At 35.3% G+C, this 144,179-nt stretch overlaps 2 protein-coding genes across 2 annotated transcripts; one reads left to right on the plus strand and one right to left on the minus strand.

The window, feature by feature from the left end:
- The first annotated feature begins 39,226 nt into the window (after nt 1–39,226).
- LOC105483567 (ubiquitin-ribosomal protein eS31 fusion protein-like) lies at nt 39,227–39,763 on the plus strand. The gene has a single exon (XM_071067509.1). It carries the CDS (start codon nt 39,260–39,262, stop codon nt 39,728–39,730), a length of 471 nt encoding a protein of 156 aa, XP_070923610.1. The 5' UTR covers nt 39,227–39,259; the 3' UTR covers nt 39,731–39,763.
- Nucleotides 39,764–41,224: 1,461 nt separating this feature from the next.
- Nucleotides 41,225–87,643, minus strand: LOC105483568 (cysteine rich secretory protein LCCL domain containing 1). Its single transcript, XM_011744452.2, has 15 exons — nt 87,229–87,643; nt 85,912–86,231; nt 63,336–63,454; nt 62,877–63,009; nt 61,786–61,901; nt 60,961–61,061; nt 59,130–59,270; nt 58,895–58,955; nt 58,719–58,785; nt 58,393–58,523; nt 55,932–55,975; nt 55,766–55,838; nt 50,287–50,362; nt 46,351–46,481; nt 41,225–43,553 (listed from the first exon to the last, which is right to left on the minus strand). The coding sequence occupies exons 2-15, from the start codon at nt 86,167–86,169 to the stop codon at nt 43,502–43,504; spliced, it is 1,503 nt and encodes a 500-aa protein (XP_011742754.1). The 5' UTR covers nt 86,170–86,231; nt 87,229–87,643; the 3' UTR covers nt 41,225–43,501.
- Between the last annotated feature and the right edge of the window lie 56,536 nt (nt 87,644–144,179).

Genomic DNA, 144,179 nt, shown 5'->3' on the forward strand with positions numbered 1-144,179 from the left:
TATGCAAACTGGAGTGCTTGACGTCAGAATAATAATTTTTTTTTTTTTTTTTTTTTTTGAGACGGAGTCTCGCTCTGTCGCCCAGGCTGGAGTGCAGTGGCGTGATCTCCGCCCACTGCAAGCTCCGCCGCCTCCTGGGTTGAGGCCATTCTCCTGCCTCAGCCTCCCGAGAAGCTGGGACTACAGGCACCCGTCACCATGCCTGGCTTTCTTTTTTTTTTTTTTTTTTTTTTTTTTTTTTTTTTGATTTTTAGTAGAGAGAGGGTTTCACCGTGTTTTCCCGGATGGTCTGGATCTCCCGACCTCGTGATCCGCCCGCCTCGGCCTCCCAAAGTGCAGAATAATAATTTTTTTTTTTTTTTTTTTTTTTTTTTTTGGCGGAGTCTCGCTCTGTCGCCCAGGCTGGAGTGCAGTGGCGCGATCTCGGCTCACTGCAAGCTCCGCCTCCCGGGTTCACGCCATTCTCCTGCCTCAGCCTCCCGAGTAGCTGGGACTACAGGCGCCCGCCACCTCGCCCGGCTAGTTTTTTGTATTTTTTAGTAGAGACGGGGTTTCACCGTGTTAGCCAGGATGGTCTCGATCTCTTGACCTCGTGATCCGCCCGTCTCGGCCTCCCAAAGTGCTGGGATTACAGGCTTGAGCCACCGCGCCCGGCCAGAATAATAAATTTTTAACGATAGTTTTGCTCTGAATTGACTTATGCATTCCATGAAATTAATGAATTATCAATACAAAGACATAACCTGGTATCTGTGAAGCAGCAAGAGGCAATCAACTGTGAATTTGTTTCTTCTTTTCAAAGAAGAAAATAAGGCTAAATTGTACAATATTTAATATAGTTTTATATACTTAACAGCTTCCAGTTTATTTGAATACAGGCTTAAATATATGGCTTACACTAACCAAAAACAAATCTCAATCAGAAGACAGACAATAATTCTTAGAATTTTTTGTTGTTGTTGCTTGTTTGTTTTTTGAGAGAGGGTTTCATTCTGCTGTCTAGACTGGAGTAGAGCGTCACTATCTTGGCTCATTGCAGCCTCCCACCTCAGCCTCCAGAGTAGCTGGAACTATAGGCACGCACCACCATGCCTGGCTAATTTTTGTTTTTTGTTTTTGTTTTTGTTTTGGAGGAGATGGGGTTTCACCATGTTACCTAAACTTATCTCGAACTCCTGGGCTCAAATGGCCCACCAGCCTCAGCCTCCAAAGTGCTGGGATTACAAGCCTTGGATTTTTTTTAAGCTAAATGTTTCTACTAATGTAATGTGGAAACAGAATAATGTTGATATTTCAAAATAATTTTCTTTTCTTTAGCAGTAACTAAAAGTGAAAAATTAATAAGAAAGTTTAAAGAGACTTTTATTGCCATCTCAGAAAGGTTCTGTATAATTCAACGAAGTAAGCTAATTGTTCTTCCAAACTATAATTCATAAATCTTTCTCCTTCCCACAATTGAAGCTTGCAACAAACTAGACTTAATTGAAACAAAAAAACTCTGTGCATCAAGAATGTTGTCAAGACAATGAAAAAAAAAAAAAAAGAACAGAATGGGATGAAGTATTGGCAAATCATATATCTGATAAGAGTCCAGCACCCAGAATACATAAAGAACTACTACAATTCAACAACCTAAAGACAAATAATCCAATTAAAATATGAGCAAAATACTTGAATAGACATTTTCCCAAAGAATGTATATGAATGGCCAATGAGCACAGGAAAAATTACTTAGCACTATTGATCATTAGGGAAAAGTAAATCAAAACCCCTTCACACTTAATAAGATGGCTACATTCAGAAAAACAAAAACATTGCATGATTGGCAAAAATGTGATAAATTGGAACCCTTGGGCATTGCAGAAAGAAATATAAAATGGCACAGCTGCTGTGGAAAATATTTTGTCAGCTCCTCAGAAAATTAGACACAGAATTGCCATATAATCCATAAATTTCACTGTTAGGCATACGCCTTAACAAATTGAAAACAGGTACTCAAACAAATACTTGAACACACGTATTCATAGCAGGACTATTAAAATAGCAAAAAGACGGAAATAGCCTAAGTGTTCATCTCTGTGTCTATGTGTGTGTGTGTGTATATACATATATAATGTGTGTATATATAAAACAATTATATATAAATGTATACACACACACACACAGTAGAATATTATTTAGCCACAAAAAGGAATGAAATGCTGATACACGCTACAGTGCAGATGAACCTTGAAAAGCCTGTACTAAGTGAAAGAAACAGACATAAAAGGTTGTATGTTGTACGATTCAATTTACATAAACTATCTAGAATAAGTGAATTCCTAGAGACAAAAGAGGATTGGTGTTTGCCTGAGGGGAGAACTGAGGGTAAACACTAATATGGAGAAATGGTTTAACAATTTCAGGATTTTATTTTGGAGTAATGAAAATGTTTTGGAACTGGATAGAGGTGGTGATTTCACAACATTGTGAATGTACTAAGTGTCAATAAATTGTTCACTTTAAAATGGTTAATTTTATGTTACATGTCTTGGAACACAAATTTTAAAACTTACTTTAGAAAATTCAGTTTTAAATATTAACTGAAAAGAGTATTTATGCTTTGATGTGCGCTTTTATAAAACAGCTCTATTGATACTTTCCTCATCTATCAGATCAATTTAGAAACAGATATCTGACGTTTCTATTTAACAAAAATTGTGTTTGTTTATATGCTTTATTATTAGAAAAAATATAGGACAAAGATCTGGATTTAAGTTTTGTGTCCAAACTTACTAATCTTAGAAAAGTAATAGTATCTTTGCAGCTCAGTGTCCTTACTTGCAAAACCAGAATAATACTACCTGTTCTATCTACCCCAAAGTGTACATATGATGATTTTATTAAAACTAATTTACATCAGAATTCTTTTAGAACTCTAAAGTATCATGTGAATAAAAGATGTTCTTGTAATCAGTCATACAATTAAACGGACATTATACGCCAGTTTTTGGATAGCCTTAAGAAGCAACACTTTTAGGAAGAGGCAACAACTAGTTTAAATTAAATTTAACTTAAAAAATGTATTGAGTGCCACTACATATCAGACAATATTCAAACAGTTGAAATATAGTGAACAAAACAGACAGAATGCCCTGCCTTCAAGAAGTTTATCATCTTGCTCAGAGATATTTCAAAAGGTGTGTATTTAGAGAGTGAAGGTATGTTTAAGGCTGTAGAGAGAGGAGATTCTTCTGAATCCTGTATCAACTGTTTCCCCTCCACAATTCTATGAGGGCTGGCTAATTCAGAGTAAATGGAAGGCATACCTCTGGACTTTCATATGCAGATATTTTTCAGAGAAAGAATAAAAATTGGTCTAAACTTTAAAACCTCCAAGTTCATTTCGTTTAACTAAGTTGACTCATGAAAAGTCATTTTTTGATCAAGAATTATGTGGCAAGAGTGTAAAGCAAAATGGCTAGTATTGAAGTCCATGGAGAAAAAGATACATATTGAGGAGTTCAAGTGATGGGGTTCCTAAAAGACAATTAAATAACAGGAACTTAAGATCACTTTTTAATGATTTCTGTTGTTTCATGTTAAATGCACTTTTCAAAAAATAACCTAGACTAAGATAAGGGCTGCTACACAAATGGTTGGGTTTTGGAAAACTCAAGTAAAGTGGTTTTATTCTATGTCTGTATTGGTATGGCACAAAGATACGAGAAAAGTCTTGGGAAGAAACATTTATTATTCACTAGAACCAGGTACTGGGATCAAGTGTCACCATAAAAAAAAATAAGACCCAAGGAATGCACAGTAATCTAAGTGGAAACACTAAAACGCTGCTTCCTCCCCTCCACATTACACATGCCAAAACAGAATATAGGTCTGTGAGCTTGAGCCAAGTTTATTCAAATCTCATGTACTTTTACGTGGGTTACTTTGATTAGTAGAGTTTGAGGTTTGTTTGTTGTTTATTCCAGTGGAAGAAAATTTTTAAAGCAACAAGCAGAGATACAGAGATAAAAACCATCATGCAAACTGTAGAGATCTGCAGGTCCTTCAGTATTGTTGGACTGTAAATTCCAAGAACAGAGTAGCAAGTGATGAGGCTGATTGGGGAGGAGAATCAATTTCATAGAAATAAAAAGCTTTCTGTGGGTTGAGAGGGAGCTTGATCCATCCCATAGGCAATAGAGAGACATAGACTTAAGCAAGAAAGTGACAGATCAGCTTTATGACTCAGTAAGACCATTTGGCATTGTGGATAACATAGTTATGAAGGGATCAGGTACATAGTTAAGAAGGTGACTCATGAGTCAGTTTAGTAACAGGATCAGTTATCTAATACCTGACCAATTTCATTCAAGATTTTCTTCAGAGGCCTAGCATTCCTGCCAGTGTAAAGTACTGAGGAGCAAGAAACTGTTGCCTAGAAAAATGGAAATTCGGATTCAAGTTAAAAAGACAAAACCACAGAAGGATGACTTTGGTATTTTCTTTCAACTAGTGAAAACATCAGAAATTGCTAATACCCACAGTTTTCCAGGAAGAAAGAATTGCTTTGCATGGAGCTTTTTTGCCAAAGTTCTCCCCACAACCCTCACTTTTTAAAAGAGAGCCTTTAGGGAAGCCCACAATCTAGAAATTCATGTTTGAATAATTACTTGGTGTTTCTTTTGGAATTTTGTTATAGAAATTAAATTTTCTTATAAAAATGTTTTTGGAGGTTGATAATTGAGAAAGGCAGAGAATAAGAATGAAAAAATAATGTGGTTACATGTATTCAAAAGATAGAAAGAAGAATCTTTAAACAATGATAACCTGAAAAAGAAATCACAAATAAATAAGAATATTGTGGACAAAATTGAGCACAGAAACAGAATAAGATTAATTCTTAAAATTGCCTGTGCAAAAGAGAGCTTTTAAATCACATTTAAAGACATAAGAGAAACAAGAAGAGGAAATGCAGAAATGCCTACTAGTTCAAGAAGTTTAAACACTATATTCTTTCAACTTATCTGTCTAAGTAGATAGAAAAAGTGGTTAAGAGGAAATTGGAAGCCAAGATCAGGCAAAAGGTGCTAAGAGGACTTAGCCATTTCAAATCATTTCAAGTGTGTGGGCCCAGAAACATTAGATTTTACAGAACTGAAAGAAAATTCAGAAGTGATCATGAAACCATCATCAGTAATGTTTGTGTAATTGTACAGTTGTAAATGGTTTTGATTGCAGGAAATATTATAGAAGACTTGAATAATGTTGGCATATGAAATAAAGACTTTTAAAACTTTGGAGATAGGAAGTTGAGTTATGATTCTATAACTCGTCAAAATTATTGAACTCCTGCATTCCTACATTTTTTTCCATTTTGCCATCCTCAGCATATTAGCTTCAATCAAATAAATGCCTGCCACTTGTTGGTCACATAATGAATACCACAGCTCCAAACCATTGTATCCTCACACAACTTTGTTTAAGGTAAAGGAGTATCTATTATTCTGTCCTTTTTTTTCTCATTTATGGAGCAAAATTCTTGCCAGAACCAGCCAGTCTCCCAGCAGATGCCTTCTTAAATATCTTTGTTCATAACTGAATTACCTTCCTAACTCTATAAAATCTGTGGTGGAATGAATATGGTGGCCATGATTAGGTCAGCTATCTATGCTTTATCCCGTAGGGAGCAGGAGTAGTCCTGTTTTTCTTGAGCATTCCAGCTCCTAAAAATTGAGGTTCTGTAAGATAATAAGGACTACTGGATAGGTTTAATGGGATCATTTGGCAGAGTATTCATGAAACATAGACTATCAGAAGACAAAGATAAACAATATATATTTTAAAATTACTTTTTAAAGTTTTATTATGAAAAGCTCATATTAAAAGTAAAGTGAATAAATCAATGACTCCCCCTGCCCAGTATCAACCCACCAACTTTGACAGTTTTCAATATTTTGCCAGTCTTTTTTCACCTATACACTCACACTTTTTGTGGGATTATTTAAAGGAAATTTAAAAATCATAATATTTCATCCTACAATATTTTGGTTTTTTTTAAGTGAAGATATTCAAAAGCCTAACAATACTCTTATGACATTGCAAATTATATATTAAAAACATAAATATAACCAACTTGTGCCAAAATTTTTAAAGGTCATGAAATGTCTTTAAATTTTTATTTTAAAATAATCTTTAGATTTACAACACAGTTGCAAAAATAAGACAGAGAAGTTCCTGCGTACTCTGTATCTAGCTTCCTCTAATGCTAACGTCTAACATAACTGCAGTGTAATAATAAAAACTAAGAAATTAACATTGACAAAGTACTATTAGCTGAACTCTAGACTTCATTTGCATTTCCCTAGATTCTAATCCAGGATATGATGTTCTGTTATCATGTCTCATTAGTCTCCTTCGACCTGTGACAGTTGTGTAGAATTTCTTAGTACCTTCTTATAAAAAAAAAAAGAGAGATTTTTCTGAAAAAAAATAATAAAATATGGTAAAATCTCAACAGCCGTACATTAAGATTAGCATTTAAACACATTGCCATTATTCACTCAGACCTTTTTATTCATTCAACAAATATTATTGAACACATATTACCTTCTATGTATTGGGGATACAGTAGCAAACAAATGACAAAGTTCTCTGCCCTTGTGAAACTAACATTCTACAATAAATAGGAATAAAACTCTAAAGTAAAAATAAATATGTGCATATTTAGAGACAGGAAGTAGTCAAACAACCATGAGAAATTATTCAATAGCATAGGGATTTTTAGAGAACTCCTATGTAACTGGAAAGTTAGAAATAAGTAAGCAGTGAAAAGTTGACTGAATGTCTTCTGATCTATGAGAAAGAAATAAGGAAACTCCTTGGGAATTTGTCCTCATTCGTGAAATGACCTCTGCACTTTAATTAGGAAAAGAACCTTGTTTGGCCATACTGCATTGAAAGTCAACCTAAAGGATTATTTCCTCCAAAATAAAAACATAGTTTACAGTTTACAATGCCAAAAGTCCAATGCTTAAATCCCAGAGCAATTTCCTCTTTTTATTTTAATCAATAACTTGAATAATGAAGAAGACCATTACTGTTCAACAATACCTGGTACTCTTCCTGGGGAAAGATTATATTTCCCTGCCTCCTCGAAAATAAACCTGGCCAATCACCTTGGCTAGTGAAATGTGAGTAGAAGAAACATGAGTCACTTGTAGCTGGAAGTACGAAAAGTCAGTTATGTCCCTACATTTCCTTTTCCCTCAAGCAAAATCAGCAGTTATGTTCCACATACTACCCTGTCAGCCTGGGGCCCAGAATGAATACCACGATGATGTATTTAACATCTTTATAGAAAAATCTGGGTGAAAGGTTATCAGTGAGTTTTTTATTTGTTCTCCATTCATAAATGTCTAGTCATCTGTAAATACTGCAAGACCATGGCTCATTGTTCTATCCTCACACAAATTCAGTTACCTACATACATTCTATCTATAGAAGGGGCTTGCTTAAAAATGACTGTGGGATAGTAAGTATGATGACATTATCTTAAATATTTTACTTGTAGTTATTTTCAATGGTGCTCCTGAAAATACATTTTTCTTGAAAGGAATTAATTATTTGCTCTTGATCATCAATGCTTTCTTTCAAAAGATAAAATTATTTGGCTTTCATCTATCTTATGTAAAGAATAGAATAATTTATATCCATGTAGAACATAATACTCAATAAATTTTATTATTAGAACATTCATGCTATGGTCATATTGTTTTTTAGAATTCAGTTGTGCTTTATTTAGGTTATTATCCTACCATTAAATATTCTCAATGCAAGCTAATTTAAATCCTTGTTTTTTAAAATTAATACATAGGTTTTCTTCCATTTCTTCTATGCCTATCAGGGTTTCAAAGACAGAAAAAAAAATATTATTCAACATTTCTTGACCTATCATGTCTCAGTGTGACACTTTTTAACAAGGTTAAATAAGAAATTTAATTCTCGTATAGGTATAAAAGGAAATGATGGCCAGTATAGATTTATCTCTGTTCATCTGAGGAAGACTCAGAAGAACTTAAACATATCTGCTAAGATATAGCGCCAAACTAATGAGAACAAAAACAGCACTTCTTTGTCTTTCATGGCAACATTTTTTTCCTGGAAATAAATGTTTATCTTGCTTTACATTAAGAATTGTGTTTCTTTTAATTGTAGAGAAATTGTAAGTCAATATTGTGGATGCTTTTATTTAAACACTCTTTTTATTATAATTGCATTGTTTTCAAAACCCATAGAGGCAACAGACGAGTAGCTGTGAAATACATATGAACATTTCTCACCTCCATTCATCATTCTAAAAGTTCTTATTTTTTATTTTTAAGGAAAAAAAATCTCAAATCCTTTGCCCGTGGTTTTTTTTTATTTTTATTTTTCTGAACTTTTCCATTTCTCTGCTTTTACCCTAGCCCAGGTTTTCACATCTATATCTGTTTCTCCTTTCCAGTTGAGTGCTCCAACCAGTGAGCAAGGCTGCCAGTAAGTAAAGATTTACTCAGCGTGTGAGGACGTGGAGGAGTATTTGGCTGGTGCATGCCCAGCCTAGCTTTCTCTGGCAGGGCTACACTGAAGACTACTGTCAAACAGAACTTCATATTGACCAAAAGACCTGGGGAAGAGCCATTAGAACTGGCGGAAATTATCTGTGGGTTGGTCTCCTTTTTTTTTTTTTTTTCACTGTGAAGGAATATTCCTTCTTTCCTTTCAGGATTGCTATATTTCTTCAATTGACTTAAGAAAAATGTTTAAATGTTTAAACAAGATGGCATGTATAAAGAAGGAAAAACAATGCAACATATCCAATAAAGTTTATTATTTAGTTATACCTGTTAGTAAAAAATCACATAAAGAATTTCAAATTTATATTCAAGTATTTAAGTGTTTGCAAAGGCCTCACATTTATTGTATGACAGGCCAAATGCTGTAATTTTAACACTTTATCATTGGTGGTATTGCAAGGGAATAGAGTGGGTGAATATAAAAGTAAATACTGCATATATAAGAAATTATTTGCCTAGCGATCCTATGTAAATGGTTCTTAATATGTTCAAATTATATGTGTATGTATTCTTGGACATAAATTACAAAATGCACAAGTATTTGTGGATAATGTTTTCTTTTAAAAATTATTTTAGAGGCTGGGTCTCACTTCATTGCCTATACTGGAGCATAGTGGTTCAATCATAACCTCAAGCTCCTGGGCTCAAGCAATCCTCCTGCCTCAGCCTCCCAAGTAGTTAGGACTATTGGAGTGCACTGAATGCCTGGTTAATTTTTCTTTTCCTTTCTTTTTTTTTTTTTTTAATCTTTTGTAGAGATGAGGTCTCTCTCTGTTGGCCAGGCTGATCTTCATCTCCTTACCTCAAGTGATCCTCCTGCCTTGGCCTCTCAAAACACTGGATTACAGGTGTGAACCACTACACCCAGTCAATAAGCTGGATTACAGGCATAAGTCACCATAGCCAGCCAGACAATATCTTGTAAATAAATAAAAATTAAATGATTAAAATATATCATTATTCAAAGACATGATGTATAATGCAACAAGTCTCTTAAAAACTGTAACAGGCCGGGCGAGGTGGCTCACGCCTGTAATCCCAACACTTTGGGAGGCCGAGGCGGGCGGATCAGGAGATCAGGAGATGGAGACCATCCTGGCTAACACGATGAAACCCCGTCTCTACTAAAATTACAAAAAAATAGTCCGGCGTGGCGGCGGGCGCCTGTAGTCCCAGGTGCTGTGGGAGGCTGAGCCAGGAGAATGGCGTGAACACGGGAGGCGGAGTTTACAGTGAGCCGAGATCGCGCCACGGCACTCCAGCCTGGGCGACAGAGTCAGACTCTGTCTCAAAAAAAAAAAAAAAAAAAAAGGTAACAAATTCAAACTAGATATTGCATTGCAATGAACCAATATTCCTTTGAGATGACCTTAGGTGGATTCCACACCAGAACACAGAATTACTCCTTTTTAATTAAACAATTAAAAGGTCAGGCATTTGAGTTGATCATATTATTTCAACAAAAGAAAGGTATAGAAATAAACTCTCATAATGTACCCAATAAGCACATTAACACCATTATCTTTGTTGTATCTATCCTACACAAGCCTCCAGGGCCACTATACCTCTTAGATTTATTTGACATTACAAATACCTCTGTCTAGGCTTAATTCCTTCTGCATTTTCATTGTTTTTTATTTGTTCTATTGACTTTAGATATTCTAGATTCCAGTCTAATTAGTCAACCAAGAACTGATTCTCACGATTTTTTTTTTTTTTTTGGTCTTCCAAAATTTGGTTTTGCCCAATGCCCTGACAACATGGAAGTGCTCAACTCTTAATTTGTTGCCAGAAAAACTTCATGGCTGACTCACTGATTTTATCCTAAGGGTCTAGGTGTGTAGCTAGGTAACCACAATAGCCCAGTGTTTCAGTTTGGCATGGGCCAAATGAATAAAGGATTACCCTCCAGGCCTAGATGGTGTTTAACATAGTATCCTGTTATAAATTGGAAAAGCCAGATATGCTAAGAGTCCTTTGTCTTTCAGTTATTTATAAAAGTATTCTTTTCTAATTATTTTCCCCTCTCTTTTCTCCAAAGTTGTCTTCTGCTAATTTTTTATTCACAATTTTCATTTAACCATTTGTGGTTAAAACACTTCTAATAACTCTATATAATAGGCATAAAATAAAATTTAAACTAGGATCTCATATAAACTTTTTGCCTACATAATAATGTTTTAGAACATGAGTCAAGACCAGAAATTTTATCCAAAGTTGAACATCAATTTTTAAAATTATACGTTAGAAATTTCTCCTTAATAAATTGTTTGATATTTCAAATAAAATATTAAATGATAGAAAGATTTAGTTTTCCCTCTTGGAATATATGATCATAACACCTTTTCATGTCCTTGCGATGATTGGCAATTTATTCTATGGATGTGAAAAATTTTATAGGCTTTAGATTGGAAAATTAAGTGATAATTTTGAACCTCCTGTCATAAAAAAATAGTCTGATACTAGCAATAGATAAAAGAATTGGTATGTCATTTTACTATTTCAATTATGCTGGAAAAATCATTTACATTTCAGAATCACTTCAATAGCATCACTATAAGTTTTTAATAAAATATTTTTATTTAATAAATGTTTTTCATAAAATACTTTATTAACAGTTATTAACAATCATATTTAAAGCAAGTGTCTATTTTCAAATTATTTTAGAGTATAGTTAATAGAGTATGAGTCTAAAACAAATCATTTAACACCTTTTCCTTTTGTTTTTCCCAATTGTAAAATGGGAATATAAACACCTACTTCATGAAGTTTTTGTCAAACTTGAATTAAATACTATATGTAAAATAAGTTTGTAAATTATAAGACATTTATTAGCACTTCAGGAATTATATGAAATTTTTATCAGTATAACAAAATTAGAATAATTTTGTATATTAAAACTTAAAAGAAACTTGTGTTAATATCAAGTGAGTGTTACAATATTCATTGTTTTCAGAGAATAAAGGTTGAGATTATAATTTAAAAGATATGTAAGTCACAAAGCTCTTAAGGTTGAGGACGTACATAATTGTGTAAAGAATTACTAGTTACAATAATTTTTACACATTGAAAATTTGACTGTAGTTAACATAAATGACCAATTCTATTTGAACTGTAAACAATATATTAGAGCTTCATTTAAAATATTATGCAAAAAGCAGCATTTTAACCTATTTCTCTTATTTCAATTTATCACTGGAGTAATATGTCTTATGCTATATTTGTTATTAAATTAAAATCTTAAAGCTTTTCTTCTAAAATTTTGGGAAAATTTCATGCAACTATGTGACAGAAAAATATAATTTTATGTTAACATAATACTTACCATATTGGTTTATTTAGATTTTCCACTTCCTAGAAGTGCATGGTTTAACTTATTTGTACAGCACAGTTAACAAAATCAACAAGTCAGTGTGTGATTTGATGTATTTGCTTTGAAGCCACTTATCTTAGAAGTTTCAAATAGGCTATGGATAAGTGATAGTCTTAACAAGTTATGTCAGTTCTTGTCAACTTACAAAGTGCCATATATCTCTGTGTGTCTCTTGTTTACAACACATATAAAAGAATGTGAAAATATTTTTTATTTCTTTTCTTTTTTTAATTTAATTTTATTTTATTTTAAGTTCCAGAATACATGTGCAGAATGTACAGGTTTGTTACATAGGTAAATGTGTGCTATGGCGGTTTGCTGTGTCTATCAACCCATCACCTAGGTATTAAGCCCCATGTGCATTAGCTTTTTATTCTAATGCTCTAACTAACCCCTCTCCCCCAACAGACTCCAGTTTGTGTTGTTACCTTTCGCATGTCCATGTGTTTTTACTGTTTAGCTCCCATTTGTAGGTGAGAACATGCAGTGTTTGGTTTTCTGTTCTTGTATTAGTTTGCTGAGGATAATCGCTTTCAGCTCCATCCATCTTCTTGCAAAGGACATGATCTCTTTCCTTTTTATAGCTTCATAGTGTTCCATAGTGTATATATACCATATTTTCTTTATCCTGTCTATCACTGATGGGCATTTGGGTTGATTCTGTGTCTTTGCTATTGTGAATAGTGCTGTAATGAACATACATGTCCTTGTATCTTTATAATATAATGATTATATTCCTTTGGGTACATACCCAATAATGAGATTGCTGGGTTAAAAGGTATTTCTGGCCCTAGGTCTTTGAGGAATCACCACACTGTCTTCCACAATGGTTGAATTTTCATTACCATCAACAGTGTAAAACCATTACTATTGCTCCACAGTCTCGCCATCATCTGTTGTTTCTTGGCTTTTTAATAATTGCCATTCTGACTGGCATAAGATTACAAGTATCTTATTGTGGTTTTGATTTGCATTTCTCTAATGATAAATGATACTGAGCATTTTTTTTATATGTTTGTTGGTTGCATAAATGTCTTTTTTTGCAAAGTGTCTGTTCATGTCCTTTGCCCACTTTTAATGCAGTTGTTTGTTTTTTTTTTCTTGTAAATTCATTTAAGATCCTTGCAATCTCTGGATATTAGGCCTTTGTCAGATGGATAGGTTGCAAAAATTGTCTCCCATTCTGTAGGTTGTCTGTTCACTCTGATGATAGTTTCTTGTGCTGTGTAGAAGCTCTTTAGTTTAATTAGATTCCATTTGTCAATTTTTGCTTTTGTTCTAATTGTTTTTGATGTTTTTGTCATGAAATCTTTGCCCATGCCTTGTCCTGAATGGTACTGCCTAGATTTTCTTCTAGGGTTGTTATACTTGGGTTTTACATTTAAGTGTTTAATCCATTATGAGTTAATTTTTGTGTAACATTTAAGAAAGGGGTCCGGTTTCAATTTCTTGTGTATGCTTGTCAGTTCTCCCAGCCCCATTTATTACATAGGGAATCCTTTCTCCATTGTTTGCTTTTGTCAGGCTTGTGGAAGATCGGATGGTTGTAGATGTGCAGTCTTATTTCTGAGATCTCTGTTTAGTTCCATTGGTTTATGCATCTGTTTTTTTATCAGTACCATGCTGTTTTGGTTACCGTAGCTTTGTAGCGTAGTTTGAAGTAAGATAGCGTGATGCCTCTAGCTTTGTTCTTTTTGCTTAGAATTGTCTTGGCTATACAGGCTCTTTTTTAGTTGCATAGAATTTTAAAGTAGGTTCTTTTCTTTTTTTCTCATGTGAAGAATCTCAATGCTAGTTTAATGGGAATAGCACTGGATCCATACATTACTTTGGGCAGTATGGCCATTTCATTCACAGCATTGATTCTTCCTATCCATGAGCATGGAATGTTTTTCCATTTGTTTGCATCCTCTCTTATTTCCTTGAGCAGTGACTTGTGGTTCTCCTTGAAGAGATCCTTCACATCCCTTGTTAACTGTATTCCTAGGCATTTTATTCTCCTTGTAGCAATTGTGAATGAGAGTTCATTAATGATTTGGCTCTCTGCTTGTCTTTTTTTTGGTGTATAGAAATGCTTGTGATTTCTGCACACCAATTTTGAATGCTGAGACTTTGCTGAAGCCACTTATCCATTTAAGGAGCTTTTGGGCTGAGACAATGGTGTTTTCTAGATATAGGATTATGTCGTCTGGAAACACAGACAGTTTGATTTCATCTACTCCTATTTGAATAGACTTTATTTCTTATTCTTGCCTGATTGCCTGGCCAGAACTCCCAATACTGTGCTAAATAGGAGTGGTGTGAGAGGGCATCCTTGCCTTGTGCCATTTTTCAAAGGGGAATGCTTCCAGCTGTCGGCCATTCGGTATGATATTGGCTATGGGTTTGTCATAAATGGTTCTTATTATTTTGAGACATGTTCCATCAATACCTAGTTTATTAAGAGTTTGTAAAATGAAGGGATGTTGAATTTTATTGAAGGCCTTTTCTATGTCAATTGAGATAATCATGTGATTTTGTTTTTAGTTCTGTTTATGTGATGAATTACACTTACTGATTTGCATATGTTAAACCAGCCTTCATCCTGGGGATGAAGCTGACTTGATCGTGGTGGATAAGCTTTTTGATGTGCTGCTTGATTCGATTTGCCAGTGTTTTATTGAGCATTTTGCACCAATGTGCATCAGGAATATTGGCCTGAAGTTTTTGTTGTTGTATCACTGCCAGGTTTTGGTATCAGGACGATGCTGGCTTCATAAAATGAGTTAGGGAGAAGTCTCTCCTTTCAATTGTTTTGGAATAGTTTCAGAAGAAATGGTACCAGCTCTTCCTTGTACTGTTAGTAGAATATAGCTGTAAATCCATCTTGTTGGTGGGCTATTTATTATTGCCTCAATTTTAGTACTTGTTATCAGCCTATTCAGGGATTCAACTTCTCCCTGGTTTATTCTTGCATGGAAGTGTTTATAGTATAGTATTCTCTGATGGTTGTTTGTATTTCTGTCAGGTTAGTGGTGATAACCCCTTTCTTATTTTTTGTTGTGTCTATTTGATTATTTTCTCTTTTCCTCTTTATTAGTCTAGCTAGCAATCTATTTTTTTTTTTAAACCAGCTCCTGGATTCATTGATTTTTTTGAGGGCTTTTTTCACCGTTGCTGTTTCCTTCCACTCCTCTCTGATCTTGGTTATTTCTTGTCTTCTGCTAGCTTTTGGGTTTGTTTGCTCTTGGTTCTCTAGTTCTTTTAGTTGTGGTGTTAGGATGTTGATTTGAGATCTTTCTACCTTTTTGATGTGGGCATTTGGTGCTATCAATTTTTCTCTTAACACTGCTTTAGCTGCATCCCAGTGATTGTGGTGTGTTGCCCTGTTCTCATTGGTTTCAAAGAACTTCTTGATTTCTGCCTTAATTTCATTATTTACCCAGGGGTCATTCAGGAGCAGGATGTTCCATTTCTATGTAGTTGTGTGGTTTTGAGCTAGTTCCTTAATTTTGAGTTCTAATTTGATTGCACTGTGGTCTGAGAGACTGTTATTATCTTGGTTCTTTTGCATTTGCTGAGGAGTATTTTATTTCCAATTATGTGATTGATTTTATAGTAAGTGCCATGTGGCACCGAGAAGAATGTATATTCTGTTGCTTCTAGGTGACGATTTCTGTAGATGTCTATTATGTCCACTTGATCCAGAGCTGAATTCAAGTCCTGAATATCCTTATTAATTTTCTGTGGGATTATCTGTCTACTATTAAAGTTTCCCACTATTATTGTGTGGGAGTCTAAGTCTCTTTGTAGGTATCTAAGAATTTATTATATGAATTTGGGTGCTCCTGTATTAAGTGCATATGTATTTAGGATACTTAGTTCTTCCTGTTGAATTGATCCTTATACCATTATATAATGCCTTTCTTTATCTTTTTTTATCTTTGCTGGTTTAAAGTTTGTTTTATCAGAAACTGTGATTGCAACCCCTGTTTTTTTCCTGCTTTCAATTTGCTTGGTATATTTTCCTGCTTCCCTTTATTCTGAGCCTGTGTGTGTCTTTGTGTGTGAGATGAGTCTCTTTAATACAGCACACCAATGAGTCTTGACTCTATCCAGCTTGACAGTCTATGACTTTTAACTGGGGCATTTAGCCAATTTACATTGAAGGTTAATATTTTTATGTGTGAATTTGATCCTGCCATCATGATGCTAGCTGGTTATTTTTGCAGATTTGTTGATGTAGTTGCTTCATAATGTCATTGGTATTTGTACTTCAGTGTGCTTTTGCAGTGACTCTTAGTGGTTTTTCCTTTCCATATTTTTTCATATTTATTATTTTCCTTCCATATTTCTTTCAGAAGTTCCTGCAAGGCAGGTCTGGTGGTGATGAATTCCCTCAGTGCTTGCTTGTCTGAAAAGGATTTTACTTCTCCTTCACTTATGAAACTTAGTTTGGCTGGATATAAAATTCTGGGTTGGAAATTCTTTTCTTTAAGAATGTTGAATATTGGCCTCCACTCTCTTCCGGCTTGGAAGGTTTCTGCTGAGAGGTCCACTGTTAGTCTGATGGGGTTCCCTTTGTAGGTGACCTGGCCTTTCTGGCTGCCCTTAACTTAATTTTCTTCATTTTGACCATGGATAATCTGATGATTATGTGTCTTGGGGTTTATCTTTTTATGGAGTATCTTACCAGGGTTCTCTGGGTTTTCTGTGTTTGAATGTTAGCCTGTCTTGTTAGGTTGAGGAAGTTCTCCTGGATGATATATTAAAGTATGTTTTCCAGCTTGGTTTTGTTCACCTGTTTCAGGTACCCCAATCAGTCATAGGTTCAGTCTTTTTACTTAATCCCATAGTTCTCAGAGGTTTTGTTCATTCATTTTCATTCTGTTTTCTTTAATCTTGTCTACCTGTCAGACAAAATTTCAGCAAGATAGTCTTCAAGCTCTGAAATTATTTCCTCTGCTTGGTCTATTCAGTTATTGATACTTGTGGTTGCATTGTGAAGTTCTCGTGTTGTGATTTTTAGCTCCATCAGGTCACTTATGTTCGTCTCTATACTGGTTATTCAGGTTAACAGCTCCTGTAATGTTTCATCATGGTTCTTAGCTTCTTTGCATTGTGTTAGAACATACCTCTTTAGCTCAGCAAAGCTTCTTATTATCCACCTTGTGAAGCCTACTTCTGTCAATTCATGCATCTCAGCCTTGGCCCAGTTTTGTGCCCTTGCTGGAGAGGTTTTGTGATCATTTGGAGGAGAAGACACACTCTGGATTTTTGAGTTTTCAGTGTTTTTTTTCATTGATTCTTTCTCATATTCATGAGTGTGTCTAAATTCTATCTTTGAGGCTGCTGAACTTTGCATGGGCTTTTGTAATTGTAATAGGTCCTGAAGATACCATTGATCTGATTTAATAAAAAATATAAAAATTATGGAGGTAGAGTATAGGCAAAAGTATAGGACACCTAATATCACACCTGCTTCTCAAACTGGACTATTTAACTAACAAAATTAACTTTATACTTTATATTGAAATATAAACATGTGTGACTAGCTAGAAAATTTATTAGAAACATAAGTAATAAGCCACACCAGGCATTAAAGTATATCATAAAGCAAATCAATAAAAAATATTAGTATTGGATGATCAACAAATCAGTGAATCAGAAAACAGGTTCAATAATTATATCAAATATTTCTGAAAATTTAGCTCAAATATGGCAACATTTTCAAATTTATATGGAAAAGATAGATTATTCAAAAAACACTATTAGGAAAAATGGACAGTCACTTGGAAAAATATAGTTGAATTTCTCCTTCCCTCAGTCCTTCTACCAAAATAAGTTTTAGATTGATTTAACATTTTATCATAATCAATACCAACTTTAAAGTACTTTTTAAAAATTGAAGATTTTTTTAAAGCATGCCTGGAGTAAGAACGGTCATAAATAAGACAAAATTCAGAAATTATCTTTTAAAGGATTTGATTGTTAACAACATACAGATACAAAATTAAAAGTGAGAAGAAAAATGACTTGGGAAAGTGTTTGAAATTAATATGCAAGTATTTATTTTTTAATTAGATAGTGTAGCATAATAGTTAAGAGTTCAATACCCATGTTTGTACACCTTCACAAACACACACAAAGATATGCGTATGTGTGACTGTAAATGCATACCAAGTTTAGCTGACATTATAAAGGGAAACTGGGATTCAGAGTAATAATAAAACTTGCTTTCCATCCCATATCCTTCAATCTTCTTGATTTTTTAAATTATTGTCATGGGTTACATCACCTTTTCTTTATAAAATACAGTTTATAAAAATAAATATTTCTGACCTTCTGGTTCCAGTCATAGTAAAATACTTTGATTTGAACTAATTTCCAGCACATAACAACTACAAAATCTGGAAAAAATTTATAAAACACATATTTGAAGGTTTTGAAAAATCAAACCACGTCAGCAGGTCTTGAAGAACTATAATCCCTGAGAGAAGGGAGCAGTACATTGACCTCTCATTCTTTCTGGCCTTTTCAGTGAAGTTTTTTCCCACATCCCAGAGAAGGGAAATAGAGCCCAAACACAAATGCAAATGTTATTGTGATGAGAAGACTGAGATTTGCTTAAAGGACTGCCAAACTGACTGGGATTTCAAGGGCAATTACCAGGTAGGAGAAAACCTCAAAGACAGAGTCCAACATTGGTCTACAAATCTCTTCTAATCTATTGGCAGACTCCTAAACTGTACATTCACAAGGTAAAATTAACAATGAAAACAGGAGAAAACAAAAAAACTCGAAGCAAACAAAAAGCAGAAAGAAAGAAAGAGAAAGATGAAAGAAAGAAAGAAAGAAAGAAAGAAAGAAAGAAAGAAAGAAAGAAAGAAAGAGAAAAAGAGAAAACAAAACAACCAAATACAAACTACTTAGTCAGAAATAGCATCTGAAAAAATTAAAATGACAAAGCAGAGATGGCAGTAGCCACATGGTTGTTGGAAGAGAAGCTGGAGTTCAGCCCCAGCCACATGGGTGGCTTTGCTAAGTACCTAAGACTTTCAGGACCACAAAGTCTATGCTCTAATAATAAGGCTAAACCCTGGGAATAAGAACAAAAGTAAAATATCTAGCCCAAACAAAGCCTGAAAGCCTTAATAGCACCAAAGTCATACACTGGTTTGACTTTGAAAAGTCAATCTGTTTTCCACAAGAAAATTTAGCCCACCCAGAGGAAGATGACATCATTTAGAATTTCTGTGATTTTTCATCCAATCCAAACATATGAAGCATACAAAAAGAAAGGAAAAAAATGTGACCAAAACTCAAGAGATAAAATAAACAATATAGAGAAATCTACGAGTTAATTTAATATTTTAAGTACCAGTTAGTTATCAGTCAGGTTGGCAAAAACTAAAGATAAAGAGAAAATTGTAAGAACAGCCAAAGAAAACGATAGTTTGTGTCCAAATAGACAATGTTTCCATAGACAGGGGACTGTTGGGGGGAAGATGGTTTTGGGATGAAATTTCCACCTCAGATCATCAGGCATTAGATTCTCACAAGGAGCCACGTGAGCAGTTGGGTGTCTCGCATGAGTAGTTCACAACAGGGTTCATGCTCCCATGAGAACTAATGCCACTGCTTATCTCATAAAAAGCAGAGCTCAGGAGGTAATGCTCGCTGGCCCACTGCTCACCTCCTGCTGTGCAGCCCTTTTTCTAACACGCCACAGACGAGTACTGGTCTCATACTTTATACTTATTCTAAAAAACTTACTGTCATAGAGAGTCGATGCACCTTAGATTACGTTGTCTATATATCTAATGAAAAAGATGCTGTCTGTGGGATAGGAAATAATTAAATAAGAAAACGGAGTCTAAAGTGATATTTCAAGATTTCAAACCCTGACTCCAATATTTATTTTCTGGGTGGATTTGAGGAAGTTACTTAACTCCTCTTACCATCTATAAAATGAACATGATAGTAACAATACTCTTTGCATTGAGTTGTAGTGTGGGTTGTGTGAATTTGTGTACGAACTGCCTAGGACAGTGTCTGGCACACATTAAGAACAATATCAAAACAGCTATAATTAGTATTACTTATAATCACATTTGATACACTTCAGAGTATTTCACACAGACAAAGTTGTCTGTCAGCCTTTTAGTATCTTAGTGACAATGTATATGTTAGTTAAGATGATTTTTACTTTTTAGAAAATAATTTCTGATGAAACAAGCAAATGTTTCTAAATTGATACATTAAGCTATCTGATTAAGTATTTCTTATCAATGAGGTGCACACTATTATATTTAGACTGCTTATACTCTAATCACTGATTTTTGATACTTTTTGAAGTTTGTGAAGATGTATTAAAATCATTGAGGTATCAGGACTCTAACATTTGGTTTTAGGTCTTATTCTTGGCTTTCTCTCAAGAACATATAAAAATATGATTGGAAGTCTAAATACATTACTTTTATTAGTCACAGCTCCATGTAATTTTGGCAAAAACAGGGCATCTTCAACTTTTTTGATTCTGCAAACCAAGGGAATGAAAGGTAGATTAGATGAACACTAAAAGATTTTTTCACACACTTTCAATCTGTGAAAAATGTAAATTTATACACTTATTGAAACTCACACACAACATATACAGAGATTGTCCAGCTATAGTTCTCAAAATATCTGAAGATTTTAGTTTTGTATTGCCAATTAAAACCATATCAAAGTTATGAGATGATTTCTAGCACATCTGTTCTGGATAATACTATCATAATTTTTCCTTCTATTAAACATTATTTCCACAGTGCCAGAGCAATAAGCCAACTAGGAGCAAAAATCCTATTATTAAGCAGCTGTAACAGCCTTTAATTCTCTTCTTCCTCTGATATATGATAATTGAAGTCAGTTATTTTAAGACTTCTGGTAGGTGTCTTTAAGTTCAAAACAAAGCTTGTTTGTATTTAACAGCTATAAATAAACACCTCTTAGTTAAGTGCAAATTCATAATTTTGCTTACTTTGATTATTGCATGTACACTTGCAATAGTTTCCATATCCATTAACTAGTGAAAAACTACCTTTACACCAGTACAGTCCATTCAATTCTACATAATAACTTTTCAGGCAATTCTTCAATTTCCAAAACTGTTAAATGTGTATGTATATATATTTTATATGCTGTTAAAATGGGGATGTTATGAGAGCTTCCAAATTGGGTGTTTATCAGATGCTTCATACGCAGAATTTACAAAACATGTATCTGTGAACAATTTCCATGACACTTACGATGTAGATACAGATATAAGATCAAGTCAGAGTAAGAAAGTGTCAGAAGATTTAGTGAAGGGATGCCATTAGAGAGAGTGTGGTCATACTGTGAGTTCCCGCCACTTTGCGGCAGTAAGTGAAGAGGTAAAGCCCCAAATTCCCAGAATGTGTCAGTGTAAGGGATGTGTGGCCTTGCAGGAAATATCTAAATTCTTTCCCCCTTAGATATAAAATTATCTCAAGGGCTGGGAGAGTACTTGTAGAAAGATTCCTGATTCTGAGATGAAAAACGGGTCCTCATCTTATTCTATTTACTAGAATAAATATGTACATATTTATACACATTTATAAAAGAGACCCCAAGGAATGAAAAACTATAGAATACACAAAAAAGAATGACCCCAATGGAGTTGGAAACAACTGCTCAAAAGTAGGATAAGAAGTAAGTTGAAAGACCAGAAGATGACCACAGTTGTAAAGTTGGGTAGCCACCAACTATTGGTGTTTGCACATGAGAGAGAAAGGAAAAGTCTTACCTTTGGATGAACATTGACTGACATTTAGGTAATTTCTAAATACCTTCTATTGTTTTAAAATTAAGTCCTTACTTACAACATAAAATAAGCATTGACTATTTATTTCTGAAGACTGAGCAGAAAAATCATGAACTCTTCCCAAGTGTCTATCCACAGGCCGGGGAAATTACCCCACTGAACTCATTTTAAAGAAATGGTCATAGAACAAAAGTTAAGTTTCAATTATATAGCATCTTGTTCTGGTTTAACATGGTTAGGAATTTTCTTGCATCAATATATCATATGCAATTTTAATTACTGATAACAGCCTGAATCAATATCTCCATCTCAAACCTTCCTATAGCTTCTTACATAAGTAGATGTACTGCACATGGAGTAAGTCAGTTTTACATGGAAAAGGGAAATGCCATGGATGGCCCAGCTACTTCTGTGCTGACTACTGCTACTAAAATACTTAGCCATTCTGATATCTACAACTGGAGGCAGACACCAGTAGCATCATGTGTTCAAACTGCTTATAAACCTTTTTACTAAATCTTAACTTCAATTATTACATTGTTGCAGAGAATAGCCACCTGATTACCTTTTATCGATTCTAGTTCTCTGGTGAGATTGTCCATCTTGTCATCTATTTTTTTTTAGCTTGTTAATCACAGTTCATCTAAGTCTATGGCTAATTATTCTATTAACTGAGTCATCTATGTATCTGGTTGTGTGTCTGTCTATTTTTATTCTATTTCTTTTCTTTTTTAAAACAAATTTATTTATTTTTGAGATGGAGTCTCACTCTGTCACCCAGGCTGGAGTGCAGTGGCGCCATCTCAGCTCACTGCAAGCTCCGCCTCCCGGGTTCATGCCATTCTCCTGCCTCAGCCCTCTGAGCAGCTGGAACTACAGGTGCCCGCCACCACACCCAGCTAATTTTTTTTTTTTGGTTTCACTGTGTTAGCCAGGATGGTCTCGATCTCCTGACCATGTGATCTGCCTACCTCAGCCTCCCAAAGTGCTGGGATTACAGGTGTGAGTCACTGCGCCTGGCCCTATTTCTTTTCGTGGCTTGGCATTTATTTTTTTGTTAAGTGCTGGGTATTTTGCATTAAAATGATAAAAGTTGTTGATGTTGTTACTTCCTTTCAGAAATGATTCACCATATCCTCTGGCAATGAGCAGAAAGGCAGATCGTTTCAAACCAGTCAGGGACTGTCTCCATCAGCCTCACACCACCTCTGGTTTTATCTCCACTCCTAAGATGGAGCATTTTTGGCATCTCAAATTTTCCTAGGGCCCTCATTACTGGCAAGTCTTGACTCCCATTGTCTACCACTGTGATATTGCCAAAAGTTTTTTTTTTTTTTTTTTTTTTCTAGTTATTCCATGTTTGGTTTTTTAGCATCTTGTCTTTCAGAGTATAATCAGCAAATTCTCTGACCTCAAGGGGAACATTATTCAGGGCTTACTACTACTTTGTGCCTTTCTTCTTTGCCAGACATGACCCCTTAGATTTTGGCTGCTTTTGCATCCGTAAATCTGAAATTTTCTCTTCAATGAGTAAAAAAACGCATTGTTAGTTTATGTCTCTCAACAATCACTCTCTGCCTAGCTGTCCAGCTTTGTATTCAACAGGAAAGTTGGGACTTGTCCTGTGGGAAAGAGGAATATGTGTAAAGATGGTCTTACTTCAGTAATCTTTCTTTTCCCATTAAGTCTGGTCTTTTGTATCTTAGCTGCCTTAGCAATTCTAATCTGTCTTCAAACAGATTGGTTGTGAAAAATGTAATCTGACTATTCTAATTCTTGGTAAGCATTGTTTCACTATTATAGTCAGAAGTGGAAGTTCTACACTGAGTCTTGAAGGACAAATTGGGGTTGGCAAGTTGTAAAATCATGTAGTATTACAGGCAAGAAACTACTATTATAAAAGTATGAAGTGAATAGCAACTATACTGTGTCTTCTGGACATAGAATTCTAAGAACAGATGTAGCACAAGATTGAAGAGGGATGAATTTAGAGAGATATTCTGGGTCCAGCTAAGCAAATACTTTATCTTTCCAAGTAACTTAGATTTTTATCCTACAGATATTGGGGTACCATTAATGAATTTTGGCATATAAATTATTTAAGATATATATTGTAAAAAATAACTCCTATGATATTGTAAAGAATGAATTTGAAAGTGGCAAGACTAGCAAGAAGATGATTTAGGTTGGTGTTGCTATAATTCAAGCAAGAAAGCCTGAGGATTTAAAGTAAGATAAAAGCAGTGATAACAGAGAGGAGCATAACGTAGAGTCAATGTAATTTTCTGGTGGATGAAACATAATAAAGGAAAAGACTGATTCAGAAGTAGCTCAAGTTTTTGGCTGAAGGAAAGTGTTACCATTCAGCTCTATATGGAATACAAACAACACAGATTTGTTAGGGAAGAGAAGAATATATTTGATTTGTTGACTTTAAGATGGCTTAACTATGTGAAGATATACAGTAGTTGGTTATACTTATATGCCTGGATATTATTGCAGAGATCTTGGCCAGAAACAGATTAGGATATCATTGTGGGTTAGGTAATAGTCATGAGAGCAGATAAGATCTCCTAGGAAAAACTTGGTCCTTGTTTTCCACTAGCAATCTTGCTTAGTTACAGCTTATCAGTCCTTCCCAATGAAATCAAGATAAAACCCAGGAAGAGTGCTTCTAGAAGTCTTCTAGAAGTTGTTATAAATTTGTTTGGACTGCAACACATTTTAAGGTTTGCCAAAGTTATTTGCTGAGACCAGCTTGGTCGGGGAGACCCTAACCCAGCAGTGCTAGAGGAAATAAAGACACACACATGGAAATATAGTGTGTGGAGTGTGAAATCAGGGGACTCACAGCCTTCAGAGCTGAGAGCCCTGAACAGAGATTAACCCACATATTTATTGACAGCAAGCCAGTGATAAACATTGTTTCTATAGATTATAGATTAACTAAAAGTATTCCTTACAGGAAACAAAGGGATGGGCCAAAGCAAAGGGATGGGCTCTGGCTAGTTATCTGCAGCAGGAACATGTCCTTAAGGTTCAGATTGCTCATGCTATTGTTTGTGGTTTAGGAACACCTTCATTCCAGTAAACCCATAACCTTCAGCGTGGGCATCATGGCCATCATGAACATGTCACAGTGCTGCAGAGATTTTGTTTATGACCAGTCTTGGGGCCAGTTTATGGCCAGATTTGGGGGCCTATCTCCAGCATGTCCCCCTTCTTGTTTTTGCAGGGCAATAAAAGCAAAGGCAGCTTTATCACAGAGAGCTACTTCTCACAGGAGTCGGGATCTGCATCTGCAGACTCTACAGACACAAACAACATGGATTAATAACACAATCATCATTGAAATCACAGAGCCTCCAAGTGTTTTTATCTATTTTAATGGGTTACTAGCTGCTAATCCATCTGAAGCTCCTTCAAGCACTCCAGTTCCTGCCATTAAGGTCAGGTGTGCCTGGGATGCTTTAAATATTTGTTCTTTTAATTTTTCAACATCCAAAGACAAGTTTGTAGAGTGTCCTTCTAGATGCTTATGTATTCTTTCCCAAATTTTGATCTTATTAAGAGCCATTAATAGTTTCCACAAATTCTTATGTTTAGCTCCTAGAGCAGGCCATATAATTTGAGGTCGAGGTGCCACTATATGCCATGTTTCCAAATAATAGGAACTCTTGACATATTTCTTACTATTTCTACCATCTGACCATTTTGTTTAGACCAGCTGAACATAGTGTGGCCATGGCATGCCGATTGAGAGTTGCGATTCAAGCTAAACATCCCCTTACGGGACCAATCAATAACGATTCCATAGGAATTGTTGCATAGCACCTCTGCCTGTTCTGCAGTGTAATCTTCCCAAATCAGTACGTTCATTATTTCTGGCCAGGTCCAATTCTATTTACAAATAGATTTTTCAGGGTAGTATGTCTCAATTAAAGAAGCAGATTTATTATGGTAAATACTGAGATCAGAAAGCTTGTGTAACTGTGTCATAGAGTGATTACAACCAGGCATTATTGCCAGCCAAGATTGATAAATATGCCCAAATGAGTATAATTGTTCTCTGTGTCAACCCTTGTTGAAAGAATACTCATGACAATGGTGATCACTGCTATCATAGGTATCACTAAATTACTCATTGTGACTCATTGTCCTGTTTTCCTCAGGTTTTCTTCTTCCATCTGTGACAGCTTCTTAATCTGTCCCCAGGTAGGTGGCTATGTTCGATGGGTGTTGCTCATGACAGTTGGGGTCCTCCTCAGCATCAGTCTCAACATGGCTGCAGCCGGGGGTCCTTGGGATCCTCCTGGAATCTCTTCCTTGGCATCGGGCTCATGACAAGGTTCCAGGTGTCTTGATAGTATCCAAATCGGCTGATGACTCTGGCCTGGAGAAACACAAGCATAACCTCACCCCAAGTTATTATTTTAACTATTTCCCAACTATTTGTTGTCAGATCTCTCCAGCAAACCAGTTGTTCCGCTTCTGTCTTTGCAGCTGGTTTCTGTAGATGCTGTTCAGCTGCTGATAGCATCTGACCTTTAGGCAGGCTCAAAAAATTTAAAGTGGATAATGCTAGATTCAATTGCATATGGGGTGTTCTGTAGTCCCTGTTTCCCCCTTTCTGCTTTTGCAATTGTCATTTTAGAGAGAGATTCATTCATTCTACAATGGCTTGTCCTTGAGAATTATATGGGATGTCAGCAATGTGTTTAATATTCCATACAGAGAAAAATGTAGCTAGATCTTGGCTACTATAGCCTGGGGCATTGTCCGTTTTAATAGAAGCTGGAATGCCCATCACCACAAAACACTGCAAAAGATGATGTTTAACACAGGCAGAAGACTCTCTTGATTGGCATGTAGCCCAGAAAAAGTGAGAAAAGGTGTCCACACATACATGTATATAAGTTGGTCTCCCAAATGAGAAAACATACGTGGCATCTATTTGCCAAAGAGAATTAGGTTCTAATCCTCGAGGATTAACTCCTCTTGTAAAAGATGAGGAATGTACCATTTGGCAAGTTGGTCATCACTGGATAACAGCTTTAGCTTCTTTCCAGGTAATGCTGTATCTGCATTTGAGACCAGAGGCATTAACATGGGTTAAATTGTGAAAGTGTGTAGCATTAGATATTGCAGTAGCAACTAGGCTATCAGCCATTTGATTCCCTTCAGTTAAAGGTTCTGAAGAGGTATATGAGTCCTAATATGAGTGATGTAAAAAGGGTACATTCTACTCCTTACTGCTCTTTGCAATTGTGTAAATAAAGTCATCAGTTGTTCATCTGTGTGAAATCATAACTGAGCAGTTTTAACTAACTGTGTGGAAGGAACCACATACGAAGAATCAGAAATCACATTAATAGGCATATTAAAAGCAGTCAATACCTCAACTACAGCTACAAGCTCCACTTTCTGAGCTGAAATATAGGGCGTCTGAAAAACTTTATTTTGAAGCCAGAATAAGAAGCTTTACCATTACTAGACTCATTTGTAAAAACATTCTCAGCATCTTCAACTGGTTTAAATTTAGAGATTTTAGGGAGAATTCAATTAGTTAATTTCAAAAATTGAAACAGTTCCATTTTAGGAAAATGATTATTGAGAATACCCACAAAGTCAGCTAAATGGGTCTGCCAAGTAAGACTATTTATAAAAGCTTGCTGTATTCATGCCTTCATGATAGGGTCAATACTTTTTCCAGGATCATATCCATGTAATTTAACAATCTGAGTTCTCCCATTACTTATCATAGTAGAGATTGGATCCAAATAAGGAGTCAAAGTCTGTGAATTAGTATGCGGAAGAAAAAGCCGCTCTACAAGATCTTGCTCTTGAACAATAACACCAGTAGGTGAATGCTGAGTTGGAAAAATTAGAAAATGCAAAGCTTTTTTTGGATTTATTCTACTTATTTGAGCTTTATGGACTTGCTTCTCAATTAGCTGTAGCTCTACCTTAGCCTCCTTTGTTAATTGAAGAGGGCTAGTGACACTAGGATTTCCTCTAAGGATAGAAAATAGATTACTCATGGCATAGGTAGGAATGCCTAGAGCAGGACATGTCCAATTAATGTCCTCTAGTAATTTTTGAAAGTCATTTAATGTTTTCAATTGATCCCTACATATGGCTACTTTCTGTGGCACAATGGTAGTGTCATTTACTAAGGTTCCCAAGTAGCAGTAAGGAGTAGTAGTCTGAATTTTGTCAGGAGCTATAATTAAACCAGTGCAAGAAATCAAATTTTGCAAGTGATCATAACATTGGAGTAATATTTCTCGAGTGGGAGCAGCACAAACTATATAATCCATATAATGAATGATATAACACTGAAAATTTTTTACGAGTAGGTTCAATTGCTTGCCCTACATAAGTCTGGCAAATTGTTGGACTGTTTAACATGCCTTGTGGCAACACTTTCCAGTGAAAATGCTTAGCACATTGTACATTGTTTACTGCAGGAATTGTAAATGCAAACCATTCAGTCTTGCTCAGCTAAGGGGATAGTAAAAAAACAGTCTTTTAAATCTATGACTATTAAAGGCCAGTTTTTTGGAATAATAGCAGGAGAAGGCAGTCCTGGCTGCAATGTCCCCATAAGTTGTATAACTGAATTAATGGCTCTTGAGTCAGTTAACATTCTCCATTTACTTGATTTTTTTCTTATTTATGAAAACTAGAGAATTCCAATGGAAAAATGTTGGAACTATGTGTCCTTTTTCTAATTGTTCAGTAAGGAAGTCCTCAGAGCCTCTAGTTTCTCTTTACTCAGTGGCCATTGTTCTATCCAAATTGTCTTATCTGTTAACCATTTTAAAGATATAGGTTCTGGAGGCTTAACAATGGTCGCCATCAAAAATGATATCCTAAACCTTGGTGGGAACTTTGTCTTTCCACTTGAAGTGGTTCCTTCTAACCTTGAAATTTTTTTCTAGTCCCATACCAGGACATACCCCATTTCATGTATCCTATGTTGACTTTGAGGGTTATATAATTGCTCTGGAACTAGAACTTGTGCTCCCCATTATTGTAATAAATCTCTCCCCCATAAATTTATAATACAGAAGTTACAATTGGTTGAATAGTCCAAGGTTGTCCATTGGGCCCTTCACAATTGAAAACATAACTCTTTGACATACTTCAGGGGCTTTACCAACTCCAACTATGTTAAATTGAGCAGGTTGAATTGGCCACGTGTTTGGCCAGTGCTGTAGAGAAATGATTGAAATGTTTGCTCCTGTATCTCGCAAATCTTTAAATTTATTTCCCTGAATAGTTATTCCACAGATAAGATGTTTATCAGTAATTTGATTCACCCAATAAGCTGCTTTGCCTTGTTTATTTGTGCTTCCAAATCCTCCTGTTGGTTTAATTTCACTTTTCTCCATTTCCACATATGGCACAATCAGGAGCTGTGCTATTCACTCTCCTGGCTCTGCTTTCCAGGGAACAGAAGTAGACATAACAATTTGAATTTCCCCATTGTAATCTAAATCAGTGACTCCTATTTGTACTTGCACTCCTTTTAAATTTAAACTAGATCTACCTAGAAGTAATCCCATCATCCCTGCTGGCAACATCTGACTGGAGATAGCAACATTCTTTAACAGTTCCATTACAAAAGGAGAACCTGGTCCATATTGATTAATAGCTTGTTTCAAATCTTTGAGTAATTTAAAAGGAAAAGGCTCAAATATAGCTATAATATTTCCCTGTTGATCTGGGAGTTGTATTCTAACAGGGACCTGCCAAGCCTCTATATCACCCTCATGTCTAGCTTGCTGGATTCCTGCCTGAATAGAACTGAGAGCTGTCACTCGAGGTGCTGCTTGAACAGTCACTGGGGCCACTACTTTTCACCCAGTGTCCTCCAGAAAAGAAAGATCTGGAGGGTCAGGCCACTCTTTTTCTTCAAAATAAGGAGGGGGTGCAGAAGGGTAGGGATGAACCTCTTCCTCCTTTGCCGCTTTAGCTTTAGCTGGCAAACAAACTGGCCCTGTTACCTCTTCTGTTACTTCATTATGTTTTCCTTTTTCCTTATAATCTGTGTGAAAAGGTTCCAAGGTGGAATGAACCAGAGCCCACACTCGTCACATTGTTACCCTGATGCTTCTGAGCTCCCCTTCTTACTCACCATGGGGATTGCTTAAGAGTACTCAGGTGTCCTCTAGCTTAGTTCCACATCCTCCAACTGTCGCTCCGGCAACCTTTCAACCTGGGTTCGATCCCCACGTATGGGCACCACTTGCTGAGACCTGTTCAGTCCGGGAGACCCTAACCCAGCTGCACTATAGGAATTGAACACACACACAGAGAAATATAGCATATGAAGTTGGAAATCAGGGGACTCACAGCCTTCAGAGCTGAGAGCCCCAAACACAGATTTACCCACATATTTATTGAGAGCAAGCCAATGATAAACATTGTTTCTACAGATTATAGATTAGCTAAAAGTATTCCTTATGGGAAACAAAGGGATGGGCTGAAACAAAGGGTTGGGCTCTGGCTAGTTATCTGCAGCAGGAACATGTCCTCAGGGTACAGATCTCTCGTGCTATTGCTTGTGGTTCAGGAATGCCTTTAGTGGTTTTCTGCCCTGGGTGGGCCAGGCGTTCCTTGACCTCATTCTGGTAAACCCACAACCTTCGGCATGGGCATCATGGCCATCACAAACATGTCACAATGCTGTGGAGATTTTGTTTACAGCCAGTTTTGGGGCCAGTTTATGGCCAGATTTGGGGGCCTCTCCCCTGCAGTTCTTCATAGTCTTGATTGTATAGTTGTTTTATGAGGTCTTTGGGCTATGTATTTAAGTGTTTTTTTTCATGTGTTATCAGGTTTTATTCTTTCATTTCCATGTTTAGAACTCCCTTAAGGATCCATTGTAAGGCTGGTCTAGTGGTAACAAATTCCCTTAGCAGTTGCTTCTCTGGAAAAGATTTTATTTCTCCTTTCTTTATGAAACTTAGTTTGGCTGCATCCGAAATTCTTGGTTGCCATTTTTTTTTTCTTTAAACAAACAAAATAGGTCCCCAGTTTCTTCTGACTTGAGAAGTTCACCGTTGGGGTTTCTTTCATGAGTGATCTGACCTTTTTCCCTAGCTACCTTTCAGATTTTTTTCTTAGTGTTGACCTTGGATAGTCTGGTGACTATATGCCTTGGTAATAATGTTCTTCATATGAACTATCCAATTTGGTCTATGCTTCCAGTGTAGAGATAATTGTGAAATTTTGCAGAAGTGTTATTATTTTGTAGATATAATATTATTACTAGAGGCTTATAGAAAATAATTAGGCAGGATTCTAGATAATGTTTGCTGTGGATTCTTTTTCCTATTCATTTGGGAAGTCATTCTTGCAAAATAAAGCTTTTCATTAACAGTAGAGAACTCTATTATTTGAAGATATTTTCCAGATTATAAGAAAAAAAATCCTCCTGGCAAAAATAACTCATCTGGGACATATTAAACTGTCCTATTATTATCTTAGGTATTAGATCATATGTTTACTCATTCTGATACCATTTGCATGGAAAAAAATAAAAAATCTAAAACTGGGTAAATTTATACAAGATTAAAAAGGTACATTATCAACATTACTTGGAGAATACATTAATATATCTATAGTATCAAATATTCAAGATGGTGTTATAAGGAAATAATACTGTAAATGTCAAAAACATATTAAAGAAATCAGCTCAACTTCTAAGCTCTTAAAATAACCCTATCTAATATATTTTAGCTTTTTTTAGTTTTGCCCTTTTCATTTTTTCCATTTCAGGATTATAATATTTCAAAGCATTTGTGGTTCACAGCTTATGCCTTTAGCTTATTTTTAAGGCAACATTTTTTATTGTTTAGAGATCAAATTATCTTGTTGAGCATATGTTTTCTGTTCTTCCAAGCTCCATTAGGCCTTCAGCATGCATTCCTGCTTTTCTTATCAAAATATTGGATCTAATAAGCTTGTGCTTTCTGTGAGAATCCACTAACATTTGATCAGAATTAATAATCCACATATTTGAAATCATACCCAAACTCCCAAACTTCTTGCAAATCATACTATTTTTCAAAGAAAATCTGTATACTATTATTTAATTTTTTAAGCTAATCAAATTAAAAAATGAGAGTTTCTCTTAGATTATCCTTCTTTTTATTAAAAAAATTGAAGATTTCTCTTTCTTACTATAGTGAAATAACAAGGATCAAACTTCTCTTCCCAACATACATATATATGAAGGAGGAAAAAATATATGATACAACTGTTTTCAGATATTGGTCACTAGGCAACACTTGTAGTGCCTAAGAGAAAGGAGACAAGCAAAGTGATCCCCATGATCACCTATCTGTGGGTCTTGAGAATCATTCCACCTGTAGTCCAGAGAGGAAGTTCCCAAGCAGAGCATCATTGTGTGAGTTGAGCAGAAAAAGAATTAAGTTCAAGAAAGCTGAGACAATCAGAAATTGCAATGCAGAGTTTTGGAAAAGAGGAAACTATTCAGAGAAAGAAGTCCAAACATTTGCATGAGGTCACCTTAAGTTTTTGCTGAATACTAGGCCACTCAAGTATAATGTAATACTCCAAATGACTGACAAACAGCAATCAGAGAAGAATAAACAGAACCGTTTTTAGAGCTCACCCCAGACTAGGAGACAACTTAGCTCTGATCAAAAAGAGTGGAGATTCCTGGCTCATCACCTGGAACAGTTAATAGAGATCTTAATATGAGAGTAAACTATCTCTAGATTGTGACAAAGTGACAGTCCTAAAAGCTGCCAAAGTAAAAAGAACCATTTCTAGAGACAAATACATACAAGAATGACTATAGATATCTCTTCAGAAATTACATAAGCCAGAAGACAATGAAATAACATCTTTAAAGTGCTAAAAGTATACAACTATCAACCTAGAACCCTAAATCCAGTGAAAATATTTCCCAAAAGTGAAAGCAAAATAAAAACCTTTGAAGAATACCTGTAATAATAAGTTTGTGTGTAAATATATTTTATCATTTAAAATTTCACATACACTTGACTGTTTCAAGAAACATAATAATAAATTATGATATTTATAATAATGCAAAAGCAAAATTATGACACAAGTAGCCCAAAGAATGAAAAGGGGTAAATGGAAGCATTTTGTTGTAAGGCTTTTATGTTATATGCAAATAGAACAATATGTTTTGCAGAATAACTGCGATTATTTAAACATGCATAGGATAAGCCTTAGAGAAACTATCAGAAGCATTTGAATCAGAGAGACTCCATCTTGTATGCGAGCTAGGTAAAATAATGCTGAGACCTACTGAGCTCCATTCCCAGGAGGTTAGGCTTTCTTAGTCACAGGCTGAGGTAGGAGGTCAGCACAATATACAGGTCACAAAGACCCTGCTGATAAAGCAGGATGCAGTAAAGAAGACCACCAAAACTCACCAAAACCAAGATGGCAATGAAATGACCTCTGATTGTCTTCACTGCTCATTATACATTAATTATAATGCATTAGCCTCCTAGAAGACACTCCCACCAGCACCATGACAGTTTACAAATGTAATGGCAATGTCCAGAAGTTACCGTATATGGTCTTAAATGGGGAGAAACCCTCAGTTTCAGAAAATTGCTGCCCCTTTCACAGAAAACTCATTAATAATACATGTCTTGTTTAGCATTTAATCAAGGAATAACTCTAAGTATACTAAATTGAGTAGCCTATGCCACTGCTCTGCCTATAGAGTAGCCATTCTTTTATTCCTTTACTTTTTTAATAACCTTGCTTTCACTTAACTCTATGGACTTCCCCTGAATTCTTTCTTGCATGAGGTCCAAGAACCCTCTCATGGTGTCTGGATCCGGGCCCCTTTCAAGTAAGAAAATCACTAAAAAATTAAAACAAATAGACTTGCCAGTAAGCAAAAAGCAGAGATAAAATGGAATATTTAAAAAATTTCAATTAATCCAAAAAAATACAGGAAAGAGTTAAAGCAGGTAAAAAGCAAATACTAAGCTGAGAGATTTAAGCCTTATCATTTCAATATTATATTTAATGTAAATGACATAAATATTTAATTTAATAGGATAAATTATCAGACGGGAAAAAAAAAAGGCCCAACTCTGCTACCTACAAGAAGACTATGTTAAATATAAAGCAATGATAAGATTAAAAGTAAGTCTTTAGCAACGAGATCCCACTGCACACCTGTTAGAATGGCTAATAGTACATTCTAGCAAGGATGCGGAAGAACCTTCAGACATTGCTGGGAGGAATGCAAAATATGGTACAACCACATTTTTTTGGAATATTGGTGATTTTTAAAGTTAGCCATACAATGTCCCTTATAAGGGAATCCTTACAAAGCTTTATTTGTGATCACCAAAATCTAAAATTAATCGAAATGCTTTTCAACTGGTAAATGAATGATGTATTATGGTACATCCACATTATGGAATACCACTCAGAAGAAGAATGCAATGTACTACTGACACACAACAGCATGGATGAATCTCTAATCGTTTGTGCTGAGTGAAAGAAGCCAGACTCAAAATATTACACTGATGTTATTTTTTATGAAATTCTGAAAGAGGTAAAACTATCTGACCAAATAGAACGTGGATTACAGGGACTGAGAATAGGGGATGACATTGAAGACAAAGGGGCACCAAAGAATTTGTGGATTGATTGTGTTGCTTGCTAGATGACTGTATGCATGTGCCAGTAATCTGAGAATAAAACTACAAATTATGTAATGTATACTCTAAAATGCATAAAAACTGGGTCTCAAAAAAAAGTAAGTGAATGGATGGAAATTATTCAGTCACTACATGTGAATCCTGGAGTGGCAATATTAATATCAAATAGTCTTCACAACAAAATTATCACCAAATATTTTTATACAAATTACATGTTAATAATATTTTGGATATGTTAGATCAAATAAAATGTATTATTCACAAGAATTTTTTTTCCTTTTACTAATGTAGATATTAGACAATTTAAGATCACATGTGTGGCTCATATTAAATTTCTATTAGATGGTGCTGGAATAGTGTGTCTGAAGATAGATCCATATACTAGTGATCAATTGATTTATTTAACAGACAGTGATAGTAATTCAATAGGATAGCATCATCTTTTCAACAAATGGTACTTGAAAAATTGAATATCCATATGGAAAAAAATAAACCTCCACCTTTACTTCACACTATGCACAAAAGTTAGCACAAATGGATCATAGACTTAATAAAACTCTTAGAGAAAACCATATTTAAAAATTCTTGCAACTTGGTGATAGCAAAGACTTCTTAGATATGACACAAAAAGCGTAAATCCCAAAACAAAACAAAACAAAACAAAAGATAAACTGGACTTCGTCAAAATTTAAACATTTTGCTCTTTAAAAAAACATAATTTAAAAAAAGGTTAAGCCACTAACTGGAAGAAAATATTCAAACTTTCTATATATAGTTTAAATATATATTATTTATATATATACTTAAAAAGATATACATATATATTTATATATTTATATCTAAATATAAAAACATAACCAAACAATTTTTTAATGGGAAAAATATTTGAACAGGTATTTTACAAAGTAGATATACAAATGACACATGAAAAGATGCTCAATGGTATTATTCATCAGGTAAATGCCAAATAAAACCCCAATAAGATAGCATTACACACCCGTTGAGTCACTAAAATCAAAAAGATCAATTAAAATTAATTTATTTAAATTAATTTAATAGATTTAAAAGACTAATTAAAATTGAAAAACAAGTTCGCCAACATGTGGAGCAAATGAAAGCTCTGTTACATTTACTGTGAGAATACAAGATGACACAACCACTTTGAAAAATAGCTCAGCAAAATCTTTTAAGGTTAATTATATATTAACCATATGACCCAGAAATTCTACTTATTTACTCTAAAAATGAAAATATTTGTATACCTAAAGACTTGTACATGAACGTTTATAACAGCTCCACTTGTGTTACTGAAAGGATGGAGCAATTTTAGTGTCTGTTAATAGGTGAAAGATAAGACAATTGATGGATATTCATATAATAAAATACCACTCAATCATAAAAAGAAGAAAATTCCTACTAAATGTAACAGTATGAACAAATCTCAAAAACATTATGCTGAGCAAGAAAGGCAAGACAGAAGACAGTAATACTATATATTAATATAAAACTCTAGAAAAGAGAAATCTAATAGATTTCTAGAAAAGAGAAATCTAAATGTGCAACAGTTGTTGCCTGAATCTGAGGGCATTTGGGGAATTGACCAGGAAGAAGAAACAGATAATTTGGGGGGGGGGGGCTATGAACATGTTTTATATCTTAATTATAGTGGTGGTATATACAAATGTGTACATTTGCCAATACTCTTGTTATGGTTTGAATTGTGTCCCCACTAAATTCATATGTTTAAGTGTCCCAGTACTTCAGAAGGTGACCTCATAGGGAAATAGGGTCATTGCTGATGTAATTAGCTAATATGAGGTCCTGCTGGAGTCGGATGGGTCCCTAATCCTACATGACCAGTATCCTTATAAAAAAAGAGACATTTGGACACAGACCCACACACATGGAGAGTGCTGGGTGAAAATTACATTAATGCCACAAGCCAAGGAATGCATAAAATTGTCAGCAAATCAACTGACGGTAGGAGGAAGGCATGGAACAGAACCTTCCCTAGTACCTTCAGAGAGAGCGTGGCCCAGCCAACACGTTCATCTTGAATTTCTAGCCTCCAGAACTGTGAAACAATACATTTCTATTGTTTAAGCCACTTAGTCTGTGGAACTTCATTGCAGCAGCCCCAGGAAACTAATACAAGTCATCAGAATGAATAATTAAAAGCATACATCTTTTGTATTTAAATTATTCCTCAATACATTTGATTTAAAATGATTGAACATGGTTCATGAAAATCTGAAATAAAATCCACACAACCTCTAAGAAAATGCAATATACATATGGAATTATCATTTAGTTAGTGTTCAGCAAGTACTAGCTAATTTCAGCCATGTTCTATCATTTAATTTAATTCTGTTATCAACCCTATGAGGAAGTCATTATAATTCCCATATTACATATGAGCAAAATATGCTTAAGCAAAGTTTAATGAAACTTGAATGGCATTAGCCAACTAGAAAGAAGCAAAGCTGACTTGGAAACACAACATTTTTCACTAGAAATGCATTGTTATATCACAGTTTATGCCGAATTTTACATGATTATTAACAATATCTAATGTTATATATGTGGATATCTATATGCATTTTACATTTTTATCTTTAACAAGAAATTTTCTGTTATGTTTTTCACTTCAATACTTCTCCCAAAATTCCTACATTCTAAATACAACCACAAAGCATGTCATCATTCTTGCTTCCTGAAGTCCAATGGCTAAGTTTTAACTACTTTAATGTCTTCCAAAATATGGTTTTCTTATTCTTTGATGGTTTCTTTTTTACACTAGTCTGTTCTTGTTTTTTGGGTGTACTGTATTCCCTGAGGATATTGATGGCAAGATTTTAAGAGGTACTTTTCTCTAAAACATCTGCTTCTGGTGTCAGTTGATGTGATGCTTGCTTTTCTGTGCTTTTGTCTGACAGTTCATTTTGTCTGTTTTTGTATCTGTTTGAAGAACTGGATTGACTAAAGTGGTATCTCTTGTTGTCAACCTGTCACCTGGATAAGAGAGGTCTGACTTAAAGTTGTTTATGTGTATCATGGCATGTTAATTAGTTGGACTCATTTGAGGGTATGTGGGCAGGGTGAGGTTGAAGGGTAGAGTGAAATCCAGGAGTCCACCTGAATGAAAATCAGAAGGCAGATTCTTCAAGCACTTTGCTTTATGGTTGTGCCTAAAGAGAAGCCTTCTCCTCAACTGCACCCTTCTCTTGGGTGGGCTCTGAGCTGAGGCTCCATGTGTTCTGAATTGTCAATATGATTTCAACTGCCATCCACTTTCAGGATATCCATGCTTTTATGAGCACAATATTTTTATTTGTCTTTATCTCCCTTTTTATGAATTGGTGAAAGGGAAGTAATTCAGTGTATTTTCTTGAAAAAGTAGTTTATTAATTCCAAATCTACAGAACACAAACCCCATCCTTTCCTGGTGTTCCCTGAATCAATGTTCTTTTTAAAATTGTTTGTAGTCTACCTTTAAAGAAAGCTAAATTTCTACTCCTCTTCTACAGATCTTTCTACATCTAACAAATGTATGGCATATTCAAAGATTACAGAATTCTGTATAAGAGTATTTCTAAAGCTGATGTAAGGAGAGCTAATGAAATTATTCCCTGTCCCCATGGAAATGTCCAGCAGGAGTGATCCAATAGCAAGAGATGGGCTTTGGATTTAGAGAGACGGAAACATGAATCACGTTTCCCAAACTCAAGGCCTTAGACAGTGTAGATTAACCTTTTAGAATCTACATTCTAAGACATAAGAATGGGAAAATAATATTGTCTCACAAGTTTGTTGTGAGAAGCAAATGCATTAAACGTATAGCAGTGTTTCTAAAATATTGTTGGTTCTCAATACATGTCATCCTCTCCTCCTGCTCTCAATCAATTTCAATTCATTGCTTATAGACATATTAATCATGTAAGAATCAAACTCCAGATCCCAGGAGTATTAAAGAACTTTATTATAAAGGGCTATAAAACTCAGTTTGTTATTAATACAGAATGTATCTCATACTTTGCTCCTGTGCTCAAAATCTGAATTCCTGAGTGCCTTTTGAGTATACTGGTATGTGTCACATCATAGTGTTATTCATGTTGGGCATCTGTTAGAGCACCAACAGTGCCTTTTAACCCTAAAGAAATTCTTTCAACCTTTGTCTGCTTCCCCGTTTACATGTCCAGACTCAATACAGCATGCCTTTGGCTTTTTGTTGCTGTTGTTTCTAGAGTATTCCTGTCATAAGGTATTTTGCACAGTGTTTATTTATGTAAGAAATTATTCCCCTTCCAAGTTACTTCTGCTCATCCTTAAGTTCTTCTGAACTTTGTCAGTTCCTCAGGAAAGTCATCTTTACTCTTCCCCCAAGGTCAAGTCCCACTTTTCAATACTGCCATGGTACTATATAGACTTTCTTTGTAGTAACAAAGCTCTATAATCTCCATTGTTTCCTGTATTTACTTATGTGATTATCTAATTAATAATGTTTACCTCACTAGAATCTAATTTCCTGAGGACATTTTTGTTTATAAACATATCTACAGTGATCAGCACAAACCTATAGCAGATTGTAGGAACTCAGTTTTTGGATGAATGAAAGCAGAAAGCTTCAGAAGGGGTTATTTGTTTTTCGTTATATTGTCCCTGACCATGCTGATCTCATATCATTTTGTAAAAAATTCTTATCTGTCTTAGCATAAGGACTCAATCAGGTTAGGCTTTTTAAAAGCATTTCCCTTTTCGATCCGCCATCTGTGGTGGAGTCGCCACCAAAATGCAGATTTTCGTGAAAACCCTTACGGGGAAGACCATCACCCTCGAGGTTGAACCCTCGAATACGATAGAAAATGTAAAGGCCAAGATCCAGGAGAAGGAAGGAATTCCTCCTGCTCTGCAAAGACTGATCTTTGCTGGCAAGCAACTGGAAGATGGACGTACTTTGTCTGACTACAATATTCAAAAGGAGTCTACTCTTCATCTTGTGTTGAGACTTCGTGGTGGTGCTAAGAAAAGGAAGAAGAAGTCTTACACCACTCCCAAGAAGAATAAGCACAAGAGAAAGAAGGTTATGCTGGCTGTCCTGAAATATTATAAGGTGGATGAGAAGGGCAAAATTAGTCGCCTTCGTCGAGAGTGCCCGTCTGATGAATGTGGTGCTGGGGTGTTTATGGCAAGCCACTTTGACAGACATTATTGTGACAAATGTTGTCTGACTTATTGCTTCAACAAGCCAGAAGACAAGTAACTGTATGAGTTAATAAAAGACACGAACTAAAAAAAAAAAAAAAAAAAAAAAAAAAAAAAAAGCATTTCTATTTTTTTTTTTTTTTTTTTTGAGACTAGGTCTTGCTCTGTTGCCCAGACTGGAGTGCAGTGGTGCAATCACAGCTCACTGTAGCCTCAACTTCCTGGGCTCAGGTGGTCCTCCAACCTCAGCCACCCAAGTAGCTGGGACTAGAAGTAGGCAACACCATGCCTGGCTGATTTTTGTAGAGACGGGGTTTCATCATGCACAGACTGGTCTCAAACTCCTGAGCTTAAGTGATCTACTCACCTCAGCCCCACAAAGTGCTGGACCACAAGCCTGAGCCACCACACCCAGCCTCTAATGATATTTGTAATCTGTTTGTGCCTTTTAATTATGTATCTCTAATTTCTACTTCATCTTCTGTACATGTTTCTTTTTAAAACTGAGCTTATCAGATACAGTCATGTGTAGGCCCCTTTGCTTTTCATCTTCATCAGTATAGTGGTAAACACAATTGCCAATTCACTATTACTAGTAATCATTGGAAAATTAGTTTTCATAACTTAATGGTCCAGTGCAAGGATGTTTGCTTACTAGCATTGTTTCACACTCTGGTAATTCTGTGCAAAGTGACATAAGGATTAGGGGATAAGAGGAAGTAGAGAATATCTAATTGTTAAGAGCAGTGTTCTAACGAGTTTGCCTGCCTTTTTAAAATCTCAAACTGATATAATTTCGACTTAATTACAACAAATTAATAAAAGAGGATAAGATTATTTCACTAAACTATTTCTTCAGCTCCTGAATATTGTGGTGCCAGGGTAGAAGTATCACCTCAGATAAGTTTTTTAAATCAACTCTAACAATGTAATTCTTTGTGCAATGAATTAGCTTAAAGTTCAAATCTGAAATTTGGTATGTCTGCAAAAACGATAGCTCTGTTTCTTTGCTTGGCTCACTATGCTCTTTAGAAGAGTTTACATTTCTTTAAAAACATTTTAGAATGGCTAGAGAACAGTCAAGATTTTAGAGTACAGTATTGAAAAGTGGACCCTGCAATATGCAAATTATCTAATATTAGTAATTTATTTTCAAAATACTATGCTTGAAATACATAATAATTTTTAATACGTGAAGAGCATTAAAGTAACACATGGTCTGGTAAACTTTAAATGCTAAAGTAATATTAATACTATTCTATAAGCATTGATCTGTTTTAAATCCACGTCTATCAATAAATTATTTTCACTAGCTATAGTACTTTATGTTTGTGTTGACATCACATTATAATGTGGAAAAAAATCATTTTCATAAAAAATTATGAATTGTTGGAATGTTCACTCAACAATACTGATATACCATTTGTAGAGTCCACGGACGTAAAAATCATTGAGATAATTGTGCTCTTGGGTAGAGAGATGAGTATTACCATTCACAAAGAGCTTATCTTTTAAAGAATATAATCAAACACAAATAATTAAAATGGCCAAATTAAAAGGATATCATATTAGCATTTAATTCTTACAAGGAGAATCACAGGAAAATTCATGGAGGATTTCACATTTACTTAAGTGCCAAAGGATCAATAGCATATGACAGATGAATAGTTTCCCCAAACTAAATAACAAAAATTATGATAATAATAGAAAATGGCATCCACTGACCACATGTGTTTATTATTCCTTTAAGTACATTACACATAATGTGTCAATTAATTCGTAGAGCAATCTCAAGGAGATATTATTTGTTCCATAAATAACTTACCCGAGGCCACGCCTTGTGTCGAAGATAGGTAAACAATATGAACAAGACTATGGAAGTTCTCAAATGTTTTTACAAGGGTGTTTGGTTTTTCTTAAGCAATGGAAACTCACGGAAGAGTTAATTTCCAGGGTTCTGGTGCTGGGAAATACGAATGCATTAAAAAGGAATGGAGAAAGACACAAAGAAGAGGCTCCAGCTGAAGACATTACAATAGTAAGGGGAATTGATGATGGAGATCTAAACTAAGAGCAAATAGAAGAAAATCTTACACTGACAGAACTGATGGGGCGTCCCTGTTGTGCGAGGGGCAGTAAGGACCAGAAAAAGAGTCTATGTAAAGTCACGCTATTTAAGAAGGTGGTAATGTATCCTTTCAAAAAAATGTTCCCATAAAAATCTGCTTTTAAGTTTTGCAATCTTTAATGTATACATCATTGTTTTAATTACCAGTATTTTGAACCACTTAGCTATAAGCCAATACTTATGAAATGATCAAAAATGTTGATGTCTTTATAATTTGCACTCCAGAAGCTATTTATGTGAGCCCTTCTTCTTTTACTTTTGTATTATCCTCTCTCTTGCTTTCCTTGATCACTGCATGGTATTTATCTCTTTTATTCCTCCTAAGCTCCTAATCATTTACCTTCTAAAAGTATTTGAAGTATTTATTGTTCTGTCAATTCTTTTATAATCACTTTGTATCTTTCAGATTTTTTCCTACTTTATAAATTCATCTCTTTTTATTCAAAATCTCCCTTGCTATGTCTCTAAATATGTGTTTCTCTTTCACATGCAAATACTGAAATAATTAGGTCGATTTTGTAGACATCTGGTATTAAGTATGTTATCATACTAACGTCAATAAACCAAATTTAGAAGACTTACAATAATTTTGTTCATTTATCTTAAAGTGATTTCTAAATCAAAATAAGCATGGAAAAGGAACTGAAAATAAAACTTTGAAACATGATTAATTTTAATATGTTTATGGGAAATAATAAATCCACCAGCAGAAAAAAAAATTACCAAAACTAACATTTTACAGATTTTAGTATCAAAGCATAATACATTTTTCATAGAAACAAATATATCACCATTATAGGCACCATGATACGGCAATATTTATACACAAGGTCATTTACCATTTAAAAAAAAAATCAGTGGCAATGGTGATTTAATACATTAGTTCATCTTTGTTCAACTTTTTGCTATTATACTTCCTGCCCTGCAGGAGTATTTGCCAGGATACAAAAGAAAATATGTGACCTTAATTTTAACAGTACATAGAAAGCTCTGGCTGCCCATGCTTAACCCTACGTTTACTACATGATCACTAGGAACGTTTTCATACCACTACTCTGACTTTATTACATTTATTTTTAAGGCCACTCCCAAGGAATCAAACATTTTAACAGATTCATTTGGATATTAAAGGATTATTTTATATAAAATAAGAAGTGCAATATCAGAACTTAATATTCTATATGCCTAAATTAACAGAAGAAAAAAAAACCTTAGTTATTAAGTGGAAAATTATTTGAGATTATTTGGAGTTGATAATGGCATAGCATTGAACTGAGGAAAATGTGATAGTTTCTTTCAGTTTTATAGTCGATTATTTTTAAATGTACTAGGTGATTTTCTGAGGGCCATTCACATTCAATGTTTAGATTCATTTTATTAGTGGCATATACAAAGCACCATATAATATATGAAATGTAGAACAATCATGACTATGTAATTAACTGTAGAAATAACTGCTAAGAAAATATAGCAATATTTAACACAGGATTTCTAAAACCATTATATTTTCATTACTTTTCCCAAAGCTAATGTCCCATGTTTTATTTTATAGACTTTGTTTATCAAGATTTATATGTATTTGGCACTTTTGGGGGCTGAAAATAGTTGATGTACTCTGTACAGTAATGTTACAGTTTTATACAAAATTCAGAAATACTGCATTTGGAATAGTCTTTACAATCCTCTTCCAAGTATTCCATTTCACACAACAGCAAATACTCTGAATGCCTTTCCTCCTGGAGGATTCTGTAAACTGCAAAAAAAAAAAAAAAAAAAAAAAAAAAAAAAATACACAAGGTATATTGTTATCTCTATACATAATCCTTCTTATAAATCATGCTTTCTTATGACAGTCAAGAAAGCAGCTCTACGAATCCAGATGGTCAACTTTCTTAGGCTACTATAATTTATAGTTATTGGAAAGCTTGAACGAAAGAGCTTAACTCTTGGTTCCATGCTGGGCTGCAAGTACTAACAACATTTAAGATGTGTAATGGTAATAATAGTAGTCTCTACAGAACTTCATAGATTCTACATCATGTTTTCCTATATTATCTCCTTTCATTCTCATAAAGTAGAGTTTGGCAGCTGTTATTCAGTTTTAATGGGGAATACTGAGACTCAGATTTACAACTGATATGCATGGTTACAAGCTTAAAATACAGCTGATACTTAGGCAATACTCTAGAGCACTAGCTTATTATCATTGCCCACTAGCTTATCATCATTGCCCAAGTCTGACAAAATTTAAATTACATTGCTATCATACCGATTAATACTCTTAACATCTATAATTACAAGAAAAATATTAGTAAGGATATTTAATGGTCAAATCTGAAAGGACCTAAGAATATCTTCACTGAAATGAAAAAATACACACACACACACACACACACACACACACAGACACACACACACACACAGACACACACACATACACACACACACAGACACACACAGACACACACACATACACACACACACACAGAGCATTCAATCTCATTTTGAAAGTACTTTTAAATAGAAGTTAAAAGTAATGCAGACTCATAAATTTTACTCTTTACTAAATTGTTTATATTTATTTAGCAACATAAATCAAGGTATGTTTTGTTTAAAAGTCTAAAAGTTAAAACAGATTGGTAGTACCATTAATCATTATTTATTCAAATCAACTGTAAGCTTTTGAAGCTTTTACATAAAGTTTTATTTCCTTAATAATTACAAAAGACTTTTGGAGATCAATAAAATAACTGCTAAGAAAGAGAAAGTGAAATATATTTTATATATTTACTAGTACAAGAAAAAAGGGAGAGAATTTTTGAGTGAGCAAAAATAAGGGTATCACAAGGGTGCACACACAACATATACACACATGTGCATGCATGCATGCCAGGTTTTTCACGCAAGTAGATGGCCAATCCAAATATTTTATTTATGAGAAACAGACTGACTGAGTGCCTCAGGAAGTGAATGTGTTTGCTGTGTTTCCTTTTTGTACACAGTTAAATACTGGAATAACACATATCTCTGAGCCTACGGACTGAATCTAAGCTTTGAGATTTACAAGTTATATGAACTTGGGCACATCATTTAACCCCTCGGAGTCTCAGTTAACATATATATACATATGTATATGTGTATATGTATGTATATGTGTATATATGTATATATAAAATATATGTGTATATGTATACATTCACACATACACAGAAACACACATATATACATAAATATACATATGCACCCTCACACATATATACAGTCACACACATACACATATACACACGTATATACACACACTCATACATATATACAGACACACACACATACATATACATACACACACACGCACACACACATACGTGCATACATATATATATATCTCTCTCTCTCTTAGGGGTATAGGCCTGACATTTCAAGGATGTTGAAGCTGAGCTAACATACTTAGAGTGCTCAGGAGCATCTAACATCTGGAATATTCATAGTAGGTATTCAAAAATAATTATTATACCGTTTTATTAGGATATCACCTATCATTTTATGGTTTTAAAATAAATCTAAGAATTACAAGGCATGAATAAAACCATATCACTCAGTTTAGCTTATAAAGTTGCATATCCAATTTTATAACTCAAAGATCCATTTTATATATTATTCTGCTTAAAGAGGACATGAGCAGGTTGTAGAGATGTCACTTTCTCAACACTCACCTCTTGATATAGTCTAATATGAAAACAGATAATGCAGATTTGTATTTTTGAGAGGATGACACCCAGATGGTTACGTGGAAGGTAATCTAGATACCCTGCATGACACATCCTTTGGTGTACATATGTGTGCTCTCCACTGGCAATTTTGAAGAACCCAGGAAATACCTAAAAGTTAGGGATTTTTCTATATACAAATAAATAGGACTTTTAATATTACTTTTATAAGTAACAATGATTTAAAAAATCACCATTGCTTCATTTATTTTAATATTTAGTGATACCTGATAAAGTGAGTTACAAGAATTTTCTCACATCACCAAAATATATGACACTAGTGGGTGGGTTAAATAATATGAAAAATGACCTGAAAGAGTTCATTTATATCACACTAGGCATCCAACTTCAAATCAATTAGAGTTTGGTTCTAGGGAAAATCAGACATTGTTTTTGTCAAATACTTTGTCAGATAACTGGATTAGAGAAATATTCTGTGCCTTGCTCACCTAGAAAGAATTAAATATAAAAACTAATCTAGAAAATCCAAAAGAGGATGAAAGAAAGTTCCTAATTATAAGATCAATTAACAAAAGAGTAGTTCTGACTTGTAATCCGATTTTCATGTTGATTTTTATAAGCCTGCAGGAGACAGGCACCTCTGGTACTACAGCTTCTCCCATCCCTGGAAGGCTGACTGGTACACAAGTGTGCAAAGGAACATACTGACTCTGCCACTTAACTTTGAAAAAAATTAAAAATGTTAAAGTGGGTCAACTGTGCAGCAATCATGAATACAGTGATAGATGGCACATAAAATTATACATACATATGTTTTGTTTTTACCTTTCTGAGAAGATTCCATTCTGAAAAGAAGCAATGTAGGTCTTTCTTTTGTCCACAGGCATTACATCAACATAACCACCATGATTTCGAACCACTCCAGCATGTACTGCTGCCCTGCAGATACTGGACAGCTGAGAAGGCAAGGAAACAAACAAACTGCCATTATTGGAAATTCCTGTTGGACTTGTCCAGCCTATTCTTCCGTTATTAATAGACTAAAGTCGCTGACATCCTGATGTCATGGATAGCCAGTGAGCAGCTACAGGATGAGGTTTTGTGCAGAAAGGAGTGTTTGAAATGTCACAAAGTCAAAGCCAATTCGGAGCAAGCCTGAAGGCCAACCTTAAGGGTGATGCAATGGTAAGACCCCTCCCCAGTCTAATCTAGCAAACACCTGTTCTGTCCAAACAGTAGGCTTTAGAGTATCAAAGCAATAGAAAGCAAATTAGCTTCTTTTATCTCTTCTAGCGCCTGTTTGTCATTCTTCAGTTTTAGCCTTTGTTCTATACTGGGCTCACTCTGACTAAATGCTCACAGGTTAGATTATTCATCCCTCAGGTATGTTCACTTTTGCCTAATACAAACTCCACCATAGTTCTGCATATGACTATGGCCCCCTGTTCCAAAATACAAGAAATGGGGTAGTTTTTTTCTTAGTAAATAATGTAATCTACACAGATAAACTTTGCCTAATAACCCTAAAAAGAAAAAAATGAAGAATCATCATAGCTTCTACCTAGATTTGTAATGCCTGTCAATTTAGTTTGAATGGTCTGACATGAAATACTAGGAAAGTCCTCTGATTACATTGTACTAGTCATATAATCTGAACTGAATGGGATTTCTATGGAGAAGAAAATTATTGTTTCAGTTCCAATACTTTCAAATTTTTAAAACTACTGAATTCTAAAAGTCAGATCATTTCTTTTGGCCCATTAAAATCTTCAATTTTAACATTTGCTTTAGTCCAAATGTTTTACCAAACTTTGTCAACAACTAAGTACAATCCAAGGAAATCCGACCAAAGAAAATATTTTAACTGTTTCAGTATAAAGCAATCCATGTCAAATGCCCATGAGTCTTTTCTGATTCCATTGGTGTGTTCTTTTATCTCTATGCACATGTGAGTGATTTAATATGCTTTTTTAAGTTCGCATAAGCATGTATATCTTACATGACCTTGCTTTATTACTGTGCTGTGAACTCTAGAGCATCAGTCAGTATTTATTAGATCAGAGTCTGAATGCCAAGCTGTTTAATCCTTTCCATGTTTTTGCTGTATCACAAAATACCATGTATCTAAAACCTCCATCCTTACTCAAACGCATTTTCTTCAACATTTAAAGTCCCACTGAATTACATTTGCATCCAATATGGTTCCTAACAGATGGAATTAAAAATAATTCTGTGCACATTTCAGTATTTGTTCTGTTAAAAGAGTATTAATCAGCATTTTTCCCAAGGTAACAAAAGTGCTTAGATACAACGTTTACTTAAAGTCCAAGTACTTAATATGTTTTGAGGCTATTGTATTGCCTGCAGTTGTGCATTCAGCAGGCATCCCTATTTGAGTTCAAAGGTCAGAAGACATTTTCTTTTCATACTCAGACTTCATAAACTCTAATATGTGATGAAAAGAATTATTTATCTGTAAAAATAGAATTTTTAATGAATGCAGAAATATATAATAAACTATAAATAAAAGTTCAAATAAACAGAATGTACAAGGTCTAACTATAAATGGAAGGAAAGAAAGAGAAGGGAAGGAGGGAGGGAAGGAGGGAAGGAGGGATGGAGTCTGGCTGATTGGTTCTCACATTTTCATATTTTATTTGGAGAGATAATGTATTTTGTCGGGCCAGGGAAGACTGGCAATTAATGATTGGATCTCTGATTTCCTACTTGCCATTTGACAGTAATCTTTGTATTTCCAACTTACTCTTCAAACGACCTATATGATACACACATTACACACCCATTTCACTGAGGGTAGAAAGATAAAATGATCTCAAGATATGAGTTCTAACAAAACCTGAACTCTAACAAATAGATGGCTTTAAAGGTATAGAAGTATACAGGGTATAGAAGTATACAGGATATTTTGAAAGATTTTCACTAGACATGACTAAAATTAAAAGTTCTCCTGCTTAAAGGGAAAATCTGAAAAGTATAATTTCTTTGGAAATCTCTGTTGAGTTCAGATATGCACATTCCTATATATTTGTTAATCTACTTGTTTCAACAAATATTTATGTGCAAGGTACTTGGTTAATATCTGACGTAACTATGTGCTCTAAGCTCTGTTCAGGCAGGACGTGCCTGTCTTGTTCACGGCTTGGCAGACATCAAATTCGTGATCAAAAAACGATGAATGAATAACCCAGCTGCTGCCCTTGAGAAACTTACTAACTAATAAAAGAGATAGGGTAATAATAATATCAAATTCAACAGGCTAAGTGCCAAAAGGAGAAAATGAAGTGATAGGGGTTGAAATAGGGGCAACTTCATACTTGAGTTGGAAGGTCCAGCAACACACCCTCAGAGAAAGTGGCAATAATTTAGGTTTTGAAGAATGACCACAATTTTGACATAAAATTTTCAAAAATATTGCATTTCAACAGAGGCAAGAATATAAGCACAAATGTGAAGACTAGCACGTTCAAGATACCAGCAGGGTGTTTCAGTGGCACATAAGACTAGTTCAAATCTGGAGCTTGAGAGAGACTCAGAATTGGAGAATAACTGCAAAGGTAAAGCTGAACTGAAAAAAATCTGGACCTAAGAAAGCTCACCAAGAGAAATAGGTGGTAATATACATATTCAGTCCTCTTTATATGATCAAATTCCCTTAATATTCTACTGAGTATGTGCATAAGACATTTCCTAAATTTGCATTTGTAACTCTCTGGCTTAGAAATCTGTAATGGTTTCTAAGTGTTTGCCTCATAAAACATAAACTCATCAGCGTGCGCTTTCAGACTTTGTCCACACACTGATGTGAGCTGGGTTCCTCTCTCTCTGACTAACTTGGTGGAAGCCCCTTTTCGTTCCAATTTTCAGCAGATCAGAAACAAAGCTATCTGCTAGACTGATGTACAGCTCATTTACTCTTAACTCCATTACTTTGTAAATGTCACTTATCCCACTAGAACATGTTCCCTGATCCTCTTTACCAATGGACACTAAAAACCTAGCTCAACAAGCACTTAACAGGCCTGGCACCTTGGAAGGCCAAGGCAGGAGGACTGCTTGAGGCCACACCAGCCTGGGCAACACAGTGAGACCTCATCTCTACAACAACAGAAAAAGAGCCAGGCATGGTGTCATGTGTTTGTTCTTCCAGCTACTTGGGAGGCTGAGGCAGGAGGATCACTTGAGCCCAAGTTTGAGGTTAAACTGAGATATGACCATGCCACTGCACTCCAGCCTGGGCCATCACAGCTCACATTCCTTGTCCAACCCCACTAAAGTCATCTCTTAAAACATCCTCTCAATTAGTTCTCTTTTGCATATATTTTAATGTAGCATCTCTATGACTCTATGCTACATTTTAAATGGCCGTTTGGCACTGAAGATATTGTTTAGACTTTTGACAAAATCTTAATTATCCAGTTTAGACTTCAAATACGAAAGAATCAAAAGAAAAACGAAACACATTTTCCTTCCCAACAATGACTATAGACTATTTCATTATGTGTCTTATATAAAACATATGGGGAGAATGTGAAGAAAAATTTTGTCAAATAATTATACACTCATATCTTACATATGGATATTAATTTTTCGGTGATATGGATGTTTAACTCTTCTGAGAATGCCTATTAACAAAGTCTGTTTCTTTGCTCTGTATATAAATGTACATATATTCATTTAAATGTGGCTATACATTTATATATATACATGAATGTTGAAAGCGGTATAAATTAGGATACTTACATCAGAATAAACTCGAGTTCCAATTACACGAGCATAATGTGGATTTGCTTGCATACAGTTACGAGGACAGTATATTCTGAAAAAAATAATATATATATTAAGCTGGTTACTTAAGTCTTGTTAGTAAAACCACAGATATGTATACACAAAGTAAGCTCAACATTCTAAACCTTACTCATTTTTTTCTCCTGAAATAGGTCAATTGTACAAGCCCAGGCAGTAGACACAATTGCTTCTGTTTATCTATTTCTATCTTTTGGCACAAATGTGATTTAAAAAAAATTAGGAAGCTGTCTAATGTGGGGATTTCGAGCCAAAAGAAACATCAGAAAGCATCTCTATGTATCTGAGAGGTTGGTACTCAATATATCTGTAGAATTTACTAAACCAATAACTTGGAAAATCTGAATCATTGTCTGCCTCATATATCTCATAGTTTCTCTTCTCTATATTCACATCTTTGGAATCTCATTCAGTTTCATGGTTTTAATTATCATCTTTAAATGGCTGATTTCCAAATTTACATTTCCAGTTGGGACCTCTCTTAATTCCAAACGTGAATATCCTACTGCTTGTTCAACATCTCCACTTAGTTATAATAAACATCTCAAGCTTACCATGTATAAAACCAAATTCCTAATCTCCTTCTCTAGTTCCCAAATCTGTTCTTTCTGTAGGCTTCCCATTGCAATAAATGGCACCTCCATGATTCCAAGTGCTCAGGCCAGAAACCTTTCTATCTTCAATCCCTCTCTTAATCTCACACCTTACGTTCAACCCATCTGCAATTTCTATTGGCTGTACATGAAAACATATCCAAGATCAGAGCATCCCCAAGCACCTCAATCATGGTAACTCTGGGCTCTATCATCTACTCTCTAACTTACTGCAATAGGCTCTTCTAGGCTTCTATGGTCTCCCTGCTTCCAATTTGTCCCTCTTCAATCTGTTTTCCATACTTATATTAAAACATACAAGTCCAGCCAGGCGCGGTAGCTCATGCCTGTAATCCCAGCACTCTGGGAGGCCGAGGTGGGTGGATTGCCTGAGGTCAGGAGTTCGTGACCAGTCTGGCCAACATGGTGAAACCCCGTCTCTACTAAAAATACAAAAATCAGCCGGGCATGGTGCTGGATGCCTGTAATCCCACTACTCGGGAGGCTGAGGCAGGAGAATTGCTGGAACCTGGGAGGCAGAGGTTGCAGTGAGCTGAGATCGTGCCACTGCACTTCAGCCTGGGCAACACAGCAAGACTCCATCTCAAAACGAAACAACAACAAAAAATGTACAATTTCAAACACATCATTCCTCTACTCTAAATATTCCAGTGGCTTCCATCACATTCAGAGTAAATGACAAGAGCCTCAGGAAGGTCAATAAGCCCTGTATCTTCTATCCTCACTGCCTTTCCAATTTTATATCTTACTCCTTTCCCACTTTCTCACCCTGCTCCAGTCACACTGGCCTAATGGTTATTCCTCAAATGCACACAATAGCCTTCTGCCTTAGAGCCTTTGCATTTATCTTCCTCTCTGCATGGAATGCTCTTCCTCTAGAAATCCTACTGCCTTACTGACATCTGGTTGGCTTAGCTCACTTAAAAGACATTTCCCAACACTTTTTTTTGTTGTTAGGCTCTAATACAATATGACCAAAAGCTTTTCATTTAAACAAAGGATCCAATTATCAATATTTAATCAATCACATGATATTTTAAAAAATCTACTCCCAAAGTTGAAGAAACTGTCAAATGGCACTTCACTTTTAATCAAGTGGCTCGTCTGCATTCACACACACACACACACACACACACCCATCACTAAAAGGAAATACAAACTAAAACTGGAAAAAACACAATTTTAAGTAGTAAATGAGACTCTCAACATAATTATGTTACAATCATTGGTGGATGATAGCATCAACAATTTTCCTGAAAGTATAAAAAATATACTTCAGTTGAAACTACCCTTGCCAATTGAAGCAGATCTTCCTTAAGATAGCTTTTAAGAAATAGTTATAGTTCTTTTTCTAAAATTTGTATAACGCTGTATACTCTAGAGTGTATATACTTCACATAACATGGAAACCAGAACCATTTAAATATAAGTAATAAATGCACCTGAGTTTCTATAACTTTGAATTAAAGGATTCATTGTTATAAAAGATGCTGTCTGGGGTTTCTGCAGGAGGAAGGGTGTCCCCTTTGACTGGAAACTGATCTTACTGTATTTGAGAACTGCTAGGCATTCACTGCAATCCTTATGGTTGTAAAATCACTTGCTCTGCATGCTCTGCAAACTCTATCTTGCCCATATTCAGCTGTTGGTTTCCGGAATGCCAAAGTCAATAATCCAAGTTGAGTTAGTTTCTACTCAGATGAGTTCAGGTAAAACAAAGATTGGGGGAAGTTTTTGCTTGTTTGTATTCCAATCTGTTTTTAACAGCTTGTTATGTACTACTGAGAAGGTAGGTACTGGTCCAGTAAATGTTTTTTTTTTTTTTTTTTCCACCCACAATTTGCTGGTAAACTTTGAATGAAAATACTGACATACTTTAATATCTACTTTTACATCTTGAGCATTCAATAAATTTTAAAGATCTAATTGTTTATAGATATATATAAAACTGGATGCTTCTTATATAAGATATTAAGTAATAATTACTACAGAGTAACCAAATGGTTACTAAATAATAGTTTAAGATAGAGTTTATTTTGAATTGTTCTACCAGACATGGAAACTTTCAAGGACATGACTTGCAGGTAAATCTTGTTTCTTCAAGGTCTTCTTGAGCTAATTTAATTTAATTTATTTATTGGCATTTTTTCTCCATAATAGACTATGGCTCAGCCTACTTAAGTGATATGAAATTCTAAAAGAAATGTACCAACTACATGGTTCCCTAAAAGTTATAACCTGTCATATACATAATATCATAACCTAGTTTATGAAACGATTACAAATTTCATACGGGAAAAACAAAAGACAATTTTGTTTCACTGAAATAAAAAAAAAGGGAGAAGCTTTTCAGACTACTTAACATCAATATTATGTAAAAATTGTCATTTCTATGGATTTATTATATTGGTAACAGTAAAGGCTAAAATTAAATTTTAAAAATTTATATCATTTTCCCTATTTTGATGTTTTGCTTTCTGAAACAAGCCAAGAAATAGGGAGGTTGTTTATTAATGCTTTACTTGATTTATCCCTTTTGCAACAATATTGATATAGTTTGTTTTGTAGTTATAAAATTACCATTTATTGAGCATCTGCTATTGAGAGCCTTATGTTAGAATGATGGACAGAGACTATCCTTATTATTTGGTCCTCATAAACCTAGTCACATGGCTGACATAAGGCTAGGCATACTATTGGTACTTAGTAGGTATTTAATAAATATTTATACATTTAAATTCTAAAGTTCCTGGTTTTTTTCCACATATTATGATGCTAAAATTTACCATCTTCACCTAGCAATACATCTTTACTTTTTTCTTTAAAACTGCAATTTGTGCCGGGCGCGGTGGCTCAAGCCTGTAATCCCAGCACTTTGGGAGGCCGAGGCGGGTAGATCACGAGGTCAGGAGATCGAGACCATCCTGGCTAACATGGTGAAACCCCGTCTTTACTAAAAATGCAAAAAACTAGCCGGGCGTGGTGGCGGGCGCCTGTAGTCCCAGCTACTCAGGAGACTGAGGCAGGAGAATGGCGTAAACCCGGGAGGCGGAGCTTGCAGTGAGCCGAGATCGCACCACTGCACTCCAGCCTGGGTGACACAGCGAGACTCCATCTCAAAAAAAAAAAAAAAAAAACAAAACTGCAATTTGTAAATGTAGGGGTCTTGAGAAATCTGAAAAAAAATATTTCTACAAAATTGTCTAAGACTATGCAGCAAATAATGATTTAATCAAATATGTGGGCCTTATAAGAGCATAATTGGTCAAGCTCTAGTAACAGCAGATTGTATTTTTATCATAAAAATATTCAGCATATAATTCATTGGTGAACAAATGGCAAAAAGTATATGATGCACTTCACCCAGTAAGAGGTCCTCAAATTATCCTGCATACTTGGTAATCTGCGGATTTCAGCAAATACAAGCTGAGGACTTCTAAAATTCTCAATTAAAATGCACCAAGTTAGCTGACCAAAAACATTATAACAGCAGTCCTGCATTAGTAGAGACAAATGATTTGAAAAGAAACAGACTATGTGTATGTGAGGAAGTCTATTGTTTATATCACATCTGTAACTTGGAAACTGATAGAAAATGAAGTACTCTGTTATATGAAGATCACAGTCTTCTGTTATAAAGATTCCGTTATGTACCTTGTGAACAGCCAGTCCCATTCTTTAAGTGAAATGTTGCTTTCATTTTAAAAGGGCAAGTAATTACGTTTTTCCAAAGTAGATAAACTTTTCCATAAAAATTAAGCTCCTTAAATTTTTAGGTATGTTGTCAAATTACAATTATATCTTGAAATCTCATTACTAGTTTTTAGAAGTAGTGTGGATATTTGCATTAATGGAAATAGTGCAGATAGAACTAAGACTGGATATATGGAGACACAATTTATTTTTCCTATCTACTGATTATGGATTAAACCATAATACTTCTAACAGTTTTCATCTTAGCTTGGCCAAGATAAATAAAGCTTTTTTCATGATTTTATAGTACATAAATTCCATTATAATTCTGTAAAAGAGAATATACAAAAAAATAAAAGAAAGGCAAAGATGGGCTTTTTAACTTACCAAATGCAATCAGATTGATCTAATTTAAAAAACTGGATAATAATGTTAAAAATATGAGTTATGCCACTTTAGTTTCTGTTGTAAGAAACTTACGAACTGAATGATTTTGTCCCTTCAAAGTTCCTATGTTGAAGTCTCAATCCCCAATTTGACTGAACTTGGAGACACAGGGCCTTTATGAAGGTAATTAATGTTAAACGAAGTCATAAGGGTGGGGTCCTCATCCAATAGGATTAGTGTCCTTATAAGAAGAGATGTAAGAGAGAGAGCTCTCTTTCTCCCTCCACCATGTGAGGACACAGAGAAGGTGGCCATCTGTAGACCAGGAAGAGAGCCCTCATCAGGACCCGAATCAGCCAGCACCTTGATCTTGAACTTCTCAACCTCCAGAACTGTGAGAAACAAATTTCTATTGATTATACCACCCAGTCAGTGCTATTTCGTTACAGCAGCCAGAGCAGACTAATAAAGGACTCTTTGTAGCACAGATGAATATACAGATTACATGCATAAACCCTGATATTATGAAATAGCAGAGAATACTTTTGCATTGGGAGAAAGTACACTCGGCCTGCCTGGAGTGCATGTAGTTTATGATGTTCCATTGCTCCCTCCAGTTTAGCAGTTCAAGATTATACATCTTTTGAATCCCAGAGACACCAGAATTTCAGGCAAAAACAGTTATCGCAGGGCCAAAGTTCCCTATGTGTACACTGGTTTACCTTGGGCAATGTGAAGCAGGCTTATGAAATGGACAGAGCTGTTCCACAGTTGTTTCACAAGTCACAGCCTGAACTGAAGAATTAAAACACAAAACAATGAGTGAATCCTTTGAAAGCAATAACATATTACATAGTACTAAGAAAATAAGATGAAGAATGTGCTAACCTGTTACTTTAGAGACTGTGAAGGAATTAGCAGACTGATATTTGCTGAAGGTAAAAATACAGAAATGTTCATTATTTTCACATAGTCATCATAAGCAGCAGCATCATTTCTGGAATCTTTCAAGTCTATGAACACTTAATTTTCTTTTTAAACACTTATTACACTAGACAAGTAGCAATATAAGAATATATCATCAGTTTTATGCTAAATCCATATTACCATCAGTTATTAACCAAATCAATACCATTCTTAAGGTGATCTCTTTTCATTATTAATCTCAAAAACTTATAGATAATAGCATAAAGCTATATCTATTTTGATTCCTATAAAAATTAAAACCCTCAAATACTAATTTCCTGCCTCCACAAGACCAAACTATTTATTCTTTCACAACAGGAAATACAAAACAATGCTGTTAAAAGACTACAAAAAATAAGTACCGAAGGGAGTGTACATTATTCCTTTTTGGTTCCTCCTAGTATCTAGCAAAATGTCTACAGTAAAATGAATTAACTTCTCCTCTTTACATGCATTATTAAAATGCTGAAATATAAGATCAGGCACACAATTACACATCAAAATTTTAATTGGTTTATATATATCCAAATTTTTAGAAAAACATCTATTGCAAAAGGTAAGGCTACTTTAACGTGGTTCACTCTCTGAATATATTAGCTCAGAACTGAAGGTGTAAAATTTCAACAACTCTTTATTTCTGTCAGCTTCAAATTCAGTATTTAATATTCCTCATCTACAATGTGTCCAAAAGAAATAACATTCTCTGAGGCATAAAATATACAACCTAATAAATATAGCCTTCAAGTTTCAAGAGAATTTCTATAATTGAGAGATAATTAAAAATTAAGAGGAAAGAAAGTAAATAACAGGACAAATGTCCTTTAATGGAACACCCACTGCTTGGCTTACTAAAGCTAATAACTACTATTTATTACTTATTGAAAGTAATTAATAAATGTTTGCCAAGTAAATAGATTAATGAATATTTCTATAGAACTTTCAGCCAAGTGTGGTGGCTCACGCCTGTAATCCCGGCACTACGGGAGGCTGAGGCTGACGGATCACTTGAAGTCAGGAGTTTGAGACCAGCCTGGCCAACCTGATGAAACCCCATCTCTACTAAAAATAACAATTAGTTGGACATGGTGGCGAGTGCCTGTAGTCCCAGCTACTTGGGAGGCTGAGGCAGGAAAAGTTGAACTTGTGAGACTCTGTCTTAACAACAACAACAACAAAAATTGCTAAAAAGAGTTATCACTAACAGCTAAAAACCACCCATCAGGCCTTTGAATAAGACTGTATAAGCTGGGTGCGTGGGCTCATGCCTGTAATCCCAGCACTTTGGGAGGCCGAGGCGGGTGGATCAACTGCAGTCAGGAGTTCAAGACCAGCCTGGCCAACATGGTGAAACCCTGTCTCTACTAAAAATACAAAAATTAGCTGCGTGTGGTGGTGCATGCCTGTAATCCCAGCTACTTGGGAGGCTGAGGCAGGAGAATCACTTGAGCCCGGGAGGTGGAGGTTGCAGTGACCTGAGATCACGCCGCTGCACTCCAGTCTGGGTGACAGAGTGAGACCCTGTCTCAAAAAGCAAAAAAACAAAACAAACAAATGAAAAACAACAATAAAAAAAAAGACTACATAGGAGATCATTCCACAAATTTTTAAGAGTTCCTAATAGTTTTTTATAGTTATTAATTCTAACTTAACCCCACTGTGAAGATATCATGCAACTGTATTGTAACAAAAGAGACAATGTCAAATTTCCTAAGAAAAGGCATTCTGTATGAAGTTCAGTAATGTTTACTGTTTTACTTAGAGGAAAAAGACACTAAAAAGGTATTTCAAAAGCCCCCATTTTTCTACTTTCTATACAGTACATATAAAAATGCACAGTGTTTTGGAAAAAGGTATTTGGTACACCTCATAGGAGAAACATTAATAAAATTAAATGCTTTTATATTGAGATACTTTTAAACGGACAAAAGAAAGATGACATAGCATAACACATATTTAGAGAACTTTTCAAAATGCTCTTTTCTGTAAAGTAATTTATCTTATCAACGAAGTTAATGTTACATGAAATAAGCCATTTTCCCTAAATAGGACAAGAAGAACATGCAAATTAATTACCCTTCTCAGGGTATTTTCTGTCAAGCTAAAAAATATATTGCTTTACATTAAGAATTAACTATAAATTTACACATTTTTAATGCAACTCAAAAATTTGGAGTTTTAGCATGCCCATTACAAGCAAAAGGGTTCAACTTTGTCCTTAGATGCTTTATCTTCTTTTTGTCTAATAAAACTACAAGCTAAATGAGCCTTGAAAATTACCAAATTATTTCTTCTTAAATTATTCTATGCTTTGCTCTTTAAAAATGTGTTAGTTCATTGTTACAATTTAAAATTATCTGGTCCAAAAGATTATTTGTGTACTTACCCAATTGTCTGAATACCATTTCTATTAGACTTGATGAAATAATGTTTTCTTCCTTGTCTAGTGATATCTACCCAACCACCATCATTGTCTATTATACCATAATGAATTGCAGCTCTACAGATGCTGGATTGCTTGGAAAAAAGTAGGAGATAAAAGGATGTTAAAAATATAAGAGTTCTGCATAAGTTCAAACTATTTACCATTTATATGATTTTAAATTAAACATTTCTGAGCAAAATATACTTATGTAAGTTATTTTGCACAATAAAAATCAAATATTATATGGAAGGACCCTATCCTCAAATAATTACATTTATAATACTTACCATTTCATAATGTACACTGCCAATAACTTTAGCTTTACTATCCACACAGCCAGCAGGACATTCGTACCTAAATAAAAGTAATTGGGCACAAAATTTAGTTTCTCTGAATGTCAGTACAAAATACAAATAGTTATTATATTCAGTCAATTAGTTTTCAAAATAATAACAAATATTACCTATTGCAGGTTGTTCCTTTGCACTGATCTCTTAATCTTACTTCACATGAAACAATTTGGGCTATAAAGAAAAAAATACCAAAATAACTCATATAATATAAAAGCAGTTGTAATTCATTATATATAGCCTAATGACAAAATTTTTGCCATTCTATAAATGTTCAAATTAATAAAATCTTGATGGACATACCATTTAGGTACCTAAGAAATTTTATAAGTAATATAGAGGTCTTACACATTTGCTGTGTGCTTATGACTTCATTTCTGCTACTATCATCTGATCTTGTCCGGACATGGGTGTCATGGACTTGTGACTGCTGGCGTTCTATTTCATTTGTTTCCTCTTCTCGAGGGGTATAATACCCATCTGACCCTTCTGTTAGAGAAAGCAGATTTAGGAAATATTAACCCTATTTTACATGTGCACAAATTACAAATAATAATATACTTTGTTACTACTGTTAACATTGAGAACTAGAAAAATCAGTACTGTTTTTTTGCACAGGATTTGGCTTCAGGTGGTGATCTTAGGTACTGCATTGGAGTAAATGAAATACACACATAAGCCTTTTAAGTCCTTGATTCATTTATGTTAATGTTTGACTAATATTCAATGAAGCTGCTTCTAAACTTTGCTTATATTTCAACATATCATTGTTTGACTTTCATAATGACATCATGAAATCTACAAAGTGATCTAATAAGTTCATGGCTTAGCAAAATCAAATGTGATTTCAATTAAAATCATATTCTTAATATTTTCAGGAGGATCACATTTAGACTTCTCCCAAAAGGAAATGTGGCCTAAAGAAGGACTGATACGCCCTTATTATTTATGACAATATCCATCTCCACAGCAAGTTTTTTCCCTTTAGAAGAAAAGTCAATGTGCAGAAATTTAAACTTGACCATGGAGAATAATTTCAAACTTTTAATTTAATGTTTTTTTTTTTTTTTCCAGATTGGCCTTTATTAAAGGCTTGACAATGGCACATTTTGGAGAGGCGTATTATTTTGATGCATGCCCAAGAACTCAGAACCTAAAAAAAAAGTATGAAGTCACAGGAAAGTCAGCTTTAAGTAAAAGATAATGGTCACTGGGGAAGAGGCAGGCAGGTTGGAGGTTTGGACATAGAGAATATGAAAAACACCCACACAAGGAAAAAATGCTGCAAATACTTCCAGGAATGTTTAAATGGCTTATACAACACAGGGATATATATGGGCACTTCTCTACACATTTTAGTTAATGCATCATTAAGGGAAAAAAAAGAGACATGTGTCATTATGAGCACTGAAAAGGGGCTGTAATTGTTCAAATATTTCATATTATACTCAGTCTACATCATTCCTCCTTCAGTCACCATTAAGAAAAAAAGTACAAGGCAGTAAAAAATGTTCACTTGAATGCACAAGTGCATGACTTTTCACAAAGCTTTGTCATAACAGTTTATCTTTATGTGCTATAAACAGGACACCATATTTACTATTTAAGACATCAAATGCATTTCAGAGTACTACTCAATGTACTACTCAAGTAATATAAAACTAGTTTTACAGTTTTATGTAACTATTATACTTTTCTTATTTTAGCATGACAAATTGAATAGTGTGCAGTGAGAAGTGAAAAATCAATATAATTCATTGAGCATGGTTCAATAAGATACACAAAGGGGTATTTTGTTAAAAATGTTTAAAGTGCTAAAAATAAATTGTGTTAAATTGCTAAATCCTTTAAAAAAAGATGACAGTTATGGAAATAACTCTAGTCAACCATACATGAAGATGACTTTTAAGAATATAAATATACTTGTCATTCTGGGGTTATTTCAAAGTAGAATCAGAAAGTTACCTGAAATAATCATGGAACTTTAAAAATTTCATGTTAGTATAACAAAATTCTTATTAATATAAATATGATATAAATAATACAAATATTTGAAATAGAGTTCTAGAGACTTTTCGTGTAATCATTAAGTGTACTTCTGGCTTTTTTAAACATAAGTAATGCAGGAGCTGGATTAAAGTATAAATCAACATGAACACTACAACACAATAGCACTTACCTTTGTAGCACAGATTTTCTCTACAGCCCCCTCCAAAACTAGGTGGGCAAGCAGAACAGGGCCGCCCATGTTTGTAAGGGGCGTGGCCCCACCAGTTTCCCCTTTAAGAGATGATACGCTCTATTAAAAAGTAGTCTAACGGCATACTTTATAAAATATTGTGAAACATCACTATATATGAACATTCTAAGTAATTATTTTGGTGTATAGATTTAACACATTTATATAATTTATTACAGACCCCTTTTGGTTACTAGGTTTAAATATAAATTACTGCCTCATTTTGAAAGTTTCTCACGTAAATTAAAACACATATTGTTAAAAATTACGACATCAAACTTTTGCAGAAAGCCAAACTCTGCCATGGAATATTCACTATATTCCATTTGTTTTAATAAAAACCCATTATTAAACTTGAATTTGACCCTAAATATGATTGTGTCACATTGTTAATATAATCCTATAATCCCTTAAATGGTCTTTACACAGATGAAAATACATTTCTCAATTAATGTACAGTTTTTATCTCTAATAAATAACAATTATTCAATATTTATGGATAGTATAGTTTAGTGAGTAAAAGTGAATACATAAAAATATGCTTCCCATATTCACAAAGATTATACATTCATATTTCATATCCCCCTTTATGCATTTATTTTATGCATTAGGCAACTATAATTGTTGCCATATTAAATAAACAGAATTAAAATAATACACTTCATTCAGTGATACACACGGAAAACGGGAAACAATCAGGAACATAAAGGTATTTTCCTTTTGTTAAGAAAAATGTACATTTGAAATAGTGTTTTGTCTACTCACTTTGGGGAGTAATTGCACACCAGGTAGACAGCTTTGGGCCATATCTGCCCCCAGATGTTCATGTTATTACACAAATTAATGGCACAACCAATTCTGCTACTAGTTGCCCACACCACCTATATTAGAAAAATGAAAGGCTCAGAAAAAGCAGGCTGAAATCAAGTAGGACAACACTTCTGAGAGAAAAATGCATATAATTTGAAGGTGAGAAACCAATGTTTATCATTCAAAATGAACTGAGATCAAATCAAAAAGGGTTTTTTCCCTGAGTCTTTGAGTAATACCTAGTTCAATTTTAAAAAGAGAGCTGCAGAAAAATAACTGTGTCTGGTTATAATATGCAGGCATTTTCAAATGCAAACTTAGTAAATAATTCAAAAGTTACATCCTCACGAACCTAATGTCATATTAACGTGTCTATGAAGAAACTTTTCTGACAAAGGAACAGAAAATCACATCCTAAACAGCAAACACTGGAGCAAAAATTTACATGTCCAGATTTCTTATACAACATGATCTTTCCATCATGCCACAGGTTATCAGGTAGTTTGATGCTGGTCAGTCTTGTCACATGCAAAAGCATACAGAACAATTAATCTGCTTTATATTCACTGATAATAAGTCTGATCAGCAGTGAGCTTTATCTAGTTCAATCTGCCTTTAGTTGTTTGATTTGGAAACTTAGAACATACCAATTGTGAACATGAAATATAAATATATATATATACATGTTGCACATGTAAATATTGAATGTCATTGGTAAATAAAACTGTATTTTTATTCCTTGAGATAAAACTTTGACACTGAAGATGGTAAATTTCTCCCCATATTACTGGGGCCATATTAAAAATGTTTGATATGCAAAATCACTGAAATAATGTCTTTTTAAGTAGATGCTTGGACTTTTTTGTGTGATAATTATTTTCATTGTTTATAGAAATTTGTAAGCCAATTCAACATAATCAATATTCATATAATTTTTTTAATAACCATATTAAATGATATAAGAAAGACAAGTTCACTAGCCTAATTTCTTTCATAGTTACATTAACTCAATTTGGGGAATTAAGTATAATACCCCCTAAACATACCTGTGTATAATGTGTACATACGGGACCAGAACACCTGAATGGACAATATGGGTTGCATTCATGTTCATATGGGTAGCTAAAATCTTTCACTTCATCATACCATGCTTGTACATGAAACGTCGGGGGCCTATATCTATTAGAGAGAAAACAGTCACAGAGGGCAAGCAAAGTTGCAGAAAATACAAAACTAAATATTGCAAAATACATTGGTATAATTTGGTAGAAAGATACTTTGGTGCAAATTATTAAACTTAAATATTTATGCCCATTACATTACTAATAAATTGATGATTTAAAGTCTAAAAAATTGCTGATTGTTCTGGTATGATATTTATTTTTTGTTACTTGTTTTGTGATGATTTTTCTTTCAAGTCTTTGAAAAACTGCACTGATGAATTAATAAGGATTTCATTTTAAACATTAATGTTTTCAGAAACAAAAAGTTGTGCTTTAAGATACCTTCCCCAGTGTGCTCCCAAATTCTGTCCAATTGATGGAAGCAAGCTTGCAGGTCCATGTTCCCACAAGCAAGATTCAGCCCAGGATTCTGCAGATCTTTCCAGCTCTACATCCCATGTCTACAGTTTAAAACAAAAGCAAAATGTGCACATGTAGCATTTGGACACTTCTTCAGAATATAGCGTTGAGCAGTTCTTACATTTTCTCCTTTCTTTCTTTACAAAGTCAACATCATAGTTTGGATTATCACCAGACTCAAAAGTCATCTAAATTTTTGTGCTGGCCTCCAAATCAATCTCCATGTCTCTATCTCTTAACTCTCCAAATTGCCCTACACGTGCTTAGAATTACTTAAGTGAACACGAATATGCTGAAGTAATTCCTCTGTCTAAACACATAAAACAAATCCCCATACACATAAAGTCCAAGATCCGGGGTCCCATTCTTCCCTATCATAAAGCATACAAGTCCTTGCTCTTGCTGACATTGTTTCCTCTGCCTAAGCATCCTTCTCCCAGTTATTTGTCAGACAGGTCCCCACTCTTCCTTCACAATCCAGCTTTATAAAATACTTTTTCTGTGACATCATATCAGTTTTCTTAGATGTAAGCTACCCCTTTGGGACTCTTAAGGCTTTGTTACTTTTCTTTGTTTAGCACTTATTACATTGTAATATTAGTATTTGCTTACATATCTATCTCTTTCATGAGACTGTAAATTGAACGGGGCAGTGCTGCTGGTATCCTTGGTCTATTTTCTAGTGTCTATCATCTGGACAAGGTGATTAATAAATGCTTCTTAAATACATGAATAACAAATCTAATTCTCATAAAAATATATACATAAAATTAAATAATTCATTTTTAAAAATAATTTAAAAAGAAATAATTCAAATCACTAAGTTATTTTAGTGAAATGATTACTGAAATAATTTTGCAAGTTCTGGGTTTAGTATTCAAGTTATTAATTTGAAAAATATGCAGTATAGTATGTGTGGTGGTAAAAACACCGAGTTAGGTAGACCTGGGTTCAATCTTAGCACTACAATTACAGGACTCTGGGCATGTTATGAAGACGGGAAAACAAATCTGGGAATGGAAACTGAGGACATAACTTAAGTGACAGTGATGAAGCTGGAAAAGAGTAGACAGTGAAATGATGTTTAGGAATTTAAATTCCTACAACTTGATAAATGGCTGGAGTAGGCGGTAAGGGAAAGAAAAGGTGAACACTGACGATACTACCAAATTGGAAGAAAGGAAATAGGGAGAGAGAAACAGATGGTTGTAATAGAAGTGTGTGTCTAGGTATTTCCATGCATATTTCAAGGGTGACGTATGAGGGCACATATGCCAAGTAGAGAGTAGAACTATATGACTGGGGGTCCAGAGGAAAAAATGTGCTCTGAAGATATGAATCGTGAAGTTATTCAACCAGAGATAAATTTATTTGGGAATATGATATAGAATGAGAAGAGGAATAAAATAAAAAGAAAATTCTGGGGGTGTCAAAATCTAAAGGGAGAAAACTCCAACAAGATAACAAAAGAAGCCAGGTGAGACAGAATAAAAGAGGTTAAAGAAAAACTAATTAATATGAAATTATAGAAGTAAAGAGAGAGAAAAGATACTTTGGGAGTAGAGAATGGGTAACAAGTTTGAATAACACAGAAAACCAAGATTTCCTAAGTACTAATTCATGACTAAAAGCAACTTCAGATTAATGATGGGTGAAGAAATCAGAACACAGAGCATTAATAAGTGAAGAGAAAGTACGGAAAACAAATGTGAGCTACTTTCTCAATACTTTAGATAGGAAGAGAGATGTGGCAGAAGCTATAGATGAGATGCCAGAGTCTAGGGAGAACTTGTTCACTTGCTTTGATTTTTAAAGGATACAGGAAATCTAGTCACATCAATACGCCAAAAGGAAAACACCCTAGGGACAAAGATGCATGCAAAAAGAAATATATGTTTGAGGAGAAGAAGATTCCTAATTCATTCATATAATTTTTCATAGGTGAACATTCCTCCCCATTCCATTGTGGTACTGAAATACAGATCAAATCACAAAGGAAAATTTATACAAAATTAGAATAAGTTAATCATTAGTGTATCTTAATTTTCTAGCAAAATACAAAAATAGTGTATTTATATGCAACTAAAAATATAAGAGCAGCAAGAGTCGTTGCTTTTCATAAAAGTTTTAATTTTACTTTCAATTAGTGTCAAATATTCAAGATGACTGGTTTTAAGATATGGACATCAGAAACAAATGCTGTAAACAAATATTATCAGGTAAGCACTTTATTTGCCAATTATGGGCATATTATTAAACTTTACCATTTATCTTTGACCTAATTTTATAATTATACATAAAGTTTATTATACAAAAGTATAATTCAAGTTGTGGTCACTATTTGTCCAAAGAAGAATTAGGTAAGAAACAATGAATTTGGCTAAAGTCCCAGAAAATGAGCAAAATGTTGATTTCCTTTTGTATCTAGAAAGTTGGAGAAGTAATCGTCTCTCAAAAGCAAGCAGGTTTCCAGGTGGAGTTCCCTAAAGACATAGGTTGTCTTTAAGGGACAAATTATTATCTGCAATCCAGGAAATCAGATTCTTGCAGAGTTCTCTAGTTATACGCACGATATAACTACACTTACCTGTAGGGTTTTGTTTTGTTTTTTTTTAATATATCAATCTCATATTCAAAGAGTAGCCAGAAAATAGGAAAAACAGAAACAGTTCCTAGAAGGCTAAAAATAATTGCTTTGAAACAATTGCGATGGTTTTAAAATGCCCTTTCCACTAAAGGTGGAGTTGAATTCCCCACTCTCCCCTTGAATTTGAGCTAAATAGTGACTCAATTCTAATAAACAGAAAGAGGCTGGGAGACTTTGGGTAGCTAGGTTAGGAAAGAAGGCTTCTGTTTTTGTTTGTTTGTTTTTCCTGTTAAGACACATCATGATAGACCTAAGCCAATGAATTAGGAGTCCAGTTACCATGACTAGATAGCTGGAAAGAAAATATGGAGAGACCACAGAGAGAGATGCAGATGATACTCCAGAGATGTGAGTTTTTCTAGCCAAGGCATGTGACCTGTGAGTTTGCGAGCCCTCAGATGATGGCAACGCAAGTCAGGGCAATTGTGAGACACCTCAAGTGAGGACCATTCAGCTGAGCTCTTAAAACAATCCTTATGGCCTCTACTCAAGTTCAATTTACTCTTGTTTCACATATGATTCTACAATCTTAGGTGTCAGTTTTCCCTATGAAATTGAAAATGGATCATTTTTAGAAAAGATATACAACTAGTTCCACACTAGTTTAATACACTATAGTGTATCTAAGTGTTTCAAGTTTGCTTATATTTCTGTTGTATAGAAATCAGAATAAAATGTAAAACATATCATTCAAATACTTTGAGCTAATTGTTCTTATTTGTAAATTTGTTAGCTGAAATAGAAGGCAACTCAGATCACTTTGAGGACTAAAATTCAATGTTGAATATATACAATGCATAAGCTGTATTTAAGGTATGACTTATAATTTTATTTAATCCATTAAAAATAGTGGGAAAAGCATACTGAATAAACTATAATATTGCTAAAATAAGGGCATACATTTTTAACATAAGTGCTGAAGCAGAGGGGCATGCAACCAAAATTTAGTTCTTTATCAATATTAATATTAATTAGTGACGAAAAGTAATTATCTATTCATAGAATCGAATAAAGCATAGCTGTTTAGGTCAAGTTCAATAATACAAATCAAGTCTTAAAAACTTATTGAAAGAAATTCTACCATGACTTAACAATAAGCATGGTACATATTTTTTAAAGCTACAACATAGTTCATGTTTTAAAACTGCCAATAAGTTATACCCACCCCATTAAATGTAGGTTAGTCTCTATACATTTCTATTTAAATTCAGGTTTGCAAATTAAATCAAGATAGCCTAAAGAGTTTCTTTTTTTCTTCCTCTGAACTATTCACCCAGCACTAATTTAAAGTCAAACCACACTACAATTACCATTTCTCTATAAAATGAGTAGTTGGGTACCCATTTCTATACATGTGAGGTGTGCCAAAATGAAAACAACTCTATTTCCCAACTACATCTGAAAGTTGTTCCTTCTTGGAGCATTGCAAAGGCAGTTATGCTGGAAGTCCAGATCTAGGCTGGAGGCTCTCAAGTCTTACCTTTCCACTAGTGAAAGCTGAAAATAATGATAGAATTATTTTTAAAACTGTCTCTTAGCATTTGCAATAAGTTTTGAACAATAAATTCCCCAAACATCCTTCTTTTGAGACACATAAGTGTACATGCTTAACTCAGAAAAGCACTCCAATATCTCCAACCCTACCTATCCCAGTTCTGTGCAGTCAGGGGCTGACAGAAGTAATGACAGAATTACGCTTTAGTTTCCAATGGTGCTGAAAATACCCCTTCTTCAGTGCTGTGTGTTCTGGACCTATATAAGTCAAGGGCATTCGTGATCAATTTTCTTCTTCTTTTATTATGCAGACAGAGACAAAAGTTTGCATTGTTCAAATGACTCAAACCATAAAATACATGGAACACCCTGGAAGAGTTCTCTTTCCCATTTAAATTGTTATTTCCAAACTTATATCTTTGATTACATCGTTTGGTTTCTCTTTCCTTATCTCTAACATTACGGAGCTGAAATAAGTCTTTCCAAATTCTTTTGTAATTCAATGGAAAAGACTCAGCTTTCCAATTCCATTGTCTGTACATCACGGTCTCTTAGATGACATCCTGTATTGCTGGTAGTATCCCATAAGAATCAGCTGTAAAATACTATTTCTGGTGACAAAGGCATCTGATGACAATTAAGATGACAACGAAGAGCATCTCTATTACCTAAGAAGCAAAAGCTGTTTTCAAACAGCCATTTGAGAAGCGGTTTTGTGATAACCAAGGAGATTTCAGATTTCCTAATTACGAGCGCATGACAGCAGAGCTCAATTGTTTCGAAGTATTTGTTTTAATATTGTTCATAACAGATAAATGCAACAGAGAACCTTAATAAAACTTTGCATTTAGTTGAATAAGAAGATAACCTTAATAAAAATTTAAAACCAGGCCTTTCTTCAGTTTAGTACTGAAAATATGATGGTAAAATATTTGAAATAAAGCACAGACTTCTAAATATAATTTTTTGCACAGCTATCAGGAATACCAGAATTTTTCAAGCAGCTCATGAATGCAGAAGTGATTTGAGAAAATCAAAGGCATACAGAATTATCTTTTTAGAAATACTGCTTTAAAATATAATTCTTGCTATGCTACCACTTCTGAAATAAAACAGGTTTGTAAATCATCCATCTTAATTCAATCCCTCCCCAAATCTTTTGTTTTCCTTTTTAAATCAGAAACTACAACCCAAGAATCTGATAGAGTAAGTTGTCAATGTGATCCTAACTACAGCAATAACCTAACTTCCAAGATACCCCAATAGTTCGTTATTCTATGAAAATAACACATTGGACAGTTCAGAATACATCAGATTCAAATTCCAAATATAATGACTCATTATAACATCTGTAAAGCTCTGTAATTTTCTCCCAGACATCAATGAAATAAATAAGTAAATAAATCTGTGCGGGAAGAGTGTGAGATGCTTTTGTGACTAAATCATCTGGTATTAAATGCACTATGGCAAGCAGCTGTATTGCATTCCTTACAATTCAATTACTTCAGGTATTTTAAGTGTTGTGCTTCACCCATTCTGAATAGACTTTGTAGTTATAGGGAAAATGCACGAGGCTCAGATTTCAAAGGAAACACTTATGTTACAGGGCACAGTGACTTTGCCAACTACTGAGAAAGAAGCATTACCTTAAGGCAATGCACAAATTAGGGTCTCCTGCAAATTGAGAGATGTGAGGCATGAGTGGCAATGTTTCACTTAAAATCTAAAACAAAGGCTTAAAACCTTAAAAAAATAGCACCCTAACAATTTAGAAAACTCCTCTATATTTTATTAAAATTAAAATACCTTTTGTAATGGAAACTTAATATGCAGATACACTCACAAGATTATTTCAATTAAACCCACTGTATCAATATATACAGATATCATATTGAATATTACATCAGATGCATGACATAAGGCTTACAGTCTTTGTGGGACAGCAAAGCCATTAATTTTCTACAGAATTACAGTTCTTACATTTTCCATAGAATTTCTACTGATTAAGCTCATCTCATCTCAGTGTCAAGGTCCCCCTCCCCAAGTTTGACCATACCATACCTACCTCGCTTATCAAGAAAATCCTTTAGTAATTGCAAATGTCTCATATAATTGATGGTACTTTAAGTCCTGATCTATACATATTCTTTACTTCTTGATCTTTAAGTCTTCATCTATAGACATGATGCCATTTTATAAGAATAAACATGTGTTCAGTTTATTCATAACCCAGTAAATTTTATATAGATGCAGGATTGATCTAAAAGTCAAGTCTATAAAAATGCATGATAGGAAAACTCATTAAAAAATCCCTCCGCAGTATCTACTTATGAATTAGTTTATGTTTCATATTCAAATATCAAAATAACCATAACTTAGGTTTTGAAAGTAAATAAAAAATAATTGCTTTTGTGTATTTATGTGGGAACATCAAATTTTCAAAATGAAATAAAAAAAGATCTAACAAGTGAAAAACTTCTTGGACAAAAGAAGACAGTTTATGGAGACATAGAAACTGAAATCTACAATTTGACATCCAAACTTCAATTTAAACCAAAGGTGACTACTATAAGAAACATTCAAATGTATATTTACATACTTTTAATGAAACGACTATGTTACATTGCTTGGTGTCTCTATATTGCTATATTAAGAATTCTGCGATAAGTTTCCACTAATAATTCCTGCCTCAAGAATGATAAATTGCTGTGCCTGCAAACAGGCAGTGAGAGCTACAAACAACATAGTTTCCCGTTTTCCTTGAATGCCACGAAGCTCAAAGCTGGTTTAGGAACCATAGCATCCTCAATCAGATTTTTAGACATTCCTCAGGAATATGACTATAGCATTATTTTCCTCAATATTAAAACAATGACTAAAAGGATGATTTTTTAAAGAATGGTTTTCAAAAGTCCTTATTTAAAACTCTGAGAAAGAAGATAGTGCTAAATATTCATTTACCCCACACAGTCAGCTCAGCCCCTTACTGCCAAGTTCAGTGTCTTCACAATATAGCTCCACATACTGAGTTACCTCAGGCTCTCCTGCCCCCGGCTTCTGGTTAGATTTGGCCAACAAAACACACAAACAGGAATTCCGAGGGTGGGAGGTGAATTTCAGAATGCGTTGCCCCTCTGAGTCCTCTAGGCCTCACCGCAATGGTGACCGGGTCCTCTCACATGACCCTGCTTCCAGGCACCTGTCTTCACCAGCCTGTGTCAGGACCACAAAAGCCTGGGCACCCTGCCACACCCCATGGCTCGCCTTAATCCTGCCCACAACTCTGCGTATAGGCCCTTCATTATTATTATTATTATTATTATTTTTACTGTTGAACCCTAGTTATTGTGGCATTTGTTTCCTGTTGAGAAACAAATATTTGAAAATGAAAACCTTTCACAGAATTTTGATTAGCAAACTGCCTAACAACCTGTTACCTGACACATACTAGATCTTAATGAATGCTCTCTTCTTCCCCTGTTCCTATGAGAATCTGTTTGATTTGCTGTAATTAACATAGCCCGTCTCTTCCAGTAATTTGGAACATTACCAGTAATTTAGAACACTACTGGTATTTATATGAGTAAGAGAGAAATTAAAATTCAAAATTTTGAATGATTGAAAAATAAGATAATCACTGCTATCTAAAGTTCCAACGAGAGAGTAAACAATCTTATAATTCATGTTTAAGACAACATGAATTACAAAACAAAGGTTGGAGTAAGTTACTCCTAGCTTTGCTGCAAATTCTTAACAATTAACTAATTTAAGACCTTAGTTAAAAAGAAATCTTTCTGAGATTCACTTCCAGCTGAAGTCTCCAAGTATCCCTGAAGTTCAGGTGACACTAACATATACATACATTATATATAAAAAACATTTTTTAGGTCAAGAAAGCTCAAGAAACTCAAAGCTTGGAAATAATTTGTAATAAAGTTTCACTTTAAAAGGTCAGACTAATACTGTCATATTACCTCAAATAAAATGTTTCATCATAAGAAGCAGATAAGACAATGGAACAGGGCTGTGCTGCTCAAGTCTGCCATGATTCACACTTGACAGAACAAGGTTGTTTCCACCATTTGGGAAAATCTGACCAAGCCTAAATATCTCCATAATTGAGGCTTAAATCAATTCACACAGATTGTGACAGCCATTTCCTCCCCATTGAATCAGCTGGACACATATTTTCACCACAATCCCTTACTGATGAGGGTCTCACCATATTCCCTTCCACACAATGATGGTAACCTCTACCAAATACTATTTCAAAACATACCTCTTCTAAGAGGCTTTACTCGTCACTGCTTTATTCTGAAATTCTTCATGATTTATATGCAGTGTAAAATATATTAATTTGTACTTCTTACCATACTGTGACTTACATCTTGAAAACAGTTCATCAAGAGTTTTGGCATTCTGATCACTGTATCTCCTGGAAGATCCTATCCTGAACTTCAGAGGGCTTCTGACCATCCCCAGATCGTGAGACAGAGATGTCAGAAACCCAGTGCAACTCAGAAAGTCACTGAAATCCAGTGATAATTTAGCCACCTGTCATGTTTACTAAATGAGTTTGCACTAACCCAAAATGAATGAGTTTGCCCTAAGCCAAAAACTATTCTACTTAAAAACATAAAATTTTGTTTTATATAAAATTGTTTTATGTAAAATTATTGTTTGCATAAATTCATGTTTAAAATATATAAAATGGTTTTACCTAACTTTATTTTTTATTACATTTTACATAATTTTATATTTTTCAATAGAGTACATCAGGATATGTAAAACAATATTTACATATCATGTCAAGCTTGCAATGATATGTAATTATGTAAAACATTTTAGTGAAAAGCTTTCACTAAAAAGAATGTTTTTGCAATTTTCTAATAAAACTATTTTGTCAAGACAGAATTAAATCCTTTTCATTCTGTCTACTTTAAATTGTTGTTGAAAATCTTGTCATCTTTTCATTTTTTTCATTCATCCCATTTTGTTTTCCTTCCGGCTAACACAAACTGAGCTTAGGGCATGTGTCAGCCACACAACCGGGGAATGCAAAGATTACCATGGCACAGTCCCTTCCTACAAAGGAATGTGAGGCTAGAGAAAGAGACAAGGATGTAAACACTGCAAGCAGCGGCATGTAAAGGAGGCTATGGAAGCCAGGGAACTGGGTCTGGGAGGCACCTAATTCTGTATGGAGGGTTTAGACAAAAGCAGGTTAGGCTCTAAGTGAATCTTAAAGGAAGTAGAAATTCATTACAAAGAAAACAAGGAGGGCGATAGGCATTCTCACTGTCTGCAAAGGGGAGCAGGCTTGGCGAGATCTGTTTAGCATCAAAAATCTCAAGGCACATGTAATAACACGGTAGATGTTCACGTGAAATAGCACTGCTTTGTATTTGTTCAGGTTGTACTCACTTATTCACAGTACCCTTGATTTAGCAGACCTCTTGGCCTTTTCTTTCCACACAGGAGTTCCCATGTTCTTATTCCATCTTCATTCAAGAGCTGCCCCTCCCTCAACACTTTTTTTCATTTTGATTTTCCTTCTCTGGACAACATCTGATCTCATTCATTATTTCAGATACGGATTTAATATGTCTTGAGCAAGTATAAGATACAGTTTTACGTTTTATTACCAGCAGCCCCTTTACCAGACTGTCCAGCATTTTGGTGGTTACTTTGTATTGTTTGACTTGCAACAACATACAGGGGACATTCTAGAAACACTAAGTCCCGTGTTCACTCTCAGTCTTGCCTAATAGCTCATTATCCTTTTATCTAGTTGCTGCCCTCCAACCCCTCATACTTACCCAACTGAAATTTTACTTCCTCCCTTCTTACTCATATGGCCTTTAAGGTTTATTCTGTCAGTGGCTGTATTTCACTTTTCACTATCCAGCAGAATTGTGCCATTAACTAACTTTGAGATTCATTTCCCATTTCTCCTCCAATTAGACTGACTTCAACATTAGGCCTTAGAGGAGAGAATCTTATTGTTCAAACTTCTCCAACATTATGCATTATAAGTACTTTGTAAAAAAAAAAAAAATGAAAAAGAAATTCCATTTTCCTGCCTTAACAGTTACAGTCACTACCTTATATAAAGAAAAAAGGGAGGAGAATGTGATAGTTGAAGAGGGAGAAAATAAAGAACCTGTATTTTACAATTATTCATGTCCCAATTTAAACCTCACTTCCTCCAGGAAGGATAAAGCCTTCTACTTAAAATGAGGTTGCTAGAACAGCGGCCACCACATCACCTGGGGGTTTGTTAGAAATGCAGAACATTGGGGTTCCCAGACCTATTGAATCGAAATATATATTTTAACAAGATTCCCAGGGGATTCATATGCACATTAAAGTTTGAGTACTATTAGACAAAAGCACCCCTTATTTCTACCCCCAAAATCATACCTACTTGCTTTGCCATGACAAAAATATGCTTTCTATCTTTAATATTCTGCTATTTTCATAACATGTTTTGGCTTAAAAATTAAAATATAAAGCATGGCTTACTAAATAGACTGTGTCCTTTTTCAAATGTTTGCCTTTGAGGTTTATGAGCTGCCAATATAGAAAATCTGCTGTCTTTTTCCCAATTAGCATGTATGTGTAAGTAGTTGACTTAATCACACCTTACTGATTCTGCTAACAAGTCAAAAGAAGAAAAAAGTAAGCTTCGCCAGATCAGTTTCAGCTTCTTATTTTTAGCCAGTTTAATAACCCGGTAATCCAAGTAACATATTTGGGTCAACAGTTCCATAATTTTCATAATTTAGATTCCTGTACAACCATATGTATTTAGCATTCAATTGCAATATGAACCCCAAACAAGCTATCTGGTATGTATCTGTACTAGATCCATATTATCTAATATCTGAGTACTTAAAAAATTAATCCATTACTAACATGTCTTTGATTATCTCTTTCTAATCTCCAGATGTTGCCTAGTCAAATGTCTCCAAAGGGAAAGCAGGTGACACCACATACAGTGGTGTGATAGAGTGGTGTGACCAATGGCAAATCAGAGAAGAAATTATTACTTTAAATCTCTGATTCTTGTCAATACCTTGAAATAATATAGTAAACTTCTTCGCTGCTATTAAATCTCTGAACTTTACTGTTTTTTGTTTTTGTTTTTTTTTTTTTTGAGATGGAGTCTCTCTGTCACCCAGGCTGGAGTGCAGTGGCACGATCTCGGCTCACTAAAATCTCCATCTCCCAGGTTCAAGCGATTCTCCTGCCTCAGCTTTCCAAGTAGCTGAGACTACAGGCATGCATCATCACACCTGGCTAATTTTTCTATTTTTGATAGAGATGGCATTTCACCATGTTGATCTGACTGGTCTCGAACTCCTGACCTCAGATGATCCACCCACCTCAGCAACCAAAGTGCTGGGATTACAGGCATGAGCCACCACACTGGCTCCATCTCAAAAAAAATTCAAAATAAAACAGAAATTTTTATTCACCTAAAAGGCCAAAAAGGATTCTGGGACCAGGCACTGTGGCTCTCGCCTATAATCCCTGCACTTCAGGAGGCCGAGGCAGGAAGATGACTTGAGCCCAGGAGTTCAAGACCAGCCTGGGAAACACGGCAAGACCAATCTCTACAAAAAATTTAAAAATTAGCTGGGTGTGGTGGTATGGGCCCGTAGTCTCAGCTACTCAGGAGGCTGAGGAGGAGGACGGCTTGGGCCCACGAGTTTGATGATGCAGTGAGTCATGACTGTGCCATTGCACTACAGCCTGGGTGACAGAGCAAGACGTTGTCTCAAAAAAAAAAAAAAAAAAAAGGATTCTGGTCCATGTTTTTATGTCTACCTTATTTTCTAATACTTACCCTGTTATGGAATAAAATTCAGTCCCACAGTCCTTCTTTGTTAAATTCCAACCTTATTCCTGACTTGAAGACTTTGTGCCTAGTATTTCTCCTGCCTAGAATGATGGGTCTCTGTATCTTTCCTTAGCTGACTCCTTGTAATTCACCAATACAGAAAAGCCTTCTCCAACAACCCAATAGGACTAGCTCCACCTCCCTCATTCTCTATCACCTCACTCTGCTTATTTTCATTAACTGGTCAAACGCCTTATAAACTAATGCATTCCTCAGCATTAAGAACAGTGTCTGTCACATAAGTGCTCAGTCAATATTTGTTGATTTAAATGCCTTTTTAAACGTAAATTTATCAATAATAACAAATCACTGTAATCAATTATAAAAGCCTTACAAGTAGCTTTTTAAAATTATGAAGGCAACAAATATTTAGGAAAATAAGAACATGGTTAGACATACTGTAATATCTTCACCAGATAATTCATTACCACTTAAATTTTCACATTTTTCTTCCTGTAAACTAAATATCATACATATAAATGTATTATATGTGCATACATGTATAAATATCCTCCATGATGTATGTGCGTGTATAAATATAACATATGTATATTTATGCATATATAAATAAAGCAATGACCCATAGCCATTTTTATAAAGACTTGGCTTTGATTTAGTAAAAATCACTACAAATATAAGAATTTAAATTTTAAAGCCATGTGCAATGATTTGGTGTATAAATTCCCGTAAGGAATATGTGAGAGAGCACAGCCTGAACAATAGCAAAGAGAGAATTTTCCTGAACTAAATGTAACTCTTAAGTGTGACTATATGATTATTATATTTTCATATTTAAATAAAGGCATTTAGTAAAGTGCAAAAATTATGCAAATAAATTACATTTTCCTATTTATTGTCATAAAATTTGAGATACATTCCCAGATTGAATTATCTATTCTAAAACTAAGTTGAAAACTTTAGGCTGGAAGAGAGTTAAGACTGTGTATTAGCTGGGCCTGGTGACACATTGCTGTAGTCTCAGCTACTCAGGAGGCTGAAGTGGAAGGATGGCTTGAGCCCTGGAGGTCAAGGCTGCAGTGTGCTGTGATTGTGCCACTGCACTCCAGCCTAGGGGACAGAGACCCTGACTCAAAACAAAAGACTGTGGGTACCACCTGACCCACAGGAGATATTGCATGTTCGATAAATAAGTAATGAATAATATTTCTGATCCCATTCTTGAACTAGTCTTAGACCACTATGACTTCATCCAAACTGTATTATCAGATTTCAGTAGCCTCTATATTGTCAAATATGTTGTAAAATTGTCATATCTGCATTTTACTTGAGCTTTATAAGCAGCATTTGACAGAGCTGATCACTCTTTCTGCTTTTCTTCATTTGAATTCCAGGCCATCATGTTCTTCTGGTTTTCTTCCTAATTCTCAATTTTCTTTGTGTTTTTCCTTCTCATCTTCCCTACCTCTACACTTTAAAGTGTGTCAAGAACTCATGTCTTGACCATCTGTATGTATACTCATTCCCTTGACGACCTCATCTCTCCTCATGAGTTTAAATACCATCTAAATGATGGTGAGTCCTAATTTCATGTTCAAGATTTGCCTCCATATATTAACTGCTTTGTATCTAATGGCATACTTGACACATTCATTTCGATATCTAAGCTAAATCTCAATTTGAATATGTCTCAAACTGAGCCCCAACTTTCTCTACCTAAAACTGGTCTATCCATATTCTTCCCCATCTTAGAAAAAATAACAACTACAACGCTTCCAAGATCTAATGGCGCAAACTGTACAGCTATACCCCATATGCCAAATAAGTCTGCCAAAATGAAATAAAATCCCAAAGACATTCCCATGATAGTGCAATTAATAGTGATTGCTGGGCAGAAACTGGACAATTTCCTGTTCTACTTCTCATGCAAAAGTTCTCATCTTCTGTTTTTATGGAGGGAGGAAGGAGACTGAGTTTTGAGAGGGAAGGCAGACTAGGTGAGGAAACAGCAGGCAAATCTATCCCAGAAAGGGAGGAGACAGAGGTTGCGTTCCTCCTCCTCTAATCTCTTGAAATTGTGTGGGTAAAATGGGTAACCAGTGATTTCTGGAATCTCTGCAACCATTCCAGAAGTCCTTGCAAGTTGAAGGATCCAGAATCTTCTCCACTGATATTCAAACCAGAGGGGAAACTGCCATCAGTTTTCAAAACACGGCAGCCAAGGCTTGGATGGATTTAGATCTTGCATCAAATGCAGGAAATCCCAGCCTACTGGCTGGCTGGCCAGCCAAGTCAATTTCATTCATCTTGCAACAAGGCCTCCTTTAATTTTCCAAGATGAATTTTATGATCACATAGGGATTTATATTCATACTCTTTCCATTTCTTACTACCTTCATGGCTGTCACCCCACTCCTAGCCACCATCAACTATTGTACGATTACTGCAATTGCCTTGTCTTCCTGTTCACAGCTGTGCTCCTCTTCGCACCGCCTAAAGTATGTTCTCAACAAAGCCAGAATGATTCTGAATAAATGTAGGGAAGGTCATGCTATTCATATGTCGAAATGCCTCAAATGGCTTCTTATCATAAACTCAGCTAAAAGAAAGAGTTTTTACGATGATCTGCATCTCTTCCCCAATTAAACCTGTAACCTCATCTCCTACCACACTTCTCATACTCCGTCTGTCTGCCACATGGGCACCCTGGCTGTCTGGAGACTCGCATCTATTCCATGCAAGGAAGAATGTTTGTTCTGTTTCTACTAGGAGCCTAGATAGTGCCTGGGATTTAGTAAACTCCCAATACTTGCTGAATAAAGGAATGAATAAAAGCACAATTCCAAAATTTTGTGGCATATCTCAGGCCCTGGATGTTCCATTCTCCTATTGAAACTACTTTTCTTCTCTTGTCTTTCTAAACCCATAGATATGTTGCTAATATTTAAGGGAGAATAGAACTGGGTTGTAATGTCACTTTTCTTTCTATAGGTATTGCCATCTATGGTGCAATCTTCAAAAAGAAAAATACACTCACTTTAAAGGTCGAAGTCTTAAAAATATTCAAAATAAAGTTTTGTAAACTTTAAAATTCTGTAGAAAATGATACTTAAAACAACTTTATTGTATCTCAATACTACTATTAAAGCAAAAACACTTTAGGAAAATTAAATAAGCTATTTTAAATTCAGAATAAGGGAACTTTAGTAATTTTAAGTAATAATGATATTCTTTAAATAAACAGAAATTTCATATACCTTTAGGTGTATGTAGATACCGTATGTCAAAGATATAAAAATATTTCATTTTTGAAAATGACCAGTCAAGCAACAGTATACAGAGAGAAAACTATTATTTTAGGAGTTAAGAATTGCAGTAACCTTAATTGCCATTAAACCTTAATTGCAATAAAATATTTATTGCAATGAATTCTTGGCACTTGTACCAAGATCAGGACACAAGCTATGGGTAAGGAAGTCATAAGGCCATCATTTCTTTATCTACATTTATTCTGGACATATATCACTGATAGCAAATAATGTTAGAAAATGTGAATTTATGAGAGTAAATGAAGCAATTCACAAGCTAAAGATCACTTTTGCATATTCTAGATTAGCATTACCCTGTTCAACAAACTAGATTGTCCCATGTCCAGTTTCTGGAGTTATCTTCTGTACTGAAGCACAGAAGGAAAAAAACAAAACATAATTTCTAATTTTAAGCATGGCCTTAGAAAGAACATAAGTAACCAATTGAAACCAAGACATTGTTTGCATCAACATACACCCAGGACTGAAAGTACCACCAGTTATTTGGCCCTTGGGTTCTGGTTCCCTAGCGAAACCAGATGTGTTTCATTTTACAGTTAGAAAAGTGTCATTCATGTGAAGGTTCTGCCCATAGCCTCTCCAATACATGAGGGTAGAGGAGGCATGCATAGCAATCAACTCCCCAGCAGAGTGTCTGCCAACACTTCTCAAAAAAAACAGGGAAACAGTAATAACAGCAAGAAACAGTTTACACAGTTGACCCACATGTCCTTTTTAGGTCACCTGCCCTCCCTGGTTGCTAAAGTACATTCTACACTTAGGTACACTTTGTATAGTAACAAACTATTTTGAACTTTATCTATAATATTTTACAGACTATGTTAAAAATATGCAATAAGGGGTAAAGACTCATTTATCTGTTTTATTATTTAAATTCCACAACATTTCAATACATTTACTAACAGTTTAGTAGCTCTGTTATACGACATTTTTTAGCAGCTCATGAAAATTTGAAAAACTAGGGAAAAAATCCTGAATTATTTGAAGCATTTATACTTTTTTCTCAAGTGTTTCCAATTTCCCACATCAATATCCCTGGTTTTGGTGATATTCTACCTTCCAGAACTTTTATTATTTTAATTTCTCTGTCTTACCTGTCCTCCATATTTGTTTCATATAATCTTACCTATTCATCCATCCATCCCCTTATTCAACAAGTATTTATTGAGCAACAATATTCTATCAACAAATGTTTACTGAGTAGCCCTTCTATTCACCAAGCTTAGTTATAAAGATAAATAATGTATGATACTTATCCTTCTAGTAATTCAGTCTTAGAAAGGAAAACAAGTATGATATTTCACTGCAAAAAAATAGGCTTTAATACTATAAATAGGCTTAAATAAATAGGAATGCAGCAGTGGAATGGCGAGAGCAGAGGGAGCTTTATAGGAAAGACAAAGTTTAAGCTGTTTTGAGGGAAAAGTAAGAGTTTGTGGCCGTGCCCGGTGGCTCACACTTGTCCAGCAGTTTGGGAGGTTGAGGCGGGTGGATCACCTGAGGTCACGAGTTCAAGACCAGCCTAGCCAACATAGTGAAACCCCATCTTTACTAAAAACACAAAAATTAGCCAGGCGAAGTGACACACGCCCGCAATCCCAGCTACTCGGGAGGCTGAGGCAGGAGAATCTCTTGAGCCTGGGAGGCGGACATGCAATAAGTCAAGACAGTGCCACTGCACTCCAGCCCAGCACGAGGGCATGAGGAGGTATGCCCATCTTCAAGAACACTGAGTAATTCAATGGGAACACAGGTTCAAATAAACACAAGGGAGTTGACCACTCTGGGGCAGATTGGACAACATGCTTCCATTTATAAGCTAATCATGGTGGGCTTTAAATTGTGAGCAGCCAGAAGTCAACAGAACTGTTGTGCAACTAAGCAACCAGCACAGACTGGTTTGAGGGAAAAGTCACCTTCACTAATGGTGAGGAGAGTGAGGTAAATTAGAAATAAAGTAGGTACAAAGACCGGCATGGTGGCTCATGCCTGTAATGCCAGCACTGTTGGAGGCCAAGGCAGGCAGATCACTTTAGACTAGGAGTTTCAGACCAGCCTGCCCAACATGGTGAAACTCCATCTCTATTAAAAATATAAAAATTAGCTGGGGATGGTGACGTGCACCTGTAATCTTAGCTACCTGGGAGGCTGAAGCAGGAGAATCACTTACACTTTGGAGGCAGAGTTTGCACTGAGCTGAGATTGTGCCACTGCCCTTCAGTCTGGCAGACAGAGCGAGATTTAGTCTCAAAAAAGAAAAAAAAAAGGAAAAAAAAAGAAAGGAGGAACAGAACAGACTGGTATAGTCTGCTAGGTGGGAAGCTGTGGTACCAGTGTAGGTATGAAAAGAGCAAAGATTAGAATGCAATAGAAGAGAGGGATTCAAAAGACATTTGAGACAGAAGCTACACAGTTTGGCAAGTAATGGTGTATTGATGTTCGTGTGTGTATGATATACGGAAATGTGTGGTAAAAAGTTAAGGATGTGACCAATTTTCTGGGTTTTTTTTTTTTTTTTTTGTATGTTTCTTAGAAAGTACTGAGAAGATGTTAGTGATATTCATCATCAACAAAGAGGCTGGCAGGTGAGGGTAGAGGAAAAGGATAAGGCAGGTTTTTTTGGGGTTTTTTTTTTGACACTTGCAGTGTGCAGTATTATGTCTGTGGAGTAACATTACATGGAGATGGTCCAATAGGCAGTAGGAAATACAAAAATGAAGCTCAAATGAAGCTCAAAGACAGCGCTGTCAGCTGGAGATACAGAATATGGAGCCACAAATACAGGATATTTAAAGTCAGAGGAGTACAGAAGTCCCTGTAGAAAGGGAAAAGGACAGAAGTGAAAACTTGGGAAACAAACTTTTCAGAGATGTGTGGGAAACAAGAGCATGGGGACATGGAAGAACCAAGCAATGCAGTCTTAAAACACATAATGCAAACGCTTAAAGAAAGCAAAGCTGTTCCACAGTAGCAAATGGCTTATCTCATTACAACCTGTCAGGTTTGTATTCTTTTTTTTTTTTTTTAATAGACTTAAGGAGTGTAAGTGCAGTTTTGTTACATTGATATATTGTGTAGTGATGAAGTCTGCACTTTAGGTGTAACTACCACCCAAATAGTGTACAATATACACATTACATGATTACATATATTACATAATGTAATATACACATTACATAATTTCTCATCTCTTGCCACCCTTGCCACCTCTCCAAGTCTCCAGCGTTTATTAATTCACTTCCTATATCCATGTGCACATAGTATTTAAACTCCCACATGTAAGTGAGAACATACGGGATTTGACTTTCTGTTTCTGAGTTATTTCACTTAAGATAATGATCTCCAGTCCCATTCACATTGCTGCAAAAGACATGATTTCATTCTTTTTTATGGCTGAGTGATATTGCATGATTTATGAATTAAATATTTACATGTAAGACCTGAAACTATAAAAACTATACAAGAAAACCCAGGGAAAACTCTTCTAGACATTGGCCTAGGCAAAGAATTTATGAAAAACACCTCAAAAGCAAATGCAACTAACACAAAAATAGACCAATGGTGCTAAAACGAAAAAGCTTCTGCACAGCAAGAAATAACCACAGAGTAAACAGACAACCTACAGAATGGAAGAGAATATTTGTAAACTATGTATCTGACAAAGGACTGGTATATGGAATCTACAAGGAACTCAATGAGAAAAAAACAACCCCACTAAAAAGTGTGCAAAGGACATGAACAGACATTTTTCAAAAAAAAAAAAAAAACATAAAAATGGCCAATAAACATATAAGGTTTATATTCCTTCATTTATTTTGCCAATGAGAAGAACAACGCCTAGAATGTTTGCTGACTATCAGGGTTCACGTGCCAATAAGCAGCAGAAGCAAAATGTGAACCTGCTGAAATCTAGGTCCAAAGCCAATACTTTTTCCTCCAAAACCCACTGCCACTTCAGCAACAGTATCACTGAATGCCCTAAAAGTTCCAGTTTCTCCATTTACCCCAAATTAAATGTAGGTAATCTCCTTCCTTAGGATTACTGGTTTCTATCACCAATAACTTATTTCTCCTCATCCTGACTCTGCCACAAGGTCTGTGCTTTCATCAACTAATCTGCTTCCATGAACTTAATCTGCTTCCAGTTCCCTACAACCAGCCTGCCATTTCCTGCCACCCTGCATTTTTCTCTTCCACTTCCTCTAATTGACATATACCCCCAACTCTTTCCTACGATTCACGTTTCTGACCACCTTCAGAAACAATATATACCTCATCTCATCCACTGATTAGCACTCAAAATTAGAAATGTTCCATTTGTTCTGTGCTCCTCTGGCATTACTCACAGACGTGAAAAAAGAATTCTGTGTCCTTGCTAACAAGCAAATTTTCAAATGAGTCTATTTCTTTATTCTCAATCAACACCTAAAGCTCTTTAAAAGAAAATAAGCTTTCCAGACTCAAGTTTTTTGTTTGTTTGTTTGTTTGCTTGCTTGCTTGTTTGTTTTAAGGCAGTGTCTTACTCTGTCACCCAGGCTGGAGTGCAGTGGCGTGATCTCAGCTCACTACAATGTTCCCCTCCCGGGTTCAAGCGTTTCCGGTGCCTCAACCTCTCCAGTGGCTGGAATTACCGGTGCATGCCACCATGCTTGGCTAATTTTTTGTATTTTTAGTAGAGATGGGGTTTCACCATGTTGGCCAGGCTGGTCTAGAACTCCTGAACTCAGGTGATCCTCCCACCTCTGCCCCCAAGTGTTGGAATTACAGGCATGAACCACTGCACCCAGCCCAGACTCAATTTTTAACCCTAAAAGTTAAATGAGTAAAAGAGTAGGGGTAGAAATGTAACATTAATAATGTCCGGATACGGCCTGGCTCCCATAGGTTTAAGGACAAAGAGTTACCTAAAATATGCACCAAGTATAAATAAGGTAAGTGGTTATTCAAACATTTAACATGAAATGACAGACACATAGGGTAGAAGGGGCCAAAACCAGTAGTACTTATCATAGGACATTGCAGATTTTACAGGAAATAGCCCTTTAGCCAGTTTAAAGGTTTGTTTTCTCAGAATAAATAAATTTTTTTTTTTTTTTTTTTTTTTTTTGAGACGGAGTCTCGCTCTGTCGCCCAGGAATTGGATTTTCACAAGAATGATCTACATCTCATTTACATTGTTATAAAATGCCTAAATCAACAGTATTTCAAATAAAATAGTATTTTAGACTTCACCTTAAATGTGTACTCTAGAAAATGTGTATTACAGTTGGGCAATGCACTTCTCTGCAGACCAGTTAATGGCCAAGACACAGTTCCAGTGCTAATAGTATCTAAGGGCAACACAACATAAACCCTGGCTGGTTTCTGAATCTACATTTCAAGGACAGACTGAAACCAGTGAAACTAAAAAGAAACTCATATAAACATCCCAGACCAGATATCATACAATAGGCAGTTATTATTATTATTATTATTATTGGAAGCCAGACATGAGAACGAATCACAGAACTGTTCTTCCATGATTTCCATATTACTGAAAACACACACAAATATTCTCAGATTGCATTTTGTGGGTTTGAACTCCCAAGTTCTTCCTTAAGTAAAAAGTAGCTGAATACCTATTCACATGGAATAAGCATTCAGTAGCCTAGTTGGAAAGGCTCCAGAACTGGCCACTCTGTTTGAAGTTTCATTGATGAAGAAGTCATAGAATTTTTCACTTTAGACAAACACTATGCAAGAGGCAGAAATATAAGACATGACAGATGTCATGTCCTGCACAGTATTTTGAGAAGAGCTGGCAATTTCCTTAGATATTATATTTAAACCATATAAGGAAACATAAAATTAGTTATACATGTCTTGGTAACATTTACTGAGATCTTGAAGTATGTTTGATAATGAGCTAAACTGTGTCCAGGTTATCTCCTTTTATCTTCACAATAATCCTTTGAGGTGAGTATATAATGCTAGGCACCAGGAAACTGAAGTAGAGAGAAATTAGCAAATGCCCAATGTCACATAGCTAGAGGGTGTCAGTGCCAGAAGTTTAATCCAGACAGCCTCATTCCTGAGTCTCAATTCTTAATCCCTGATTAGTTCTCTTGAGTGCCACCTACTTTCTTTAGGGTAAAATAATTTTTTTCTGGTAAAAGTTAAAATAGTGTAATGCCATACTTTATAATGGGTGATAGGAACTCAGAACTTCCATGCTTCATGAAAATTATCCAAATAAAGAATATCCACCAAAACTAAGGTAAATGCAGAAAAAAACTAATGTATGAAAATTAACTGCAATGAAAATGCCATTTCCAACATTTGTTAAGTAAGTTTTGCCATCACCAACAACTATTTATTATCAGGCTTTGCTAGTGCATTCCTCATTCATAGAAGGAATATAATAACTGATTTTTGAAGTTTTCTAAATGTTTAGGGTATGAAATGGCAGTATACTCATAAGTTACATGCTAGTAGTCTTAAAGAAGTAATTCTGTCCCTTAAAGTTACAAATTTACTCAGAGTAAACATAAGGTTGTTAAGGATAAGTTGCATATTTTAAATTAATCCTTTGCCCAGGCTTATTTTCATGCTTCAAGTTCACAAATAATAAATCCAAGGGGAGAAAAAAAGCCATTGCCAAAGCACTGTTTAACATAAAGCAACCATAAAAATGTATCTTTTACAATGTCATTTACATGTTTATAAGAAACAAAGACCCATTAGAAACTATATATACCAGCAATCCAGCAATTATTTCTTCCAATTATTAGTCCATTTTCAGATCCACCATTCATAAAAAGGTTCTATCAGGAATTAGGAAGTAAATTTTCAGTTAAGTCAATTAACAGCAAATATACCAGCTGTTTTCCATTTTCACTATATTAACCTTCCTGGTAAGAGTAGAATTTACAGCACTTAGTAGGAACATTGTTTCTAAAGGCATTTAGTCCTACTCTGAAATGTCAAGAGCTCTTAGAAACAAGAGGAACATTATTAATAAATGAATACGTAGAGGAAAATACCCTGAAAGAAAATCTTTTCTTAAAACATATAAAATATTCATATAAAACAAATGATTAAAGAGTAAAGAACAGCATGAGGACTGCTGACTGAAAGCATGAATAAACATTTCTTTTGTACATACCACTTGAAAAACGTCCTTACCATATACTCCATATTAGAGGCTGTTGGATACACCTGACTTCGTAATTTATTATGAAGGTCCAAAATACTCTGCATGTCATTGTCTGTGATGGCCCTTTTCCCTCGTTGTTTGGCTGTCCACCACTCACCATCCTCATCCATGTACTTTTCCAAAAGTTTCTCCAATAAAGTGGCATTAGGAACCACCATGGCTGGAATTGCTCTAGCCATGAACAGCACTGTGGTTACTCTGAGCCACTCCCGCGCGGTACACTTCATAATGAATGACCTCAGGATTTCCCCAGGAAAATCTCCAAGACAGGCTCTTCCACTCCTTTTGGCTATAACGACATGTCATGTGATTAAGATGAAAATACCGGCAGATATGAATTTTCTAATAACACGAGCAAAACAAGTTACAAAGGAAGTGTGTCAGTTTGATCTATCTATTTAACAACAGAAAATGGACACTCATATTTTGAAATAACTTATCTCCAACCCATTTTTTTTTTCTTCCAGAGGACTTTTCACAATGCAGTTTCCACAAAATAGAAAACTGTATTGTCCAAGATAATACCCCTGAGGCCAAACGTAAATGGCAAAAGTAGCCTAGAAGAGTCAAAGCTTGAAAATACTATGTGAATTGCAAGACTTTAAGTGGCTACACATTACACATATTCTGCAAAAGATGTTATATACACCTAGAATGTTTGATTTCAATCTAGAGGTTCATGTTTCTCTATGAAGAGTTTTAAGGTGTTAATATTTTATTTGGTATTATTCCAGTGGCACATCTCTGTTGCACAGACACTCAAAATGTCCACAGCATTCTAAAATTGAGAGTGAATGTTTCAAAGAAATACAAAAGGCTATTCATATATATGCATCCAAGGGTACATCTAGGGGGCCCCGTGAACTACTGCAAATGAACGGTTTGGGTCCCTGGGGTAAGTCTCTTCTTACTCAGGCTCAGGTCAAGAACTCAGTATTTCCTGGAAAGTTTGTGACTAATCTGTGGCCTGCACCCGAAGAAGTCAGCAGCTCCCCGGCAACTTGAGAGCTTTTCCTCTCGAGTGTGAAGGCACACACAGTTCTCTGAATTCAAATGGAAAGCGCGCGACAGAGAAAGGAGGTGAAACCAACAAAGTCACTTACAAGAACTGGAGCTCCCGCTAATCTCTATCGTCGCTGCTTTCCGAGTAGCCCACCCACCCCTCGAGCCTAACCACTCTGTACCAGTAGGCTTTTTTTTTTTTAAGTACAGTTTAAGAAGGAAAAGGGAGATAGGAAAGGGTGGCAGCTTGACGACCCAGCGATGCGTTTTAGAATCGCCCTTACCTCTCCAGTGTGAAGTTTCCTGGCAGAGCTGAGCCAAACCGGACGGCCAGCCTCTGCAGCCGCCCAGAGCCTTCACACGGGACCGCAGACCGAGAGCCCCGCTCGGGAAGGACCCGAGCACCGCGCGTCAGGGGGGCAACGTGGGCTCTGACTGCAGGAATACGCGAGCCTCCGCCTCTCTGGCTCCCTCAACCTTGAAGAAGTGGCAGGCAAAGCGTCCAAAATTAGACCTGCAGTTGGGGTGAGAAGGGAGCTGCTTCGTTAGTTTGCCAGGGTGGGCGCCCCAGAGTCTCTGAGCATTATCTGCAGGAGCGACGGGCGGGGACACCAGCAAGGCTCGGCTGCGGAGGCTGGAGGCGACCTCTTGCTCTTGCTGGGTGCAGCCGGTGCGCGCAGAACCAGGCGCCGAGCGCTTTCGTCGCTCCCTCGCGCTCCAGAGCATTTATTGCGGCCCCAGCGCGGGCACGTGACTTCAGCGCCCCTCCTCGCCCACCCCCACCTCCAGCCTGCCTTGGCCAGAGGCCCGCCAGAGCCGCCAGAAGCAGCCCGCCCTGCTTCTCTGGGACGCTGCGAAGCCAGGGCGCTCGGCCTTTGTAGGCGTGCTTTGGGCTCCCAATACCTGAGCCCGGAAGGTCTGGTCCCCCCGTGGGAGATATGTGCAAGGAGGGCCCCAACCCCGGTCAACCCCGCCAGCTCCCCTGCATGCAAAGATCCTCCTCCCACTCAGTTCCTTTCTGCTGATACGTTGAAATGCCTTTCAGGGTCCTTACAGAGGAAGGGGCTGCCCCAGAGAGCATGGAGTGGGTGGGGGATGGGGTTAACACCTTCAATCTTGGAGGCACAAAAGGGGGAAATAGGGGACGAAATGGAGAAAGAAAGTCTTTTCCTTTTATTTTTCCCAGGGGTCCGCATCCTTGATGAGATCCAAGTGGGGAAGATGTTCAATAGAATTTGGGGTCAATATGTGACTCAGAATGGCCTGACAGTTGAGACACCCTCTTTATTCATAAAATATGAGGCACTGTCTTCTCAAGGTGGCCATAGCACTTTTTTTTCTTATGATGTATACATTTAAGGAGTTGATATAAAGGATGCCATTAGTTAATTTATCAGGGATTGTTGACAAGAATTGAAACGCCAGAATAGGTAGTGAAAAGAGAGGCCGTTCCTTTGTTCATGTTGTAATCTGGAGTAAGAAAATTGCTAATTTTAAATTCACAACAGCTTACCCTACCGAGTGTGGAGCTGTTTTTTATTTTTATTTTTAATTATTTTAATCCATCTATGTTTGCTTCCCTAATGTGGTGAATCATAATCTCAATTTTCATTCTTTCTAAATGCTAGAGTATCTAGCATATGATCAAATCAAGTACAACATTGTGGTCATAACTCAAATCATCCCAAGCTGTTGCCTGTCTCTTTCCACCATTCAACTACACCGTGTCTATCAAACCTAAAAACTCAAATGTAAGCCTCAGCTGAAGGTGAGACCTAGCTTCCTGTCACAGACAAGGGAAGCATCACTTATTAGAAAGATGCAGAAGGTGAAAAGTTTTGATGCACATAAGACTTTTATAGAAGTGTAATTCTGCAATTTTATAGCAGTTTTAAGTACAAAAAGTTCTTAACTTTGTATTTTTCTAGTAGCTATTCATAATTTCCATGCACAGGGTTGAGAAAACTGGCTTTCCCTCCTAGAAACTGATAGAAAACCGCCAAAGTTTAGACTAAAATAACTATCATTTGTTACAGCAGATGAAAACTATGTTTTTATACTGCAATCTTCATGTGGCATTGAAAAGTATACTGAATGTTGAATAAAGAGCCATTAAAAGTAATAATATTACTTGAAACATTTGCAAAGAGAATTCAAATTAGGAAGAAGGGAATTAAAATGATAGGGAAGTGAAGTTAAATGAATTTGTAACCCTTGAATATTTGTTATAAACATTCTTACACGATGTATGATAAATCCAACACCCTAAAGGCTTACATTAAAGAAAATAAAAATTGTTTTAAGGCTTTAATTCCAAATCTTTCTCTAAACAAGGAGAAAAAATTATCCTTTCACTCAGCATTTCTTTTGGCTTCCAGTTTGGGTACTGCAGGTGATTTAAACATTCATCATGTTAACTTTAGCCTTTCAATAATACATCTTGTCATTCCTGATTGAGTATATATGTCGGAAATGCCATTTTGAACAGTAAAATCAAACACAATATTCTTGAATACTCAAAGATGATACTGTTCAGATTTTTTATTTGTTGTTGAGAAATCCGTGTGTAGACATAAGAAAATGTCTTCTTCACACAGAATTCATGTAAAAGTGGCACTTTGGTTTGCGGCTAAGGCTGTTACTTGTAAAGCCCTGGTTGTTTTTAGCATTACTACTTTCTTGTGGCAAACACTGGTGGTTGCCTAACCAACAACCAGCCTTCCACCCCTTTCTTCCTTCCAAGCCCATAGCCTCCAATTTACTGGGGGTATCCACCCTCTCACATGCTGTCAAACTGGCATCTTCAGGAGGCGAATGTTGATTAGTCAAAGCCAGGCATCACAATCTATCCCTGCCACCAGTGACTGATTTAGCATGGGCGTGTCATGCAACCCTAGCTGTTGAAAGGGAAACTTGGGGGTAAGGAGGAGGGTTGGCAAAGGTTTTCTTCTGTGATAAAAAGAGATGCAAAAAGAGAAAATGTCTCTTTAGGTACCAATGTGTAAGTCTGTGAAACTGAAAGATGCAGCTCTTACTTTGCAAAGAAGACAGACAAGCCTGAGGGCAGAAACCCATTACCCTGGCCAAACAGAAAGACAACTGTGCCTGACTCCCCTGCCATTGACCAATCACCGCAACACCTATCTTCCATTTTTCTTGCTAAAATAAATAACGAATGTTTAAATCACAGTGACTTGGGTATTCGGTTGTGTGCACCACAAAGCGTTCTAACAGATACATTTCTACAAAGAGATACATTTTTCTGTCAATATCGTATTTTCTCCATGTGGCTATTATTTTCTGCTTATGTGCATAGTTATCTTTAAATCTATTCTTATGTGTTTTCCTATCCCTGAACTTGCAAAAGTGGGTATATAGAGACATTTTGTTCACTGTATAATTTCATGACTCCATGTCTGTTCTATCACCACTTTTTTCGTTAAGTACATCCTCTATTGGGGAGGTGTAAGAATAGAATTCCTGTTGCGTTAGGAGATAGAATCAGTGTAGGACAATGTTTTAAAACATGGAATTTAAATTAAGCTGCCTAAATTAGATTCATGAAGTGCCATTAGTCATTGGACTTTGTACGGCCCTGGATCCTTTCTCTTTAAAAGGAAATAATAGTAGCTATCTCATCTGTTACTTTTGTATTAAGGTGAGGTAATGCACGAAAGCACTTAAAACATAACAGTAAGTAGAAAGTACTTGAATAGGGTAAATGTTATTTAAGTCCAGAAACTGGCCTTAGAAGACCCAAATACGGAATCAAGGTTGTGGAGTGTCCCATCTCAGGAAGGAATGCTGAAAAATTGATTTGCATCCTTGTTGCCTCTGGCCAGACCTCCAGATGGCCCCATTATTCAAGATAACCATCGCAACCACAGATGCTGACCTGCATCCGGTACCCCTCACAAGGTTTGCCCAACCTAGCCTGCATAACTTCTTACACATGATGTCAATTCCCTTGATCTGCCTAATTTAAAAAATCCATACCAGCTTTTTCAGGGAGTCAACTGGAGGATTCTTTTGATTCTGCTGTCTCCCTTACACTCAAGCACTAGCCCCAAATAAAAGCCTTGTCTGGGAAATCTGTTTGGCCCGTATTAACTTTCATTACATTGGAAGCCAAAGAGTCTGTGGTCTATAATAATCCCATTGTCTGGCTTCTTTTTTGTCTGTTTTCTTTTATTTCAATATGTTTGTGAGATTTATTCCTGTTGTTGTATGTAGCTGTATATGCAATAACTACATGGCCAATTAAAAAAAAAAAAAATTTGGCAAGGTGCAGTGGTTCATGACTGTAATCTCAGCACTCTGGGAGATTGAGGTGGGTGGATAATTTGAGGTCAGGAGTTCGTGACCCGCCTGGTCAACGTAGTGAAGCTCAACCTCTACTAAAAATAAAAAATTAAAATTAAAAATTAAAAAAAGAGCCAGGCGTGGTGGTGGGCTCCTGTAATCCCAGCTACTTGGGAGGCTGAGGCAGGAGAATCACTTGAACCTGAGAGGTACAGGTTGCAGTGAGCTGAGATTGTGCCATTGCACTCCAACCTGGGTGACAGAGGAAGACTCCATCTCAAAAAAAATTTTTTTTAAATAAAAAATAAATAAATAAAAACAACTTTAAAATTTCATTTTTGTGTGTGTGTGTTTTTTTTTTTTTTTTTTCCACAACCCTTGCTTCGGTCTATGCAGCTGGAAAAAAAGTCAGTAATTTCTATATGTACTTCTGTGCTTTTTCTTTGTTGAACATACTACAATTTATTTGTCCGTTCTGTTATTGAATATTAGGATTGCTTTCAGTTTAGGATTATTAAAAATAGTACTGCTAAGAACAATCTCATACATGTCTTTTTGTGCACATATTTACACTTTTTGAAAAATTGGCTATGTAGTTTAGAGTAGAACTACTGGGACCTAAGGTATGCTTCTGTACAACTCAAGTAGATAAACTAGGTTGTATACCTTCTTATTATTAATTTGTAAGATTTTTTTTGTTTTTGGTATATGTCCTTTTTAGACATAAAGTATCTCATACATTTATTATTCCTCTCCTTGCTTTGCCTTTTCAGTTTCTTAATCCTATCTGCTGATGAACAGAATGTCCTAATTTTAATGAAGTCAAGTTTAACAGTCTTTTCCTTTATGGCTAGTGCTCTGTAGGACCTTTAGAGAAATATGTGTTTATCCCAGAATCATGAAGAAAAGTCTCCTGTGTTATCTTCTAGCATTATTATTTTACATTTTACAGTTAGATCTTTGATCTGTCTGAAATAGGTTTTTGTGTTATAATGTGAAGAAGGAATAATTTAAGATTACAATGATTATATGTAAAGCTTACATTTCTTGTCATCACTATTAAAAAAATTCATGAATTTGTTCTGGAGAACATTCAAGTTCCAGAAATAAGAGACAGAAAAAATGCCATCATTCTTTAAATCTAGAATTATTATGATGTTTCAACTGGATTATTTAAAAATATAACTGCTGAAACATGGATGAAACTGGAGGCCATTATCCTAAGTGAAATAGCTCAGAAACGGAAAGTCAAATACTACATGTCCTCACTTATAAGACGGAGACAAGCAGTGGTGACACATGGAGATACGGAGTGGAATAATAGACACTGGAGACTCAGAAAGGTGGGAGGGTGGGAGGAGGGTCAGGGATGGAAAATTACCTATTGGGTACAATGTTCACTATCCGGATGACTTCACCACTACACAATATATCCATGTAACAAAACTGCACTCGTGTCCCCTAAATCTATAAAATTTTTAAAAAGAAAAAAGTGTATTACTGCTGAGGCCTATACTAATGCCATAATCCAAAAATTCCTTATTTCTTGATTGTGGAAAGTAATAATTTTAAGCTTATTTTTACATTTGCACACCCACTCTGTCATCTGTTCTTTGAAGTTTGACTGATCTTCAATCACTAAACGTAATAATTCATTTTTAATTTTCTTCTGCAGTTTTACTGTCCTCTGTGCATCTGAAAGAAATGTCAGTAATTTCTCTATGTGTTTCTGTGCTTTTCTTGACACTGTTTTCACAGCTTGAAATCTCTTCCATGTATTTTTTCTGAGTATGCACACCCTTACCATCCCCATTGCAAAGATGTTAATTGTTCTAGTCAGCCATTTTTTTTTCTGGTACTTCTCATTTCTCTAAATCTAATCACTTTCTATTCTATAAATTGTAGCTATTCATATACTTGTTGTTTTTCTCCCACAATGCTAAAATGTCCTTGCGAAAAGAGATTATGATGATATGATCTTTGTATTTCTTGCCATGTGTGTTTAATGAACAAATAAATTTGGAATTTTGGAATATTTATTATTTCTTAGAAAAGTACACACATGTCCCCGGCTATACCAGACATAGTATAATTGCTCCCTACAGTATCTGCAGAGCCACTACCATGAACGGCTTTTCAGTAAGCAGTTAAGCACCAGCCATTCACTGAGATTCAAATGTATATATGTAAATATTTCTTTTAAAGAAGGAGAGAGGGAAATGCAATCCATTTCTAGACCATTCACCCTTTTCAATATACTCTTCTTAACATCCACAGGAAAATGTTTTCTAGAGTGAGGACTCAAATATTCATTAAGAATTGTATTTCAGAATGATGCTGTTTAACTGATGTTCTACTATGTATGTTTTATCAATTCATGGTTTATATTTCCATAAATCTCTATATCCGTTATATGAAAATCCGGCATATTCAGAGTGTTAGCATCTGAGTGTCGTAAGAATGTCGTAAGTCAGAGCAGGAGCCATGGATGTAAAACTAAAAAGCGCACTTCACTAATATAAAACTGTTTGTCTAGATTGAAGCACTGTATTTTAATTTATTTATATCACACAATATCCAGAATAGTGGATAATACTAAAAAGCTTTAAAATTAAAGAAGTATTTCTGAAGTACATTCAGGGTGGCATGAGAAATCTAGCTGCAGCTTCATCGTTTGCTAATTTCTTATTTCTCTAGACCTGTAGAAGTGCTTCTCAATGTGCCTGGCTTTCAGGTTGTCTTTCAGGTTTACCAGGAGGGGCAGTTGAAAGGCAAGCATTGTAAAAGGAAAAGTGTTCACCCTTTTATCTACAGAATTAACGTCAGAGACAGGCTTTTCATCCTAATATAAGGAGGATAAAAGCTTTCTCAATTGTTGTTAGCCCATGAGGAACTAGTTGGCAAAAACTTTGCAGTCCACTTTTAATGGTAATTTAAAGAGTCATATTTTGCAGAGGTAAAACAATTAAAATCCCTGGGTTCAGCAAATACATACGAATAAATACATTAAAAATAGTATATGTGTGCCTATGTATGTAGCGTTTCAATATTAAATACATTATTTCACTAGATAGTGAAGGAGAGATTTAAAAAGTTAATTAGATAAGTTGCAGGGAAAACATGGGAAATACAGAAGAAAATATGCAACTTTTTATTTGTAATGTCACGTCTAACTAGTCTCCTGAGAATAAGCCCGAGAATTAACACAGATTTAGAAATGCTTTCCTTTAAAAAAAAAAAAAGTGGAATATGATAAAATATAAAAGTTTTGTTAAATAATGACTTTATAAACAATAAACCGAGCACGAAGATAGAATATGTGCTTAAATAACCAGCTTTCACATACAGATCTAAAACATTCATAACCTCTATTATGTGTAATTGCATTGTTCACAGAAGGTGCCTTTTGCTTTTGCTTCCATCTTGCTTCATGCTGTGCTCTTAACTCGGGTACCCATGCTTGGCACCTCCCTGCCTCTAAATATTTTTGTCCTTGTGTCATTTGACCAAATTATTGCCCAAATTATAACTTCTCTCAATTGCTGCCTGTCTCTCTCTTCTCCTTCCTTTCAAGTTTCATCCCAAATCCTAAATCTTCCAATAACTTCTAATCATCCTCATATAGAAGTATTCTACCCACAACATAAAATATACACATATCCTCAAATACTCAAAGAAAGCAAAGTTCAACAGGAAGAACATGTATTTTAGACTTAAGAAAATCCTCTTCTCTAAGTGGAAGTTTTAATGACACCTGTGGTCCAGATATTAGGATCAGTAAAATATATACTATTTTATTTAAAATATTTTTTAGCTATCTAAAGTCATAATAAACAACGTTAAATTTAATATGTACTTGCCAGAATTTAGGTGCAAAAATGCAATTAGTCAAGGAAGTGGCTTTGTTTTTGTTTTTGTTTTTGTTTTAAAGCACCATTTATTGATAAGTATATTCCATGTAGTGATAAATCAAATTATTTGCCTACAAATCTTCTTTCTCCTGCCACTGACTTTGGGCTGGGCCATGTGACTTGCCTTGCTAAATAGAATGTGGGTGGGAGTGACAGAGTGCCTATATCAAGCTAAGATTTGGGGGTGTGGCGATTTCTGCCTTCCCTCTTTGAACTTCTACCCCCTGCCATCAGAACAGCATACCCAGGTAGCTGTTGCTCTTTGGTTTGAGTATGTCTGAATTGACCTAAACCCTGGAGTCTAACCTAGTCCAGCTGAGGCCAGCCAAGACTGCAGCCAATCTTCCAGATACACAAATACCAAGTAAATGTTTCTATAAGCCCCCGATATTTTTTGTTAATGTATTACTGGGTTTCTTTCATTATTGATTCCTGTATTTTTACTCTCCTCTCACTGACTAGATCAGATAAACAGTAAGTAAATTGCAGTGATAAAGTGATAATTGTGATTTAAGATTTGCTTCTGTCTAAAAGGTGAATTACTCCTTTTTTATTGATACACACACAATAATTATATGTATTTATGGGATACATGAGATATTTTGTTTGATAAATTCATATAATGTGTAATACTCAGAGTATCTAGAGCTGTCAGTTGCACAAACAGACATGAATGCCCAACAGATGTTTCTGTAAGTCCTTACAGAAACATTAAGTTTTTTTTGTTTATTTTTTTTAGATGGAGTCTCACTCTGTCATCCAGGCTGGAGTGCAATGATGTGATCTCGGCTCACTGCAACCTCTGCCTCCGAGGTTCCAGTGATTCTGCTGCCTCAGCCTCCCGAGTAGCTGGGATTACAGGAGCTCACCACCACACCTGGCTAGTTTTTTAATTTTTAGTAGAGATGGGGTTCCACCATGTTGGCCAGACTGGTCTTGAACTCCTGACCTCAGGTGATCCACCTGCCTTAGCTTCCCCAAGTACTGGGATTACAGCTGTGAGCCACCACGCCAGGCCAAAACATTAATATTTTAATGTCTGTTGAACAAAACTATCACATCAAAAGACTGATAAATACTTTCATATTTAATGTACCAATCTTATAAAAACTATGTGAAATAAATATTATTGAGGTTCACAGAGATTGTGACCTGAACAGAATTTATTTTTGTTTGCTCATTTAATTTTTAAGTTAGAGGATATATGCACAGGTTTATTATATAGGTAAACTTGTGTCATGAGAGTTTATTGTACAGATTATTTCATTACCCAGGAATTAAGGCTAGTACCATTAGTTATTTTTCCTGATCCTCTCCCTCCTCCTATCCTCCATGCTCCTACTGGATCCAGTGTCTGTTGTTTTCCTCTAGGTGTCCATGTTTTCTCATCAATTAGCTCCCACTTATAAATGAGAACATGCAGTATTTGGTTTTCTGTTCCTGTGTTAGTTTGCTAAGGATAATGGCCTCCAGCTCCAACCATGTTCCTGCAAAGGACATGACCTTGCTCTTTTTTATGGCTGCATAGTATTCCATAGTGTATATGTACCACATTTTCTTTATCCCGTCTACCATTGATGGGCATTTAGGTTGATTCCATGTCTTTGCTATTGTGAATAGTCTGAAAACAGTTTGATGATAAAACTTTTCCTCAAAGCACCTGTGCTTGCCACACCCTTCCTCTTCTTGCTACCAAGCCTGTCTCACCTTCAGTCCTTTGTTTTTCAGGAACAAGTATATTTTGAAAATATAAAAATGATCTTGGAAGCAGGGAACAGTAAATAAGAAATAGCAAACTAAAGCAAACTAATAGAGAAGATGCAGGCCGAGTAGTCTGTTTTGAAGTTTCTAAATCTTACTAATGGCTAATACCCTCATTAGTGACTTAACTTTGGACAACTTTTATTGTCATAAAATCATAAGCTAATGTCATATTTTAAGAAATAAGCCACATGATTTTTTTAAAAACGGCCTTGAAAGAGTGGTTCAAACTAAGTGGGATTCTTGAGTTTGGAAGGATCTGGTGGTACAAAAAGGCACATTCACTTGACTGAAGACGAACAACACAAAGCATATAGTCTCAAATCCAAGGTAAGACATATTTCTTGATAATAGAAAAGGAAAAATGAAGTACAAAGCCTTTCTGCCCTGAACAATATTATATAAAGGAATTCATGTTTAAAACGTAGGGTCACGCTTGTGCCAGGAAGGAAGAAGTAGGTGTGTGTGTTTTGAGAAGTGAAGAGTGGCTTATAGCCAGATGGCAGACAGAATGGGTAAAGAAAGAATCAGAAGAATTCAAGACACATTTCTTGGTTTGCCAAAGCAGCAGTCTATCCAAGTTTATTCAAGATTTAATACTTTAAATTGAGGTGAAATGGTAACTTTAATTATACATTTGGAACATTTGAAAATTAAGATTGCCTGTAGTTATAAAAAGAACATCTGGAAAGGAGCATGTAAGAAAAACCATTACTTCTGCAAATCCCATAAGATAGATTTGATTTCTATTTTAAATTAATACCTTATCTGTTAGTAACAATTCAACTTACAGACCGTCTATTAATCAGATGAAGTGCTGGTCCCACATATTGAAGAAATTGCCTTTATCAAACCAGTTTTCCTGTTCCACTTCTGGTTTCTCACCCTTTGTTTAAAGTCTGCCCTTGGCTCACTTTGTTAAACCAAGGGATAGGAATAGAATTAAAGAAGTGCAAACATGAAGGAAAAGAATATAAAGTCATATAATATACTCTCTCTTTTACTGTTACCCCTTTTACTATTCTATCCACAATTCCCCTCTCTTACTATCTCAAAAGACAAATTTTTGTTTGTGATGGGCCACTATACTTTTAATACTAACAAGTTTGTATCTTAAAAATCTATTTAACTAAAAATCTTTTGCTGAAAAAAGCTTTTTAGCTATTTAATTTGGTAAAATATACCTTGCTACTGATCTTCAGTTTGTGGCATAACCCTGGCGTCACTGTACTACTGTGGCCGTCTAAGGGAGAATATAATATCCTTAGACAGAGGCAGCTCTGTCTTGGTATTTCATGAATACTCAGTAATTATGTCTTACTGATTCATAAGTCTACAAGACGTTGGTTGCTTTTCATTGGTAATCAGCACCATGAAAATACCTGCAGAGCGTTTCAACAAACCTCTAGAAATGTATTTTATTCATCAATTTAGTTTTCACTTACTCATCCATTTTACAAAAACATGGCAAAAGCCTTTGGATGATTATAAAAAGGAGCAACTTTGAATTATTATTAGTACAATTATAGATAAGAGGTATATTAAAAGAAAATTTTCTTTACTCATGTTTGTGGAAAAGTAAGCAAGTACAAGTAAAAAAATTCACGACTACATTCATGTATAAAATTCACTAAACCAAATTATTGGCAAAATATTGTCAATTTTTAAAATTAAAACTGCCCTAATTTTAAGAGGTTTCTGCCAAGAAAGTGTCATAATTTGCTTTGATTCGCTCTGTTCTCAAATGTAAGGATCATGTCTTTCATAACTGTGAGAGAATAGTGAAAGCCAAAGGTTGGTCTAGTCTTGAAGTTTAACCACAGGAGATAATATCTGAAAAAATAAAATGTGCTCAAGATATCAATTTCATTATTATATGCATTTAATTATGACAAACCTGAAGGCCATCATGCCTGCTAAGGACAACTAACAACATTGGTTCCATATTCTGAGGAATTATTTCCACCTATTTTGCCAGCTTCACCAACACTATTTTCTTTTTATTTCATTGCTATTTCAAGATTTCCAGTACAAGAAATAACCTTTGTCTCTGGACTCAAGTCTGATAGAATCATAGTTTAACCAATATAACTTAATGAATTCAAAAGAATGGAGGATTCAAAACTCATGGATATTTTCTATGTTCTTTTCTATGTTTTTATAGCTAAATTGTTCCTTTTCTAAATAGAAAAATAAGTTTACAAATAAAATTCAGCCAATTCACTTTGTATTTATTGCATCTAAAACTTGAGTATTTAGAACTCTAATGAAAGAACCTTCCACTTGATAGGCTTTCCAATGGAATTATTACACTACTTTGAATGAAATTTGTGGATTAGTTCCTGAAGCTGCCTGAGATGGGGTTCTCAGGAGTCTTGACAGAGTGATGGTCTTTTGACCACTATCAAGACCAACTGCTTCCCCTGCCACAGGTGTTAATAGAATAAAGGGAAAGAAGGAAAAAATCACCAGGGACATGCAGCTTTTGATGAGATGAATGATTCAACTGTCTGATTATAAAACTGGACCCAACGGCTTCCACCTCATTGCTCTATCTAGGTGGAAGATTTCCACATATATTTTAATTGTTTTTTATGGATTCTAGTTTATGGAAGTAAAATTTTTATAATGTATGATCTGATTTCAATTCTTTCCATATATCAAAGTCATATTCTTTACAACCTCTGAGGCCAAAACAGGACAAAGTCCTTCTAGAAAGACACCAAATCTCCTCCTTTCTATGACTGACCTGGACAAACTTTGAAGAAATGAAAGGATTCTAGTTGCACATTCAGAAGATTTTTGAATTTTTGATTTTGGAAAAAGTAGAAAACAAAGTCATTAACAAAAGTAGGTCACTTGAATGAAGTCTTCTCCTTTGGTCAAGACACAGAATGATAAGCTATTAGGAAAAGAGTGCCTATAACACAGATTGTACCACGGTTGACAAAGCTTGGTGGAATTTCTTTTATTAAGGGACACTTCCAGCAGATTTTCTAAGACTCTATTTCTCCAAGATCAGCTTTTTAAAGGAATCAAATCTATAACTGAGCACCATGATCAACCAGATCATTTTCATGTGTCTTTTTAGAGAAGTTTATTGCCCTTTGAAGTGTTCAACAAGTTAAGAATGCAGCAGTAAGTTGGCAGGAAGCCACTCTGTAGATAGCATCCCATGATGATTTCTGCACAATTAAAGATGGTAGCTAAAGGCACTTACAGTGTGACCTGAAGAAAAAATAGCCAATACTGTCCCATGTGCTTGGCGGCATTTTATTAACAATGTTCTCTCTACCTACTTGGCATATAATAGATGTGACATTTTTTTTAAAGTAGTAGACTGACCATTCTTAAATGGTGCTGTGAGTAATTGTCTTCATTGTGGAAAAACAGATTTGCAGATATATTTCATACCACAAATAAAAATAATACCAATTCCATTGAAGACTCTCATGAAGGAGTGCTGAAAACTTGTGGGATTAATGTAGGAAGAATTATCTTTTTACTATCAGGAAACAAAAGAATTTCTTAAACAAGATGAAAAACCACAATACTCCAAATAAAAGGATACATTTAGCAATTATAAAAATAAATAGCTTTGGTATAATAAAAGAAATCAAAAACAAAATTGAAAGACAAACCACAGATTAAAATAATAAAAGATTAAAAGATAACATATCAATGACAGGTTTGTATTCACAATCAGTAAGGTACCTCAAAAATCATTAAGCAAAACACAAATGACCCAACAGGTGAAATTGGTCAAAGAATAGAAGGAGAAAATTGAATGGCAACAAACTTATGAAATGTACTACTTCATTAGTAATGAGAGAAATTCAAATTAAAATAATGAATAGCAATATCAATTTCTGGCCAGGATATATAGAAACACGGACTCCCATTCTGACATTACTGGGACTTGCCACATGCTGGGAATCTGCAAAGCACATCTCATTACTCATAGACAGTTGTATACGAGTAAATAAACTATAACACATGCAAGAGACAAATACACATCAGCATAAACTGGAGGTTGCCTTTAGGAAGGATAATAGAGTGACAGAGGAATATAAACAGTGGAGACAGTGACAAAGAAGCTTTGTCTGCATCTGATACCTTTTAAATTGAGAGACAGACACAGAGAGACAGAGAGATCTGAACCATGAGTATAACTGTTAGATTGTGCATCCTCTTCAGCTTTCTTACCACTACCCTTTAGTAGTCTCCTCCGGAAACTCATGTCCTAGTATATCTATAAATACTCAAACCAAATTGGGGTAATGATTATTATTCCCTTTTTCATACAATGAAACAAAGTGGGAGCCATTAATTGACTTGCTCAAAACTAGCAATAGAGGCAGTCGGAATTAGAACCCAGACTTGATATGTCACAAGAACATTTTCTGTCAAGGCATCCTACCAGCTACATCTAATGATGAACCTAGGGAGGGACTAGCAAGCAGCATCTGTGGTGCAGAGGGAAGGCAGTGGTGTGCATTCAGACAAGAAGTCCAGTCCAAGCTCTGCCATATATACTCTCATGGACTCAAACAGTTACATGAGCTCTCTGAGTCTTAGTTTACCCATCTCTAAAAGAGATCCAGTAACACCTGCAGAGTGGTGTTGTAAGGGTCAAATGTGATGCTAAATATAATGTACTTTACCAATGCATGACTACAGACGAATTACAGACTGGTTCTCCAGAGGGACAGAACTAATAGGATGTTTGTACATGTGAAAGGGTGTTTATTAGGGGCCCAGCACAGTGGCTTATGCCTGTAATCCCAGCACTTTATAGGACTGAGTTGGGGGGACAGGTTGAGGTCAGGAGTTTGAAACCAGCTTGCCCAACATGGTGAAACACCATCTCTACCAAAAATACAAAACTTAACCAGGTGTGTTGGTGCGTGTCTGTAATCCCAGCTACTTGGGAGGCTGAGGCACAAGAATCGCTTGAACCCAAGAGGCATAGGTTGCAGTGAGCGGAGATTGCACCACTTCACTCCAGCCTGAGTGACAGAGGGAAACTCTGTCTCAGAAAATAAAACATAAAATGGGAGTTTATTAGAGAGAATTGGCTCGTACGATCACAAGACGAAGTCCCATGATAGGCTGTCTGCAAGCTCAGCCCCAGTTCAAAAGCCTCAAACGCAGGCAAACCAACAGTGCAGCCTTTTGTCTATGACTGAAGCCCGGAAAGCCCCCAGAAAACTACTGGTGTAAGTCCAGTAGTCCAAAGGCTGAAGAATCTGGAGTCTGATGTCCAAGGGCAGGAGGAACAGAAGGAAACATCCAGCAGGAGACAGATGAAAGCCAGAAGACTCAGTAAGACTTAGCCCTCTTTCTTCCAACTACTTTGTAATAGCCACACTGGCAGCCAATTTGATGGTGCCCACCCACATTGAGGGTGAGTCTTCCTCTCCCAGTCCACTGACTAAAACACCCTCACAGACACACCCAGAAACAATACTTTATCAGCTATCCAGGCATCCTCCAATCCAATCAAGTTGACACCTAAAATTAACTGTCGAAAAGATGAAGTGATCTCTTCTGATTAGGAATTAACAATCCTAAAATCCCCATTGCCTAGCACAGTGCCTTGCACCTAATAAGCATTCAATAAATATTTGTTGATGGTGATGTTGACCTTGTCCACACAGAACACTAGCAGTCAACCAGATCTGGCAGCGCTCTATCAAAGTCCCATACAAATACATTACCCTACAAAGGAGTAAAAGATCCCAGGCTAGTACAGAAAAGTAATATAATGCATTAATCTGTCACTGCACGAAACTCTTCTATGATACTTGATCTTTCAGTCTTTGGATGAGTATGCCTCCTTATATGACAACAACATTTAATATTTTCTAAAGGGATGAAAGATAATGTTTGTCCTTCAGCATCAAAGAAGCCATTCCTAAGGCAGACAGCTAGCAACAACTATGTTTAGAAGAGATTGTGAACTAATTCTAAACTTGACAGTTAGCTGCCCAGCTCCATTCTTCTTTACCCAGTAATCTCTAGGGCTACTTCAATATCACTGGATGAGAGGGAAAGCGTGAGGAATGGGAAAACAGCATACAAAGAGTCAGAATTCTTAACTGTTATCAAAATACGATATTTTGCAAAGTTTGTAAAAACATAAGACAAGATGAACATATTGTTAATTCCTTTCCTGGGGTCCTGGAAAGGGCTTGTGCAGGTGATGGGCCCTGAAGCTTCATCTTTATCAGCCTCAGGGTTAATCTGCCTCTGTCTCTCTTCAGAGCAGCACTCTCCATTGTGTGTCCCCCAAGTGCCGAGATACTCCAAGGGAGAGGCAAAGTAGCTGGTAATAAAGGGTTAGGGAGAGGAGGAGCATCCCTCCCTGTCCCACAGGTGAGTTCCTATTGGCCTAGTAATAATCTTGGTTGACAAGCCTGCCTGAAAACTGGCGAGAATTTCAAGTCTCCTCTCCAGTGGAAACTGTGGAAGAGAACACTCCCTTCCTGCCAAAGCTCATGCTCTCCCACTGTTAAAGAAATTAAAATCCAAATGCCGTCTCATTGATGTTTAAAGTAAATTAGCCTCACAGAAATGGCTTCTATTATTTTTTGAAGAGAATTTCATGACTCTGTGACAATGCATTAGGTATTTCAGAAGATGCTTCAACACTCTGAGGCTAGAGTGGTCCTGCTGGCACTAGTAAAGCTGTGTGCTACTACCCTGGGCACTAAAGGGAAGGTATGGATGCAATACAGGTGAATTAGCTTTCCTGTTGAGTCTCCATGAACAGATCCTTCCATGTGCTACATGGAACCTGGCAGCTTAAAGAATCACTGCATGCCTAGAGCAAAATAACATATATGTTATTATAACCAGTGAGTATATTTGGCACAGAGAGAAATAGGGCTCAATGTGAAATCCAGCTCTCCTTTGCCTTTCCATCTGTGCCACAAAGAAGAGGGAACTGGAGGTTCACACAGGGACAGCTTCACAGAGAAAGCAACTTTAAAAAAAAAAAAAAAAAAAAAAAGCCCTTAAAACCAAACCACAACCATCCTCACACTAACCTGGCCCTGTGGAGCCCTAATTCCAGTAACACCCTTGGATTGTATCCACTCTTCCCAAGGCTGTCTCCCAAGACGGAACGAGCTAAGGAGTGCCTTTTTGCTCAAAAGGGAAGCTGAAGAACAGCATTCAGCAGCGTGGTTCTTGCAGGCAGATGAGCCAAGCAAACAGCTCCGACGAGCAGCCTAGTTCTTTCTAATTCACTAATTAACTGGCCTCAGATTGATGGGATACCATGCCACAGAGTCACCAAAATTTACCTTCTCCCAATATAGCCTCTGAAAGAAAAAAAAAAAGTTCTATATTTAAATTTAACAGGTGCATTCTAAGTTACACCTGTATATTTATGATTCCATATTTCATATATTTTCCACAATTCTAATATTTAATGTAGTCAGGCAATTCATTATTTAAAGGACATAGAGAAATGCAACAACCTCAATAACCATCATATCTACCATGGAAACGAGCCCAAACATGAGACAGACCAGGCTGAAATCAACATTTTCCTCATGGTTTAAATTGAAGAATAATCACTGACACATTTTTGGATGAGTTCATTTAAGATAACATGGTGTATAATTGGCAATAAAACTGAAAAAAAAATCAGAAAAATGTATATGCCACATTATCTCTTTCCTCCATTCAGGTGACAACTCCAAAATATTTGCATATTGGCCATAAGTGGATTTACATGTGTTATATTTATTAAGATATTGTAAAAGCCAGAGGGAAATGTTCATAAACATCACTCAATAACACTTAATCTTTTTAATGGTTAAATGATCGAAATGGCATCAGTGCAATGGAGAAAAAAAGCAATTAGTAACAATAACTAACTTGAGACCATTAAGCTACCTTCTAACTAACATTCTCTTTCTTCTATGGTTTTATCCCAACTACATCAACAGTTCACTTAATTTCTTCAGGAACGTAAGGTAATTTAAAAAGCTATTTGGTCCTGAAATATTTATTTCCCTTACTTAATGCAATTTAGAAATCTTAATATTTCTTACCTTTATTTATATAAATACAAAGTAAAACTTTGAAATGCCAAAAAACACATTCACATAAAACTGTAGGTAGTTTTCAAACATTTTATGTTTATACAATTTTTTAAAAGATAAACAGATCAAGTAAACAGAGACTAGATAGATTGCTCCCTCTTCTGGTAAATCTATGTATTTTAAAACAAAAAGCATTTTAAAATGAAGCATTTAGTTCACAGTAGATTTAATCATAAAAGGATATAAATGTCACTATAAACTATTTAAAATAGACTATAGTTATTAACAGAGCCCCCAAAGTGGGACCTTAGAGAATAGCTTTAAAATAGGATCTTTGAGGGCTAAAGTTAAGTTTTCTTGCCTTTGGTAAGTAGTGAAAATTTTTTACCCAAAGAACACAAGAAGCATTCCCTTGACTACTATTCTTGCATATAATTATGATTCAGATAAAAATTCAATATATTTGGGAAGCAGTAGACGAGCGCTGTGGGGAGAGCGGGGGGAAAGGGAGTAAACTACTGAAGTAAACATATGCTTTTCTACTCATTTATAAAGAAGTTGAAAGAAAGATATTACCACGACTCACTTTCCCCTGAAGTTTGGTTTATTCAACTTTGCCTCTTGCTCAGCAAGGCAGATTAGGACTGAAGATAACCTGAAGTAACAGGTTATAACCAAAGGAAAGAAACCAGGCACTTTGGAAGAAATGACGAAAATTGATTTTTTGTTATTTTTTCTCCTCTATCTTGTATTGACTGTTAGTTATTACTGAGGGCCATTCATTTATGAAGGAATGATGGTCTAAAGTAAATTTGTAAATCATTGATTTAGAATTTGTGTGTGTGTGTTTGTTTTTCAGAGAATTAAGATTGTAAGTGGTGGTGCGTGTCTCTGCTAGTTCTTACAAAGTCTAATAAACATGTACCAGAAAAGAAAAATGATCACTTTGATGCTTTGTATAGTCAATTAGGGAAATGCTTTGACAGACTACTTTGGAGGAGGTATTGCAGGAACTGTGAGGATTTAGTCCACAAAGAAACCTGAACTGCCAGATTAGAAGTGTGCAGTGTGTTGCGTAGTAGGTAAGGAACTGGGAGAGTGATAATAGAAAGCCCGTGCGTTATAGCAGAAGACCAGAAGCTGGAGGAAAGATGGGCAAAGTGACTGCCCCAGAGTCAAATAAATAAAGAACTTCTAAGAACAATGATGTTTTGTAAAACCCCTTTATTTTCCCCCAGCCTTGATCTAAAATAGCAGGAGAGCTGGCGCCCCCTGGAGGACCATTTTTGAAATTTGATAGGGTTTGTGGTGTGTGTGTGGCGGGGGCGGGGGGAACCTATTACTTACCTTCATGGTTTGGCTGCGAGGTGGGGAAGATGCTCTTGGCCTAGTGTGGCTAGTGGCCAAGGATGCCAGACAACAGTGAACGTCCTTATTCCAACTGAGCTCCCTAGGTATTTTCCTAAACAAAACATGCTCTTCCTTTCAGATGTAAAAACATTTTCTTCAAACAGCTACATTTACTATATCTGCATGTTAATTCATCTTTTAAATCTGATTTAAGAACCTTACTATTTGTGACTTTGTTTCTAAAAACCAAAACCAAACAAAAAAGAGAGATAAAGAAGCAAGAGGAAAGAAATGCAGATTCTTTGTGTGTGTGTATGTGTGTATATATGCCTAAAATATGTCTTTGGCCATTATTTTCAATTGTTAAATATAAAAATATGATGAAAATATTTAATTGAATGTTTGAGAGTAGACTTTAAAACTTAGCTCACAAATGGAGGTTCACAGTTCATTGTGAGCTAAGTTTTAAAATCGTTACTTTTTTTCTGTTACTTTTTAATCTTGACAAAGAAACCTGTCAAGCTTAAACATTCTACAAAGAAACAGTTTTAAAGTTGGCAAAAAAATATATTACACTTTTAAGATTTTTAATGAAAATTTTGAAAATTGTAAACACACTGAGTATTTTGAAAAATCTCATTAAAAGAAGAAAGTTCTAGTTGACACTGATAGAACAGCACAAATAAATTGTAGTGAGCCCCATATTGCTGGAGAAAATTTAATATTATAATTATCCAAGACATTATTAGGACATCTTATATGGAGGGAAATACAAGTTATGTAATCTCTGTGCCTCTTTTATGATATTTTGTTCAATATTTGATATTATAGATTTTTGATTTAATTAAAAACAGAATGAATATATGAAATTGTTTGATAAAGGTTTTTATGTATTAAAATATATCAATAGTTTCTTTTAAATGTGTAATGATATGCAGTAGATTTTCTTAAAGTGAATAAAATTGCCACTGGTTTATCAATAAAGTTGTTAGTTTAAAAATGTCTGTCTGAGAATTTTTATAGGATTTTTTTAGAAAATTAGATGTGATAAATTTATAAATGTTGGTTAGTAAATAATGTGTTCTCATGTGGAGGCTATTAAAAACTATGATCTTTGGACTTAAAAATCCATATGAACTTAAACAGGAGGTTAGGATATTAATTAATTTGAAATAGAAGTGGAATATACAAGCCAACTTTTACAGAAAGCGTTAATTGAGCTAAAAGATAACCTTGAAAGCAAAGTTGAATTATCAAACATTTGAATCTAGTGAAGGCTTTCATATACACATTCTCGGAAAAAAAATAGCATTTTTCTTTTTATAGTACCTGACAAGTTTTTCACAGATGTACTGCAGCTACGGCAAAACAGATGTAACCAACTAAATATGAATAACAGAGGTGACTGGAGACTCTTTCCATCATGTGAATGAAATATTAAATGCAGGGATCTCATAAAATTTTGTTAATGAGGCTAATAAAAGTTGTAAAATGTTTCATATCATTATCATACTAAATACCTGACATGTATTATAGCACAATGGTAAGTAATATATTTTGTTACAATTATATATTTAAGACACATTTTTGTATTGTGCATTATTTTTTAATCTTTCCCTAATATGGTCCCTAGAGGTTTAGAACATAGACTCTTGTATCATTTTATCTTTGTTCCACCCTAATGTCTGTTTCCTATCAAATACTGAACATACAGTGTTTAGGTTATTTTTAAGAACTAAAGACTCAATGATTGCCTTGACACATGGTGTGATTTTAAACAGAAAAATACTTGCTATCAAAATCTTGTCTCATAACATAATGTCAAGAATTCGATGCTTAAATTTGAAAATAAAGTCCAGCATATTTGCAAGAATATTATACTTCCTTTTTTCTCCCCTTCAGCAGCTATTAATTTTCTTGGAACAATAGTCTTACCCCAATTATTTTCATTTTTATCTTATTACATACAAGTTACTTTACTTTGTTAACACTTTTTCTGAAACTTTCACTTTTCTTCTGATTGTTGTTACTCTCTTCATCCCAAATGTCTTATTATAAATATGTTCAACAATCATTGAAACACCTCATTTTTTCTCTTAGTGTAGTCAATTCAGAGTATTAATTGATAGAAATGCAATTTATTTGTTTGTTTGTTTGTTTGAGATGGAGTCTTGCTCTGTTGCCCAGGCTGGAGTGCAGCGGTGCGATCTCGGCTCACTGCAAGCTCCGTCTCCCGGGTTCACGCCATTCTCCTGCCTCAGCTTCCCGAGTAGCTGGGACTACGGGCGCCCGCCACCAAGCCCAGCTAATTTTTTGTATTTTTAGTTGAGATGGGGCTTCACCGTGGTCTCCATCTCCTAACATGATCCGCCCGCCTTGGCCTCCCAAAGTGCTGGGATTACAGGCATAAGCCACCATGCCCAGGCTCAGAAATGCAGTTTTATTATAAATTACTTTCCTTTCCTTTTTCCTTGCTGTTATAATGAGGATGTCATATTGATTAGCTATTAAATATTCGAGTTAAAATTCAGTGGTTTGGGATACGAATCAGCAGCTAAAAGAAACATGCTATCGATTCACACAAAAACATTGTTAAAAACGTAAACAGTGCTTTAAGTTTTAACCAAAACCTTCCCTCATTTTATGTAGTAGCTGTATCCCTGGAAAAATTCAGTGTATATTAAAATTGTATAAAAATATTCTGTTTTTATCAAAGAGAAAGATTCTAGGTCGCATAATTATGAGCATAGTTTTCACTTGTGTGAAAGCTTAACAAGACGTTTGAAACATATGCATGATCTGAAAAAATTATTCTCTATGAAGGATGGCGAACCTTTGTGACTTTATATCAAATTTCTTTTCCACTTTTGAAGCTGATTTTTATACCCTTGATATTTAAGTTTAATGCCTATATCTGATATAGACAATCATGACACAGCAATTTACATAAACTTTTGGTTACTACTTCAAATTTAAAAATTGACAACATTAACAAGACAATTGATGTGAAATTTCCCAACTATTAGTTTAGTTTCAGACACAGGAATCTATGACACCTAATTAAATTATTTTACTTTTCAAATCTAGTTTGGGAACATGTGTCAGACAACTGGATGCAACTAGACATGTCTATAAAATGTTAGAGAGAAATAAGCTGGGCCCCTGTTTACACATCTTTGAGATTTCAGGGATTAAAAAGATGCGTAAAGTATTTACTACTGTGCCTGATTTATAAAAAGGCACCATAAAGCAGTAAATTATTAATGAAGATAATTTGTTTCAGGAGGCATATTTAAACTCAGAATGTATATGAAGTTATTCCTGGAGTAGAGTAAAAATCATTTTTTTCTTATCCAAAGCCAGAATAATTTGAGCAAGAAAATAAATAGATGTGGATAGACTCAACTTATAAAATAAATATCCATGAGTCCATAGTGATATAAGTATTTGAATATATAAGGGATACATTTAATATATTAGACAAATTAGATTATATTAGAAAAATTAGATTATATTAGACAAATATCACATGCAGAAAAATTAAAAATAATTCATTTAGATACTCTGCCCTCAAGGAGATAGAGCACAACGTCCCACTTCTTAAGTGTGGGCTGCAGACAGTAACTATCTTCCAACGATGACAGTATGGAAAGAAGTACAGGAGGAGTAGCTTTGACCTGGAGAAACCTGACAAATGCTGCCTCAGCCATGTGATCTAAGTCAACATCAACAATGAGAAATCACATTGAACCCATTTGCCCTTGATAAGATGTGATGAAAATGGCACCCCACCTCTGTGGTCTTCTTTTCAAAATCATATCACCCCAGGATAATCAATAGGAAAATATCAGACAAATCTTAAAAAGGACATTCCACAAAACATCTGACCCAGTACTCCTAAAACCTGTCAAGGTCGTGAAAAATAACAAAGTCTGAAAAACTGTTGCAGCCTACATAGGAGACTACAAAGACGTGATGCTAAATGTAAAGCAGTTATCTCAGAGGTGACCCTGGAACTGAAAAAGAACACTAGATAACTCAGGAAATCTGATTCAGTACAGACTTTAGTTAATCCTAATGTATCAGTATTTTTCATTAATTATAACAAATGTAATTTGTTAATAATACAGGAAACTATGTACGGGGTATATGGGAACTCTGTGCTATCATCACATTTTCTTCTTGTAAATCTAACACTGTTCTGAAGTAAAATGTTTATTTTAAAATGTCTTAAATTAGAGCTTTTTTAAAAAAAAAAAAAATGACATAATCCAATGAAACAAACCAGAGCATCTTGGAGAACTGATATATCAAAGACCAGAAAATATTAAATGCATGATTAACTTGAAGCATTTGTTTTGACAGGAAGTTACAAAACAACCACCACCACACAAAATATGGATGGGAACATGTCAGAACACAGGAACAAACCTCAAAGAGCTTCTAATGGCCAAAGCTAGGATGATTTTAGCAACTAATGAATAACAATAGTGTTGGATCCAAATAATTAAAAATTAAAATCAATATGCACAATTACACAATTGTTATAAGTAAATTATTGAATAAGTAAATAAATGGGGTGGGGAGGGGAAAAATTTCAAATAATGCGTTTCAATAATTTTCGTTTCTGAGCGATAAAGCTTAATTCCCCTCTTCCTGAGTGTGAGTTGGAATTAACAACTTACTTCCAAATAATAGAATGTGGAAAGGGAAAAATACTAATTTAACAGTGGAGAAACTTGGCAGACATCACCTTAACACCTAAGTGATCGGTGTTAACACCACCAGCACTGAGTCGTGTTGATATTAGGTACCCAAGTAACTAATATGTTGTAAAGAGAGGGGCACTTTACTCCTGTGGTGTTTTTCCCCTAAACTATAATATTATGTAATCATAAGAAAACATCAGACAAACTCAAATACAGAGACATCCTACAAAATACCTGACTAGTACTCTTCAAAACACTCCAAAATCACAAAAAAAAGGAAAAGGCTGAAAGGTTACAATTCAAAGGAGAAAAAGGAGATAATATTGAGTAAATGCAATGTGGTATCCTGGATAAGATCCTGAAACAGAAAAGGGACATTACAGGAAAACTGATGAAATCCAAATGCAGTCTGTAGTTTAACCAATAGTATTATATCAATGATATTTTCATAATTTTGAGAAATGTACTGCAGATATGTAAAATGTCTACATTAGGGGAAAATCAGTGCTATATGAGATATATGAGAAGTTATATGAGAATTCCATATACCATCCTTTGAAACCTGTCTGTAAATCTTAAACTGTTACATAATGGCCGTCTTTTCAAAATAATCACACATATCAATGAAACTACTGACATTTTGAATTCAGACATGAAGAAATCAATAAAAAGAGGAGCAGTGGCTTTGCTTTTTGCCTCAAAACTATCTATTCACAGAAAAGAAAATTTCCAAAATGACACTTGCTTTCTGAAATGTCAGCAAAATCTTAGAAAAGTAGATAAAGAAATATTTGAAACAATTGTCCACACACATGTGGTTTTGTTATTAATGGATGAAATTAAGAGTTCAAATGTTTACTCAGAACAAGTCAAAAATGTAGCTACTGTGGTAGACTCCAGATTTATTTAGTTGGTCAATTCTCATGAGATTTTTAAAAGTGTAACTTTATCTAAGAACTACTCATATAAAAGCTTCTGCAGAAATTTACTCCAGTTCTTCAGAAGGAAAAAAAAGTCAATGATTTTTAGAACTCTACCTCAATAAAATTGTCACATAAGAATTATTTTAATTTTTAATTAAACTAATGAATCCTACACATAGATGTACTTACCCAGCAATGAACACTAACAAAGAATCTGGAAACTATCCTTTTCACTCATGACCAATAGAAATACAGATTGCAGTATCTTTTACCAGCTGCACAAACATCCACAGATTCAAGCCAAAATCATATACTGTCTAGCGTAACTTTTCTCATCATTGCTTTTCATGTACACATATTTCCAAAGCCTATTTGTTGTTCTTTCCTAAATTACTCATCAAATTTAGGGAATTGTTTTGACAACATGTGCATTTAGGAAAAACTTTAGAGTTTTGAAAAAAAGAACTAGACCCATAAGTTTACTAGGTAGGCACTGGAGTAATGCTTTACCTTTTCAACAGAGGAAGCAAGAACTTTACAACAGAAAAATGTATTGCACATTTTTTTTCAAAAAGACAGGGACCAGGTGCGATCTTGCTATCGCAGCACCATATATGAAAATTTGCCATTAACTTGCATATCTATCTGGCAAATTCTCTCTCTTTCTCGTTTTCTCTGTGAAGAAAGAAATTAGAACACTTGGAACCTGTTAGATTGAGAATTGCCTATCTTACATAGAGACAATAAGGTTGCCTTGGTTTGCTTCAATCCGTGGAAGAAAAGTCAGTATCAGTCCACTCTCCTTGGTCAACACAAGGCACCTCTTGCTTTTAGGTTGAGAGATGATATGAGAGCAATTGTAATAGGGCCACGTGGTAAATTAATAGGCAGCCGTAGAACCACTATCTTTTCACTGCTGTGATCCCAATCAGAGTAAGTACACGTTTGATGTATTACAAAGGCATGCCCTTGGCAGAAAATATGGAAACAATGAGCTTCTTTGTGCTACAAATGTGACATTTTCTTACATAAAATCGTCACCATCTGCTTACCTCACAGGCGTTAAATGATGGGATGGTGTGATTGAAAAGCTTGTATTCCTAAAGAGCTTTGAAGACTTGTGCTTCATTCTTCATGTTGATATCTCTAATCATTTAATTTTCCAAGCTGTGTTTAAATAAGGTATTGTTTTCCCAAATTATATAAAGAGATCTCTAGCTTCAGATTTGACAGAATTTTTAAGCAAATAAATTTTTGTTTAACAAATCCTAGGTTTGGGATAGAGTTAGAGTGGACTTCGCCATGTGAACTGATCTTCTATTATAGAACTTGCATGTTATATAAATAACCATGCATTGTGACTTTTTAATATATTTTGAAATTTATCAAACTAAAACTACTTTTTTTTTTTTCTAATTTTCAAACAGCCTCTAGAAATATATTCAAGAGACTACAGGAATAGCGATTTTGGCCCCAATTCATCTACTTCTTCAACAAATGTTTACTGAGCATCTCCTCAGCTGATGAGTATTTGGCTTTCAGATTTGGTACTGCTATGTTGGCACCAATTCTCACATATTCATATGAAGTGTAATGAGTTGTTTTCTGCTTCCACAGTGGTTAGGAAAATTTTCACGTTCTGTTTATTATTGCCTTACCTTAAGGACTGAGAAAGGGAGAGTGGGAGTCAAGTTGTTATGAATAATGCCCAGATAAATAGTATTTATAATTGTCTCATTTAGGAAGAAGTCTAAACATGATTTAGTTCAGAATGTGCTGTTTTTAATAATTTTTTGTACATCTTAGAGACCTGGCAATGGAATTGCTTTGCTTTCTGGTCATAAATCAGAAATTGAAGAAAAGGAAAAACAGTAGAATTTGTAAATAAGTCAATTACAAAGTAGACAATTTTAGATGAATCATGAATGTCTAAAATTGGCTGAAAAGGTAGAATATTTTAATAGCAAAGTGACCATAGGAGAAACTAAGGATGTTGCCAAATACCTACCACTCCATACCCACATAAAATATTGGATCAAGATGACTTTAATGTAAAATTCTTTCAAAACCTCAAGGAATTCATGTTTATATCCTATTTTAAATGATCTGCAGAAAGTAGAAAAAATGTTTTTCTGAAAAAGTGTACAGAGCATATATAATGCAGAGAAATCCTCATAGAAATGCCTTAAAAACATATAAAGGAAGGAAAGGAAACATGGAAAAATTAAGAACAATAGGTCAATATCATTGAAAATTTGAAAATCAAAATCAAAAATGATATTTGGAAAACTAAATTCAGCAATATATTAAAGTAATTGTTCAGAATGGCCAGGAAAGTTTTATTCTAAAAGCCTGGTATGATTGGACATTGAATAATCTATGGACATAATTTATTTCAAAATAAGGCAGTTAAAACATTGTATGATAATCTTGATATATTTCAAAAAGTTATTTCATAGATCTTCAGGTTAATTTTAGATTTATAAAGTTATTGATGGAATAAGAATTAAAGAGTGGTTTAGAAAATCCTATCTATTTCAACCGAACAGTCGAGATTTTGTTTAACAGTTTAAATTAGTGTCATTTTGAGTAAAATGGTGAAATAATTGGGATATATATGGTCATCGCTGTCACAGCCCCCAAATCTTAGTGGTTTATTCGATAAAATTTGCTCACACTACTTTTCTACATGAGAGTTCTTATTCTGGCAGTGCTGTTGGGCAGTTCTCCTCTAAGTGTTGATTCAAGATTCACTCTCTTTTTTATTTTGGCCTCAAAATTCACCAAGGAATCAGAACTTTTGGCCTCTAACTTCAGATGGGAACAGAGAAAGTAAGGAAGATTACTTGGGAAGTTTCTAGGGAAAAGGCTTGGGAGTCACGTACATCACCTCTGCCCACATCCCGTCCACTTCTATGGTCCCACGTTTGTGCAAAAGGGAATGGAAAATGTAGTCTAGCGGCGTACCGAGAAGGAAAAGAAACTAGGGTTTGGGAGGTGCCTAGAAGTCTCTTCTCTAATGAGAAATAAACCAAGGCTGCCTCCTTTCATGACTGTGTATCATCATTCCAGAAATGACAGCTAATACAATGTATGATGTAGTCACAGGTGGTAAAAATATTGGTAAAAGGTAGGAAAAATTGTAACTATTTACTGATGATTCCATATTACAAAGAGAAAATAATCAACTGAAATGCTGTTAGAAATTATGGGAGTTCAGTAAGTTTACTATTCCAAAAATAATTGTAGAAAATCCAATCATTTTCTGATAAAACAATAATAATTTAATAGTATAATGGCAAACATTTAGGAACACACATGAAAAAAAATCCTTAGGCCTGACACGGTGGTTCACATCTGTAATCCCAGCACTTTGGGAGGCCACAGAAGGCAGATTGCTTGGGTCCAGGAGTTCAAGAATGGCCTGGACAACATGGTGAATCCCTGTCTCTTTAAAATAAAAAAATAAAATAAAATAAATATTTAAGGCTTACAACAGTAAGCCTTCAAAATTATACAAAAGCATGAGAGAAACCTTGAATCAGTGAAGAGATATGTTTCTCTACATGAATATTTTATATACTAAACAGAACTATATCCCTTAAATTAAACTATAAATTTAAATGCAACATTCAGAAAATTCTCATAATTTTAAATTTTATGATGTGGTTTTAGAATTTTATGTGGAAGCATGAATATGTGAAAATATTGAAAAAAGTTGACAAATGAGTATAAGTTTGCTGTATCAGACATCAGAATATATTCTAAAGCTGTAATAGTCCAAGTGATGTATTATGGGCACCAGAGAACAGAACAAAAATGTTTTTAAAATATGAACACTAACATAACTGTTAAATGTGAGATTGATGCTGGCAGGGGAAATTAGAGAGAAAAAATTCAGTTTTTGAACAAATACTTTTTATTTGAAAAAAATTAGTAAGGTCAAGTCACAATTTTAAATAACAAATCAAAATATATTTCCTATTAAAGAATTAAGATATCATAAAGGCAGTAAAAGTAGAATTCAATATTGTATACTGGGAAAGTTATTTTTAAGGACAATGCCAAAGGTAGAATCCATCTACAGATTTATTTCTTTCTTTTTTGTTCTACAAATATTCACTCAGTGCCAAATATAAGCTGGACATTAATGACCACTAGTGAAATATTTTTGTGTGTTTTTACAATGTTAATCATTACACAAATATTTAATGAAACTGTGAATGCCAATATGAAGGATAATTATAGGAAAATATAAGAATGTACAACATGAAGAAACAATCTACTTTGGAATGTTAGGGAATAGTTCCTTGCAGCAGTGACATCAAAGATTAACTCGAAAGATAAATAGAATTTAGGCAGGCTATTGTGTGAACATAAATTCAAGATAGGCATGAGGGGAAGTGGGTAGAACTGTAGGTGAAAGATGAAGATTTAACTATGGTAATGATTGGTAGTGGCTGGAGAGATGGAGAGAGTAATAGATTCATTATCTATTTTAGAGGAAGAATCCACCTACTAATGGTCACAGTAATGAATTAGATAATGGAAAAGAGAGGAAAATGTAAAAGATGACTCCTACGCTTCAGATGACAACCATGTGTTGGCTTAAGGTCCCATTTCCTGACATAAAATACTCTGGAGGAGGAATTTATCTCCGTTAATGGGAGGTCAGGACTTGAACTCTGAACATTTGAATTTAAGATCTCTATCTTAAATGAGGCATCTAATTAAATATACTAAGTAGGATGCTAGATGAAAAGATCTGCAGCTCAAGGTATTCTCACCTAGATTGGTTTCCAGTCATGGGCATAGTCAAATAGAACTGAAGTTTCAGGAATAAATGGCATGATTTGAGAATAGAAATTTTACAGTGTATGAGAAGTATCAATAGTGTGTAAGGAAAATGAGAAGGAATAATGTCTATGGCTGAATGCAGATAACTCTACCATTTAAATATTGTGATGTGATCACAAGGTTAGGACTTATGCGTCTGAGACTTCAGCATGAGAGCTTTATACATTCTAAGATAGAGAAATAAAAGGCTTAAAAAAGGAAAGAACAATATTCCATTTGGTTTTACTATTATTATTTCTCTTTCTTGTATTCCATTCTAAGTATAAAGAAACAGTATTTTTAAAAGAGATGGGGTCTCCCACTGTTGCCCAGACTGGAGTGAAGGGGTCTTAGCTCACTGCAACCTCTAACTCCTGGGCTCAAGTGATGCCCCTGCCTCAGCCTCCCAAGTAGCTAGGACTATAGGCATGCACCACCATGCATGGTTATTTTTTCATGGTGGAGTTAAGGGTCTTCCTATGTTGCCCAGGCTAGTCTGTAGTCTCAAACTCTTGGCCTTAAGTGATCTCCCATTTCAGCCTCCCAAAGTGCTGGTATTGCAGATGTGAGTCATGGCACCCAGTCAAGAGATAGCAGTTTTGACAAATTGAATGAATACCCCATTTATTCTCTGTAAGTTTTGTTGTACAATGGCTTTCTATTCATTGCATTAATGACATCCATGACTGCAGGATTTGATGAATAAAGTCGAAAGCAATAGTTGAGCTAATGTTTCAAAGTATATTGCTTTTAAGCTCATAGTCAGATAATCTTAAGTCATGATATGTAAGGTAAGCTTTTTGAATTTAGACAACTTCATTCTCAATAAAAAGCCTTGTCAAAAAAGGAGCAATGCAAAGGAAGTATCACGTATTTGATTGTTAATTAGTACTGTATATAAATATATTTACCACAATGCAACATCTTTCTGGAAGAAAATAATGGCTAAAATAATAACAAATTTTATAACCATCTAGTAGACAGAATTTCAGTTTTACACATTCAAACATAATTTATATCTACATCATCAAAGCAGCTTTATATACAAAGTATCCTTTTAAAATAACAATCATATATTCAGTCATTCATTTGTTCAGCAAATATTTGCTAAGTATCTCCTATGTTGTAATAACCATATCAGGTATTTGAAGTCTTGAGCTATTGATGCAAGAGGAAGTAACATCCAAGCAGAGACCTACAATTTTAGCAAAATAGGAATGGATGATGAGGGAAATGTGAATGAGAAGAGTATATCAAGCAAAAGGAATGACTCTTAAGAAGGCTAAGTGGCTAAAGAGGACCACACAATAAAAAGATAAAAACACTAGTGGAAAAGGCATAGAATAAGGCCAGAAAGCCAAGGGCCTTCACAATTACTTGAAGGAATATGAACTATGTTGTAAGAATAATTGGGAGCCATTGACTAGATTTTTTCGAAACTTCTTTGAGGTATGTTCCACATGTCAAAAAATTCACCCACTTCGAGTGTACAATTTAATGATTTTTTTTTTTTGTAATCTTACCAAATATAGTGATGCAACCATCACCACAACTTAGTTTTGGAATCTTTATCCACCCCTACAGTAAGATCCCTCATGCATAATTACTCCTCATTCCCATTACAAGCCCCATTAATCTACATTCTTTCTATATATTTGTCTTTTCACGATGATTCATGGAAATTGATTTATATAATGTGGTTTCTTATATGTAGCTTCTTTCGTTGAATATAATGTTTTGGAAGTTCATTCATGATGTAATATGTCAATAATTTAAAGGCAATAATGAAAGACAATCTAATACATGTATTTGTCGAATCCCTACTATATGCTAGGTACTATTATAGTCACTTAGGGATGTATCTATCAATGAAATGGATAACATTAACTTCTCTTGAGAATATTACATGCTAGAAGAAATGACAGAAAATAAATATTTAATGTAATGAATAATTGGATTAGACAGTATTTGAGGCAAAGATGAAAGCTGTGGAGAAAAAAGCATAATTCTGGGAAAGGAAGACTAGCTGTACTGCTCAGGGTGCAAGTTGCAAAGTAAATTAGGGTGAATAAAGTAGACCTCATCAAGAAGATGAAATTTGAGCAAAGAATTTAAAGAGTGAAGGATTGAGCTAATGAACATTTGTGGAAAAGAACCAGGTACTGGAAACAATCAGAGAAAAGGTCCCAGAGTATGCTGAGAGGAACATCAGAAGGAAGAAGTAGGAGATGGATAAGAGAAGTAAAGAGAGGCCTGATAAAGAGGACCCCGTGAATCTTTGTAAGACTTTGGCTTTGCCCCAGGTGAAATGGGAAAACGTTGCAGCATTTTGAAAGAACTAATGTCATGTGGCTTAGATACTAAAAAGGTCCACTCTGACTGCTGTATAAAAAAAGACTGTAAGTGGAAAAGGATAGATGCTAGAGGATACAGTAGGAAGCAACTGCAGAAATCCAACCCAGAGATAAATGGTGGCTTGGACAAATTTAGCAACAGCAGAGGTGATGAGAAGCAGTCAGATTCGGGATATATTTTAGTGGTAGCATCAATAGATGTGTGAGAAAGAGGAGTTCAAAAGAACTCCAAAGTTTCTGTTCTGAACAATTTTAATGATGAAGTCAACTGAGACTGGGAAAGTGAAAGGTAGAGCAACCCAAGAAGAACATTAGGAGCTCGGTTATAGAAATGCTAAATTTCAGATGTCCCATCCAAATGAAGGCAGTTGGATAAATACATCTGTTCAGAAGAGAATTCTAGGATGGAGATACAAATTTTGAGTTTACTAGGTTAGAGATAATATTTGATACCATTCGTATGTGGAGAGATCATCAAGACAGAGAATGCAGATGGAAAATAGAAGATTACCAAAAAATGAGCTCTATGGGCATATTACAGGAAGATAATTCCACAGTAGTAAATGTAATCTAGATTGCATGCTCAGTTAATACATTAAAGACTATAGATGGCTCTAGGGAGTTTTTACTCTTAAAGAAGTAAATAACCTAATTTTGAATCATTATAACCAAGATTGATCCCAAAAAGGAAGTCTTTAGCAGACTGAGGTGATATGAGTTCATTAGGTCTTGGCCAAGGCCCTTTGAAGGGGAGACAAAAATGATAATAAGAGATTGGCCTGATTTATTGACTGAATCCAGTTGAATAAAGATTATTCCCAAATAATTCTCAAGATGTTGTTACAGATGTGAAAGAGCAACCTGTTTTGCATTACTGCAGACAGTTATGAATTAACTGAGTTATTTAGTTCTTGTAAATATTTTATAATATGGCAATTACAAAAGGACATTCATACAGTGGCATAGGTGTGAAAACATCATTTATGCCAACGCTATTTTCTTTGGCAGAAATTTTATGAGTTCTCATTTTAACTTTAAAGAGTAGGAGTCTATATATGATTAATAATATCTCATAACATTTAATTTTCACCTTCATTTAATAACCATTGTCTTAAACGGAAGCTTTTAACTTTTCTTGGTAATGATTGAAGTCCAAGGGAAACAACTTTTTATTTTTTAGAATTTCACAGGAATTCTGATGATGTAATAACAGAGAGAGACAGAGAGAGACAGAGAGAGACAGAGAGAGACAGAGAGAGAGAGAGAGAGAGAGGAGTGAGAAATTGGAATAGTTTTTTCATCTCCCTACTGCCGGCGAATCCTTTGGCCTTGGTAGGTCCCAACTTGCCTTCATAGAAATGTATTTATTGCAATCACGTGACTGACTGGTTCTGTAAGGAGGTCTTAGGGGCACAGGAAGCTAGTAAAGAAGAACAATATATTTTTAGGCTGATTAGATATCTCTTGTGATGCCTTCAGTAAGAGAAACAAGAAAATTCAACAGACAGAAAAAATTAGAACCAGACAGTTAAAAGGCCTATTCTGACAAATAGATCTGGAGTTACGAGATTGACAAATAGATTTATTTTCCGAACAATTTGACTTTCTTTTTAAAATCAAAGGGCACATACTGTAACAATCTTTACTTAGATTTGCAAATTCTTGCCTAGAAGTTATCTTATTCATTCAGCAATGTATTGCATATTCACATTGGTGTTTTCCAGAGTCCTTCCAGTTTCTCACATCTCTCCGCCAGCTGCTTTTCCCTCGCCCCAGTCACAGCTGGTCTATTCATCTGCTTATGTTGATCAAGTTATTGAAAGCCATGACCTTAGTTTGCCTTGTGAGACTTATTAGCAGTGGAAATGTGCTTTTGCCTCTGATTTCAGCTTACTCTGTTAATGTGAAAAATGAAAGAACACTGCTGCTTCACTATGCAATTAAAACTGATTTTATTAAAATAGGAAGATTTTCTTTTTATTTTTTTTCCTTCTTTTGAAAAAAGTCTTACCAACTCTATTATTCTCTTCCTTCATTCTTCAAGGGTAACCACAATTCTAACATATAGCCTTGAATCCATGAGTTTTGTCCTTTACACACTTACATATGCATCTAATATGACATTGTTTCATCTGTCAAATTTTTTGGAAGTGGCATTGTACTGCAGCCAGCTTTTGTTCACATATTGTGTTCCCGATATCTCTCCATGCCAATACCTCCATATGTATGTGTATATAGGTATTAGTAAATGCTGATAAAGAATTTTTCTAGCATTTGTACAAATTTACCCTCCTACCAGCAATGTATGGGAGTTCTGAGAAATCCATATTATTGAGGCATTTGTTATTACTAGTCATTTTATTTAACTATTCTGGGGAAAATGCGGTGGTATGCATTGTGATTATAACTTGAATTTCACTGATTTTTTTGCACTTAAAAAGTTGAGATAAAATTCACATAGCATAAAATTAACCATTTAAAAATATGTCAGTCAGTAGTTCTTAGTATATTCATAAGGTTGTACAATTATCATCAGTATTTAATTCCAAGAAATTTTCATCACCCCAAAAAGAAACACAATACCATTAGCAGACACTCCCAATTCCCCCCTCCGGCATACTCTGACAACCACTAATATACTTTCTGTCTCTATGAATTTGCCTATTTTAGACATTTTATGTGAATGTCATTGAACAATGTGTGACATTTTGTGTCTGGCTCTTTCATTTAGCATAGTGTTTTTAAGGTTTTCTTTTATACCTGAATAATATTCCATTATATAAATACATCACATCTTATTTATGTATTCATCAGTTGAAGAACATTTGGTTTATTTCCACTTTTTGGAATATCATGAATAATACCACCATGAACATTTTTATACAAGTTTTTTGTGGATATGCTTTGAACCCAATAAAAAATGAAACATAAGAGAATATAAGAGAATTGAATATAAGGTAATTAAATATATTAATTATATTGAGTATGAAATAAATATTTTGAAATATACGTGTTTTCAATACCAAAGAGTTGAATTGCTGGGTCATATGCTAAATCTATGTTTAACTTTTGAGAAACTGCCAAACTTTTCCACAGCAGCTGTCCCATTTTACTTTACCACCAGCAATGTTGAGGGTATGAGTTTCTCCACATCTTCACCAACATTTGTTAATTTTCATTTTTTCCATTAAAGTCATTCTAGTGGGTGTGAAGTGGCATCTCAGTAAATTTTATTTGCATTTCCTTGATGACTAATGATGTTGAGCATCTCCTGATGTGGTGAATGACCATCTGTAGATCTTTCTTGGAGAAATGGGTTATTTTTAAAATGGGTTATCTGTTTTTTCTTCTTGAGTTGTAAATGTTCTTCATATATTCTGCATACTAGATCCTATAATATATAATTTGCAAATATAACTTTGTTCTACTCTGTGGGTAGTATTTTTATTTTCCTGACAGTATCTTTTTGAGGAACAAACATTTTTAATTTTAATAAAGTCAAATTTATCTATTTTTCCATGGTCACTTGTGGTTTTAAAGCCACAGCTAAGAAATTACTGATTAATTCAAGATCATGAAAACTTACACATGTATTTGATTATTAAAGTAGTTGTACCAGTCAGGGTTCTCCAGAAAAATAAAACTAATAATTAGGGTAGGTACAGAAAGAAAGAAGAAAGGAAGAAAGCAAGGAAGGAAAGAAGGTAAATAAAGAAAGAAAAGAAAGAAAGAAGAAGGAAGGAAGGAAGGAAGGAAGGAAGGAAGGAAGGAAGAAAGAAAGAAAGAAAGAAAGAAAGAAAGAAAGAAAGAAAGAAAGAAAGAAAGAAAGAAAGAAAGAAAAGAAAGAAAGAAAGAAAGAAAGAAAGAAAGAAAGGGAGGGAGGGAGGGAGGGAGGAAGGAAGGAAGGAAGACATTTATTTGTCTTAAGGATTGGCTTAAGCAAACATGATGATGGCAAGTTTAGAATCTATAGAGCAGATAGGGTGAAAACTGAGGTAAGAGCTAATGCAAATAGAGTCCAAATCCGTAAGACAGGCCAGCAGATTGGAAACTCAGGCACGATTTCTACATTACAGACTTGAGGTATCTCTACAAGCCTGCAAGAGCCACAGTGTTACTGGGCTTGGGTTACCCCCTAATGCAGATATGGCTGCATCAGCCGATGCCCATGGAGGAAGCATTTAGACCAGTGCTAGCGAGAGGGGAATTGTTCATCCAAGTGACTGGAACTGAGTTCTGGCAAGCCTCGCTGCTGTGGGCTAAAGTACACTGGGGTCCTATATAAACTTGAAAAGCAGTCTAGGCCACAAGGACTGCAATTCCTGTGCAAGTCCTCGTTCTGTGCTGGGTTTGAAGCCAGTGGCCTTGAGGGTAACATGGCCCAGTGAGAAACCAGCTGGAGTGGCCAAAGGAGGGCTTTCACCACCCATCAGACAGCCCAGCCCAAAGAAGTGCATCTCACAGCTCCAAGAGACTCCATCCTTCCAGTTGAGGAGAGAAGAGGAAAGAGTGAAGAGGACTATGTCTTTCAACATGAATACCAGTTCAGCCATAGTAGGATGGGGAACTAGGCAAGTCCTGAGGCACTTATTCCAGGTCAAAGCTCCCAGACATTTCTCGACATATGCTGGGCCAGAAGGGGACCTGCTGGATTAAAGGGAAGGATTCAGTTTTGGCAGGAGTCAACACCTGCTGACTAAAGAGCCCTTGGACCCTGAATAAGCAGCAGAAGTAGCCAGGTAGTACAGGCCATGGGCCTTGGGTGAGACTCTGAGCCATACTGTCTTCAGATGTGACCAAGCACATTCCCAGCTGTGGTGCTTATGACTCTTTCTGCTTGAGAAAAGCAGAGGGAAGAGTAAAAGGGACTTTGTCTTGCAGTTTAAATACCAGCTTGGTCACAGTGGGGTAGAGCACCAAGTAGGCCCTTGGGGTGCCTAATTCCAGGCCTTGGTTCTTGGACATCATTTCTGTGTTTTCCCTGGGTCAGAAGGGAGCCCACTTCCCTGAAATGGGAGTCCCAGGTCTGACAGCATCCACCACAAGCTGACCGAAAAACACTTGAGCCTTCAATGGACATAGGTAGTAGTACTCTCTTCAGGCCTGCTCTGGTGATGGCCATGGGGAGAGAATCCTTGGCTAGTGGAAGGGGGAGGGAAGAGTGGGGAGGACTTTGTCTTGAGATTGTAGTCAGCACAATCACAACAGAATAGAGCACCACATATATTCTTAAAATATTTGGCTCCAGGTCCTGGCCCCCAGACAACATCTCTAGACCTACCCACGGCTAGGGGAAACTCACCACCCTGAAGCAAAATCAAAGCTTGGTTGGCTTTGTCACTTGCTAATTGCATAGCTCTAGGGCCCTAAATAAACACAGGCAGTAGCTACATAGTGGTTACATGGGCCTTGGGCAAGTCCCTGTGCTTTCTTGCTCTCAAGTCTGACCCAGTACAATTCTAATGTTGGTGGCCACAGGGGTGCTTATGGCCCCCCCTGTCCAGATCCAGGCAGCTCAGCAGAAAGAGAGAGACTTCTTTTGTTTGTGAAAAAGTAAGTGATGAGAATAAGTGTCTCTGCCTGGTAATCCACGGAATTCTTGTGGATCTTATTCAAGACCATCAATATGGTATCTTTACAAGTCTGCAAGAGCCAACGTGTTACTGAGCTTGGGGTGTCCCCTAATGCAGATATGGCTGCAGTAATGAAAAACTTAGATCACAAGACCCAAGTCCCCTCAAATACATGGAAAGTCTTCCTAAGAAGGGCAGGTAAAAATAAGCCCAGACTGTAAAAATTACAATAAATACCTAACTCTTCAATGCTCAGACACCGATGATTATCCACTAGCATCAGTACCATCCAGGAAAACAAGACCTCACCAGACAAACTACATGAGACACCAGGGACCAATCCATGAGAGACAGAGAAATGTGGCATTTCAGACACAGAATTCAGAATAGCTGTTTTGAGGAAACTCAATGAAATTCAAGATAAGACAGAGAAGGAATCCAGAATCCTATCAGATAAACTTAACAAAGAAATTAAATAATTAAAAGAATCAAGCAGAAATTCCAGAGTTGAAAAGCACAAATGACATAATGAATAATGCATCAGAGTCTCTCAATACCAGAATTGATAAAGCAGAAGAAAAAATTAGTGAGCTTGAAGAAAGGCTATTTGAAAATACACAGACGAGATGAAAGCAAAAAGAATAAGAAAGAATGAAGTGTACCTATAAGATCTAGAAAATAGCCTCAAAAGGGCAAAACTAAGAGTTATTGCCCTTAAAGAGGAGGTAGAGAGAGAGATAGGGGTAGAAAGCTTATTCAAAGGAATAATAACCGAGAACCTCCCAAAACCTAGAGAAAGATACCAATATTCAAGTACAAGAAGGCTATAGAACACCAACTAGATTCAGACCAAATAAGACAACCTCAAGGCATTTAATAATCAGACTCACAAAGGTCAAAAATAAAGAAAGGATCCTAAAAGCAGCAAGAAACAAAGAAAAAAATAACATACAACAGAGCTCAAATATATCTGGCAGCAGACTTTCCAGAGGAAATCTTACAGACCAGGAGAGTGTGGTATCAAGTATTTAAAGTGCTGAAGGGGCCAGGTGCGATGGCTCATGCCTAATCCTAGCACCTTGGGAGGCTGAGGAGGATGGATCATTTGAGGTCAGGAGTTCAAAACCAGCCTGGCCAACATGGTGAAACCCATTTCTACTAAAAATAGAAAAAAAAAAAAAACAAGCCATGCCTGGTGGCGGGCACCTGTAATCCCAGCTGCTTGGGAAGCTGATGCAGGAGAATTGATTGAACCTGGGAAGTGGAGGTTGCAGTGAGCTGAGATCACACCACTGCACTCTTACCTGGATGGGGTAAGACTCCATCTCACAAAAATAAAATATAAATAAATAAAATGCTGTGAGAAAATTTGTTTTATCATAACCTGGTATATCTGGTGAAAATATCCTTCAAACAGGAAGGCAAAATAAAGACTTTCCTCAACCAACAAAAGCTGAAAGATTTCATCAACACCAGACCTGTCCTACAAGAAACTATAGGAGTTCTTCAATGTGAAAGAGAAAGACATTAATGAGCAATATGAAATCATCCAAAGGTACAAAACTCTCTGGTAATAGTAAGTACACAGAAAAGCACAGAATATTACAACACTGTGGTTGTGGTGCATAAACTACTCATATCTTAAGTAGAAGGATTAAAGTTGGCCAATCAAAAATAATCCTACAACTTTTTAAGACATAGTACAATAAAATGTAAATAGAAACAACAAAAAGTTTAAACGTGAGAGGACTAAGTTAAAATGTAGAGTTTTTGTTAATTTTCTCTACTTATTTGTTGGTTTGTTTTTGCAGTCAGTGTTACATTGTCATTAGTTTAAAATAATGGGTCATAAGATAGTATCTGCAAGCTTCATGGTAACCTCAAATAAAAAGCATACAACAAATACACAAAAAATAAAAAGCAAGAAATTAAAACATACCAACAGAGAAAATCACCTTTGCTAAAAGGAAGATAGGAAGAAAGGAAAAAGGAAAGAGACCACCTCCAAACAACCAGGAAACAAATAACAACATGGCAGCAGTAAGTTCTTACTCATCAATAGTAACATTGAATGTAAATGGACTAAACTCTCCAATCAAAGCTCATGAACTAGCTGAATGAATAAAAATAATGACCCAATGATCTGTTGCCTTCAAGAAACATACTTGACCCATAAAGACACACACAGAATGAAAATAAAAGGATGGAAAAAGACGTTTCATGCAAACAAAAACCAAAAAAAGAACAGGAGTAGCTATACTTGTATCAAACAAAATAGATTTCAAGACAAAAACTATGAAAAGAGACAAATAAGATCATTATATAACGATAAAGTAGTCAATTCAGTAAGAGAATATAACAATTGCAAATAGATATACACCCAACACTGGAGCACCCAGATGTATAAATCAAATATCATTAGAGTTAAATAGAGAAATAGACCCTAATACAATAATAGCTGGAGACTTCAACACCTCACTTCAGCATTGGACAGATCATCCAGACAAAAAACCAACAAAAAAATTGGACTTAACCTGCAGTATAGAACAAATGGACCTAACAGATAATTGCAGAACATTTCATCCAGTGGCTACAGAATACATATTTTTCTCCTCAGCATAAATCATTCTCAAGGATAGACCATATTCTAGGCCACAAAACAAGTCAACACAGTCAAAAATCTTGGAATAATATCAATTATTCTCTAATCACATGGAATAAAATTAGAAATTGATAACAAGAAGAATATTGGAAAGTGTAAAAAGACATGGAAATTTAAACAATATGCTACTGAATGACCCAGTGGGTCAATGAAGAAATTAAGAAAGAAATTTTAAAATTTCTTGAAACAAATGATAATGGAAATACAACATATCAAAACCTATGGGATGCAGTGAAAGCAGTAATAAGAGGGAACGCCTACATCAACAAAAAGAAAAACTTTTTAAAAATGATCTGATGATGCTTAAAGAACTAGAAAAGCAAGAGCAAGGCAAACCCAAAATTAGTAGAAGAAAAGAAATAATAAAGATCCAAGCAGAAATAAATTAAATTGAAATGAGAAAAATAATACAAGATATCAATGGACTGAAAACTTTGGTTTTTGATAAGATAAATAAAATTAACACACCTTTAGCCAGACTGAGAAGAAAAGAGAGAAGACCCAAATAAATAAAATCAAAGATAAAAAAGGAGACGTTACACCCAATACCATAGAAATTCAAAGGACCACAGAAGTCTACTGTAAGTTGCAAGTATATGCAAATAAATTGGAAAACCTGGAAGAAATATACAAATTGCTAGACACATATAAGCTACTGCCATTCAACCATGAGAAAATCTAAAAGCTGAACAGACCAACAACAATTAATAAGATCAATGCCATAAAAAGTCTCCCAGCAAAGAAAAGCCCAGGACCCAATGACATCACTGCTGAATTTTACCAAGCATTTAAAGAAAAAGTAATTTTAATCCCACTCCAAGTATTCCCAAAAATAGAGGAGGGAATCCTTTTTCTTTTTTTTTCTTTTTTTTTCTTTTTTTTTTTTTTTTTGAGATTAAAGTCTCGCTCTTATCCCCCAGGCTGGAGTGTGATGGCACGATCTTGGCTCACTGCAACCTCCACCTCCCAAGTCCAAGCGATGAAGTAGGGGATACTTTCAAACTAATTTCATGGGACCAACATTACCCTGATATCGAAATAGGACAAAGACACATCAAAAAGAGAAAACTGCAGGCCAATATCCTGATAAACATGGATGCAAAAATCCTCAATAAAATACTAGAAATTGATTACAACAGCACATTAAACGATCACTTATCATGACCAAATGGAATTTATCCCAGGGATGTTAAACATACATATATATATAACAGATTGTTAAACATACATAAATCAATCAATGTGATATATCGTATCAACAGAATGAAGGACAAAACCCATGTGATCATTTCAATTGATGCTGAAAAGGCATTTTATTAAATTCAACATTCCTTCATGATAAGAGCCTCCAAAAAACTGGGTATAGAATGAATATGCCTCAACATAACAAAAGCCATATATGGCAGACCCATGGCTAGTATCATAATGAATGGGGAAAACATGAAAGCCTTTCCTCTAAAATCTGGAACATGACAAGGATGACCACTGTCACCACTGTTATTAGACATAGTACTAGAAGTTCTAGCTACAGCAATCAGACAAGAGAAATAAATAAAGGGCATCCAAATTGGAAAGGAAGAACTCAAATTAACCGTGTTTGCAGATGACATAATCTTATATTTAGGAAAACCTAAAGACTTCACCAAAGAACTATTAGAATTGATATACAAACTCAGTAAATTTGCAGGATACAAAATCAACATACAAAAATCAGCAGCATTTCTATATGCCAACAACAAACAATCTGAACAAGAAGTCAAAAAGTAATTCTGTTTACAATAGTGACAAATAAAATTAAATACCTAGGAATTAACAAAAAAAAAAAGTGAAACATTTCTATAATGAAAACTATAAATCACTGATGCAATCAATTGCAGAGGACACAAAAACATGGACGGATACTCCATGTTTATGAATTGGAGGAATCAATATTGTTAAAATGTCCATACTACTAAAAGTCATATAAAAAATCTTTCCATATAAAGAGATCAAATCAAAGTAGGTTAAAGACTTAAATCTAAGATCTCAAACTATGAAACAACTAAAAGAAAACATTGTAGAAATTCTCCAGATCATTGGACTGAGCAAAGATTTCTGAGGAATACCCCACAATTACAGTCAACAAAAGCAAAAATAGACAAATGGGTTCATATTAAGTTAAAAAGATTCTGCACAGCAAAGGAAATAATCAACAAAGTGAAGAGACAACCCACAGAATGAGAGAAAATATTTGCAAACTATCTACTTGACAAGGGATTAATAATGAGAATATATAAACAGCTCAGACAACTCTATAGGAAAAAATCAAATAATCTGATTAAAATGAGCAAAAGATCTGAATAGACATTTCTCAGAAGAAAACATGCAAATGACAAACAGGCATATGAAAAGGTACTCAACATCACTGATCATCAGACAAATTCAAATCAAACAGACAATGAGGTATCATCTCACCCCAGTTAAAATGGTTTTTTATCAAAAAGACAGGCAATAACAAATACTGGTGAGGATATGGGGAAAAGGAAACCTTTGTACAGTGTTGATAGGAACGTAAATTAGTGCAACCACTGTGGAGAACAGTTCGGAAGTTCCTCAAAAAACTAAAAATCAAGGTATTATAAAATTCAGCAATCACACTGCTGGGTATACACCCCAAAGAAAGGAAACCAGTATACTGAAGATATATCTGCATTCCCATGTTTATTGTAGCACTATTCATAATAACCAAGATTTGGAAGCAACCTAAGTGTCCATCAACAGACAAATATGTAAAGAAAATGTAGTACATATACACAATGGAGTACTATTCAACCATAAAAAAGATTGAGATCCTATCATTTGCAACAGCATCAAGGGAACTGGAGGTCACAATGCTAAATGAAATATACCAGGCAAAGAGAGACAAACTTTGCATGTTCTCACTTATTAGCGGGAGCTAAAAATTAAAGCAATTGAACTCATGAAGACATAGAGTAGGAGGATAGCTACCAGAGGCTGGGAAGCAGACTAGAGGGGTGGGCATGGAGGGATGGGAGCAAGTGGGGATGGCTAATGGGTACAAAAAATAGAAAGAATGGATGAGATATTCTATTTGATAAAACAACAGGGTGACTATAGGCAATAAGTTAATTGTACATTTTAAGATAACTAAAAGAGTTTAAATTGGATTATTTGTAACCCAAATAATAACGGCTTGAAACTAACACAGGAAGAGAAAACCAAACAACACATGTTCTCACTTATAAGTGAACAGTGAGAACACATGGACACTCGGAGGGGACTAACACACGTGGGGGCCTGTGGCGGTGGTGGCGGGAGAGAGGCAGCGCGTCAGGATAAATAACTAATGCATGCAGGACTTAATACCTAGGTGATGGGTTGATAGGTGCAGCAATCCACCACAACACACATTTACCTATGTGACAAACCTGAACATCCTGCACATGTATCCCAGAACTTTAAATTAAATTTAAAAAAGAATAACTGCTTGGGGTTATGGATATCCCATTTATCCTGGTGTGAATATTATGCATTCTATGCTTGTATCTAAATATCTCATGCACTTCATAAATACATACACCTACTATATGCCCCAAAAGACTAAAAACTAAAAAAAAAAATTTAAAAAGAAAAGCCCTATCAGATTTTGCTGTGAAGATTATTAGGCTTCCTAAATAATTTAGAAAACATTAATACTTTAAAAAATCTTCATAAAATTGTTTTATATAGGTATTATAGCTTAAAATCAACTGGTGAGTTTTCTTTTAGGAAAGCTTTTAATTCTGGGTTCCAATGCGTAGTATATATTGAACTACTTAACTTTCCCTTTTTATTTTGTTAATACGAGTAAGCCATGATTCTTTTCTAGAAATTTGTCTGTTTCATTTAATTTTCAGGTTTATTGAAAAAGTTTTCTAAAATAGCTCCTCAGAATATGTTTAATATCTGGAGGAATTGTTTTAATCCTAACTTTGATCATTTTTTGTCTTTTTTCTTTTTTCTATTTTTTCCAGGAGACTATCAAATAATCACTTTATTTGCAAAACATCTATCGGTTACACTAGTTACATATGCTTAAAATCAGCTTCCAATATATATTGTTGCTTCTATCGTAGCCAGGTCTCATGGGCCTGTGAATCATGGGGTGGAAATGGGAATGACTCTTCGCTATTGCTTCAGCAGGCAACATGCTTTGCTTAGCTCAGGTCATCCAGAAAGACAATATGCTGTGCTACAAAGTAAGTCTAAATAAATTAAAAGCATCTGTAGTATGTCCTCTGAACACATTATAATTAAATATAAATAAATAATATAAAAACAATACTAATTTGGTTATGAAACAATGCACTTCTAAATAATCATAGTTGAAAGGAGAAATTACAAGGCAAACCTGAATAATAATAAAAATACTACACATCAGAATCATCAACGATAAAAAAACCCAAAAGCTTACCTGGAAATAAATGATAGGAAATCTCAGTTTGCAAGATTAATATAAGGAAGTCAATTGTTTTTCTATACATTATCAATTAATACTTGAAATTGGAAATATAAAAATACCATTCACAATAGCACTGAAAAAATACTTAAGTGTGTGTGTGTGTGTGTGTGTGTGTGTGTGTATATAGCAAAGTATATATAGGATATATATGTGGAAAACTATAAAACTCTGATGAAAGAAATCAAAGACCTAAATAAATAGAAATGTGTTCCATGTTCATGCCTTGGAAGACTCAATATTGCTAAGATATAAATACTTTCCAACTTGATCTATAAATTCAACACAATCCCAATCAAAATCACAAAAAGCTATTTTGCAGATATCAACAATTTGATTTTTAGTATATATGAAAAGGCAAAAAATCTAGAATAGCCAACAAAATACTGAAGAAAAACACAGAGCATTGATATTATTCAACTTTAATAGTTACTATAAAACTACAGTAGTCTGGGCGTGCTAGCTCAGGCCTGTAATTCCAGCACTTTGGGAGGCCAAGGTGAGCAAGTCACTTAAGGTCAGGAGTTCGAGACCAGTCTGACCAACATGCTGAAACCCCATCTCTACTAAAAATACAAAAGAAATAGCTGAGTGTCATAACGGGCACCTGTAATCCCAGCTGCTTGGGAGGCTGAGGCATAAGAATCACTTGAACCCAGAAGTCAGAGGTTGCAGTGAGCCGAGATTGTACCACTGTACTCCAGCCTGGGCGACAGAGCCAGACTCTGTCTCAAAAAAAAAAAAAAAAAACTACAGTAAAGAAAAAAGTATAGTATTGGTGAAAAAAAAAAAGGGCACATAGATCAACAGAACAGAATACACAGTCTAGAATTGACACATATAAAGTCAATGGACCTTTGACAAAAGAGCAAAAGCAATTCACGGAGAAAGGATATCTTTCTAAATGTGATGTGGAGCAGTTAGATGTTTATACGCAGAAAGAAAAAAAAGGGACTCCAGCCACAGACCTTGCCTTTCATAAAATTAATTAAAAATGGATCGATATTAAAATGTAAAATGCAAAACTTTAAAATTTCCAGAAGAAAACACAGAAAGACGTGTGTGACCTTGGGTTTGAGAAGAGATTTTAGATACAATACCAAAATCGTGGTTCATGAAAAATACGAAGTTAAATTATTTTAAAATTAAAATTTTCTGTTTTGCAAAAGAAACTGTAATGCAAATGAAAAGACAAGCCACAGGCTGAAATAAAGCATTTTCAAAACACATATCTGATAAAGGACCTGATCTAAGTAACACTAAGAACACTTTAAGCAATAACAAAACAAAGTCTAAACGAGCAAAACATTTGGATAGACACCTCACCAAAGAATATATACAGATGGTAAATAAGCATATGGAAAGATGCTCAACTTCATTTGCCCCTAGAAAATTGCAAATCTGAACTACCAGATACCACTAGACACCTGTTAGAATGGTTAAAATCCAAAACACTGACAATACCAAAATCTGTCAAGGATGTGGAGCAACCAGAACCCTCATTCATTACTGGTAGGAAAATAAAATGGTACAACTGCTTTGGAAGACAGTTAATCAGTTTCTTACAACTGTGAGCCAGAAATTGTGTTCCTACATATTCACCCAGTTGATCTGAAAACTTTTGCCCACCAAAAAACCTGAATGTGAATATTTATAGCAGCATTATTCATAATCACCAAACACTGGAAGCAACTAAGATCTCCTTCAATAGATGAATGGATAAACATAATGTAGCAGTCTATATAATGGAACAGTATTCAGTGATATAAAAAATGAACTTTCGAGTATGAAAAGGCATTTGAGGAACCCTAAATGCATATTGCTAAGTTAGAAAAAAAAGCAATCTGAAAGGCTACACACTTTATGAGTCCACTTACATTATATTCTGTAAAGGGCAACCAAAGAGACAGTAAAAAGATTAATGGTTGCTAGGGTTTGGGGGAAAGAGGCAAGGGTTAAATAGGTAAAACAAAAAGGATATTTTTAGGGTGGCGAGACTATTTTGTATAAAACTCTAATGGTGGGTATAAGGCATTATTCCTTGTCAAACTGCATAGAACTTTTCAAGCACAAAGAGTATACTTTAATGTATTCAAATTTAAGAAAATAATTTATGAGATCAGTGGATCCCAGAAAGGAATGCAGATTATGACAAGAGACTTTAACTGTATTACAGATGTATGAAACAATCTCACTGAAGGGATGAGGGGAAAAATGACAATCCAAGTTTCTTTGAAAATGAGTGGCATCTGCAAGACTAAAGGCAGAAAGAACTGCACATAAGCGCTCTGTGTAGAGCACATAAATACTCTAGTTCCTAAAGCTGCTGTCCATGGAGATAGAGGTCAACAATTCTGATACTGCTATGAGTGTACACTGAAAATGAACGATCAAGTCAATAGGTGGCAGGTTGTAGGAGCCAGATTTCTCACTGTTGAAGTGGGAAGTTACAGATAAGAAAGGGGAGAAGGCTAGATGATCTATGTGGTAATGGATTAGAGTTGGAGCTCTCAGTATGAACTATGTAATATTAATATAGACATAGTTGTATATGAGTGTTTGTAGATATGCGTATATAAACAAGTTAATATTTAAACCCAGATATTTTCTTTTTTCTGTTAGTTGTAAAGGCCTAGAATCAGTAGCAATGAACACACTCGGTACCCCTAATACCTATATCTTAGTTTTTATTACTATTCTTCAGTTTTAAAAAAAAGAAAAACAGGACACCTTAGAGAAACGGATGATTGTACAACTGGAGTGAAAAATACATAAGCTGAACTGGAGCATCTTGTAAAGCCACAAAGAAAGAAATGTTTTTAAAAATTCCACGTTGATGGAAATATAATGAATAGTACAGGAGCCAAGCGAAAAACTCCAAGGCAAGACTAGAACAATTTGAACAGAATAAATAAAATAGTATTGAATTATAACCCAAAGCGTAAAGTAAATATCCCTGAGTTCATTCTTATATAAATAAGTGATTTACTAAATTAATAAAAGAGGGAGAAGTGACAAATACCCTATAAAGAAGAAATCCAAATATACTTACCACTTTTATTCAGCATGGTCATAACTATAGCAATAAAAAAGAAAAATAAATAATAACCATAAATATCAGAGAAAAGAGGAGTAAAACTATGCAAAGCGAAATAATTATTTACATACAAAATTATTTACATACAGAAATCCTATAAGATCTACCTAACTAGAATGAATTAGTAAATTCAGAAAAATTGTAGGATACAAAATTAAAGTACGGAAGTCAAATTTTGTCATGATAACAGCACAAAATGAGGGAGATAAATTTTAGAAAATAATTCAATTTAAAATAGCATGATAAGGCACAAAATTCCTAGGAAAAATATTTTAACAAAATAGATGGAAGATTTATATGCTCAAAATTATAAAACATTAATGACAGGAATTAAAGAGGACAAATAAATGAAGACATATTAAAAGGTTGAAAATACTAGTATTATTAAAATGTCAATCCACATGCACAGTGTATATATAGATTTGGACATATCCCAGTAATGTACCTAAAGGCTGTTTTGTAAAAATAGAGAAACTTACTTTGAAATTCATATAAAACTGCAAAAGATCTAGAATATCCAAAGCAACCTTATAATAGAAGAACAAATTTGTAAGACATATTACTTGACTTCAACACATATGAAACTACAAACACAAAGACAGTTATTCGATAAAATAGAAAAGAGGACTCAGAAATTGACTCACACTTACAAAGTCATTTGATTATAGACAAAGATGCCAAAACATTCAATGGGGAAAGAAAGTCTGTTAACAAATGGTACTGTACCAACTGGATGTACATTTAAAAAAAAAAAAAGAAGACATCAACCTCTACCTCGTTTTATACACAAAATTTAATTCAAATTAGCTCATCGACCTAAATGTAAAGACTAAAATCTTAAAGCTTTAGAGGTCATCATCAAACAATATCTTCATGACTTGGGAGTGAGTGGACAAGTGTCCTAGAGTGGTCCCAGATAGCAATGAAAATAAGGAAAGATATTTAAAATTGATTTTATCAAAGTTTTAAAAATTTCCTTCATCAGAAACTATTGTTTAGCGGGGCATGGTGGTGTGTGCCTGTAGTCCCAGCTACTTGACAGACTGAAGCAGGAGAATTGCCTGAGCAGGGAGGTCGAGGCTACAGTGAGCTATGATTGTGCCACTGCACCCCAGCCTAGGAAACAAGAACAAGATCCATCTGAAACAAGAAAGAAAAGAAAAGAAAAGAAAAGAAAAGAAAAGAAAAGAAAAGAAAAGAAAAGAAAAGAAAAGAAAAGAAAAGAAAAGAAAAGAAAAGAAAAGAAAAGAAAAGAAAAGAAAGAAGGAAGGAAGGAAGGAAGGAAGGAAGGAAGGAAGGAAGGAAGGAAGGAAGGAAGGAAGGAAAGAAAGAAAGAAAGAAAGAAAGAAAGAAAGAAAGAAAGAAAGAAGAAGAAAGAGGAAGAAAGGAAGAGAAAGAGAGAGAAGGAAGGAAGGAAGGAAGGAAGGAAGGAAGGAAGGAAGGAAGGAAGGAAGGAAGGAAGGAAGGAAGGAAGGAAGGAAAAGAGAAAGAAAAGAAAGAAAGAAAGAGAGAGAAAGAAAGAAAGAAAGAAAGAGGAAGAAAGGAAGAGAAAGAGAGAGAGAAGGAAGGAAGGAAGGAAGGAAAAGAGAAAGAAAAGAAAGAAAGAGAGAGAAAGAAAGAAAGAAAGAAAAAGAAGAAAGAAAGAAAGAAAGAAAGAAAGAAAGAAAGAAAGAAAGAAAGAAAGAAAGAAAAGAAAGGAAGGAAGGAAGGAAGGAAGGAAGGAAGGAAGGAAGGAAGGAAGGAAGGAAGGAAGGGAGGGAGGGGTAGAAAGGGAGGGAGAAAGAGGGAGGAAAGGAAGGAAAGAAGGAAGGGAAAGAAAGAAGGAGGGAAGGAAGGAAGGGAAAGAGAAAACAATTTTTAAAGCAACTATTGTTAAGAAAATTAACAGGTAAGCCATGTTTAGGGAGAAAATATCTATAAAACAGATACATGACCAAGAACAGTATGTTTTTTAAAATAGTATATTTTATAAGCATATTTTATATAGTCTACATTTATATAGTATGTGTCATATAAAATAAAATGCATTTTTAAAATACTCACTACTTAACAACAGACCAATATCCCAATTAAAAATGTATAAAGGATTAGACCACACTTCACAAAAGGAGATATATGAATAGCCAACCAATACATAAGTGATCAATATTATTAGTCATCCAGGAAATGACAAAATTAAACAAATATTAAACTCTAGCTAATGATAAGAATGCAGAAGCGTTTAGGGAAGAGTGTACTTACGTCTACATTAATAAAATGATAAAAATGAGATAGATTCATGATAGAAAGAATGATGGATTTGTGACACAGCAGCTATAGTAAAATATTACTGGTTAAAACCAAGTTACAAGTAAATATCCACTATAAAATTCTTACAATCAATATTTGAGTTTTTCATAAGATGTTAGAAGAAGTTGACGTTGAATATTAGCAAAATGTATCTTCAATTAGGAATAAATTATTCTCAGAATGTATCAAAATTTTGAGAAATATGCAGCAAAAAAATAAAAGAATTGTGGTTTGTCTTCTGGCAGAGACTCCAAGTTACTGCTGCATACACCTCTCAAACCGTGTGAAGATGATCACTAGAGAATACTAGCACACGTAAAAAAACACATTTAGTGTTTTTAAAAAATGGTTTCTCTCAAAATCTTGATCCTCTCCATTGTTGAAATTTCAGTCCTTATGTATATCTTCCCACAAAAATGAAAATCTATGCATCAATATTGGCAAGTCTGCCTATATTATTATTAACTTCAATATATGAATACCTAATTAACACACTTCAGCTCAATCTTGACTTAGAAGATCCTTGGCTGATAGTTTTAGTTTTCATAATCCTATCATTTGGCCTTAGTCCTTCCTGACAAATGATACTTAACTACTGTAGATAGTAGGAATAGATGTTCCCAGATACATTTCCTAAATGGGATATTTAGTTATTTTAGTAGGCTTAGTTTTAATGATAATAGGGAGAAATCTTATTTTGCTCAAAAGAGCACCTGACTTTATCTCCAAAGAGCGCAGGACTATTTAATGTGAATTGATCTCTGTGGGAATAACCGAAAACATTTCGGATACAGCTGAAATCCAATAGATGGCAGTGAAATACAGAAAATTCGCTGATTCCTGAATCTTTATGTGATTGCTTTCAGTGGTAAGCTGCTAGTCTACTGCCAATTAGAAGCTCCCATAAAACTGTAGAATCTCTTTAGGATCATATTATATTTTTTAAACCCTGTGAGGTCTTGGATAAAAAATATTTCCAAATCTACTGTGTCCATGAGGATGCTGTGGCTTTGTGGGATTAAAGAACCTACTTGAGGTTATATAAGTATGTTTGTGGTTCATTCAAGTGTAGAATCAACATAATTCAGTGGTGCTTGTATAAATTCTAAATCCATCTCACAGCTGGATGATGTATTTTGGAATATCAAAGCTGTATTTTAATAACAGTAACAATCCATGGAGTGGAAATGAGGTCCAAGATGAGTCTGGAGATGGGCAGAGGTTAAGCTATGAAGGGCCATCGTGGATTAGCAATTGAAGGATTAGCAATATGAAGGATTAGCAATTTCCTTGTAAGTGCAACACATAATTAAATGAAGTTTAACTCTGGCTTTTTACAGCTATTATCTTTGAGGAGTTTTAAAAAACAAAAACACACCAATAGCCCATCTCCCTGCAAACTCTCAGAGATGCTGATTTAATTTTTCTCAGAACGTGTCTGTAAAATGACATTTAAAAATGCTTCCCAAAATGATTCTAATATGGATCCAGGGCTGAGAACTCCTGTCACAGAAATAAGGATCATGGGCTTTGGTATCAGAGAGACTTGAGATTTGATTTGTACTCCATCCACTTCCTAGCTCAGTAAACTGTTATACATTATTTAATTTCTTTAAGCCTCAGTTTTCTCATATGTAAAACAGGTGATAATAGTATTATCTACTTCATAGGATTAGTTTCAGGATTACTTATAAATCCCTGGATTTAAAAAATAATTCTGTAAGTTCAATACATATATGACTGCTTTTGAACATGTGCTTTGATTCTTCATCTGTGGAATTCTATTTTATTGTTGTGGTGTTATTTTATTTTCATATTGATTCATGAATTTCCTAGCTGACAATTGTATATTCGTTCAAAGACAGTCATGATTTCATGAATACTGGTTATAATAATCAAATTGGAAAAAATACTATTAAATTACACAGTATTTTTTCTCAATAAAGTCATCATAAAATTATTATTTACATCATAGGTTTAAGGATTGCCATGTAGAAGGAGAATTTATCTTTATATCAGTTAACTATGGCTGTCTAATAAATTACCTCAAAATTCAGTGGCTCAAAACAACAATTTATTTAACTCTCAATTCTATGGATCAATTTAGGTTGGTCTCAGATGGGACATTTCTGGTTTTGGGTGATTGCCACTGCAATTCCTCACATGTTGACAGTCAGCAACTGGGCCAACTATGAGTTGGTGATCTAGAATGGGCAGAACTGGGATGACTCGTCTCTGGTCCAGGTGGTCTCTCATCTTCCAGCATGCTAGTTCATGTTTCTTCTCATGGCATGGCATGGGTTCCAAGAGAGCCAACCAAAGCACGAAAAGCCTTCTGAAGCCAAAGCTCATAGTTGGTACACCATCACATCTGGTCCTTTCCATATGTCAAACTCAGTTACAAAACCAGCTCAGATTTAAAGGGGAGGGAAATGGTCCCCACTCCTTGATAGGCAGAGATGCAAGAGATATAGACACAGGAAAGTGTAATGATCAGAGGTATTTTTGCAGTCATACCATAGTCTTCTTTGGGATTTGTCCAGAAATAAAAACTCTAATAAATTGTTGGGATTTACACAGAGACAGAAATCACCAAATCTATAAGAAGGACTTTATAACTGTTGAAATAATGAGCTCCCTGTCACTGCAAGCAACCAAGCAAAGGCCAGATGCCATTTTACACCTATAATGTAGAAATGACTGATACATTGCTTAGAAGTTTGATAAGGACTATCGACACGTTTGAATTCTAAAATTTCACTCTGAGCTATTTTAATGTGGAATTTGAAGGATGAGTAAAAAAAAAATAAATTACAAGTAGAGAAGCAATCAAGGGCTTAAATATAAAAAGCAGATCTTAGAAAGTTTTAGGCAAAATATAGGAGAATGTGTTGATGACAAAAATACTAACTAACAGATGCTCAGCCTTATGATAATAAAAGATATAGAATAATCAAGGGACTGTAAATTAAATGATAATGAAATACTATTATACACAGCAGATTGAACAATTAATTAAGAATCTGTCAATATTAAGTGTGGATGAGAAGAGAACTTATTAAATGTGGATCAATGGTAACTCATGCACCACTTTGGGGAGTACAAATTGAACTACCACTTCAGAAGGAATTTGGGATTATCAGGTAAAACAAAGGAATATACACCCTGTAACTAGCAATTTGACTCTTAGTTTAAGAGGAAATATTTCACATGAACACAAGGAAGCATGTAAGAAAATACTCAGAGCAGCGCTATTCTTCATAACCATAATAAAAAAGAAATAAGCCAAATGTCCATCATGGGAATGCATAAGCAGGTGACAATGTATTCCCAGCATGGTATGTAAAGCAACTGTGACATGGAAGGGATCATAGCTAGAGGCATCAACATGGATGAATCTTAAAAGCATAATGTTGAGTAATAAAAATGCTCATAATGTTCAGCAAAAGAATTCATACTAAAGCATTTTCTTTACTTAAAGTAAAAAATTAGCAATGCGAAGTAGTTTATGGCTAAGAGATATATACACATGGTACATATAAGCAAATGAATTGTGAACAATTCAGGATAGAGATGACCTCTGAATAATATTCCATTTCTTAAGTTATTTCTTAAGGGTGAGGATAATAGGTGTTAGCGCTTTTACTAATTAGACTATGCATGCATAAGCACGCATATGTATATGTACAAAATGCACATGATATATACATTGATTTGTATGTGTATTTCATTTTGCTTCCTGGCCTCTTGGCTAAGATCAAGTGTGATATTTCACAATAAAGAAGGCTGAAAGTCATCCTTATGTTAAGTTTAAGGAATAATTTGGGTTTTTTTCCCCCCACTGCAAGGAAGAAATTAGCTGCCTTCTTGGCCTCACTGGTGTACATTTTCATCAGATTATATAGAGAGCTTTAATCACCTTCAGTTTTCAGAGACATAACTAAGGTTATAACAATTCTTTAATGGCACTATATTTTTTCCAAGAGATGTTCAGAAACTATTCCAGATCCTATTCCCCTCATAGACTGCGGTGTTAAGACAGAAATTCGCTTTAAGGAAGTTCATTCTGGGACAAATGCCTGGGATGATATGAAGATTTCTCAGTCCTCTGCACCCTGGGGATGTGTGTTCCCTCTTGTTTAAGGTGTAATTCCCCTCACCGCGTCTTTTTTGGGAGGTGAATTTTAAGTCACAGCTTTGCCCAATCACTGTGGGAAGAGGACAGTTTCTTTCTTCAAATCTTTTCATTTCCCATGTCACATTCTTTTCTCATTCACTCATGGCCCCACTCTTGGACCTCCTAGCTCCAGCCCCAGTCCCAAACTTCTCCCCACTGCAACCATACTGCTTAGTCAAAGAGTAACAGTCTCCCTCTGTGCACTCGCTTATGGTTGAATCTACAACAATCCTTTGGTGAGTGAAATATCAAACCTCTGTGTTTGGCAGCTCTGGCCACCTGCAAATGAGAACGACTATATGGTTGAAGGCAGAGCACCACTCTGATGTAAATCAGAGCTGATTAAATATGTGGGTCTCCTTTTTACTGTTGAAAGGAGTCTAGACCAAATATGTTTAGAGGGTAGTTGTGGCAACAAAGATTCGATCCCAGATTACCTGTGAGAGCATCAATTATAGCTTCTCGGCGTGATCCATATTAATTTGGATCATTATGTCGTACTAAATTTCCACCTTCATTCCTAGTGTTTATTTTAGATTTGGTTTGGAGTAGTATCCAGGCCTAAGCCCCACCTAGTAAGTAGATACACAGACCTCTCCCTCTGCTCCTCTTCCCTCTTTCCCCCGGGGACTATTTCTAGTACTCTTCTCAGGAAGAGGTGCCAGAGCATCTGAACATGACTGATCAATGAGTGCTCCTGATACCAGACCCTCTTCTCTCAAATCAATAGCCCCAAGTAACAACGTTAGCTTCTGTTGAACTGAAGTCCAAATGCGTCTCTTGGCCTTACAGATTTAGACAGCTGTCTCCTTCCTGGAATGAATAGCTTTCTTCCTTGCTGGTCACCTGTGATCCATGTATTCTGTCCCCTCAGATTTTGTCCACTTGCTCCCTGATAAGCACTCCCACCAAGTCTCATGGTAGTAGCCATGTGGCTTATAAAATTGATCATCTACCAGTTCTCTTTGACAGCGGCTTCATGATCCACTTCTTAATTTACTAACACCTGATAAGTTTTACCCTGAAAGATTAAATAATTCCATCTTCAACCTCCACTAATTATTATAGAAATCAGATTCAAAAAATATTTCCCTAAAGAAATGATTCTGGCATTTCAAATATTTTTGTTCTCTCTTTTCTGTCCCTTTGATATTATTCACTCTCAATTTTTCCTTTTTTTAAGGCCATCTGTCTGTGTGAGTGTATACACATGAGTGTGTGTTACATTTACCTATATGAATTGTGCCTTTAAAGTAGACATAATATCTTCTATTTGTAGGTGATGACAAAGAAAATTAAATTTAACATTGATAGTTATAAAGAAGCAAATATTAAAATTAAACTCATAAGCATACACAATTCTATTGAATACAATACCCTGCACACAGTAGGTACACTATAGACGTTGCTATTTTAAGATAAAACTGTTTTTGGGTGATATTGCTTTGAATATAGAGCTTCCTTGAATCATAGCTACATCACTTTACCTGCTGACACCTTCTACGTGAATGATTCTGCTAGTTGCCCAAACTTAAAGTTAGATTTATTAGTATTAAACAAGAAACATTTCTAGCAAAGTTCCAAACAGAATGAAGCATATTAACAATGGGTAGCGCTTGGTTCTCTCTGTAATCTCTACTTCTAAAAAGGGCTTCCTAATGAAAATATGGGGAAACTAATCAAGTCTCTTTGAAGCTGCTGGCCTTGACTGGAGAGGAAGAGAAGAGGGAGTGTAAAAAGAAAGTGGGAGAGAAGGAATAGGAGGAAGGAAACTAAAAACAAGGAAGAGAGGAATCTTAGAAAATGGCTAGGAGAGAGATTTATGGAAAGGATGCTAAAAACAATTGAAGAAAAAAGAAAATAGTAGTCACTGAAATAAAAACAATAAAACATGAAAAAATAAACACGTTTTTTCATTACCTAAGCTAACAGAAACCTTAATACACAAATGCAAAGACGCTGTGAGACTTGATCTAGCCATTGTGAGGAGCATATCATTATTATGGGGTGGGAGGCAGGGGTATTGTTCCAATAACTTTCTTACCCTTTGTACCCATTTTAACTCCATTTGGTAAATTAAAGAAGTTGTCAGAAGCCAGTGGAAAGAAGGTTCAGAAAATATGAGGGCAAAAATATATGCTTTCATTAATTCAACTAACGAAGGTTAGTTGCATTGAAAATAAGTTGAGCCCACCCACTAAGTGCCATAAACTTTCCCACGCACTTGGTGTATGTCAGCGAACAAAACCAACAAAAGTCTGTGTCCTTATGGAGTGTTTTGTAGTGGGAAACACATGCAATAACACACATTGCATCTCATTTTCACTATTTGTTTGTCTGGAAGAGCCCGTTGTGCCTCAAGAAGGCAAACATTGGTGTGCTGTTGTTAAACAGCATTACACGATCATCAAATTGCTCTAGTTTTTAACTATTTACTGCATCAAGCACTACTATGTGTCAGGAACTGGTAGAGTCACAAAGAAGGCATTGCAATAGCTTCCTGCCAGGTCTGCTTCAGGCCCCTCTTACCCCCACAGAGCTCTCAGAATGTTTACAAAATACACAAACAGGCAAAATGAAATGCAGGGAGGGAGACAGGGAGGAAGGGAGGGAGGAAGGGAGGAAGGGAGGGAGGGAGGGAGGGAAGGAGGGAAGGAAGGAAGTTAAGAAAACAAATCTTATTACATCTTTCCCCAGCTTAGACCCCTCAGAGGATTTCCCTTTACTCTTTTAATT

Source organism: Macaca nemestrina, chromosome 8, assembly GCF_043159975.1.
Source record: "Macaca nemestrina isolate mMacNem1 chromosome 8, mMacNem.hap1, whole genome shotgun sequence".
Classification (NCBI taxonomy): Eukaryota; Metazoa; Chordata; class Mammalia; order Primates; family Cercopithecidae; genus Macaca; species Macaca nemestrina.

What these genes read in the sequence shown, in the direction of transcription:
- LOC105483567 (XM_071067509.1), top strand. Translation starts at nt 39,260, where the DNA reads ATGCAGATTTTCGTGAAAACCCTTACGGGGAAGACCATCACCCTCGAG.
- LOC105483568 (XM_011744452.2), bottom strand. Translation starts at nt 86,169, where the DNA reads ATGAAGTGTACCGCGCGGGAGTGGCTCAGAGTAACCACAGTGCTGTTC. An exon ending in CACAGTCTCTAAAGTAACAG is followed by an intron (nt 55,839 to 55,931) that starts GTTAGCACATTC and finishes TTAATTCTTCAG; the next exon opens with TTCAGGCTGTGACTTGTGAA. An exon ending in CCTGCTTCACATTGCCCAAG is followed by an intron (nt 50,363 to 55,765) that starts GTAAACCAGTGT and finishes TATTTTTTTCAG; the next exon opens with AATATACTGTCCTCGTAACT.